At 41.8% G+C, this 144,179-nt stretch overlaps 1 protein-coding gene and 1 long non-coding RNA gene across 3 annotated transcripts; one reads left to right on the top strand and one right to left on the bottom strand.

Annotated features, from left to right (window-relative positions):
• Positions 1-43,087: 43,087 nt before the first annotated feature.
• Positions 43,088-46,978, bottom strand: LOC125115108 (uncharacterized). Its single transcript, XR_007131983.1, has 3 exons — positions 46,885-46,978; positions 44,368-44,411; positions 43,088-43,714 (listed from the first exon to the last, which is right to left on the bottom strand). It is a non-coding gene; the product is annotated as an uncharacterized LOC125115108 (long non-coding RNA).
• Positions 46,979-65,473: 18,495 nt separating this feature from the next.
• On the top strand, positions 65,474-121,064 carry KCNJ16 (potassium inwardly rectifying channel subfamily J member 16). Of its 2 annotated transcripts, none has more exons than XM_047758684.1 (2): positions 65,474-65,644; positions 118,546-121,064. In XM_047758684.1, exon 2 carries the CDS (start codon positions 118,631-118,633, stop codon positions 119,888-119,890), a length of 1,260 nt encoding a protein of 419 aa, XP_047614640.1. In that variant the 5' UTR covers positions 65,474-65,644; positions 118,546-118,630; the 3' UTR covers positions 119,891-121,064. The 2 variants fall into 2 exon arrangements, with proteins under 2 accessions (XP_047614640.1, XP_047614642.1); XM_047758686.1 differs by lacking the exon at positions 65,474-65,644 and adding an exon at positions 117,833-118,069.
• The last annotated feature ends 23,115 nt before the right edge of the window (positions 121,065-144,179 follow it).

The raw sequence follows: 144,179 nt of genomic DNA, 5'->3' as shown, positions 1-144,179 counted from the left end.
TTTTTTTTAGGGCCACACTTGTGGCATGTTGAAGTTCCCAGGCTACGGATCCAATCGGAGATGTAGCTGTTGGCCTACGCCACAGCCACAACACCAGACCTGAGCTGCAACCTACATACCACACAGCTCACGGCAATGCCAGATCCTTAACCCACTGAGCAAGGCCAGGAATCCAACCTACATCCTCATGGATGCTAGTCAGATTCGTTTCCGCTGAGCTACGACAGGAACTCCACTTTCTATATTCTTGATGTAGCGATAATCTTAAGGTAAATTAATAGTAAATGTTTTCTGCTGGGCTGTAGTTTGCCTTTTCATTTTCTTGTGGTATTGTCTGAAGAGATGTCTTAATTTTGATAACATCCAATTCATCAATTACTTTTTCTTTAATGGTTAGTGCATCCTGTCTTGTCTCCTCTGAGGTAGAAAAGATAGTCTCCTGTGTGTCCTTCTAGAGGTGTTTTAGATTTAACTTTCACATGATTTTGTATTTTATTTTGTCTTGAATTAATTCTTGCATACAGAGTGATGACTCCCCGCTCCTTTGTGCTCCATGCAGTGGGGAGTGCCCTCAGGAAAAGATGCTGTGTACACGAGGGTCTCGCCCATTGTGGTTCCCTTCCTCCAAGGATCCTATGTCCCCAGCTTCTCTTTTTCATCATTTTGCAGGGCCTTCAGAGCTGCTTTTACAATTTTGCTTGACTAATAATTGTTATCTGCAGGAATATTTGTCTATTCCACTACTGGATTCAGAACTCCTTGAATCTCCTTTCGTAACCACATGGGAGCCTCTGATCTTAAAATGTAAAGATTTATCTCTTGTAGCAATTCTGTAAAATGTTCAGTTTCGCTCTCTTTATTTCATATATTCTCTATTCTCTCTACTTTCTCCTTTTGTAATTTCTATTAGACATTTTTATTTTTTATTTTTTTTTGTCTTTATTGTTGTTGTTGTTGTTGTTGCTATTTCTTGGGCCGCTCCCGCGGCATATGGAGGTTCCCAGGCTAGGGGTAAAATCGGAGCTGTAGCCACCGGCCTACGCCAGAGCCACAGCAACGCAGGATCCGAGACGCGCCTGCAACCTACACCACAGCTCACAGCAACGCCGGATCGTTAACCCACTGAGCAAGGGCAGGGACCGAACCCTCAACCTCATGGTTCCTAGTCGGATTCGTTAACCACTGCGCCACGACGGGAACTCCCTATTAGACATTTTTATACTTTCTTATTCTATCCTTCTTCTCTCTCAGATGTCTTGATATTCTGAATTTCCCTTTGTCTGGATAATTTCCTGAGATCTGTCTTCCAGATCACTAGGCGTCACTTCAACAGCAGCTTAATTTTGTCCAATGATCTTTTTTCTTTGATTACATATTTTAATTCTGGTCTTTCCCTCTCCCTCTCTAAATCAGTCCATTTTTTCCCCTCATTTTCCCATTCTTCATTTTATACACTAAATTATTTGACATATACCTATGTTATATCTTTTTTACATTAGTCTGTTACTTCAGGTCTTGAATAGTCATCCTTCTATTTGCTGACTCTTCCTCAAGACTTGTTTTTTGTTTGTTTTGTTGGTTGGGGGTTTTGTTTTGTGTATTGGAGCAGTGCAACATTCATGATGTTAAGGTGTGGCAGCCCTCTTCAACAGATATCAGTCTCAGTGAATGTGTGTGCTTTTAGTTTGCTCTACAATTTGTTTCCAGGGTTTCAAGGACTCATGACCAGCTTTTATATTGATTTCTCACCTTCCTGGATTCAGGCACCATGTGAGCAGCATAACTTTGCTCCACACCAGTTTGTGGAGTTGGCCTGAGACACTTAACTTCCAGTAGGACACTTTATTTTCTCTTCCCAATAAGAGGAGCTCAGGCCAAGATAAACATTCTCATTGCCATATGCACAAGCTGGCAAATGGACTTATCTAGACCACTCTGTATAGAAGATTCAAGTCTATACCAGGTCCAGCTGGATGTAAGGATCTCAGTTCTAATTCTCAATCAGGAAGCAATCAAAGGCAAACTCAATGCAACCTCTCCTGTTCCTCTGTCTGAATTAAAATACCAGTCCCTAGTCTCCATGGTCTAGCTGTTCTGTTAGTTTATCGGGTTCCTCAGGCATCTGTTTATGAGTTTAATCTCTCTAGCTTGAGTTGTCTCTCTTTCTTTCATTTGGATTCAGCTAGCCAATTAATTGGATATTTCCATTGTAGTGAGGAGAGACCCCCTCACTGCATCAGAACTTAAAGTTGCCGTTAGATTTTATTATTCTTGAAGGCATGTAGACAGTGGTTTTATTTATATGTTTATCCTTTGTAGTACTTAGCTCAGTGCTATAAAACTCCATTAGTGCTTAATAAAAATAGGCAGAATGAATTTCAAATGAATGGAGGGAGGGAACTATGAATAGTAAAAGTTAAAAGAGAGAAGGCTATAATATTTTAAAAGATAAACTCTCTCTCCCTATCGCAAGTGGTTATAAGAGTTAGGTAGGGGAGAGGAGCTGGCAAAAGGTACCCCCTTCCTACTAATGTATCAACACTCGCAATGTAGTGCTTCATTTCCAAAAGAAAAAAGTCCCAGGCTGGTTGCTGTCCACAGAAATTCTGCCAACATCCTGGTGGTTGCTGGTTTGTAATTTTATGGGTTTCCAGAGGATCAAACACTGTATTATTATGTTTGGCTACTAACTCGGGTCAGCAGTTCAAAAGGAGAAAAGAAGGGGAATAAAGTAGGTAGGAGGGAAAAGAAGGATCGTATGTAGCTGGCGTATCTGAGACAGTGAACTGAATTTACTACCGTGCAGCAGTCTTCACTGCATCTCAGGGACTCTCATTTCCACAGAATACGGCTCTGAATCTGTTTTATCAGACTTGAAGATAGGGCAAGTATTTACCCATTTTAGTTTTGGCTAAGGGATCATTTAATAGGTTGTTTGCTCCATGTGTACCCTTTCTACAAAGATTTGAAATGGAAGTTTGTTTTATCAACAATGACAACAGCAAATAGACTATGAAACATACTCCGAATCCCAAATCCTTCTTCCTTCAAAATGTATTTATTTACCCAAATATAATTTAAAGGCAATAGTGATATTAAATATTACAAGTATATGGCCACACCTGTGGTGTCTGGAAGTTCCCGGGCCAGGGGTCAAATCAGAGCTGCAGCTGAGGCCTACACCACCGCCACAGCCACAGCAACACCAAATCTGAGTTGCATCTGTGACCCATGCCACAGCTTGCGGCAACACTGGATCCTTAACCCACTGAGTGAGGCCAGGGAGGGAGCCAGCATCCTCACAGAGACAATGTCGGGTCCTTAACCCACTGAGTCACAATGGGAATGGCACTATTTTAAGATTTTAAACAATGTGTGTATATTCTCAGAAAACGAACTTCTAATTATTAATGTAAGAAACTGTGGACCTTGACCATGATGCTATTGGAACATGCATCCCTGTTTCTTCCTTTAGTCTTAGAAAAGAATTAGCGTATGTGTAACACTTGTAACAGGTGCAGCATTTTCTTATGGAACCAAGAAGAAATCCTGTTTGACTTCTTTGCCCTAGTTTCTTCTTTTCCCTAGTTTATTTGTCTTGGGTCCAGAAGAGGCTAGGAAGGGGATGGATAAAACCATTTTTTTTTTGTCTTTTCTAGGGCTGCACTCATGGCATATGGAGGTTCCCAGGCCAGGGGTATCACTGAAGCTGTAGCCACTGGCCTACACCAGAGCCACGGCAATGCGGGATCTGAGCCAAGTCTGTGACCTACACCACAGCTCATGGCAACAATGGATCCTTAACCCACTGAGCGAAGCCGGGGATCAAACCCGCAACCTTATGGTTCCTAGTCTGATTTGTTAACCACTGAGCCACGATGGGAACTCCCCTAAAACCATTTTGTTTACTATTTTGTTTAACATCGTTTAACATAAAACAATCTGCTGCTTCTCTTTCTTGCTCCATTGTCATAAGGATTGTTTAGTGATAAATTATTATAAATAGCTGGCTCTCTCTTAAGTCCAAATGGAATAGGAGAGAATTGTATGCACTGCCATAGGAAAAGCACCACATAGTACAACTGCGTATTATTATTACATAAGATAAAAGTGTGTATGTATATATCGATAATTTTATTTATCAATCCATCCATTGAAGTCAGTATTCCGTTTTTCTATCATTGAACAAATATTTTTGGAATGGTTATTTTGTATTACTAGGCACTAGAAAGCCCACCTTGAAGAAGTAAAAGATCTTCACGTCCAAGGAAGGTACATTCTGGCTTAGAGGGACCATAAACAAGAGAGTAAATAACGCAAGGGTGATGCTTAAAATAGAGGAAAGACCTAGAGAGTGGCTAGCTTGTATTGGAGGGGCTGCATAGAACAGAGTGGTCAGAGATGACCTTTTTCAGAAGTCGCCATTTATGCCGACATCTGATAGGCCAAAAGGAGCCTCCTGGGTGAAGACTGAAAGAAGGCATTAAAACAGGCCGGGACCTCCCGTCAGTGGGCACTATGCCCCCGTCTAAATTCTTAAAAGTTATAAATCAAGCTCATAAGCTATGACTACAGTATTCTCTATAATCCCACCTTGACAAGTAAGTCTCCCTGACAACCCAGAAGGCTGCTTTAAATTCAGAATCTCTTCGACCTTTGGTCATTCTTCACAGACCCATGGCAGCCAACCCCATCCCTAAGCCTCTTTCTCCTTTTCTTCTCATCTCCCGCTGCAGTGTGAGCAGCCCCCCGTGCTCACGTGTGGACATCCCAGTCCATGCATCTGAGCTCTGTCTACACCCCCACTGCCAGCCACCACCTAACAACCTTTTGGGCCAAGAAGGTCCGTGTCAGTATTTCTGACCAATCAGACTTTACTTAAAGTCTTCTCTGCTACTGAAAGTTCTGCCGAGAATGCTCTCACGCTGGGACCGCCGTAGAGATATCTCAGAAAAACCTGAAAGGCCGGTATGCCTGGAACAGGGTCAGCAAGGCAGAGAGTGATTGCAGATGGAGTAGCAGGAAAAGCAGAAACCACAACACACAGGGCCCTTCAGGCCATGGTGGGCCATGGACTTTAACCCAAGGTAGTGGAAAGTCATGAAGTTTAGCATAATCTGCTATGCTTCATACCTATCTTATATTGGCATTTTCATCAGTTAAAAAATTATAGTCCAGGGGTTCCTGTTGTGGCTCAGTGGGTTAAGGACCTGATATTGTCTCTGTGAAGATGTGGGTTCAATCTCTGGCATCGTTCAGTGGGTGAAGGATCCAGTGTTGCTGAAAGCTGCAGCATAGGTTACAGATGCAACTCAGAGCCAGCATTGCTGTGGCTGTGGCATAGGCCTGCAGCTCTAATTCGACCCCCAGCCCAGAAACTTCCGGATGCTACAGGTGCGGCTGTAAAAAGAAAAAAACAATGACAGCCCAAAATGCCAGTCTAGCTTGTGGATTTCAAGGAATTGTTTCCAATCAAATGTCTGCTATCATTTGTTCCCACTCCACCCTAAAAGAAAGACTCCCTGCTCCAACAACATCTGCATGGAGAAAATGGAACCAGCTCCATTTAATGGGTAAGTAAACAAGCCCAGTGTTACATAGGGCAGCAGAATAGAAGCAGGTCAGGAGCCTGGAGACCAACGTGGATCCTGAGTATCCTGTGTGTTGGCTGCATGACTTGGGAGGAGGTCACATCTCTACCTGCAGTTGTATCTAATCAATCATCTAATCAATGGTGATACTAATAGTATTCACCTCACAGCATCATGGAGGGAATTTAAATGAGCTGAGGCATGTAGTGCATTTAATGGAATATCTGGCACAGAATTTATGGTCCACAAACATTTTTTTATTTTCATTACTGCTGCTCCTGCTACTACTCATACAACTATTTCTGCAATTACTGTTACTCAGAGCTAAGCAACTTAAATTTAGTTTTACTGATTCAAAGACTAGGGCCCTGGAAGCCTCATAAACTACAGTTATTTCAGAAAAATATAAAAGCACAGCACCACTGAAAAGGTAACAACAGCACCGTTATTTGCAGACAAACACCACCTTCCAGTCATACGGTTCGAGGGGTAAAGGCAGGGCAAGGGCATCTCCTAATTTTTTGTAGATGCCAAGCTATTTCCTTTCCAGTGCAGTCACGCTCACTGCAGCTGGAGGAAGCTCTTGAGTGCTGGCAGACATGGAGTGTGACGGTTTTGAAAATAGAAAACAATGAGCTGCAAAGCCTAATTACAATTTGGATTTTGGCTTTAGGGCTGGAGGTTCAAAACCTCTCTGTCTCTCTCTAACTCCCTTCCTCCCATTTTTCTTCTCTCTGTGTCTCTGTCTCTTTCACAGACACGCAGACACACACTAGACAGCGTGTGTGGTTTTCCCTGCATCGACCTCCCTCTCTTAGACTCACTTTGGTGCTGTACAACTCTCGTGAATAATCTGTGCATCATGAGTTGTTGAAATTCCAGCATGAGCTTAAATATCTAGCTGAGTTAGACATTGTGTTGCATTCATGAGAGGTTCAGTGGGTTAGAACATGGTAACAAGGCTGTTTTTCAGAAGAAAATGTTTTGTTCTCAGGCTTTGTACCAGGACTTTGTACAGCTTCTAGGAAAACTTCTGGCCCCTGTGTGTGGTAAGAACTTCGAGCTCAGGTAGACTGGGGTCAAATCCTGGCTTTCCACAAGGGATTTCTATAAGGCCAACCTCCCTTTCCTTTTCTGTAAAGAAGACTATCATAAATAACTACTTTCGTTGTTGTTCATACTTATTATCAGAATTATTCCTTGATTTGAGGGCTGAGAGAGTCTATGAATCACATAATAATCCACATTTACCACTCAGGAGGAAAATCTTTGACAGAAATCCTTTTTTGTCTTTTTGCCATTTCTTGGGCTGCTCCCACGGCATATGGAGGTTCCCAGGCTAGGGGTCAAATCGGAGCTGTAGCCGCCGGCCTATACCACAGCCACAGCAACGCGGGATCTGAGCCGCGTCTGCAACCTACACCACAGCTCACGGCCACGCCGGATCATTAACCCACTGAGCAAGGGCAGGGATCGAACCCGCAACTTCATGGTTCCTAGTCGGATTCATTAACCACTGCACCATGATGGGAACTGCCCTTTGACAGAAATTCTTAAAGGAGTGGAACAGATGGGAAGTTTGGGTAAGTAGATACAAACTATTACATTTAGAACAGATAAGCAATGAGGTCCTGCTATGCAGCACAGGGAACCAGATCCAGTAATCTCTTGGGATAGACCATGATCCATGATGGAAGATAATATGAGAAAAAGAATGTGTGTGTGTGTGTGTGTGTGTGTGTATGACTAGGTCACTTTGCTGTACAGTAGAAATAGGCACAACATCGTAAATCAACTATACCTTAATTTTTTAAAAAAATCGCCATTTACCCAACACCATCACCAGGAGGTAGAAAAAATTATTTAAGAGCAAGTTGTTAGTTTACACTGGAAAGAAAAACCTGAGGCAAGGGCTGTGGTGGGTGTGGGGGTGCTAATTTGAGGAAGTAATCTCAGATAGGAGGAATGGAGGGTTGCAGAAAGAGAAGCAAGATTGGTGGGGAAAGACAGTTAATAGCAGCCTTGTCCAGTTGGTTAGTAGCTCTGTTGCCTGTGCCTACAGGGCTCTTCTATGGTCTGGGTTTAGAATTGCCCATCTGAAAGAAGGAAGAAGAGATTTATTCACTAGCTCCCATCTGCCAGTGTTCAAGTGTTAATAACTCCACGCCCCAGTTGTTGTCCAAGGATTCCTTAGAGCTTCCAGCATGCACATTATGAGTGCCCTGGAAGGTTCTGGTCATCATTCCACAATGTGGGTGTTAGAGAGGCCCCAGGGCAGAATGTGCAAAGTGCAGCTGAAGCAAGAGGTTGTCAGATTCCAGTGCTGGCAGCTAGCAACTGCTGCATTAGCAATCGCCTTGGTAGCAGATGGACCAAGAGGATGTGAACGTGGAGCCCCCAAAGAATCTTCAAATATTTTCCCTAACAAGGGCTTGGTAATAATGACGGGGTCATAGTTATCCTTCGGTAGAATTCAAAAGAATATAAAAGTGTGTGAAAACTCAGAGAATTGTTAGTTCCCTTGTTGGGGTGGGGGGCGTGGATAGGAAACGGAGGCAAAGGCATTATTTTCTTTCTTCTATCTAATGCAGTTTTTTCAACCTTGGCACTATTCGCATTTGCGGCTAAATATGAATTCTTTGGGAGGTGGGGTGAGCTTCCCTGTGCACTGTAGGATGTTGAATAGTATCTCTAGCCTCTATCCCCTAGATTCCTGTAGCAGCCCTCCAACCACCATTCCACTCCTGCCCAAATTATGGCGATAGGAAATGTCCCCAGGTATGGTCAGGTATCTCCAGGGGATGGGCAGTTACTCCTAGCTGAGAATCACTCATCCACTAGAATTGAAATGACTTTCCTGGAGTTCCCATTGTGGCTCAGTGGGTTAATCCAGCTAGTGTCCATGAGGATGCAGGTTCAATCCTTGGCCTCACTCAGTGAGTTAAAGATCTGGTGTTGCCAAGAGCTGTGGTGTAGGTTGCAGATGCAGCTTGCATGCTGAGTTGCTATGGCGTGGGCTGGCAGCTACAGCTCCAGTTGGACCCCTAGCCTGAGAATGTCCGAATGCTGCAGGTATGGCCCTAAAAAGAAAAAAAGAAGAAATGTCTGTCCTATGTCCCCTTTCCCTCTCTGCCCCCTACCCAATCACTGACCCCCGTAACTGTGCTCCCAGCCTGGGGACCCAGTCAGTACACACCTATGACTTACATCTCCACCCCAGCCTGTACCTGTACCAACCAAGATTTCTCTCTGTAGTTCTGTTTATTAGAAATGCTATTAAAAGCAACTTGATAGGGCCAGTGCAGCTGGATGTAATTAAGAGCAGTTAAATAAAGAAATCTTCTGAGGAAAAAAAAAAGGTAAAGGGAGTACTTAAATAGTTTGCTACAATGAGGTCTGTTTAAAAATGTTCTCTATGTGTGCTTCTCAATGTTTAAACACTGCTAGTTTAAAAAGGAACAGTTTGAGGAGCACTCTGGAATGTTTCCTTTGGTAAGCAGAAAACAGACCAGCAAATTAACAAAGGTAAGCTTAGTCTGCCCAGGAGCCATTTTTTCCCTTTTTGTATTAAAAACAAAAACAAAAAACCAACTTTTAATTTCAGAATGATTTTAGGTTGACAGAAAAGTTACAAAGGTAATAAGATCGTTCCTACATACCACTCTTAGTAACCAGGCATCCTGCTGTTAATATCTTCCATTTGTGTGGGACGTTTGTCACAATGAATGAAATGATATTGACACCTCTGTTATTAACAAAAGCCTATACTTGATTCGGACATTTTTAATTTTCCCCTAATGTTCTTTTTTTTTTTTTTTTGCCCCAGGATTCCATCAGGAGCACATTACATTTAGTCATCATGTCTCCTCAGGCAACTCTTGATTGTGACAGTTTGTAAGCTCCTTTTAAATCCTGGGCTCCTGAATCAACAGGTGTTGGGTAGCCCATCAGGGCACAGCACTAATGCTGACTGGGTGAGGGTCAGGCGCCATGGCTCTGCCATCTGTGTATACATGGGGGACGCGAGGTCACTGGCGTTTTCTTAGACGCCAGTAACATTGATATAGGATGTGTCTTAAGATATTTTGACTTAGTGCTGGACTCCTTCTGGTAAATCTGTTTGAGATGTCTTTTCCCCCATCTCTACCTGTTAACACCCTAACCATCATTCGAGGTCATCTCCTCTTTTGAGCCTTTCTCAACAGTCACAGTCAACTTGTCTATTGACTGAGCCTCACAATCCTCAGCTTGGACCTTTTCTGGTTACCTGTACATTCTAGATGCATGCAAATAATACCAGCAATAAAAACCATTAATTGCATTTTCCCCACACACCCAATGCAGGTGTTTTTCCTGCATTACCCTAGGGAGTAGCTACCAGTTACCCCACTTTACAGAAGAAGACATAGAGGCACATTCATCATTGTCATATAAGTGGGACACCAGCACCTGGAAACTAAATCTGCCTGACTCCTAGTAAAGTCTGCTGCTAGTACCTGATTTCTCTAGTTTTCTAACATGTTTCCGAAACCACTTTCCTTGCAGAAGCCGTTCCTCCATCTCCTGTGAACCGCTTAGAAGTAGGGATCCATTTTATTCATGTCTGCTTTCACAAGGCGCTTAGTTCAGTGCCTTATGCATTGAAGTCATTCACTGAAGGCATTGAATTGGATTTCTTAAATTAAAAAAAAAAAAAAAAGTTATTCTGGCCTCTAAGCTTGAACCAACAGCTCTGAAGGTGAATTGGAAGAACGCTCATGGAAGGAAAAGCGCTGAAAATACCTTCCCATTAAAGTGGGAACTCTGGGAAGGAAATTCATCAGGTTCTTCGGCTGCACACAGCTCTGGTGCTGAGGTCTGGTCGCAGGAAACAGAGCCCTGTCCAGGGAACGTCCTTTGTCCACTCTGGAAAATGACTAGGGGCGGTGCAGTGCACTTTGCTCTGGGATCGGCCAGGGCTCCAGCTCACAGCCTGCCAGGGGCTCACTCTGTGACCTCCAGAAAGTTCTTCATCTCTCTGGGCTCCAGTTTCCTCACCTGTAAAATGCCAGGGCAGGACCTTAGGCAAACTCTGAGGATTCCTCCAGCTCTAACATCCTGTGATTTTAGGTGCAATTATGTGAGTCCTGGAAGCAGTGCTCATCCACACTGCCTTTTTGGAAAAAAGGGAAAGGAAAAAGGAAAAGAAAAACACTTCCATAAAAGTATTTATAGCACAACCAGTGACTATGAATCATGGCATAATTAATTCTCTTTTACAAAGTTGCCTTGTTCCCTAACTTGGTGCACTCATTCCCAAGCCCTTCTCAACAGCAGCCTCATTGACAGATGCGACATTTCCTTCGTCTCTTTGCACTGAAGAAGTTCAAAGCATCCAGACGCATCTCTGAGTTTCTGCCAGTTCCAAATTTCTGTAACTGCCTGATTCTAATCTTTTGTGACTGACTGACAGACCCAGTTCCCGGAGGATGTGAGATAAATGTGATCTATCTTGACTTCAACAAAGCTTTGGATTAACTTCCTCCCATCAGTTGTGTCCATCAAGTTTCAGCATTAAGTGCTTTACAGTTTAATTATGATTTGCCTAGAAAAATGAGCTGTAGGCTGCTTTGAAATTGCCGGGTGCCAATTCTGTGTTTCCAAGATAACAAACAGCCTCTTCTGCAAATATCTTTGACCCTCCGTTTCTCAAATCTGATTCTTTCTGGCCCAGCTTTCCAATAACTTATCTGCTTAATAACACCTTCCAGAAGAATGTTTTCTCATCAAATATTTCTCTCACAGACCTCATTCTAGGCTTCTTAAAATGGCATTTAGGGAGATACCGGCAAGTATTCATGCTTGATATCATCTTGATTATATTGTGCCAAATTTGGTTTTACTAGCCATCCAATATTGAGTCAAGAAGCCATCATTTTGGTTCCTTCCCCCATAAATTAGGGAATTGAGTGTTAATATGAAGCACTGATTTTACGTTGGCAATTTCTATACAACGGCCAAAATGAGAAAAATGGCCGGTCTGTGCGGCAGAAACATGTCAGCTTTCACTCTTCCATTTATTCCCATTTCATGTCACATTTGAATTTTGATAGGAGCTGTGTGAATAAAAGGCAATGCAGCCGCAGTTCAGATTTGCTCTTTGACCTTGAAGAAGGCAGTTTACCTCCCTGGTTTTAGTCTCCTCACATGTAGAAAGAAAGAACACTTAAAGAAAGAACTTGGGCTGGATGACTTCTAAGTTGCTGTTTTCGTTGTTGTTGTTTAATTACTGTTCACTGTAAAGATTGAGGGGACAATCTGCATTAATCCATTTTTATCTGTTCAGGCTGGTTTGTGTCCTTAAAGAATAGACATGCAGGGGTTATTTCAAAGTTTCTCTCTCTTTTTTTAATTTAAAATCTTTTTTTAGTGATGTGCTTGTGAGGTATCTCTTCTGGGTAATGCAATATCTAAAATGTGGGGCCACGAGGGTGGCGAATTTATCAGCTAGAGACAGCATCATCCTTTTATCACCTGAGGTATTAATAGAACATTATATGCTACACTGAAAGTCTAAACATTTTGGAATCACTCAGAAAATAATCAGCGGGCCATCGGTGTTCCTGAGAAAGATAGCAGTGAGCCAGACAAGAAGTGCAATTCTTGGCAGAAATAATGACTTTTCTAAAAGCATGGTTCTTAGCATCCACTTGACCCCAAATTGAACAGATTGTAACACTCAAGGATTTCCAGCTCTGTCCTCCTATTTCTTTGCCTTTAACCAATTGTGAGTCCTTTGCATGCCCTTTTCAGAGCTGTGTCTTTCAATCATGTTTTTAGTTTGTAAGTGGATAGCAGTATGATTACAGACAGTGATAGAGGCACTCTTTCCTGTTTTCATGATATTCTACTTCGTGAGAAAAAAAATACCTTTTTTACTTTACATCATGTAAGCTATATCTTATAGGTTTATTAATCATTTTTATTGAAGTGTAATTGTGTTATATTGCTGTGTGGAAAAGTGATTCAGCTGTATCTATATATTCTTTTTCATTATAATTTATTTATCATAAGATACTGAATGTAGTTCCCTGTGTTGATTTATCCATCCTGTATATAATAATTTGCCTCTGCTAGTCCCAAACTCCCTGTCCATCCCTCCCCCACTGCCCCTCCCCTTTGGAAACCACAAGTCTGTTTTCTGTCTGTGAATCTGCTTCTGTTCTGTAAATAAGTTGACTTTGTGTCATATTTCGGATTCCACATATAAGTGATATCCTATGGTATTTGTCTTTCTCTTTCTGACGTACTTCACTTAGTACAATCATCTCTAGGTTCATCGCGTTGCCACACATGGCATCATTTCACTCTTTTTTATAGCTAAGTAGCTTTCCGTTGTATATATAAAGTACCTCTTACACCTTTATAAAGAAGTTTTGAGACTCCATATAAGAGAGAGTCTTATATGCGATCTTCTGAGTTAACTGTGCTGTTAGTTGTTTGGTACCCTTGGCCTGGGGAGGAGGGTGTGGGGGACATCTCCTCATCTGTAGCCAATCTGATTTCATAGTGCATGCAGCTCAGTGTATACTGAGAATATTTTCTCCAGAATATTGGAGAAAAGGGTGAGGGGTGGCCAAATGTTGCACATAGAATTACAAAGGAGAAGTTGGATATGCAAACGACTCAACTATCCCACACAGCAGCACAGCCTCCAGGGTCCTCTGTCAGGACGGGTGAAGGAGAGGGCTGGCAGGTCTCCATATAGTTCAGGCAACTTTATTTTCTAAGCTTTGTATCCCATTCCTTCCCAGGCAGCTGAGCATCAATGGACAATCATGCTGGTTTCGTATAATGCAGCTTCTTCTCCCTTATAATATCCGTAACACAGTGAGATAAGAAATCTGTCAGGAAAGAGCTATGTGTTCAACATGGCAATTTCTGGTTTCTATTCACAATGAAAATGAACCTCAAGTAGGACTTGCAAAAAGATAAACATTAATTGCAAGACTGGGTTTGCCTCGTATGCTAGCTAATTCCAATTTTAGTCTTGTGCAGTTGCCTTGATCTAGAGGAGACATTATTATTTTTTTCTAGGGCATGTTGCTGGCCCCTCTTTTCTGTAACATATACTTTGGCTTCCTGGAGCTGGAGAAGATAAGAACAAAAACAGAGAAGAAATTAGGATGTATTTCCTTGTCACAAAACCAAAGTAAAACAAAAAAACTGCTAATTCCAAACTAAACGTGTCAAACAAAACAATCTTTTCCTTTGCAGGACAGACACATGTGATCGGAAGCAGAATGAGAATTGTTCTCACACTGTGTGCTAGCACTGATAGAAAAAATTGAGTTTGCTCCATTTATATCCTGCCATTCTTTCAGATAGTGTTTTTTACCAATAGGGCTGTTTATAATCGTATTAATGTCACATTGCTTTAAAAGGTTCTTTCTTTCAGTGGATTTTATTAGGTCAGGGCTTCGTGATATGGCATTTTCCATAGGAAAACAGTGGCAAATACTGCTGAAAACTGTCTACTATAAATGAGATCACATGACTTGCTTGCAAACACTCAGGGCGCAAAGAACTCCCCATTTTTTGTAATTGGCAGATGACTGCCCAGCTGAGTAATGGAATCATGGTTGCAGGAGAATGGTTCAGGTTTCTCTGACCCACCCCCTCCCTGTGAGTAAGGTTGTATGTACCTAAACTTTCTTAGAATGATTAAAAACGTCCCTATATTAAAGCTTCCAAAGAAGAAAAGCCACCGAGCAGTATATTGTAATAGAAAGACCTTGGCCTTAGATTAAACTTGTATTTAATTCTCTACTCCATTTGCAACTGACTTGTAGCTTTTTTGGAGTGGAATGAGGCATGGAGAGGTTTCTCAAATCTGGTGTGGGAAATGGGAAGTCTTCGATTCTTGGTGGTCCAAAAAAATGGGGGGGGGGTTCCTTTCATATTAGAGAAGAATACTGGCCTGATTCTTCGGCTTTTGGTTTCATAAATAAGCTTGCGAAGGATCAAAACAGCCTCGAGCCACAGACTCCCTTAACATCATGTTTTACTTTATTCTCACCGTTTTAAGATGGAGGGAGTTTGTGTTTAAGAGAAATATTCCTAGATAAAAGCGTTCTTTTCTCTCCTCCCTGTTCCCCTCGATCCTAGGTCACCCTTGCATGCTCTTTAGCAGGGGTATTTTCATAAGTTCAAGCTTTTTGCCTAGCCACTAAGACCCCACCAGACAGAAGCGCTCCGTTAATTCTTCACTGCTGGACCCATCTTTTCTCAAGCCTGATGACATCTGGGGCACATCTTGGCCGGTAGCCAACTAAAAAAGATGTGCCGCTGTGGGTGGATGGAGGTCTCTTAGCTCGCATTAGTTTGGAGTGGAATTCCGTTTTCTCCACATAATTCTTTTCTTGGATGTGGACAGCACTTTACCCTTCTCAATATGCTTCGATCTACGTGATTTAATCTTGTTCTTGTACAGACTTAAACAGTTGATGGTTTTATGCCCTTATTATAGATTTATCATTTAGTCCCCAACTATAAATGAGCTATGTTATGCAAGGTATTGAGGATACAGCTTTGAATAAGCCATATTCTCTGCCTTCCAGAAGATTATACATCAGTGAGGAATAAAGATAAATAAATACAAGCAGGGCTCCATAAAAAGGCATGAGAAATAATAATGTTTTGAAACTATAGTAGACACTCTTGATGTAAACCGCTTGGTTTTTCCTGCATCAGTGCGTGCTAGTCTGTTTTCCAGCTGCCGGCACCTTTTCCCTTTACACTAAGAGGGCTTCCTCTGGTCCCCTAGGCTATTCATCCCTTGAACAATGACTGGTGAGCATCAGTACACAGATACCCCAGCTCCCCTGTAACTCTAGGTGCATGCTCCGTCCTGGTGTCTGTACTTTCCCATCTGGGTCAAGCTTCAATTACCCATCGTGACAACTGTCTTGGTAACATTCTGTTAGCTTCTTTGCCCCCATCTCACTTTGACACGCTCTGTATTTCCTGGGATCATACATCAGATGCGTTACTTGAATTTGAATCTCTATCTCAAAGTCAGCTTCTGGAAGAAGCCAAATTAAGTGGAAATGATCAATAAAATATATTCTAATGATAAAGAGAAAGTCTATATTTATATTTATTTATTTAACTTTTTCTTTTTCTTTTTTGGCTCCCCGACAGCATATGTAATTCCCAGGCCGGAGATCAGATCTGAGCCACAGTTGCCACTTAGGCTGCAGCTGCAGCAACAGCAGATCCTCAACCCACTGTGCCCCGCTGGGGATTGAACCTGCATCTCAGCACTGCAGAGATGCTGCCGATCCCATTGTGCCACAGGCGAAATTCCTGTGTTTATATTTAGAATAACTTATTCATTTTTAATTTGTTTCTTCATTTAATGCAATTGGAGTGACTCCTACATACTAAGTGAAAGTTACTGAATATCTGGGATAAGGAAAATAGATATATTTCTGACTCCAGAGAGACCTAATCTGTGGCAATTTGCAAGTATAAAGAACCTTGGACACCTTCTATAAGGAAAATGAGGCGCAAAAGCAGAGCATTAGGAGTCATTTTGAGAAAAATAAACCCCTCATTTTATAAATGTGGACACTAAGGCGGAGAAAAGGGTACCTGGCTAGTCTGGAGCAGCGTAAGGACAGGAAAGCAGGTGCCTCTATACTAATCCAGTATTCTTCCTGCTGTATGGTACCACATGGTCTCTTTCTCATTGGGAAGATGGACCGGAGGTGAACTATTTAAATTTTCTGACCATCAGTTGTGTCCAGATATATATGTGATAAGGTGGTAACCACTGACTTTTTGTCTCAAAAGGAGTTGAACTAGAGGAATAAGCCAGAAATAATTTCTTCCACTTCTTCTTCACCCACCCTCATGGGCCACCTTCAGCAACTCTTAACATCATTCTCTAAAAATAACAAAAAAACAAAAGTAATTTAAAAAATCAAAACACTTCTAGTTATGTAGCTGCAGTGGATTGGAAAGAACAAGTGGTTCCAAATGCTGGTTTCCTGTCCTTGGTCTCAGAGCAATACTGGATTATAGTCCCGGCTTTCTCCTTCGAGCTAGACATGATGTGTGATTTCTCATGGACCACGGCTTGGCAGCTGCTTGGTCCCCCATCTTCAATAGCTCTTCACAAGGCAGGAGCCAAGACGTTGATCTGGATCCTAAATTGTCATCCGAATAGGTAGGAAATTACTTAAGTTGGTTCAAATCCAGGGCTCTTTAGAATTATTCTCTGCAAAAGGAGAGTCTGTTCCTACTGCTCCAGCTTCTCTCATGTTTGTTGCAAGAGCAATATCAGGTGGTTCCCAATGATTTATTTACTCATAAACCAAAGTAACGGAGGTAAGTGCTGATCCTTCCTAATCCAATTAAGGAGTTCTGGCAGTTGCCTTTTGTATAAGGTATGACTTTTGCTTTATTTTTATGGTACCTGCAGTTCATAGATAAGGACCACGTGCTCTCCTTTTTACGCTCTCTTAAATTAGAAACATTTAACAAATGCCTTAAACACCTCCGTCCCAGCAAATATTTATCTTCCTTGGCTTTAGATTTATCCCCTTCCCTAGGCCTCTGGCAATTATGAAATCCATTAACTATAATTACAAAGTTCCATTATAATTTGATATATGCAACAATTAATATTCACCATCTGTAATCTTCCAAATGAATATTTGTTTATTGCAATGCTTCAGCTGCATCATCTAAAAATGAAGGTAAATAATTTGACTAGGGCCTCAAAAGCCTTGAAATTTTTCTTTCGACTGAGAAGTGTGTGACTTAAAATATCTCAGGCTCTTTCTTTCATAGAACTTACATGAATGCTCTTATTGATGTTTTTTGTGTGACTAGAAAGGGAAAAGATTTGAATTAAAAAATTCTTGGGTATTTTTAGAGGAGTATTTAACAATCAAAAGATGGATTTAGAGATTTTTTTAAAAAGGGGAAGTTATTACATTGTCTGTATAGTCTTTAGTTAATAACTGAGGCACTCGAGTTAAAATAATCATCATTGTTGCCCGATAATGTGCATGTGCCAGTACCTCCATCTGGAACTTCCCAGGCTCCAGAATTGGGAGAAGCACTTGTTATTTAAGCCACCCAGTCTATGGTATTGAGGAGATTGCAGCCTGCATGGACTAAGGCAGATGATAAATGATGTGCTTGCCCCCCCACCATCCTAGGATAGGATCCCACCCCCATGTGAAAATGGTAGTTAGCTACTAGGGAATTAGCTTTTATACCCTTGTTTCTCACCAGGATACAAAGGGCAACCAATGCTCCCTGACATTTTTTCTTTTTCCCAAAGAAATGTGTATGGAAATATGCTTTTCAATATCACTACCTCTTGAAGTACTGTTGATTTTAATTCCATTGAGAAGAGCAAGACCTCCATGTAACTAAGGACAGAAATTGGCTCCCTGTGTAACCCAGAAATGCCTCTCGCACTTGTGTTATTGATGGACCACAGAAGGAAAGAATAGATGGACCACTAAATCCTCTCATTAAAATGAACTCATGACACATACATCTCCTGTTAAGTAACATCATCTACATGTGTGCCTAAAGTAAGATGTGGTCAGATATGAAAAATGGCTAGAGATCATAGGGGGCATGATTTATGGTTTATGCTAATGGAAGCCTAGTAGGATTAAAGAGTAAGAGGAATTTCTTTGCCTTCACCTATAACTGGAATGATGGCATGATAAGCCACTTACCAACACCGCCTGAAGTCACATTGTCTTCTCTTTCCCTATTTTTCTAGCCCTTCTATCTGGGAGAGTATTCACTGGCTTTTATCATCCACTTGACCTTTTTCTGGAATTAGATGCTGGATTCTCTGACAGTCCAAACCATGTATGTTTGGTACCCTTTGAAGTTGGAGCCCATGCCTTGATCATGTTTTTTTTTTTTTTCCAGTTGCATTTGACATAATGCTTTGTATACAGTAGACTCTCAAAATCATTTGTAACACTGTGATTAAAATTTAACAACATGCAGTGCCACACATATAAAATAGCTCAAGATGGATATTGGATGGTTGAACATTTTTCTGAATACTAAGAACTGTCAGGTAATTATATGTTTCTGAATGTAGGGTCCTCAGGATCTCATAAGCTAAATTCCACCAATAAATAGGAATGTGGGCATATTTGTGTATATCTATGCTCTGAATATAACACAGTAAAAGAGGAAGAAAATGGTTTTCTTCCTGAAGAACCTTACTAGTTCTGAGTTTATTTTCATGATGTTGTATCTTAATGTGTTTTGATTGTCAAGAATTAAAAGTTGTAGTCATTATGACTTGTCCTGGCATTTTGGTTCCCTGAGATGAGTTTGTTCTCCATCATGAAGAAGCCACAGTTTCAAAATAGATGCCTCTGCAGAGATCATAGTAGGTGAGCTCTTTCAAAGAGGAAATTGCTTTTGCCTGGAGAAATGTTCTCACCATTTTCCTTTTTTTTCCTTTTTTTTCTTTTTGGATTGTTCTTTCATACCTTATTTCACATAGGAACCTGTTTTCTTTAATTACCGTAATCAAGTGAGCAGCTTATAGGAAGTGACTCAAAGGAAAAAGGTGTGAGCTGATAACATAGAAGCTGGTGACCACACAGGAAGGCCTTCAACATGAAACACAATGTTTTGTGCCAGCGTTCCGTGGCCAATTGAAAGGCACCATATTTGCTTATATTGACATGACTTCATGAAATCACCTTCAAGAAAGGGTTTCAGTCCGTATCACATGTGAATATGCATTACACATTCAGTGGGGTCAAGGGCTTCAATATTATTTTTTGAATTGAAATTTTTTTATTTCTACTTTTTTTATTGAAGTGTAGTTGATTTACAATATTGTGATCATTTCTGCTATACCTCAAAGTGATTCAGTTATACATATACCCATATCCACTCTTTTTCAGATTCTTTTCCCATATAGGTTATCACAGAGTGTTGGGTAGAGCTCCCTGTGGTACACAGCGAGTCCCCATTGACCATGCATTCCGTATACAATGGTGTGCATATGCCAACCCCACATCCCCAACCCATCCCTCACTCACACCTGTCCCCTTTGGTAACCATAAGTTTATTTTTGAAGTCTATAAGTTTGAATAGACTTCAAACTTCTAAACTGGTTTGAATGGGTGATTGGGGAAGTTGTTTGGCGGTGGTACTACATGATCGGAGGTGAGATGTAGGTTTAGTGAGAGAGCAGCCATGTGAGTAAGTGAGAGTAGAATTTGCAATCCTAAAGAATATTCTTTCAAGGGAAGGCAAGGAGCTCAGACAGTGAGGGTGAGAAGTAGAAGATGAGGTGAGAAAGGTAGCAGGGACCTTTCTTCTCTTGACCTTGATATTTTCTCTGGGTTTTATTCCAAATGTTTATAGTATGTTTATAAACATAAGGTCTCTGAGACACCAGCTACCATGTCTTAAAACTCTCTCTTCTATCTCCGTTCCCTATCTTTTTCAAACGAACTGTCCTTGAGGTTTATTTTATACACATTTTCATACAGAAAGGAAAAGGACTCAACGTTTTTTAATTTAGTTTAATTTTTATTAGAGTATGGTTGATTTACAGCATTGTGTCAATCTGTGCTGTATCTCAGTGACCCAGTCATACATATATATATACACATTCTTTTGCTCATAGTATCTTCTATCATGTTCTGTCCCAAGAGATTGGATAGAGTTCCCTCTGCTGCACAGTAGCACATCTATCATTGCTTATCCATTTAGATGTAATAGTTTGCATCTACCAACCCCAAGCTGCCACTTCATCCCTCGCCAACCGCCTCCTCCTTGGCAACCACAGGTCTGTTCTCTATGTCTGGGAGTCTGTTTCTGTTTTGTAGATGAGTCCACTTGAGCCATATTTTATTTTATTCTGCCTTTTAGGGCCACACTCTCAGAATATGGAGGTTCCCCAGGCTAGGGGTCTAATCGTTGCTACAGCTGCTGGCATACACCACAGCCATGGCAACGCTGAATCCTTAACCCACTGAGCAAGGCCAAGGATCGAACCTATGACCTTATGCTTCTTAGTTGGATTCGTTTCCACTGTGCCACGACGGGAACTCCCATTTGTGCCATATTTTAGATTCCACATATAAGTGATATCATATAGTGTTTGTCTTTCTCTTTCTGACTTACTTCACTTAGTATAAAGATCTCTAGTCTCATCCATGTTGCTGCAAATGGCATTATTTTGAAAAGGACCCAACATCTATTGATAATGTGACAGCCTCTGCACAAAACCTATTTCCATTTGACCTTTTACAACTACTTTATGGGACTGGGTCAGGTTAATGAACTAGTCACACAGTAAGTGGGAAAGCTAGAAGTCTGTGTTTAGGTTTTTTGACCAAAAATTCTGTGCCCATCCTACCCTGCCATGAGGTGCTAGCTAGACCTCAAGGAGGAAGTAGACTTCCCACACTCTCATCTGAACACTGTGTGGGTGGACTTTACCTTTGACTCCAAGCTGTATGTAAGGTTGAACTCAAACTCAGGTAATAAAGCCAACGGGGTTATCTTCACGCTGCTTCCAGCCCTTGCCGTGGGATCTTTGTTGATCACCACAGGGGAAAATCGGAAGTCATTGGCTGGAACTGCACCTCCCAGGTTATGGTCAAGAAAGTTTGTTCTGTGGTCTCTTAGTTCCCTTCGTTCCAACTCACAGGTTGGTTAGGAGTGGAATTGGGATGGACTGGAAGTTTGGGGTTAATAGATGCAAACCATTACATTTAGAATAGAAAAGCAATGAGGTCGTACTGTACAGGGAACTCTATTCAATCTCTTGGGATAGAACATGATGGAAGATAATAGGAAAAAAGTTTGTGTTTGTGTGTGTATATATGTATATAATGTGTATATAATGTGTGTGTATATATATATATATATATATATATAATATATCTATGTATGAATGGGTCACTTTGTGGGTACCACATAAATTGATACAAAATTGTAAATCAACTATATTTTGTTGTTTGTTTGTTTTTTAGGCCCGCACCCACCCACACCACATGGAAGTTCCCAGGCTAGGGTCGAATCTGAGCTGTGGCCGCCAGCCTCCGCCACAGCCACAGCAACGTCAGATCTGAGCCGCATCTGTGACCTACACCACAGCTCATGGCAACGCCGGATCCTTAACCCACTGAGTGAGGCCAGGGATCGAACTTGCAACCTCATGGTTGGATTCTTTTCCTCCGAGCCATGATGGGAACTCCCGTAAATCAATTATACTTTACTAAAAATATTTTAAGGAGTTCCAGTTGTGACTCGGCAGTAATGAACCCGATTAGTATCCATGAGGATGCAGGTTCAATCACTGGCCTTGCTCAGTGGGTTAAGGATTGAGCATTGCCATGAGCTGCGATGTAGGTCGCAGATGTAGCTTGGATCTGGTGGTGCTGTGTCACCGTGGCACAGGCCAGCAGGTGTGGCTCCAATTTGATCCCTAGCCTGGAAACGTCCGTATGCTGCAGGTGTGGCCCTAAAAAACAAAAAATAATTTAAAAAAGACAAACTTCTACAGGGAAAATACCCCTCTTTGGTTAGCATAAATTAGTGTATCAGATTGAACTATGTAACTAGTCAGATACTTGTGAAGGAATCCGGTGTATCAGTATCTCCCAAGTGTGCTGTTTGCTGCTTTTTTGTCTCACAAGAGTTCTCAGGAGTACTGGGTTGAACTGCACATACCTGCTTTCAAAATTTGTGGACAACAACAACGAAAACGTACTACAACATTTAGTGTAAAAATTGCCAAGATTAAAAAAAAAAAATCTGTCTCCCATGCAGGGGGGCGGGGGAAGGAGGAGGGTGGGGAAACACACTACAGAATTTCAAGGCCTTTATGCCCTGTCTGAGTTCCTCCCTATTTCCTGTGTGTCCACCAGTCACTTTTCATTTATGTATTATCCGAGCAAAATAATACACTGATGTCAATAAAGGCATTGAAGTAAGGCATGCTGTGTCCTAGGGCGTGGAAATATTCAGTTTCACTCTCTTCCTCTCTTAGATGTTGATCTCAAAATATTCTGTTAACAGCTAAGGAATTTTAATTAAGAGGAACATCCGTAAGAAATATTTCTTCGGAGTTCCCATTGTGGCGCAGTGGTTAACGAATCCGACTAGGAACCATGAGGTTGCGGGTTCGGTCCCTGCCCTTGCTCAGTGGGTTAACGATCCGGCGTTGCCGTGGGCTGTGGTGTAGGTTGCAGACGCGGCTCGGATCCCGCGTTGCTGTGGCTCTGGCGTAGGCCGGTGGCTACAGCTCCGATTCGACCCCTAGCCTGGGAACCTCCATATGCCGCGGGAGCGGCCCAAGAAATAGCAACAATAACAACAACAAAAGACAAAAAAAAAAAAAGAGAAAGAAATATTTCTTCATTTGCACCTCTTAGAGTTGTAATTATTTGTTTTATATAAATGTTCCCCACAAATTAACTAATGAATGTTGATTTATTAAGCTAAAGCCCTTTCTACACACTCTCCTACATGTGAAGCCAAAGTTAAATCTCAAAAGTTTGTCATTTAGAATCAAATAAAGCAAGGTTCAAGCCTTCACTTCCTCACTTACTGGTGGTATTTCCTTGGCTAGTTAAGCCAGTCTCAGTTTTCTAGTTGTGGAATATAATGACTCTCGTAATTATACTGTGAGGTCTCTGATTATTATGTGAGTTAATGTATAGGAAAGTATATTGTACATTGGCAAGCCCCCACAGGCAAGGTGTTATTGGTCATATCCATCATTGCAGTGCTGTTCACGCATGGCACGTATGGTTACTCCACATGCCCTGTGATTATCTCGGTGGGTGATGAAAAGAGCAATTCTAAAATCCCAGGCGAGCTTCTATCACCCTCTTATTATATTTTTTAATCTTTCCTCTCTGATTATGGGCTCATTTTAAACATTAGCCTAATAACTAATTAGGGAGCCTTGCCAGGTGCGGAAGGAAATTCTTGATCTGAATTCAAGGCCAAGTCGACGTATTTAAAAGAATTATTTGCATTTGTAAATAATATTAATCACTACTTCTTCCCACTCAGAATGCAATAAAATATTGATCCTTTGGGAAGGGATAGCAGATATGTATTCAAGGCTAAGTAGATAATCAGAACCTGAGGAAGTCTAATTTAGCAGAATCTTGGGCATTTTGTAAGCACAGGATTATTTAAGTGCTTAGACTACATCATTATTAGTTATTATTTGACAGTGGGTCAGAGGAATCTGTGAACTTCTATGATTATCTTTTGCAGTGTATACCAACAAATACGTCATTGCTCTGTGGGCACAGATGGGTTTGGGAAGAGGGGATACGATTCTTGGAAGATGTGGAAAAATTGCAGTTTGTCGTTGCTTGTCCTTTGCGTGTTCTCCAGTTCTCGCTGCATGTAGAGTGCTAAGAAGCTCTTTGCACTACACCGTGCATGTAGAGCGTCCGAGGGCTGGAGGGAGATGTGCAAGGCTTTCGAAAACTGCCGTCCAATGGACAGTGATCTCATACCGTGAAGGGCCCTGCGTAACAGCATGAAGACTGATGACATTGAAGAGATTTTTCTAAGTCTGCTACTTAAATGTTCCAAATGTAGGCTATATGGAGTTCCCATCGTGGTGCAGCGGAAACGAATCCGACTAGGAACCGTGAGGTTGCAGGTTCGATCCCTGGGTTAAGGATCTGGCGTTGCCGTGAGCTGTGGTGTAGGTCGCAGGCGAGGCTTGGATCTGGTGTTGCTGTGGCTGTGGCGCAGGCCAGCAACTGTAGCTCCGATTACACCCCTAGCCTGGGAATCTCTATATGCCTTGGGCGTGGCCCCTAAAAAAAGGACAGAGAACTAAATAAATAAAAATTTAGGACATATATTTTTTCTGTCCCCCCCCCCCAGGGAATTTTTTTTTTTTTTTTGATATTAAAGATTGTCCTTCCAGGAGTACTGTTCTGGCTCAGAGGTAACAAACCTAACTAGTATCCATGAGGATGCCAGTTCGATCCCTGGTTTGCTCAGTGGGTTAAGGAACTGGCTGTGAGCTGTGGTGTCGGTCAGATCAGATCTGGCATTGCTTTGGCTGTGGTTTAGGCTGGCAGCTGCAGCTCTGATTTGACTCCTAGCCTGGGAACTTCCGCATGCCACAGATGTGGCCCTACAAAGCAAATAAATAAATAAATAAATAAATAAACAAAAAGAGAAAGAAAAGAAAAAAAAAGATTGTCTTTCCAATCAAGCAAGAACTAATCTAAATTGTTCAAGAATAATTTATCTTCATCTGTCTCTCATTTAGTCATATAGTCAGTCAACAAATATGTATTGATTGCTTTAGTCATATATCAGTCAACAAATATGTATCAGTTGCATTTCATATGTACCTGAAACACTATTCTATATTGGTGACACAGTTGTGAGCAAATCTGACATGTGTGTTTCTTCTTGCCTTATCTTCCATGTCATACTCATTGTGAGGAATGAGACACTTTGAAGTCCTGCACAAAAACAACACATGATCCCAAAAGATTAAAAAAATAATTTCTTTTTCCTGTAAAGGGAAGAGTTCCCATTTTCCTCTTTGTTCTAATTTGTGAAGAGGAAATAGGAGTTTGAGTGAATCTTTGCCTTTTTTTTTCAAGATATGGATATTAAAATAAAAAAAAAAGAAAGAAAGAAAAAACAGGGAACAAAGAATAAAAGCCACAACAAAGCAACGAAAAACTCGGAGTCTTCTGGCTCAACTCAACACAATCCCTATATGATAGGTAACAATGATTATTCTATATGTTCTCATCCAATTAATAGGAGAAACACAAGGAAGAAGAAAATGTGGCCATCTTCTGGCTTCCTTTTAACAAGTGCGACCATACATTTTTAAAAATGTGAAGAAGAGAATAATTATCTCCCTATTTGATTCATATGAGCAATCATTTTTTATTTCATAAAGAAAGACAAAATGAAAGGCATTCCCTGTAAAATTTGGGAGTGTTACTAAAATTATCAGATAATCTCTTCTGCTCTATTTTGCTACTGGTGAACATTTTACTTATTGTCCACATAATGGTATATGACCAAGTTCCAAAAGTAAATAAAAATAATATTGGGCTTATGCATGCCTTTTTATAGCCGTTTTCTAAGAAGATATTCTTTTTTTCCAAAACAAGTTTAGTAGTCGTGATTTCTATTTTTAATTTGTACTTAACACTCCATTTCAGTTCTCACCATTCATGTGCTCTGTGTTTACTTACCTCACTTAAGACAGGTCTGTTTCCTCTTCTGTTTTATGGAAACCTTCACCATCTGTTCCCAATGCCATAATAGCCTGCCATGAGGTTTAGGTTTACAGCAATCCTGACAAATTTGGTAGGGGGAGGCATGGCTAGGAAAGGAAAGAAAAAAAGGAATTCAACCAATTGAAGTTCAGGTTAATTAATGGAAAAACTTCAGGTTAGCAAAGCATTTTTATTGCACATTACAAAAAAGCAGCTTACATTTTCTGTATCTGCTATTAATATCGTTAAACCCTTTTTTATTTGCAGAGTGCTTGATCTATGAGAGTTTCACGTTGTCGTCACATGCGTAAGTGAGATCAGTTTAGAGAAAGAAGCATTAAGATCATTTTACATTAAAAATAAACCAACTCAATGGAAACATCTCAAGATTCTCAGTATCATTAGTTTTTGGGGAAAGGCTAAGTTAAGCGTAGATATTATTTCACACTCAGAGCGTGGTGACAGTTTTTAAAAAGTAGGCAATATGGAGAATAGAGAGAAACAAGAAGTCTCCTGCATCACGGGTGGAAATGTAAAATAGTGCAGCACTTCGTAGATGTAGGTTATAGTGACAGATGCACAGTTACGTATATTTACTGAAAATCCCTGAATTGCACACTTAACATGAGGTTGAGCACCGTAGTGGGTTTTTCGTGCAGGTGTTCAACGTCATTTCAGTGTGGAACGGGAGGTTAACCCTCATGTAGGAAGGAAAGAGTCTGGCTAGAAGTTAGTCCATTCTGTGTCTCTGTGCCACCTGCTCCCACCATGAAACCTTTATGGCCAATAAAAACAGGAAGTAGGCCATTCCTGGAGCTCAGGTTTTATATTTTCCTGCCCCAAAGGACACCATAAAAACTATGTTAACCTTAGATTTTATACCCTTCAGGTGTTCAGAAGAGGGTATGGTGTGATGTGAGCCCCTTGGAAAGGAGAGCAGTTGACCTCAGCATCCTGAAATCAGGTGTGGGCAGAAGGAAACAAGACACCTGGTAATTAGAGCAAATCTGAGGCCAGATGAATAATAAATATAGCAGAGAAACAGGGGAGGTGTCACCCAAGAGGGTGAATGGTAGATTTCAATATGTCTCCTGTCATTCTTTTCTTTATTTATTTGGTCTTTTTAGTGCTGCACCCGAGGCATATGGAGATTCCCAGGCAAGGGGTCGAATGGGAGCTATAGCCGCTGGCCTATGCCACAGCCACAGCAATGTGGGATCTGAGCTGAGTCTGCGACCTATACAGCTCACGGCAATGCTGGATCCTTAACCCACTGAGCGAGGCCAGGGATTGAACCTACAACCTCATGGATACTAGTCAGATACATTTCCGCTGAGCCACAATGGGATCTCCTGTCTGTTGTCATTCTTAATGGAAACGGCCTCTGTTAACATTCAAATGAAATCTCAAATAAAATCATTCTTCATTTTTACTCTATATTTATTGGAGCTGCAACTTTAGAACCACTTTCTCGGTGATGCACCTGTGTTAAAGCAGCAGCATCATTCATGTTCTTCCATGTTGCTTTGGTATTGAGTCTACAAGACCATTTGCTAGATGGAGGGGTGCATAGTGTATGAAATAGCACTGTTTTTCAGTGAGTTGTGGTTCAGTGGAAGGTGTAAGCCCAACATATACATAAATAACTGTGATAAAACAAGAGGGCGAATACTAGCAGCCAGAGGTGTGGTGAGGGGAAGTTCCTGAATGCTTTTCAATGTGCTGTTTCTAGACTGGTTGCATTAAATCTGTTTGGAAAAGAAATAAAAACACAGCTTCCTACTCTAGCCCCCTTGGTCCTCAGTGTGGTCTCAGAGGATCACCTGGGAACATGTTAGAAATGCAGTACGTACCACCACCCCATCCTAGACCCACTGCATCAGATTCTGTATTTTCAGTAAGCTGCCTGGGCTATTCGTGTGCACATCAAAGTTGAAGAAGCAGTAGTCTAGACTCTACAAGTAGATGTTCCTGGTGTGGGATCCTAACAAGGTGGATTTGGGGCAGGTTCCCCAGAGGGTTCTGTGTTCCAACCATCCAGAGAAGTCAGTGATCCCTGATCCCCAGAGAGTCGGAAAGGTGCTGAGGCCCCACCCGAAGGGTGGGCTGGAGCTGGGTCTGCAGGGTGGGTGAAGAGTGTATGGGAAAGAGCCGTTCTGCAGAAGCAAAGGTATTGAGGCAGCATCGCTTATGCCCAGGGAAATGAACTCAGATGGCCTGCCTGTCCTCTCTGTGGCTCTCTTTCTGATTTCCTAGAAATATTTAGACACCTACATGCACCTTTCTTCCTAACAGAAAAAGCATTCCTGTTGTGGATCATGGCAATCCTTCCAGTTGTCCCTTTGATTCCTGATTCCATTCCCTCTGCGTTCCTCCAAGACGTTGTTCCAGCAGTGACGCCCTTCCCTCCCTATCCTCAGCCCTCCCTTTTCGCAAGGGCTCCTCCCCCGCGGTTACAAACAGGAACGAGCACCTGCCTTTCCCAACAAAACCCTCCTGTGACCTCACGTCTCCTTCCAGCGACTGCCTGTTCCTCTCCTACCTCCATAGCTTTGAGAAAATGGAGACTAAGTTTTAGTTGTTTTTTTTATTTTTTGCCAAAAAGATATATAGTCATTCTACAAAATTAGTCAATAAAGTAGAAGGAGCGGAAAAGAGAAGGCATGATCCTAATATCAATAGCTGGAGATGATAACGATCAGCTGGTATGGCTTTCTAGCATGTGTCTATTCACAGCATACTGTAAAAGCATTAAAATGGCTCTTTATTGACCTCACTGTTTTATAGCCTGCATGTTCCATGATTCATATTGTATGAAGGTTGTTCAGTGACGCTGCATTTTAATTTATAGTGTTACACTTAGTGGCTAAATCGGAGCCTGTGGTGTAGCTGGATGATACCTTGAAGCAATGAGCCATGTGTTTCTATGTGCACCCTCTTGCACTTGCTTATCACAGCCTCCTTCTCCCAGCGTCTCCCCCAAAAGAATGCTGTGCGTACCAGGCCAGGTATTTTAACCGGGTTTTACATTGCAGAAATGAAGTATTTTAAAGACAGACTTTGACAACTCATGGTAGAAGCACTAGGGATAGTAGGAACATTTTTCCCTCCAGGAGTCTTCAGGGGTCTGGTTTTAAAAAGTTTCTGACACAGCTGGGGGCAGTGGCCATGGTCCGCATGACGGATGTCCCCATGGGTAAGGTGGAAAGAAGAGCTGGAAATGATCGGGCTTGTGTGCTGCCTCTTTCTAAATCCAAGGGTAGAAAAGAGAGAATCCTAGATTCTAGTCCCTGGGAATAGAAAGGAATTGGGCTCCCTGTCCTAAAATTCCCAGCACCATCATGACATGAAGAGTTGAGTGGAAATGGAAGTGAGGCAGAAAGGGCCTGGTGCAGCCCACTAAGCTTTCTGTGACCCCAGGCTGGTCTGGAGGAAGAGTCCAGTATGACCTGTGCTTTTATAAAGGATATGAGCCTTAGATGAGCCAGAAAGTGCTGGTGAACTGAAAGGGACTCAAGCCAAGGGCATGCCTCATGGGAAATCTTCGTGGTTGGCAGCATTCAGAACAGAGAGGCATGTGGGCACCGCAAGAGATGCAGAATGAAGGGGCAAGCACAGCGGGAGTCAGGCTGAACAGCGAGCTTGGGGATTATAGTATAGACGAGGCCCTCACACATCCTTCTCCACTCTACTCCATCCGACTGAAGTGCTCATACGTAGGAGCGACTGCACGAAGAGTGAGGAGGATTCCCTGAGTGGATTATGTTCTCCTTGGGAAAAAAAAAAAAAAAAAGAACTGAGAAAGTAAGGTGACTCCTTTGCACACCCGAGGAGTAGCTTAAACAAGTTCTACTTACTGACCGATAAAGGACTACCATGATTTATTTAACTGGTCTCCTATTGTCAGAAGTTTATTTTGGCTCCCATTAAGTTATTAGAAGAAATGCATAAGAAAGCATCCTCATTCATCCTCTCCACTGCTGGCCTTCCTTAGTTGGTCAACTTGGTTCAACTTTGTTTTGTTTTTTTGTTTTTTTGTTTTTGCTTTTTAGGACTGCACCTGTGGCATATGGAGTTTCCCAGGCTAGGGGTCAAATTGGAGCTACAGCTGTCAGCCTACAGCACAGCCACAATAACGGGATCCAAGCTACGTCTGCAACCTACACCACAGCTCACAGCATGCCAGGTCCCCGACCCACTGCGTGAGGCCAGGGATTGGACCCATGTCCCCATGGATACCGGTCGGTTTGTTACTGCTGAGCCACAATGGGAACGCCCAACTTTTTAAAAAATTCTTTTTATTCTAACAAAACTGTTCTTATGAAGGTTAGCCAGTGAACTCATTCTTGCCAAACACAATGATGTCACCATAATCTCTCTATATTTGACATCATTTCCCTATTTGACATGGATGCCCAGTCCCTTCCGAAATTCTCACCTCCCTTGAGTTGCTCGACATAATTCTTTCATTCCCACTCCTTCTCTGACTTTTCTCTCTTAGGTTGCTTCTCTAGCTCCAGTTCCCTCCAAAACCATTTAAATGCTAATGTTTTTTAGATGATCGTTCTCTTCCTCCGTTCCCATTTTTGTTTTTGTTTCCATGTTTTTCATGTTGAATCTTGGTCAACGTCACATATTTAACTAACTCCTAAATATGGTCCCTCCTAGGGAGTTCCCTGCATGGCTCAGTGGAAACGAATCTGACTGGCATCCATGAGGACGCAGGTTCAATCCCTGGCCTCGCTCAGTGGGTTAAGAATCCAGTGTTGTCATGAATTGTGGTGTAGGCTGCAGACACTGCTCGGATCCTGTGTGGCTGTGGCTGTGGCTGTGGCTGTGTCTGGCAACTACAGCTCCAATTTGACCCCTAGTCTGGGATCCTCCATATGCCACACATACAGCCTTAAAAAGACAAGAGACAAAAAAAAAAAAGTCACTCCTAAATCTTTATCTTCTATGTAAAATTTTCTATAGATTGCCTCATTAGTAGCATCTTCTTATGGATCTTAATTCAGCCATCCATCCCGTTATTTAATATGTATTGAATGCCAGGCATTGCTCTAGTGACATAGTAATAACAAAAAAGACAAAAAATATCTATGCTCGGAGACTTTAGTGTGATGGACAGTAAGCAAACAATGGGGGGAGGTGGCATTTTTAAGTTAACAACGCTAAAGTCAAGCATGCTTATAAGAAAGGAAATATATATATATATAACAAAACTATGTATATATATATGTGTGTGTGTGTATAAATATAAAACTGATCAGTTTGCTGTACAGCAGAAATTGGCACAGTGTTGTAAATCAACTAAACTTTAATAAAAAAATTCAACTAAAAAATGAAATAAAATAAAATTAGGCACACTATTTGCCTCTCTAGACCTATGAGTTTTCTTTCCTTCAGCTGCCACAGCCATGAATGGTATGAATAACCATCAGCTTTTCCATGTTAGAATTATCAGAATCAACCTCAATTCCTCTTCTACTTTGCTTTCAGAGGCAATATTGCCTAATGGTGAGGAGCCGGGGCTCCAGTTTTATCACTTATGTGACTTTGGTCAAGTTACTTCATCTCTCTAAACTTGTATCAAAACTTCCTACCTCCCACCACTGAGTGTGAGTGAAATAATATCTAGTCACTGCCCTGTCTTATATTTAGAACTTATATTTAGACTAAATGGTAGCCTTGTTTTTCTATGATTTTTATTATGTATCCAGTTGGCAGATGAGTCCTGCAGATTCTATTTTCTACACGTTCACTGTCTAAAATGGTGGCAGCCACTAATGCATGTGATCAATGAACCCTTGAAGTGTGGTTAGCCAAAATTGAGAGGCGCTGTCAATGTAAAATACACCCCAAAAGGTTAAAACCAGTACCTAAAAAGAATGTAAAATATCTCACTGATAATTTCACATTGATTGCATGTTAAAATCAACACATTTTTGGTCTCTTGGGTTAAATAAATTATTAAAATTAATTTCACATTTTTTTAGTTTTTATTTTTAAAAGTTTTATTGAAGTATGATTGATTGAAAATGTTCTGATAATCTCTGCTGTACAGCAAAGTGATTTAGTTATACGTACACACATATCCATATTTTTTCAGATTCTTTTCCCATATAGATTATCACAGAATATTGGGTAAAGTTCCCTGTGGTATACAGTAGGTCCCCGTTGGCCTGTCGTTCCATATCCCACAGTGTGCATATGCCAATCCCCAACCCCAAGTCCATCCCCCCCCACCCCCATTCCCTGACACCTGTCTCCTTTGGTAACCATGCTTGTTTTCAAAGTCCCTGGGTCTGTTTCTATTCTACAAATAAGTTCACTTGTATCTCTTTTTTTTTGAGATTCCACATATAAATGATATCATTTGATGTGTGTCTTTTACTATCTAACGCCACTTAATATAATAATCAGAATAATGCCATCTACAGCAACATGGATGGACCCAGAGATTGTCCATCCTTTTTTAATAGGGCTAGCTACCTTTTAATGCCTTCTTAATAGGGCTACTAGAGTATTCAGACTAGGTAATTCTGAAAATTGCCTATGTGGCTCTGGGTATATTTCTAAGGAGAAGTACTCTGCTCTATACATCTGTAATTCTTAGCATCTTTCTTCTCTGTCAGCTCGATAGTATCCTACTTGCCTGTGTCTATGGTTCTTCTCTGAACTTTCAAATCCATCCTCTGCGCAGTTGCCTGATTGGTGAATCCAAAATGTTAGAAAAAATGTTTTTCACTTCCTAGGGAATAAATTCAGTCAAGTTCTTATCTCAGCATACAGAACGCTTGGCAGTGATGTGTTCTACTTATCTAGCCTGTCCTTGTATTCTTTCCTCCAGTCCCCAGGGAACGCGGCTGCTCACAGCTATCCATGCTTCTTTGCTTTTGTACCTGGTTTCTCTCCACCCGAAATGAACTCTCTCATCCCGTCAACCCAAAGATTTCCTCCTGTACCCTTAAAAATCTACCCTGATACCTGTGTGAAGTATCCCCTCTGTATTCTGGCTTGAGATTCCCAGGAAGAGATGTCTGTTGCATCTCTAAACTAATATCTGAATGTTTTGCAAAATGTCTTCATTATTCAAATACTGGGGGTGTTTTTCAAATGTTAGGCCTTCCTACTCACCTGAGATCTGAGGAATATCTTCTGTTTCTATATCCAAGTCCACGTTCCTACTTGGAAAAAGTGACACCAGGATGTGTAGATAATCTCATACCACCTGGCAATGGCTTTGGTGCCTCCATTTGACTTACACTGGCTCTGGCTCTCCTTTTTCATATGAAACAACAGAATTATTATTTCATGGGATTGACCAGAATGCTCTCCTTTTAGCTCTATTTCTATAACCAAGCTCTCACTGGTGGTTCTCATTGCCCTTCATTATTCATTACTCTCTTCTTGGTCTTTGAGTTTCTTCAGAAAAATTGGGATTGTAACTTACTATAGTCTGCATTCACCATATAGGTCAGAGGATTTGTAACATATGAAGTATACAAAAATATTTGAAGGAAGGATCGATTGGAGGCTTATTTAAAAAAATAATAATAAACAAGCCATTAAAAAAGACAACATGAACTAAAACCTTCAATATTGTCTCTCTCGTATTTGAAAAAAGGACCATGCCTGTCTGAGATATACCAGTTGCCTAAGTAAACATAATGTAAAATCTGTTTCCAAATATGACAGGTTCATTTTGCGCTCAAAGTCGTGTTAGAATTCACAGACAATTTTGATTTTCCATTTGAGTTCAGCCAAATGGAATCAATTGCAATTGGAAATCATATACATACCTCTTGAAATAGACAATTCTTTAATCGAAGAATTAGAACTTGATCAGTTTACTTTTTGATATGATCCCATCTTTGCTAATTTAACTGTGATTAGTTATCCTTATATAATTCCGTCCTTGTGTAATTTCTACCGTGAAACTCAAATAAGAAATTCTGTCTATAAGGCACATGATACACTCTTTGAAAGTTTGCAAGCCTCTTTGTTTCTGAGGTATTGTCTCTATAGATTGTTCCCTATCTGACAGAAACCTGGCCTGGGAATCGCCCTTCCCCATTGGGACAACATTGAAACTACTATCAGGTGCTAATGATTTCTGAACCAGACAGAAACAATTGAGAGACGTGAACACCGATTTCTGTGCTATCATCTCTTTCCTGGTGATTTATTCTCTGGAAGACACTGTTTGTTTTCAAAGGCAGTGCAGTTAGGGAAGGTCTGCACTCATTTTGCAATTTCTTAAGAACCTAAAAACAGATATTGTAGTATACTGACCTAATTTTCCAGGCAAGGGTTACCCAATAGGTCAGTCGGCAAATTCCAGATTTTGATGTACTGTGAAAAAGGATGGTCATCGGATCAAAAAGTCAGCTGGGAGGAAAAGTTGCCCTTTAAGGAGAAGATAGATGACAGATGACATCATCATTGGCCATGGCTTTGCTTGCCTTTGGGGAAGAAAGTTTCATAAATTATCACAGATTAATGTTTGTGCAGCATGGGTTGTGTAGAGGCAAAAAGATATGATGCACTTTGCAGGAATTACTAGTTCTGGGAAAGAATTTACCCCCAAAAAAAGATACTTCAGTTTAAATGAGTCTAAAATCTTAGTATAAACGCATTCCATTTTAAAATTCACTATTGTAATATACTAGGTACTGTTTTTATAACATACCTTATTAGTAGTAGTATTATTAATAAGCAGATATCGTGTTAATATATCAGAATAAAAGTAATTTTTTAATTTTTCATTTATCATGACACATTTCACATTTATACTTGTCTTTAAAAATTCTTTATAAACAACTTGATCGGCTACAGCAAGGTCAGCAAACATCTATAAAGGGTCAGATTAAAAAATATTTGGTGCTTTGCAGGCCATAGAGTCTCTACGGCAATTTCTCAATTCTATCTTGTATCAGGAAAGCAATTAATACAACTTTATTGACAAAAGCAGGATGAAATAACAGGCAGTGGAGTGGTTTGGACTCAGCCCACAACCAATTTGTTGACCCTTAAGCTATAGTATAATACAGTATAGTATCTTATAGAGATACCTTAGTTTACTCAACTATTTTCTTATTGCTGGGCTTTTAGATTATTCCAAAAATTTCCTATTCTCATAAAAATTTTGGAACAAACAGCTCGGTGATTACAACTTTGTCTGCTTTTCCAAAATTGCCCTGAGAAGAGATTCCTAGAGGTAGGATTTCTAGTCCAGAGCTATTCATATTTGTAGGGCTTCCTATTCTTTTGCTACTTGTGAGGAGTATAAATTGATGGGTCATTTCTTGAAAGCAGTTTGGCAATACCTAACTGATGTCTCCCCAAAATCTTACTAGCTCTAAGTATGATCATTTGTAAAAGAAAATAAAGAAAGCTGCATGGATTTTATATTAAGAAAAAAAGTGTCCCAGTGTATTAATTTTGTGCATAGGCAACTAATTACATAAGTTTAACTTTTTTTCAAGTTCATTATCACACACACATAGACACACATGTATACACACATACGCAATACACATACACACATACATACACATTTACTCACACAGATATACTCATATACACACACACATACATACATATACACACACACAAAGTGAGGCAGTGTCATCAGCTGTTGCCAATCAAGTCATAGGTTATTCGGATGAATTCAAAATCATCCACTTGGAAGTAATCAAGCCAGAAAATTTTCTGCCAGTTCGCTATTGCTGCACTAGTGTCACCATCAGTGAAGGGAGATCGTTTCTCATTTGAGATTCGAGCGTCACAGAACAAAAATCCCTAGACAACTCAAGAAGCCATAAGAACATGTTTTCCAGAAGGCAAGCTAACCCTTCGGCCCATCCGTCTCACTAGTGGGGCAAAAGTTATCTCTCCAGTCCCAGCTGCTGCTCTTACAGGCGAAGAGTGAAGTAGATGATGTTAGAACCAGGAGCTGAAATGAGAAAGACGTGATGTGGGCAGATCTGATAAATCACTCTGCCTGGACTCCAGAGGCTTTATGTATGATTGCTTTGTGAGTCATCAGTGCAAAAGACAAATCACTGGTGGCTGCTCTTTGTTGTTGTTGCTTCCCCTGTTCTCCTCCTCCTCTTTCTTCTTCTCCTCTACCTCCTGCTCCTTAGTATTATTTCTCCCTCAGCTGGTATTTCCAGTGCAGTCCACCTGAATAGCCTATATAAATTAGTTACCTTCCTCTCTGCGTCTGGCACTTTCCTTTCCTGCCTCTTTCATAGGATTTTTCATCTTTAGAAAACTCGGATTTTGTGTGTATGTGTGTGTGTTACTTGTCTCTCCCCACTAAAATGTTACCCTTCACAGATCAGGATGTTACATCTGTTTTGAGGGTGTATCCACAGAGCCTTAAAGAGCACAGGACACATAGTAGGTGTCCAATAAATAGATGTTGGATGGATGACACAACATTGCAGGGACGAAAAGGGCTAATTACCTCTTCGTCTTTGAAGGTTTCTCTAAGTAGAAGAACCCACTGCTTGAATAGTATTTTGATGCATCTATTGCCTCCCAAAATATTTCATCTGGGCTTTCTATGTTGTGAGCCACACGGGAAGTCCTATTTTTTTTTTTTTTTGTCTTTTTGCCATTTCTTGGGCCGCTCCCGCGGCATATGGAGGTTCCCAGGCTAGGGGTCGAATCGGAGCTGTAGCCACTGGCCTACGCCAGAGCCACAGCAACGCAGATCAGAGACGCGTCTGCAACCTACACCACAGCTCACGGCAACGCCGGATCGTCAACCCACTGAGCAAGGGCAGGGACTGAACCCGCAACCTCATGGTTCCTAGTCGGATTCGTTAACCACCGCGCCACGACGGGAACTCCCATCTGGGCTTTCTATGTACCAGGCACTCTGTTGGGCTCTCTGAAAGATTTAGAGGAAGATTAAATCATAGGTCTTGTCGCCGAGATTCCTTTGTCTATAAGGAAAGGTAAACCTGTACAAATGTGATTGTATCACAGTATGGCGGGTGTTAGCATAAAAAATACCTTAGGAACAAATAGTCGGCATATGATTTGCAGCCACGATATAGGGGCAACCCTCCTGGAAGAAGTGATGATTAAACTAAGCACAGAGAGGTAAATAAGAGCTTTCTAGGACTGCAAAGTGGCAAAAGATCTTGTGAGATTCGGATGTGAGATGTGAAGTTGGAGGTGTGAGGGAACATAGTGTGATTTTTCCATGAAGCTAGGACTCTAGAAAGTTCATGCACCAATCTAATCTCTAAGTCATCCTGGGGCTCAGAGGCTGCTCAGAATAACCCACAGTCTCTCTCCAAGTCACAGTCATCCCCAGCCCGGGCTGGAAAAGAGGCGGTGAATCTCTAGAGGAAGCCAGCGATGGACTGATGAGATGCTCTGGGCTTTTCTCTAAGTTCCGTCTCATGTGAGTTTCTCCTCAGATATTTGGTGATCACGTGGTTTGACTGAAGGGGAGAGGGTTTATGAACACTATGTTGGCGTAATACTGGCGTCAGAATTTCACAGTTATCTGGATTCTAAGGGACTGACTGGGCTGCACATTAGACTGAGATTCTGATAAAAAGAGATTAGCAGAGAATGGTCAAAGCAGGAAACAGGCTTTGTTTAGCCTGAGTATGAGGTAACAAGAGGAAGTTAAAGGTGCTCCTCATGCAAGAAGTTCTGAGCCTACAAATAGGTAAGTCAAAACTTTAAACTTCAATAATTCGTAGTAATAGTAAGGCGGATTTTTTTTCCCCTACCTATTGGATTAACTTAGTGCTGTCAGCTTTGGTCTAGATGCTTCTGCCATAAATATATTGTTCATAATATTGTCTCTAAAATGTGTATGAATAAGGATTATTTATGGTAATTCCCTTTATAATAATGTATTTAAATGTCGAGCTGCATTGTAATTAAAAATCATTTTAGGTCTTTTTGCTTTACACAGGAGGACTGTGAGGCTCAGAGAGAGGAGGTGATTTATTCAAGTGACACAGTTGGCCAAGGTTTGGGATGGGAACAGATCTCCTGACTTCTCATTCAGGGATCCTCCTGGGGTATCTGAGTCAGGGTCCAATGTTGATCTGTTCTTGTGGAGAAGATAAGCATTTTCAAATCAGGGAGTTTGAATTCTAGGTCTAGTGCTTTTTATCTGTGTGAATTTAGATCAGTTAACTTTAAACTTCTGCGCCTCAGTTTTCTTATCTGTGAAATGGGGCTTAGAGGCCAGCGAGGCAGTGGAAATTGACAGAACGTTGTAAACCAACCATAATGGAAAAAATAAAATCATTTAAAAAATAAAAAACAGAAAGAGGGAGACACACACACACACACACAAAAAAGAGCTGATATTTATGAGGTCTCCATCCCAGGGCCTTCCTCAGACTGGGCGGTATATAAATGAGAGCAGATGCTATTAACACCTCGAGTCACTGGTTGGCTTTTGCTCTGAGAAGTAGCCTGGTATTTGCAGAACTGCATTGTGGATTTATGGCCAGAAGTGAGAACTCTCTAAGTGAGTTTCAGTTGAATTTTTGACTTGATGGTTTTGAAGTAAAATAAACATTCATGTTCTCGTGTCTTGAATGGCAAAGAAGACAGTAATTTTTTTTTTTCAAAACCTAGTGAAAAGTTTCCTCGCCCTGTTGCAGATCACCAAAGAATAATAACATTTATTGAACTTAATGATCAGCAAGAAATACAGCTTTGAAGCTATCCCAACTCAAAATTACAATGGGATATTACTTCACACTTGTTAGGATGACTATTATCAAAAAAAATGATAACGAGAGTTGCCAAGGATGTGGCAAGGTTGTAGAGAAGACAGGAACCCTTGCGCATCGTTCGTGGGAATGCAAATTGGTACAACCAATACGAAAGTCACTATATTGCTTCCTAAAGAAAATTTAAAATTATACCACCCTATTATCCAACAGTCCCACTTCTGGATATCTATCCAAAGGAATTGAAATCGGAATCTCAAAGAAATATCTGTACTCTCCTGGAGTTTTTATCTCCCAGACTTATCCTGAGCCTCTGTCAATTGTCAATCACAGTTCATATTTCCCTACCCCAGCTGGTTCCCACAGAGGTTTCCGCTTAAAATGAGAGGTCCTTCCTTCTAGAAATTTGGAGGTATATATATGAAGAAAGAGAGAGAGTTTATGCCTAGTGCTATTTTAAAACTCTTGGCCTTTGGAACACATTCCCTGATTCTAATTATTTTCATAATAATTCTCCCTTATGGGAGAAGTTAAATAATTATGCTGTTTGAGCTAGATTCCTATATTCATCCATGCAGAGCAGATATTTGAAATAGTTAATTCATAAAGACAATGACTAAAGACCTAGAAGAAAACTGTATTTGGAAAATAAGAGAGGGAGAATTTCTAGATCATTTCTTAAGTCAACAGAAAACAGAGCCTGAACATTCTACCTAGGAACCCCAAACCAAATTCAAATCATTCTTAATTTACAACCTAAATTTGTTTGAGTGAAAGTTCGAATTTTATCTCATCTTGAGACCCTTCAGTAAGTTTCTGATTATAAATCCGCCCACGAACATGGGGTGTCACAGTGTTACATTTTAATCCCCTCTACTGCCAGCGAGTTTTGCAAGAAGGATTGAAAAGGAAGTGATGGACACATTTAAGGAATCAGAGGATTATACACCAACCCGAGTAAGTGAGGTCACTGGAGCTCCTTATTGGTTTGTTTTGGTAAATTTCCCATTAGTAGTCTCCAGGTGATGGAGCCTGTGATTCCTCCAAGGACTCAAAGACGATAGTATATTTTTTTTGTCCTGCTGTATTTTCATCCTCACATTGCAGAAGACCCAGTGAGGTTGTGCTGATAATGAGCAGAGCCCATGTAGTTCACCTCCCTTAAACCTCTGAAAGCGTTTCTTACTGTGCAAAAGACTTTTGGAGCTGGAAACCCAGAGAATCCTGGCTCTCTCTCAGTCAATGAGACTCATTTACCTGCGGCAAATACTAGACACTTTTTCCTTAATGCATCACAGCAGGAGGAAGGCAGTGCCTCTGTGTGGTGCTGCCTTCACCTTGCTGAAAGCATATTTCTTCAGCTATTAGGACATTTACTGATATTCTAAGTTTTTATTGCCAGGATTGCCAGGCCACACATGTGCAGAAGTTGAATAAACCTTTTTATATTACTCCCACAGCTTTTTGGCAGTACCATAGCCTTGACCTATAATTCAGCAATTAAATTTTCTTTTGCAATAGAAGAAAATTTTTAATGTGGCTCCATAATATCCTCCAGTCCAATGCTTTCAAAAACTAAACACTCAATTATTACTTCAACACTCAACTGCTATATACTCAGAGGTGTAAAGACAACTTCATTTTGGGTGTTTGTTTCTCAGATGTGTCCCTGGAATCCTCTTCCTTCTTCAGAGGCAAGTCTCTTGTCTCTGTCTATGACCTTCTTGGGGGGTGGGAGTGGGGGTTTGAAACTGGATCTGTGGACATTTTCCTCTTACCCGGAGCCCTCTGACCTCTGCTGCATTTCTTCTTTCCTGGGAATGCTTACAAAAATGAGAATGATTGACTTTGAAAACTAGCCTATCCAATTTAATTATTTTAATCCTACCACAAATCATGGCTGCAATGGGAAGTGTTATTGAAGATTATAGAAGCCTAGATTCTAAAGAAAATTTAATCGTTTTAAAAAAATAATTTTTGCAAGGCATCTAGTCACCATGACAACATTTTTTTTTTTTTGGTCTTTTTGCCTTTTCTAGGGCTGCTCCTGTGGCATATGGAAGTTCCCAGGCTAGGGGTTTAATTGGAGCTGTAGCCGCTGGCCTATGCCAGAGCCACAGCAACTCGGGATCCAAGCCACATCTGCAACCTACACCACAGCTCACAGCAACACCAGATCCTTAACCCACTGAGCAAGGCCAGGGATCGAACCCGCAACCCCATGGTTCCCAGCTGGATTCATTAACCCCTGTGCCATGACGGGAACTCCAACAACCATTGACTTTGGTATCATTCTGTTTTTCTGTCCTGTGTCCCGAGATCAACTTCACACATCTTCAAAGCACCTTGATGTTGAATAGGATAGATAAAGAATAAAGGTCATTTTTAACCAGCTGGAAAATGTGGATCCCCTCATAGCGATGCAACCATGCCAAAGCTGGAAGCTGCACTTCTATGTGAAGGGAGCCACTGAGGAACTGAGGGCAGCCTGCAGAAGGCAGTCAAGGGCAGGCACATTTGCTTTTAGCAAACAGGAAGCCTGCAGCCTTCCCATCATCCTGTAATAGAAAGAGTCAACAAGATACGACCGAGGAAGTAATTCAGATCTCATGGTGCCTACCGACTTTCTGATTAAGGGTAGTTGCAAAATCACATGCCACGTGCTTCTGAAGGACAAGACATTCCTTAACATGAAGGACAGCCAAAGGCGACTTGGTTATTCAATTCTGTATTTACTTAAAATACCAATATGGAAGGCCTCCCATCTCTCAGTTACCATGAAGGGTTGGAGAGGTTGAAGAAACTGGGTGGCGGATGCCAAAATGATGAAAACAGGGCCTTGAGCAGGTCACAGTATGATGGGAAACAGAGCTGTGCCATATAATCATTTGTAGTTACCAGTGCAAAATAGAGCCCTAAACCATTTGCTAGGGAAGGATGCGTGTTGCCTGAGAAGAGGGGAAGGTTTGTTGAGGATGTAAGGACCTCTAGTAAGTCAAGGGTACAGTATATGTAGCAGTTCTAGACGTTAAGCTTTCTTGGTTAGACAAATAAATGAATCCACTTTCATGCTACAAATATGTTCTATCCCCTATGAATGGCCCTTCAGTTGTGTCAGGAGTAGGATGGAGCAGCTGAGACTTGGACATTAAGAACAGGGAACAGTAGCTGGTGTGCAGCTTTAATCTGCACCGGTCTCCTGAGTCTGGTCTCTGCTGGTCCAAGCTAACTGGGTGGTAAGGGCAAGGAAGAAGCACCAAAAGCTTGGTTTTTTTTGAACTAGGCACAGCTTAACAAACTTTCATTTGCATCTGTAACTCCCTTGGCTTGTTATTAGTGTTTCTTGTGAGGTTACAGCATGGACATTCCTACCTCACTGGCCACTGTGCGTGTGTGTGTGTGTGTGTGTGCGAGCGCACTACAGTTCTATCTAGACCTCGCCCAAGAGTTTACGTTTAGAAGGGAGCACAGGGTAGCGGGGAGATTCTGAAAGACAGGATGGAAAAAAATAATTTGAAAAGGGAGAAAGAGGGCAGTTTTTCTAGCCTGGTGCAGATTCTCTTTCCATGGTCCTCCATGGCAGTTCTCTCTCCCTACTTCTTTGTGTATGTGTGTGTGTGTGTGTGTGTGTGTGTGTGTGTGTGTCTTTTTTTGGCCTTTTTTCCTAGGGCCACTTCCTGAAGCATATGGAGGTTAGGGGTCAAATCGGAGCTGTAGCCACCGGCCTACACCAGAGCCACAGCAACGGGGGATCCTAGCCGCGTCTGCAACCTACACCACAGCTCATGGCAACGCCGGATCCTTAACCCACTGAGCAAGGGCAGAAATCGAACCCGCAACCTCATGGTTCCTAGTCAGGTTCATTAACCACTGCGCCACGATGGGAACTCCTCTCCCCACTTCTTATTGCTCCTGACGATCTGTGGCACTCATCTTTGGGAATGCCATGGGACAAAGGACTTTTAGGAAGGAGAAAACAAAATGGAAAAGCATCTGGAGTGATACCAGATTACGCCTACTGAATGGTAGCTTGGGACAAAATTCTATCTTTGGTTTCCTGGCTCTCCGCTTGGAAGGTCTCAAGTCATAGATTAATATAAACAGGATTTGCAGGGAAAAAAATAACTTCTGGGTGGCTCTTGTGTCCTTTAATGAGTTAACATCAGTCTTTGTATTTTGAAAATAGCCTTGATGTATAAATTTCAAAATATTATGACTAATAGCTAGTGATAGAAATGCTATCACCGTGCTGAATTTAAAATGACTTTGACTTGTACATGTTAAATGTGTTCCTTACTTTGAAGGTGATAGTTGCTTTTTTTTTTAACTGTTAGAATAATGGAAATTACTAAGTCTTTAAGGTTTTCATAAGCGACTGTTATTTTGTTTAATGATTAAGATGCCCCATGACCATGCCAATCAGGTTTCCTATAGCCATCTGCCTGAGTGCCTTCATATGCTTTTCAGTGAAGACAGTTCATTAAGCAGAGAATCACATTTTATTTATTCAGAATTGAAGCCATAAATCAGAAACATATTCAGCTGGACCACATATCCTGATTTTTTGTCCACAAAATTTGTCATTTTACCCATGATTTCCATACATAAAGTGGCATAGCTTGGACATAGATTGTTAAAGGAAACATTTCTAGTGAGACTTAAAATGTGGAATGGAAGCGAGCCTCTGGGGGAAATTACCAAAAAGGACTTTGAACTTTAAAATGGGCTAAAAGAATGAACGAGGCGGGGTAATTCCTCTGGTCCATTTTGAAGTGAGGGTGACCATCCATACTCTTTCCAGCTTTATGATTCTTTGTCTTTCCTGAGACCTTGTGAAGCTCTTGCATTTCAACTTGCTCGTTATCAAGGGCCGTGAAAATCCCATTAGGATAATCCCATGGAACCTCTTTCCACTCGCCCTTTGTGGTTTGGGTGTTCAGGGCATGCAGGAACTTCCAGATCAGTATCAGCTTTGAGAGCTCAGAGTAATTTCAGGAAATAAGCCGAGTGCCCCATCTGACCACCTGTCAGTGTGCCTGCTTCCAAAGAGCTTGCTGTTTTCTCCCGACGACCTTGAAAGTCTCTTCCGGGACCAGAAAGCCCTCTTCTAAATCAGAGGAAAAGAAATACTTTCAGTGAAATGGTTAAGAATTCAAGGAAGAAAAGCGACGAACACCACATACAGGCCCACTCACAGTGAAGATGAGACCTGGACAAAAGTTTGGAAGGTACAGCTTCCTACTTCCTTTCAAGGTAATTGCAGTATCCAGGACAGTGAACATTCCGTCAAAAGCTGGGCTCTGCCAATGTGCATTTTTCTCCCCAGAGAATAACCACGAGAAATCAGTTTTAATTCAAGAGGAAATTACTTGTTTAGATTAAAGAGACTGACAAGTTCATGTCTAGTCTGGCCCAAGTACCACAGGCAAAAGCATAGGTACTAGACAAAGGTCGAGAGGAGAGACCCAGGGCTCCTTAGTAGCTGTGTGACATTGAAGTCAAGTTCAAGGCTCCTATTTTTATTGGTAAAATGTAAGTGATAATTTTGTGTGGACTCATGAGGTTATAAGGATTAAATAAGATAACATACTTTAGCCAGACCTTCAGCAAATGCTACAGAGGAGAGAGCTGCTATTAATAGCTCGAGATAGTTGTTTCCTAATGGATTTTTCCCCCTGCAGTGAATCTCTTTCAACTGGATGGTAGTAATGGATTTTTATCTATTTGGGGGGAAAATAAGGTCATACAGAACAAACCTACCTTTTACTCCTTTGTTATGATATAAGCTTTGCCTCAGGAAATACCTGGAACAAGAGCAATTTAAATATATTGTGAGGGGTTCCTCATTTTTAAATGGTTGGCTAACTAAAGGCCACAAGAACCATGACAGGGTGTGTTATTGTTTTCCTTGGTTTACTAGGCTTCATGGTGAATTCTCACTGTTAGAATTACAATATTAGCATAGAATTAATGTGCTGTTAGGATTAGCTCTGAAGAGATCTCTGCTCCCTAGAAAGTGGGTATCCTGCCTTACCCATAAGAGAGATAAAGATGACGCTTGTTGCATTCTAAAGTGACTTTATTTCATTCATCGTAGATGCCCACTGAGCCAGGCTGGCAGTAAAAAGGTACAAATTCCTTCTTACAAACAGAGCAGGTGCTGCTTTTTAGAAGCTGGATGGCTGACAATTGATATTCTATTTTTTTAACCCATTTTAACAAACACATTGATGACACTTTTGTGGTTTGAGGGATTTCAATCTGTTGTTGGCATTGTTACCTTGCTGCATGTGGCGCTTGTTCACACAATTCTCAGGTTTCACTGAGCTTAGGATTTTCCATCTGGTTGTCTTGGAACAACTTTGCTTTGTCCATTGACCAACCCAACAAATAGTAAAGGGTCAGAAACAAAAATGTCGAGGGTCCAGGTGCCAGAATGGATGTGTTTCTGTGACAGAATTCTGCTTCATTGTCAGTGAGAGCCCCCGTTTTCCCACTGTTCGGAATACTGCCATCACCGTCTCCTTCCAGCTTGGGACAAACTAAGGGAGCAGGTTCCATGTGCAGACTATATACAATACTTAAAACTGTTTGTGGGAGTTCCCATTGTGGCTCAGCGGGGATACTAGGTAAGAAGCCGACTAATATCCATGAGGATGGGGGTTCAATCCCTGGCCTTGCTTAGTGTGTTAAGGATCCAGCATTGCCCCAAGCTGTGGCGTAGGTCACAGATGCAGCCCGGCTCCCGTGTTGCTGTGACGATGGTGTAGACCTGCAGCTGCAGCTCTGATTTGATCCCCAGCCTGAGAATTTCCGTATGCCACAGGTGTGGCCCTAAAAAGAAAAAAAAAGTTTGTACTCAAACCCAAATCATTTCTAATTTGCTTTGCTGAGGCCGTATTATTTGTTGTCAAGAAAAATTCCGTATCTGAATTATAATGCACAGATTTGTAGCTCCATTTTCAGAGACAGGACCGATTATCGTGTCACAAGCCAGCAAAACTACCAACTTTCAGAATCACACATTAAACAGTCACCTTTAAGGTGAAATGATTTGACTTATTTTATTTAAATACATTACATACTATATGATAACTGGGTTGTATGTTAAAAGGAAAGCAGGAGAGAAGGAGGTGACTAAAGTTCTAGCTTAATCTCATGGAATAATAAACTGCAAAGAGATTATAGGAACATGGCAAAGACTTATCCAAGAATCATGGAATTTCTAGGCTGGAAGGAATCTTAGGTTGGACTTTGGCCCTCCTAATTTTAGAGATGAAATATGGAAACAAAGGGAAATCAAATGGCATCTCAGGGTTACAGATTAGTAAGTGGCAAAGTTGGAAACACAAACTCAGTCTCTCAATTTTAAGAATTCAGTGTTTTTCAAAGTATGTAATCAGATTGTGTCTTCTCTTCCACATTTTGCATTTCAATTGCATTTAATTTAATACACACCTATTTCCACACCAATTTGGTTCCTACCATCTTTTATGGATACCCTCTAAAACACAGAGGTATGCTAATTCATTGATGAAACTTAATGAAATAATCCAGAATTTACCTTTTATTTTATATCAGAAATGACTTCCCTATTAGTTATATTTTTATATTTTACGAAAAATAACTGCACATATATAGTTATGTGTTAAATGTAGTGACATATAGTATTATATGTAGTTGTATATATTGCATATATAGTTTTATATATACAATGTTTAAATTTTTTTCTAGGGCAACTGACTGGATTCTGGGAAAACTCAGTTCATGTATCAATCAGAATGAATCATTACAACTTATCCTAAGCATGTACCCCAGGGGTGAAATGCCTGGTTCCTTCCATGCACTTTCTTCTTCACAGAGACATGTCAGGGAAATGGTTATTAGTAGAAGTTGCTTTGTCCATTTCTGACTAATTTGAGGGAAATGGTAGCAGTTTTCTTACTATTATATCACGATGCCTGGAGTTCGGGCTTGTCACAGCACAAGCTACGTCTGCCTGTTTAGATGACTCAACAGTTTGACTTTGTCAAATCAATTCATTCACACATTGTTTTACTGATATATCTAAAGTGCTAGCTGTGCATCAGGCCCCCAACCTGTGCTCCTAGCCAAGCTGAGATTTTCCTTTGATGGGTCCAAATCAAAGTACAGAAAACCAGTGATGCAACTAGGCTTGCATTAAGGAGTGACCATGGCCCTGAGACTAACCTACTGGGGAGGGAGGCATTCACCCAAGATATGGTAACCAAAAAAGAGTAGAAAATCACACTCTACCTGGACAAGGGGTGAAGTACCAGCAGATCAACCAGGAGGGGGAACGACAGTAGATTGCAGGTAGCGGCAACAAGCAAATCCTTGGATCGCCTGATCCAAGGCAGGGCTCAAAAGCATCAGTAGCTAAAAAAAGCTGTGGGAGTGGGGAGGTTGTCAGTTAACATGCACGTGCAAGCAACATGCACGTCTAATCAAACAAACAAAATGTCTCCTGCGGGAGAAATGATGAGGCCTCCTGGGTATTTGTAGTGTCAACAATCGATGCCGTGTCTTTTACTTTTTTCTTTATACTCACTTAACGTTTATGAGAGTTTCAGTTGACTGTTCCCTCCTCTGGACTCCTCATTTTTTGCCTCCTCTCCCCCAAGGACCGCACGTCACCTGTCACAGCTTAGAACTGATCAGACAGGAGTATTTTCCACTGATTACTGTTCTCTGCTCTCCTCCAGTTACCGAGACCTGAGCTGGGCCAAATGAATGAACTTGAGACTGTGCTGCCAAGTTGAATACACTGCACAATTCAGTTTCCACCTCTTGAATCCCTATGGTTCATTCATCTGTAGCTCGCTCTCTTTTTTCTTAAATAAATCACCCAAGGCACTATTATAGGCAGGCCCTGATGCTGTGTTCCAATAGCTCAGTTTTGTTGGGAATTACAATCATATGAGAGAAATCTCCCATGAAGAATGACAGCAATAACTCAGTAAGGGCGAGCATTGGAAGTTTGTGTTCTTACTTTTTAAAGAATCAGATTTTTTTTTTTTTTAAATCATGATTCTCTTCTTTGCTTAAAACTTCTGAAATCTTGGTAGAGTAGGGACAGTTATACAACATTCAGACTTCAGGCTCTGTTAATCTCTCAACTCTAGGGAAGAAAAAAAAGGGTGACTCACCAGTCATCAGTGGTTTCTGGAAGAATTGTACAGTGTTACTCTGAGAAAACAAAATATATTGGTTCCATAAAGGAAACAGAAACATTTGTCTTCAAAGAAATGTAGGTAAAAGGGTTTAATACCTTCAATGAAATCATGTTCCCTCTATGAAACATCTGCTGATTTCCTTTTAACTCTAGAAAGCAAATATTGTTCTCACATGACTCCTTGATGGTGATTCAGGCAGAGTTCCCCAGGAAGGCCCTGGGATTGATTGATTGCTAAAGATTTACTAGTTTATGGTCAAGAAAATTAAGAAACATATTGCCCTAAATGTGAAGAAGTTAAAAAAAATTTTGTTATTTTTAATGGCAAAGAAACTCTGTTTAGCAAGTTTATTAACGTTGAGAATCGATTTTCCCTGTTTTGTTCTGGGTTTCTAACTGTGATCCTAGGCCGGGCTTTTTCCCCTGTTCCTCATCTATCATCCTGTCCAGATCAATATATGGCCTCTGTCCTTGGATGGCACAGCTTTCTGTTTGTAGGCTTTGGGATAAAATATCAAGAGACTGAGACATTTAGTAACCTTTCTAAAAAAAAAAAAACAAAAAAAACTTGGCTTTCTTTTCTTTCTAGAAGCCTGGATTCATTTAACTCTATAGAGTTGGTAGACTCTTCCCCCTTGTTTTTGTTTGTTTGGTTGGTTGGTTGGTTTTTGTGTTTTTAGGGCTGCACCCGTGGCATATGGAGGTTCCCAGCCTAGGGGTCGAAACTGAGCTGTAGCTGCTGACCTACGCCAAAGCCACAGCAACATGGGGTCCAAGCTGCGTCTGTGATCTACACCACAGCTCACGGCAATGCCAGATCCTTAACCTACTGAGTGAGGCCAGGGATCAAACCTGTGTCCTCATGGATACTAGTCAGATTCCTTTACACTGAGCCACGACAGGAACTCCTCCCCCTTGTTATAATCTTGGCTCTCTAGTTTGACCTAAAGGAGGCTTTCTTAAGTGACTATAAAACAAATGCATATTATTAACACAAAACATTCTCAAGGGCAGAGGAAGTTTTGAAGCTGACCTTTGGTACTGATTGTCTTAGCCAATTCTTCAGGAATCAATTTAATCATAGAAGGGATATGTATAAGAAGATTTGCATTGTGCATATGTGGATGCATGTTTTGTAGGTTGTTTTCTGGGATTAGCATTAATTAAAAACATGATGAAAAAGAGGCCCAACCTGATGTGGGTGTTCCTGTTATTTTATATTTACATTGCATCTTTGTAAAATCCTTTCCAAAGAGTAAGTAAGATTCCTAGACAGAGGATATTCTGAATTTTGCCCACTATTGAAAAACCAGATGAGATGTATTGAAAAGCATTTGCTTTGCATCATTTATGTAAGTAAACCAGTATCAGAGAATTGGCAACACACACACTGAATAACCCAAAATCCAAATAAGTGAAGCAAGAAAAGAACATTTCAAGGGTAAGAAATTGCTGGATACATTTTCAGAATATAACAGTAGCAATGCTATATATATGCTATGCTATAAAAGGCTTTGATTAAAATCTGGAACAAACAGAAGAATTAAAAAAAAAAACAGAGTTGGGGTAAAGAAGATGAGCAGAAAAAGATAACACGATCAGTCAGTAAGGTGCTCCATCATATCAGAAGCTCTTGAACAGTCTTTGACTCTATCATACTTATGGTCCTCTTGGGGACAAGGAAAACACATAGAGGTAAGGTGATTTCATATGCCCACACAACCCTGAACAGCTGTTTGGAAACCTTCACAGAGTTAAGAAAAATTTGAGCTCTTCATTTGACTGTTAGGTATTAAATAAGCATAACCTGAAAAGATACAGTCAGTTCTGCCATAACACTTGTTTTGAACATGCAGATTAGTTCCAGTGCATTTGATATATTAAGGAACAATTGGACATAATGTGTTTGCTTGAGCATAGCATGTCATTTGAACAAGCTTCCTGTTGGCCTACCTGTGATTCTGTTTTCAAGAAATACTAGGTGAGTGAAAAAACTGCACCCAAGCCAGCGGAGCTACAGAGGAATACAACACACACACACACACACTCTCTCTCTCTCTCTCTCTCTCTCTCCCTCTCTCTCTCTCTCTCTCTCTCTCTCTCTCTCTCTCTCTCTCTCTCTCTCTCTCTCTCTATCCCTGGCCATCTCGGTTCACCAAATGTGTTATGAGCTCATCTACCTACATTTAGTGGTACTACTTCCATCAGATTTCAGGGAACCCTCCTTCCACCACTTCTCAATAACTCGCAAACTGCAAACCTTTCTTCCAATGCCCACTTCCCCAAGTAAACCTCAGGCCTTTCCCAAGGCAAAATGCTGTGTTCACTGTAGCATTTATGCATTCTTTAATATTGACCATGCACAGTGACACTCCACTGTTTTATCAGGGTCTTGTCTTTTTATTTTTTAATTTCTAGGGCTGCACCTGCAGCATATGGAAGTTCCTAGTTTAGGGGTCAAATCGGAGCTGCAGCTGCAGACCTACACCACAGCCACAGACCTACACCACAGCCGCAGCAACACCGGATCGGAACTGCATCTGCAACCTATGCTGCAGCTTGGGACGAAACTTAACCCACTGAGTGAGACCAGGGATTAAACCCGCATCCTCATGGACGCTATGTCGGGTTCTTCACCCACCAAGCCACAACGGGAACTCCTTATTTTTATCTTTTAATAATACGTCACTGATGAAATTTTTGAGTATTGTGCCCCTTACCCTGTTTTCTCCATAAGTCCTTGGTTTTTGTTTGTTTTTTGCTTTTCATTTTTATGTTTTTGCAGACTATGGTGATTTTTAAGAACACTGAATGCTGTTTTGTAGTGGAACTGTTAGACCGCAGAGGGGAACTCATGGGTGACAAGCATGTGGGACACTAAACACTCAAATGTGCCAGGACTCTGCTTGGGAGATGCTGTGTCCTCCAACAGGATCTGTTCACCACCCTCACTGTATGAGCAAAAAAAACTAAATGTGTTACTTTGTCTTCATTTTTGAGTTTGTCCTTTGCCCATTTCATTCCTAATGCCCCCATGGCTTCATTTACCCAGAATGAACCTAACCAGCTGGCAGTGCCTCATACTCAGAGATGGGTTTTCCAAAGACCAAATGGACCATTTTCTTGCCTTTTCAAAGAGTGCCACACAGGAAGGAAAACAAGAAATTCAACTTTTAAGCTGGGCTATTCATGGGCTTTGCGAAATCCTGGCCAAGAATCAGAGCTTTTCATTACGATGCATCTCACTGATTTCCAAATAGAATGAACTGGCCTTTTCATTAAGGCCGTAGGAAAGCAAAGTTGGGTTACCCTGGTCATTCAGTGTTGTTATCTGATGAGTGAAAAAAATGGATTACTTTTCAATATGCATTTGGGGAGCCCAGTACTTTCTTTCACTGGTTCTATTTTGTGAAAATTGGTTCAGTGGAAAGGAGAAGTCCAATCTTGCGTATTCTTCACGCCTTTCCGCTCTGTGGGCAGCGGAGAAGGATAGGTGGGCTCGGAAGCCGCATGTGGAGCGCTCACATTGCTGTTTCCCACTGTCAGGAGAGCCCCAGCATCCCACCCACTCGAGAACACTCTACTCCCGTAACCAACAGGAGTGTTACTTCACTACGTTTCTTAGCTTTCAGCTAAAGCCGACACACACACAGGCACACACTAGCACCCACTGTGACCCTTCTTTCTTCTACCAACCCCCGCTCCCTGGAGATATCAGTTTGCAGAAGAAGGGAGAGCCCCCATTCTAAATTCATTATTAGGAAACAGAATGATCTCTGACACTGAACCTATTAAAATACTTGGTGGATAAACAATATAAGTACAGCTTGGCTTTAATATGAACTAAATTTACTGTTTAAAAAGTTGGACTTCCCGTTGTGGCTCAGCAGTTATGAACGTGGCTAGTATTCACGAGGATGTGGGTTCAATCCCTGGCCTTGCTCAGTGGGTTAAGGATCTCGCATTGCCGTGAGCTGTGGTGTAGGTCACAGACGTGGCTCAGATTCGGCATTGCTGTGCCGGAGGCTGGCAACTATAGCTCAGATTCAACCCCTAGCCAGGGAATTTCCATATGCTGAGGGTGCAGTCCTAGAAAGACCAAAAAAAAAAAAAAAAACCCTAACTCTCCGTGATTTATAAATTACTGAAATGAATACGCTATACTGACTTACTCTTAAATGGCATCTTTGAAGGTATTATTTTTACTCTATTTTGTGAGTGTTCCAGACCACCACATTCTTTTCGGTTTCCAGACCCAGTTCCAACATCGCAGGGACAATGTCCCCACAAAAAGGGGCAATTTTCCAGACACCTATTGAGTGTCCTGTCATCCAACTCAGTTCTGAAACCATGTGCCCAGATGTAGCATCAGATTCTACGGGCGAAGGGTTCACTCCTACAAGACTGCCCCCTCTCCCTCTTTGGGATAGCAGGTGCAAGCCCAGGTTGTTAGCTGAGCTTCTGACCACTGACTGGCTACCAGTTAGAAGTTCCTACAGCCCCCTCCAACTCAGAGTGTCAGTTGCAAGTTCAGGTGATCACCTGGACTTCTGACCGACTGTCATCGATCGGAGATTCCATGACCTTCTCCTTGGGTTTGATAAATTTGCTAGAGTGGCTCACAGAACTCAGAGGAACATTACTTATTAGATCACTCATTTACTATAAAAGCATATGACTCAGCAACAGCTGGATTGAAGAGATGCATAGGGTGAGGTATGGGGAAAGGTGGGGCTTCCAGGCCCTCTCCAGGCCCACCACTGCCCCAGAACCTACACATGGTAACCAGCTGGGAAGCTCTCCCAACCCCACCCTTGTGGGGGTTTAGGGAAGCTTCGTTACATAGTCATTGCTGATTAAATCATTGACCGGTGGTAATACCATATGATATCACTTATATCTGGAATCTAATATAAGGCACAAATGAACCTTTCCACAGAAAAGAAAATCATGAATTTGCAGAATAGACTTGTGGTTGCCAAGGGGGAAGGAGAGGGAGTGGGGTGGTTGGGGAGCTTGGGGTTAATTGATACAAACTATTGCCTTTGGAATGGATTAGCAATGAGATCCTGCTGTGTAGCACTGGGAACTATGTCTAGTCACTTATGATGGAGCATGAGAATGTGAGAAAAAAGAAAGGATACATGTATGTGTAACTGGGTCACCATGCTGTACAGTAGAAAAAAAATTGTATTGGGGAAATAACTATTAAAAACATTAATAATCGGAGTTCCCGTCATGGCTCAGTGGTTAACGAATCCGACTAGGAACCATGAGTTTGCAGGTTTGATCCCTGGCCTTGCTCAGTGGGTTAAGGATCCGGCGTTGCCATGAGCTGTGGTGTAGGTTGCAGAAGTGGCTTGGATCCCACGTTGCTGTGGCTCCGGTGTAGGCCAGTGGCTACAGCTCTGATTAGACCCCTAGCCTGGGAACCTCCATATGCTGCAGGAGTGACCCTAGAAATGTCAAAAAGACCAAAATAATAATAGTAATAAAATAATAAAATGAATTAATTAAAAGCCCCCCCCCCAAAAAAATTATTGACTGGTGGTAAATGATTCAACCTCTAGCCCCTCTCAGCTCCCCAGAGGCTAAAGGGGATGGGACAGGTAGTTCTGACCTTCAAGTCTCAAGGTTGGTTTCCCTGACAACCAGCCCTCACTAGAGGGCTGAGCAATTGTTACCTCATTAACACAACAAAAGACATGTTTATTTCTCTTATCACAGGAAATTCCAGGGGTATTAGGAGCTCTGCCAGGAAGAGGTCTTATTATAAATCACAATATCGCACTTAGAAGTAGTTTTTTGCATATCTAATTCATTATACTATTTTTTAAAAAGAGAAGAGGGTAGTGGGCAAAGGATTGCCATGGATAGTATGTAACCCATTAGATAGAACTATTCAAACATCTTTATTGGAAGTGAAAATCTATCATCCAGGTATCTTGTTTACATAATATTAATCATTCAGGTATTTGGTAATGTGTGTGTATGTGAGAGAGAGACAGAGAGGGAGAGAGAATATACTGGTCCTTAGCAATCTTTGAAATGCATAGATCAGGTTAAGAGAAATCATTAATGCCAAATAAACTTTTTAGAATAATTTTATGCAGAGGTTCATCTATACAATTCTGATAAATTTTGGCTCCTTCATTCTTTGCCCTTATGTATAAATCAAATCAAATAGTTGAAATATGAAATATGCTGCTTTCTAAGCTGGATTCTGATTTACAAAGTATTGAAGCAACTAAACATTGTAAATATGGTCAATTTATCTCAGAAAAAAAAAGTGTCAAGAATTAGTTTGCCTTTAAACAGCACAATACAAATCCACAACTAAATGCAGTATTTCCAAGCCTGTGAAATCTCTTGGTAACCCTATCCATTTCAGTTGTAAGTAGGTGTATATTTTATACAGTGCAGGATAAGAACCTGTGGATGAACCTGACAGCTCTAATGGCCTGAACCTAGCCAGCACCCAGATTGGGACTGGAACCCATGTGCCGTGCAGGACTCAAACCCAGCCAAAATCCAGATTGGGATTTAAAGACACAGTTTTAAATTAAAATCAGTTACCTGGTGTCTGCACTCACTGAGGTTCAGGTTCTTTTTGCCTCTGTGCAGAAGGCATTCAGCGAGAGATAAAAAGATAGGCAAGAAATAGATTTATTAAGATAGGACGCTTGTGACAGATGCAAGCAAGCAGGCAAGGAGGCTCTGCCCCAGGGTTAGGGGGGCTATAGTTTTATCGTCCAAGGGGAGTGAGGGTCGGAAAAGACCTCCTCTTCCATTCTGGGCATAGTAGCTCCTCTTCAGTATCCAGAAGGGAGTGTATGCAAATCAGCAGAAGGGCGGTCCTCAAGCTCCAGCCCTTGATCTGAATCTGAATGCAGGCCTCATCCTATCCTCCACCCAAAGACCTGAAGCAATTCTCGCACCTCCACTTACCAAGCAAGGCCGACTTGTTCTGATGGCTTTCTTGAGCAGTTTATTAACGTACAGTGATCTCCGGAAGTGCCCTGTTTCCCTCTCTATCTGTGGTCCCTCGCTGGGACTTCTGCAACTACCTGTGCCTACTCCATCCCTATCACAGATATGATGGCAGTAATAAGAGTATACAAAAATGTATGGAAATCTTCCATTTTGAAAACTAATAACTGCTGGGAACATTTATATGTGAGCAATAGCAACTAACTTTTAAGTCTTAGAAGGCTATATATAGCCTTTATACCTTACGCTTTATAAAGATGACAATAATTTTTTATTGTCTGACTGTCTGCATGATCCCACCCAAATATTTACCCTAAAACTTCAAATGGCTACTTGGATTTTTTTTTAAGACTGAATTGATCAGTCCACTTTTTTCACGCATTCAATCAGTAAACATGTTTATTGAACACATATTTTTCTCGGGTGGCTATGGGGTGAAAACATTGCACCCTAATCACTTGATGTTGTTCCCCAGAACTTACCCCTTTGGAGAAAGAAATCAGCAAAGAGACTGAGGGTATGAGGCAAATAAGCGTTTATTCAGAGAGAAGAGAGAGAAGATAGAAGTGGGGAAAAGCACGGTCAGGCTCCTGTGGGTGATGGGGAGAGGGAGAGACAGAGAGAGGAAGAGAGAGACACCGTGATTTAAATCACCTGAACCGAGCCAGTCCTTTCCGGCTTCCTCTAGCCAATCATCTCGCTCTGTCTGGCCTTGAGCCCACATTTGGCCTGACTCAGGGCCCTCTCCTGTGTGCACACTCGCATCTTTTAGCCTGGATGGATTCTAACACCCAGGTTTCTGGGAAGTTGACAAGATATACTGTGGTCTGGTGCCTCTCCTTTCTCTGACCCCAGAGGGATCTTTCTGTGGTTTTGGAGGTCTCCTGGGCCTCAAGAATGAGTAATAAATAGTCTCTGTCTTGTATCCACGCAAGACACAGCTCCTCCTTGCTCCTGCCATGCGCTTTATCTTGAAGTTATCTGTCCACAGGGAACAGGTTACAGTTGCTCAGCCTGGGACCCATCTATTTCTTGCTTCAATAGCATGGGCCAGGTCCTGTGTTAGGTGTTGAGTATGTGATGCAGAACAAAGAAGACATGATCCCTAGTCTTACTGATGTGGCTTCATTTCATGATCCTATGAGCAGATAGAACAATAAAGTTACATACTGTCTACTTAAGGAAAACCCACAACAGGAGACTGTGAGTTTAAGTTTTATTCGGGGACATACTGAGGACTGTAGCCTGGGAGACGGTCACCCAGTTAGTACTGAGAAAACTGCTCCACAGAGGTAGGGGAGAAGCCAGTCGATAAATGAATTTCTTGGCTGGGAAATACAGGCAGCTGAGCATATCTCTTGGCAAAATGCTATTGCTAATCACTAAGAACAGATCTCTTAAACGATGATTTTAATGCTTTTCTATGTATGAGAAGGTGTGAGAATCTGGGGTCATGGAGATGCTTTCTAAGATGTGCACCTAACTGTCCAGGGATCTGTTTATCCAAAGCACAGAGGGCCTTATCCTGCTTTCCTTCCTGAATTCCTCTCAAGGTGCATGGTTGGTGGGCCGCTGGAGTGAGTTATGACTTCACCCTTTTAGACCCGAGTGGTAGGAGTGATCTTCTGTCCTCCTTTGTCTGCAATACCTAAAAGAGAGAAGAGAGGCCATCCAACTCTTTATTTTGCATACTAGAAAATGAAGAGCCCAAGAAATAAAAGTGTTTTGACAAAGGTCACACTTCTGGTCAGTTGTCAGTTCAGAAGTAAAATCAGGTTTCCTGACATTTTCTCTAATGATGTTGTTCTGAAAATGACTGCTTGTACGTAGTTGACGCGTAGAAGAATATTCTTTTTATTAACAAGTGAAGAATCTTCAGGAAGATTCTTCTGTGTACTAGATAATGAACACTCAGAATTATTTTTGACTTTTTTCCTACTGCTTAGTTTTTCAGCTGCCACATAGTATAAAGGTATTTTATTCCATTTACATGTGCCTGATTCTTCTACTCACTGACTTCAACACTCATTACTATCTTATCCTTTCTAAATTATACCTCCTTTTTTCACCCTTCTGCCTTGACTGTGTTTTTGCCATTCAACTTGTACTGAAATGGGCTGGATTCACATTTCTGACCCCAGCCTTCAGTGGCTCCCCATTTCCTTTGAAATCAAGTACGGTGTCCTCATCTGATGATGAAGTTCGTCCAGGCTCTGATGTGAATCACTTTTTTCAGTCTTGCTTCATTATAGGTGCCCTCAAACCTCACCAGTATTGTTTCCCCGAGGGTTTCCCTCGCCAGCCTTTGTGCATGCGTTTCTTTAGGTTTAGAGTACACTCGTAACCTCCTCCATGTCTTGGAAGTTCATTGGTTCATTGTGACATCACCGCTTGCATGCAGCTCTTGCTCATCTCCACCAATGCATGGACCTGTCCTTACTACGCTTCCATAAATAATGCTTTGTTCTTCTTTGAAGTATTCACGTTACCTAAAATCCAGCAATTTTTTAAAAACTTGTACACTTATTGAATTGTCCTATTAGACTAATGACTTCCTGAGAGCAGGCATGGAACCATATCTTATTCAAGTTCATACTGCTGTGTTTAGTATATTCCTTGGAGTGTACAGGTGCTCAGTCAGTGTGTGTTAAATCAAATTCCAAATTTATATTATATATATATTTATTTATGATATATATTTATAGAATTATATTTATAAATTTATAGTATATATTTATGTAACTACATATATTTCTAATATTAATTTTTATATTTCTAAAATTTAAAAGATAAAGATCCTTCCTCCTTTCCTTCCATCATATCCTTTTTCCTCATCCTCCCTCTCTCCATCCTTCCCTGCCCTTCCATTTCTTCTAGAAAAATGCCAAAATCTTAACTCTGTGTCTGCTTTACTATATATAGATGTAAGAGTCAGTGAAAAGGTTCAAGTGGTTGGTGTAACTTAATGACGTTCATTTTTGCTATGTGAGTGATACGAAAGTCCTAGGGACTGGAGTTTATTTAAACAAATAAATATATCAAATAGGAAGAGAGAACTTTATGACAGGAATGAGACGTGTAATGTGAAACAGGAATGAAGTGTAGTCAGGGTCTGGAAGGACCTGGAAGAGAATGGGGGCGGTCTTCCCATTAGATCCACTGCAAGGTCCAGAACTCAGGCAGGGATGCCAGGGGCTGTGAGTACTTGAGGCAGGGTTGGCAGGGTTCTACAAAGTGGGAATTATTCTCAGTTGAGCAAACACATTCAACACCTACCAAATAAGCATACAGAAAAGTATACCAAGAAATACATTTACTTGATATATTTGATTTACATTGAGTTTTAAATCTGTCCAAAAAGAGACATAATCTAAACTTCAGATTCTGAGATTTTCACTCTGACTTAGTCAAATCTCCCTCTCTCACTAGCTTCTGATCTTATTAGGAATAGAGATGCAAACGCTGCTTGATAGGTGCTGTAATTCGCAATGATTTTGCTTTCCCTTGAGGGTTGATGACATTAGGTCTGGGGTTCCTTGTTGATACCTAATCAATATATTGGTTAGACTAAGGAAAGATTTTCCTCAGCTCATACTTAGGTGAAAACAAGTGGTTAAGATCTCCAGTTCTGGAGTTCCCGTCGTGGCGCAGTGGTTAACGAATCCGACTAGGAACCATGAGGTTGCGGGTTCGGTCCCTGCCCTTGCTCAGTGGGTTAACGATCCGGCGGTGCCATGAGCTGTGGTGTAGGTTGCAGACGCGGCTCGGATCCCGCGTTGCTGTGGCTCTGGCGTAGGCCGGTGGCTACAGCTCCGATTCAACCCCTAGCCTGGGAACCTCCATATGCTGCGGGAGCGGCCCAAAGAAATAGCAAAAAGACAAAAATAAATAAATAAATAAAAATTAAAAAAAAAAAAAAGCTATGCCTACAATCACTCTAAAAAAAAAAAAAAAAAGATCTCCAGTTCTGCAGCCAGATTGCCGGGTTCAGATCCTGGGGACTTCATGTGTTAGACGTGGGGCCTTGAGCAGACAACTTAAGATGTTTGTGCCTGCCTCAGTTTCCCCATTGGTTAAATGAGAAAAATAAATGACAGAACACCTGAAAAGTGTCTTAACAGATATCTGCTACTTATATCCACTGAGTAATTGTTTCTTGTGACTTTTATTTATATTCTAATGATTACGCCACAGTAAAAATATACAGTTGGAAGATTTCAGACAAAAGTTGACTTCAGTTTAGAGCAATGCTTTTAGTTACTTATATCAAATCTAACATGTTGCCATAGACATCTTAAATTATTTCAGTTGAAATGACACTATTTGACACAGCTAGATTTAATTCTCCTTTTGTACAAATCCACCAGCTTTAGTTCTCATCGTGACTCAGTGGTACCGAACCTGACTAGTATCCATGAGAACATGGGTTCAATCCCTGGCCTCACTCAGTGGGTTAAGGATCCAGCGTTGTCACAAGCTGCAGTGTCCAGTCACAGACGCAGCTCTGATCTGGCGTTGCTGTGGCTATGGTGTAGGCAGGCAGCTACAGGTGCGATTCGAAACCTAGCCTGGGAACCTCCATGTGGCCCTAAAAAGATGAAAGAGAGAAAGAGGGAGGGAGGGAAGGAGGAAGGAAGGGAGAAAGAAGATGCAGTATGTTATGAAAATGCTAACATAGATAGCTTCTTCAGGAAATACATTAAAATTGATTATCACCCCCCTCCGCCCACGCCGACTTCGTATCATACACACTCTGAACACAGAGCCCTTTAGTATATAAACAGAAAAGAAAGGAGGAAATGGAGGAAAGGAGGGAGGAGGAGCAAGGAAGGAATCAAGGAAGGCGGTCTGGCAAGAAAGACATTGTAAGAGTCAGAGTTGTAGTTCTCCTTACAATATGAGGCATTTGGCTTGTGGTTTGAGGGACTAGCTCTGTGAAGTTTATCTTTACAGCAGGAAAAATCCCTTTTGCATAAGCCCAGGCACCACACGGCAGTTATATTCCCTTTGGAGACTCCCGTGGTCTCAAGTTCTCCAGCCTCCGAGGACAAACATCCGATCAGTCAGGCTTCCCCTCGGCCCGCACAGGAGAACCGAAGACCACGTGACTCTTGTAGACAAAACAAGAAGATAGACAGACTCGCTGGAAATGTCTAGTTTTTGAAAAGTACCTGATGTGGAAAAAGATTAAAAGAGACATAGGAATGGAAAATTCCTTTGCTGGCTTCCTGTTCGCTTTCCGGCTAAGGTGGGATTAGTTACCAGCTGTCAAAAGAAATATTGCTTTTATTTCTTATTTGCAGGGGGATGGGGGGAGGAAGGAAAGCATTAGAGGAAAAAACTGTCTTGGAGAAGGAGGCGGAGAGGACCTTTTTTTGCAATCCATTCCTGTAGCTTGAGAGAGGACAGGAAGGGATGGCGGTGGGGGTGGGGGAGGATTTGCTGCCATATAAAAATTGAAGAATCAAGGACACGACCTCCCTGAAATACTTCCTAATGGAATAACCAATGTGGTCATGAAGTGAGTTAGGGGTTGGGGGCTCGAAGAAGTCAGGTAATTCTCTTACCTCTTCCCTAGGAGAAACAAAGAAAGAGTTCATAGAAGAAAGTCTTTAGACTATGGGCATCCTTTGAAATCCAATCAGCCGTGTTTGATGCCATTCCCATTCCCATAAGGCATGCTTCCTTGAGGAGGGTGATGACTTTTCAATATGTAAGCACTTGTTGTGGAGAAATAGGACGTACCTAGTGTTCAGGCACATCTTCCAGCGTGGCATCACGGAGGTGGCACGCTGGACAGTTTACAAAGTCTTATCAGGTTACAGCTGCAGTTAATGCCCACAATTTAGAGTAAATCCTAAATCAGTAAATGCAGGTGTGATTGAAGAGTACACGGAAGCCAGCACATGCTGCAAACGTTGTGCTCCTTCTGCTTCTCCTAGAGATGTCGGGAATTTCATGGCGAGGGCTTCATTCTTTGTCTTCAAGACAAGAGCTCCTTGACAGAGGTTAAAAAGTGAAATTCAAAAGAGTATATATAATAAATCTCAGTTTTTTCCCTTAAAACAATAGGGGGAAAGACTGGAAATAACTTTGCCAAAGGAAATTGAGGCTTGTGATTAATTTGTGTGGCCTCCTTTGTATTCTTATGTATATCATCTATGATAAACATACATAACTTGAATGTCGAGAGAGATTTTTAAAGGTATTCTCCCATTTTTTCCCCTCTGGGAAGGATAATGCAGCTCTTGACCCGTGAGCACCATTCATTCAGTGTATCAAGCTCTTTTGTATGGTATAGTCAATTTCATCATTTTTGTTTAAGTCTCTGGCTGAAATCCTGTGCATCAGCTTATAAAAATGCTGAACTGAATTGCTCCTCGAGGAAGCAAATTCCAGTTAACTTCTTTTCTTTGCCTTTGCCTCTTTTCCTATATAATCTGAAGGGCTTGGCACATGGTAAAACACAGAGTTCTTCGGGTGGAAATGAGATACAATGAAGGCAAATTTTGAAAGCAGGGATGATAGAGAAAGAACCCAGGCACAAGCTAGTAATGACGACTTTGGGTGGAGTATATGGGTAGCAAGGGGGTCTTGGACCTTAGGAGAGATGGAGATGCACAGGAATGATAGGGAAGCCCATTAAGACAGCAAACCGAAGTAAGGGGTCGAGGAGAGTAAAATCAATCAGTCAGTCAGTCAGTCATTCAGTAAGTGTCTGGTCTCCAAATATGGTATTCTAGCTTACTTAACAAAAGCTTCCATTCCTTGGTACCTCTTGTGTTACAGTTTTGTGCTAGACACTTCGTTGAATTCAGTGATGGATAAGGTTCTGTCCATCCTTACCCACGAGCATTTAAAACTTGGTGAAGGAAATGACACATGCAACAAAACCCCATGACATATAGATTGAAAGGGACAGAGCCTTTCAAAAGCTTTTTCTTTTTAAAAGTAATTTTTAAAATAAATTCTGAATTGATATTTATGATAGGCAAGGAAGGAACTAGTAAAAGGAACCTTGAAGGAAGGATAGAATGTTTTAGAGCAGTTTTAGGTTTTCAGTAGCATTGAGGGAAGGTATGAAGATTTCCCAAATACCCACTGCTCCCACGTATGCGTAATCTACCCATTACCAGCATCACCCACCAGAAAGGTACTTAAAAAAAAAAAAAAAAACCTAAGGATGAACCTACATTTACTAAGAATGAGTCACATAATCACCATAGGTTACTTTAGGGCTCACTCTTGCTGTTGCATATACCATGGATTTGGAGGAATGTATAATAGTATATATCTGTCATTGCAATATCATACAGAGTATTCCCACTTCTCTAGAAATGCTCTGTGCTCTGCTTATTCATATCTCCTTCCCTCTGCCCCCCACCACCCCTTGAGCTTTTTATTACCTCCCTAATTTTAGCTTTTTCGGAATGTCTTATAGTTGGAATCACACGTTATGTAGGCTTTTCAGATTGCCTTCTTTCACTTAGTAATATGCATTTCAGGTTTCTCCATGTATTTTCAAGACTTGATGGTTCATTTCCTTTTGGCACTGCATGGCATACCATTGTCTGGAGGTACCACTTTCTATTTACCTACCAAGGATGTCTTGGTTCATTCTAAGTTTTGGCAGTTATAGATAAAACTGCTGTAAATATCTGTGTGCAAGTATTTGTGTGGACAGAGGTTTTTAATTCTTTTGCAGAAAGAATGATTGATAGATAGTATGCAAACAGATAGGATTTTAAAGTATAGAAATTCAGCTGAGTTGGAATTAAGTAGGTGCTAATCATTAATCAGAAAAGAACATTGCCTTTGGAGAATAGTGAATTGCATGGTTTAGCTAGTTCAGGGATTTGCAAACATTTTTCTCTAGAGGGCCGGATACCAAATATTTTAGGTTTTGAGGACCAGATGGTCTCTGGGGAGCTTCTTAGGGTCACTGAACTCTGCTGTTACAGGGTGAAAGCAGCCATGGACAGTATGTAAATGAAGGAGTAGGGCTGCGTTCCCATAAAACCGTTTGTGGATCTTGAACTTTGAATTTCATGTGATTTCACATCACAAAGTATTCTTCCTCTTTTCATTTTCCCCCCACCATTTAAAAAGGTAAAAACTATTCTTAGCTCCTGGGTCTTAGAAAACCTGGAGTAAGGCCAAACAAAAATCATTTGTCTCTGACAGGCTAAACTTGGAATACCTCAGCTCTCTATACTAGACTATCATAATACACAGAATGTGTCTAGTCTATCTTCTTTTTAGACCATTATTAAAATCTAAAATATGGCACAAATGAACCTATCCACAAAACGGAAAGAGACTCACAGACGTAGAGAACAGACTTGTGGTTGCCAAAGGGGCGGCGGGAGAGAGAGAGGGATGGACTGGGGGTTTGGGGTCAGTAGATGCAAACTATTACACTTGGAATGGGTAAGCAATGAGGTCCTACTGCGTAGCACAGGGAACTATATCTAGTCTCTTGGGATGGACCACGATGGAGGATAATATGAGAACAAGAATGTGTGTATATATATGACTGGGTCACTTCGCTGTACAGGAGAAATTGGCACAACATTGTAAGTCAACTATATTTAATAAAATAAAGAAATAAAATCATCAGGCAGCAATAAAGTATAAATTCTTGAAGAAGAGAATTATTTATCAAAGTTTCTGTGTTCAAATAATAAACTCCTTCATCATCTTATAATCTGACAAATCTTAAAACAAAACATGGCCTTTCCATTTGCCTCAGTTTCCCTTTGGATTTCAGGGAGGGTAACAGTTCCCCCAAACTGGACATCAGTCGATTTAATATTCAGTCAAGGTGGATTTAGGAAGCATAGAATGCAGCAGAAAAGCCACTCCAGATAATCATTTTCATTTGGCTTTAGAAAGTGTTTTTCTACTTACATGTGAGTATGGGTGTGTCTGCTGTTCCGGGAATTTACTTCAAACAAAGGAATGAAGGCAGGCTGTGATGCCCTGACTCAGTGAGCGGTGGGAAGCCATCCAGTTTCTCATCTTGCCTCCTGTCCTGCTCTTCTCTGTCATTTTCTTACGCTGCACTTGGATGCCTCATCTTCTCAGATCAATCCAAACTCTTACACAAACAAAGCCACCTTTCCTGAGACAGTTCTTGTAGTGTAGTGACAGTTTGTTCTTTTTCAGGTCCTTTCAGATGGACCGCTAATAAAAGAAGCACAGCTTTCAAACAAGCTGGGTACAGAGCAAAGTAACTGTTCATACTCACTAAGCAATCGAGTCTGGTTTATTATGAGCAAACCACAATGAAAGTGGCCTCGATTTGGATAGAAATGTAAACATTTCTCCAGTCTTCAGATTTCTTCGCAGAAACCTTAACCTCTGGGTCCACTGCTTCGTGGACATTTGTGGGTGATGAAAAGATAGGTCAGGTCCCTTGGAGGGTTCAAACTCTTTTTCCTGTTACTGTGTAACAGGTTGCAAATCATATGATCCTATCACACTGTCAAAACCTGAATGCTGGCTAACAGGTTTGGAACACTAAGTATCAACCTGAGGAGGAGTTACCTTTGTTGCTACTGCTATCCCCACTTTACAGGGGAAGAAACTGCCACGGGGAGAGAGTGAGCAGCTCCCAGTGTCACCACGCTAGGAAATGGCAGAACCAGCTTTGAAATCCGATCTTGCTTCCTCACGTGTTCATGCTATTAAACATGGAAACAAAAACCAAACAAGCTCCAAACAGGAACTGTGGTCAGAACTTAGACCTAGCTCCTTAAATTTGGAGGGTTGACCAAACTAGATAGGACCTCCTCGATGCCCTGGCTGCTAAGCCTCTTTGGCGTAAAGAAAAATGCTAATTCCCTGCTAGCACAGTACTGCTTTGGAGATCTCCTGGACACAGCTCCCCCAGGTTCTGAAGAGCCCAGATTGTTATTTCCTTAGTCTCTTGGGGCTATCTTTCACATCTTGGGACATTTCTCTTGACTCCACCATCTCTTCACTTACTCAGTTTTTCTGACTTCGGGTCAGCCAGCTTGGCCACATGACCACCTCAACGTTGCATTTAATCCCTGAGGACTGATGGCCAGGGCAGAGGAGCTATCAGATTGTACATTCTGGATCTGGACAGCCGCCTGTGTTTTCTTTGTCATCTCCGTCCTAAACTCTGATTCTTAAGGTTTGGGGGAGGGGGAAACTTTAGCCCCCCACCTCAGCCTTCTGCTCATCAAGGCTTACTCAACTGTGGCTGCCAGTTCTTCAGAGCTGTGTTGCACGGGGTAAATAATCATTAAAGGCATATTGAATAAAGGAATGAATGGTTGCTTGGCTATTTCTGGTTGTCTTGTCTCTGTTTTTATTGGCATCCAATCTCAACTCTTACCTGCTAAGATGTAGACAAAAGAACCCAGGTGAAAAGAGCTTCTTTGCATGGCTCTAAGTCTGAAAATTGGCAGGAGTGTTTTCATAGGTTAGCTCCCCACAACCCTGTTTGTAAATATTTGAGTCATTTACTGTCATTGTTGATCTTATTTCTGGCCCAGGAAATCTTCCTCCTTTGCCTCCCAGACCAAGTGAAAAGTCAGGTATGCTTGAATGCCCTTCCCACTGTACCTGCTCCAGAGGTTCGGGGGCGGGGCCCTAAACCCAGCCTCAGCTGACCGGCTATCGCCTGCTTTATAAGATGCCAAGGGCTACCTATGTAGATTCCCAGGGTGGAACTGTAGGAACAAACCAGTGTCAATGGTTAACCCAGGTTCTTGTTATCTGGAGCTTTTCTTTCCTGTATTATTAACTAAAGAACATTTTTACCATTGCTCAGCTGTGAGTACCCAGCTCCCACATCCTCTCTGGGGAGAGTGAATACAGGTAAGCATGGCTCTTTTTTTCTGTTATTATCAAAGTCATTCAGCCTATGTTTCATTCATGCTGGCCTCTTTGATTAAATGCAATGCTGTGTATCCAGCAATGAAAATATCAGCGCTGAACGAAATGCAGTTAGGTTCATTTCATTTCCTATACAAATGCTTTAAGTAGGTGTCTGTGTCATATTCCTTGAGTTCTTTTGAAGCTTTGGTCAAAAGTAGTCTCAAATTGGTCTCTGCAGAGTTTACTAGAGATCCTGTATGCCACTGTATATGTAGATATTTAAAAGTGACTTCCTCATAACCCATATTCAATACCTGATGGAGTGTCCCATAGTTTCTATCAAAAGCAAGTTACTACATCTGCATACATGTGTACATTTATGAATATATGTATATATTTATGAATATATGGCTTCAAACGTTGAAAAGTGGGTTTACACATCCTCTGAAAAAACTTCAAGAAAAATACATTAATTTTTTTTAAGAATTATATGTAGTGACATGAGAAGAAATGAAATATCCTTTTTCTAGACTTTTTTTTTGTGTCTTTTTTTGTTGTTGTTGTTATTGTTGTTGTTGTTGTTGCTATTTCTTGGGCCGCTCCCGCGGCATATGGAGGTTCCCAGGCTAGGGGTCCAATCGGAGCTGTAGCCACCGGCCTACGCCAGAGCCACAGCAACGCGGGATCTGAGCCGCGTCTGCAACCTACACCACAGCTCACGGCAACGCCGGATCGTTAACCCACTGAGCAAGGGCAGGGACCGAACCCGCAACCTCATGGTTCCTAGTCGGATTCGTTAACCACTGCGCCACGACGGGAACTCCTGGACTTATTTTTTAACATATATCAGAAGTAGAGAATTTTCTCCTATTGTGTTCACCTTAATTTCTCAAGAAAAAATTTGTTTTGTCCATTAAAACCACAGAACTGTTGTCTTTGAGTGTTTATTCAGTAAACTATAGACTTATCTACCCTTGCTCTCTGGACGCCATGAATTCTTTAACATATAAAATTTGAATTGTCTCCCTTGTGGTTGGATGTAGGTGATAAATAAGAACTTTCTTATAAAATCCATGGATTTGGGTCATTTGCATGATACTTTTATGTAGTCATATGAACTAAAAGGCCTTTGGGGAAATAGGACTGGAGTATTTCTTTTGAACATTATCCTTACAGCTACAAGGGACAGATCCTTCGGAGGAAATATATATATATATTAATGTACTTTTGCCACTTTACTTTGGAAAATATAGACCAACCACTCCCTAAGTCAGATTTTAACCAATAAAGTGACTTGCAGCGCCTAAACCACAGCTGTTTTGTAGAATACCATTTAGAGTTCCTGAAATTAAGCCAAAAATAAGTTTACAAGTGAACAGGGTCTAGAGTTCAATCTAAATCAGCAAAGGGAGAGAGAGAGAGTGAAACAGAGACAGAGAAAAGCAGTGAAAGAGCCAGAGTAACTGATCGATGTAATTCCTGCGTAAGTTTATTTTTAGAACATGAGAATTATGATAAATCCAAGACAGTACCATGCAAAACAAGACCATGACAACATTTGAGACTGGAAGAAAAGACTGAAGTGGGAGAGGCATTCAATATGCTATTTTAATGCATTTTCCTAAATAAGTATATTTTTATTTGCAAAAGAACGAGAGTTTTCAAGGACCTTGAAAAAATGTTTTTCTTTGTTTTTTTTGTTTTTTTTTTTTCATTATATATGTGAGTGGTGAGTCCATGTCAAGACTTGGATATAAATTAGTGGAAAGTTAGAAATTAGCAAAAAGGATAGTTTATGGGAAACCAATAGATATACGAAAAGTATTTAGAGTAAATATTTATAATCAAAACAACCCAAGGGTTTAGTCTAATCTCTTTTTTGAATTTGTAAAATCCATCACTTAACAAATGGTTTAGCTTTTGTCCCCTACAGATTTAACCTTGAGCATTTTATGTTACTTCCTTGTTCTAGGGAAAGTGACCTCAAATCTATCTTCAGGAATAGAGGATGGAAAAGGTCATTGTTTCGGACGTCACATAGTCTATACATGCGTGACGGTAGAGCGGGGAAAAAGGCATTCAAGTGCTTACTTTGTTCTGGATGATTAAATACTAAATTTGCTAGAGCTTCACTTGGACTTTGAAAGGAGCTATTATATTCACTTTATAGATGAAGATCAGGTTTTCCACTTTCTGGCTGTGTCATATTGAGGAAGTCATGTAGCTTCTTCACGTCTAAGATTCACACTTAGTCTTGTCTGAATTACAAAATGAATGCATTTCTCATCCTACCTTTTCCACACAACATCCTACCTTTTCTAATATGATAATGATGGGCGTTGTTAGGCTTGATTCAAATGGCCAATAGGAAATGCCCCCAAAAGATTGCACTCAAGTGATCACTGTGCACGGATGCGGCTGAGAATACCCTCACCAATATCCTCACTCTTGAACCCACTGCTGATGTTTTGTCCATGAATATAGGTTTCAGCATTGTAGCCCTATCACTCTGCATAGCTGACACCTTAACCCTCAAGAATCTACTCTGATTCTTTTTATGAAATGATGTCTGACACAGCTCTTCTTTTCTAGGCATATACAACTACATCACATTGATAAAAGCAGTTCCTCCAGAATACAGGAAATTTCACTATTTGTTTTTTCTGCTAATACCATTTTTTTAATATTGGAAAGGAAATAAATTAATTTTCTTAAGAAGGCAATGACCTACATTTTGCATATTAAAAAATAAACTCTAGGATTCTGATTTTTTTCCCTCTTTTTTTTTTTGGCCACCATAGTCTTAATTCCTTGACCCCCACTGACATGGAGAGAATGGGTCATCTAGTCATTTCCCTGATTTGATTGTTACTGCACTTAGCAAAAAACATTTGTCTCTAATTTATTCATTGATTGAGCCACTCAACAAATATTTTAAAAGTCCTAAAGACTGATGGTTACATGGGAGACTGTTTATTCCAATGAAACCCTTTTCTTTAGGAACTTAAGACTAGTGAAGGAGGAAAAACATAATTAGTCATGGAGTGATATAATATTTCATGTATTTAATAAATACATATTGATTGACTGCTCTGTGCCAGGCAATGGTTAGACATTAAAGATACATTGATGAAAATAAAAAGACAAAAATCCCTGACTTCATGAATCTCATGTTTTAATAGATGCTGGGGAGACAATCAATAAGGAAAATAAATTGGACATCAATGGTGATAAGTCCTATGGAAGGAAACATACCAGGTGGGGAATGGAGGAGTAAGAGTGTTGTATTGGTTGTTTTAGAACAACAATTTGTTATTTCACTGTTTGTGGTGTTCAGGAATCCAGGCTTCTCTGAATCAGGGTCAGGGTCTCTCATGCTGCAGAGTCCAATGGGACTGCAGTCCTCTCAAGCCTCACCCAGGGGAGGATTCTCTCCCAAGCTCAGTCACATGGTCCTTGGCAGGATTTTGTTGCTCTGGGGCAGTTGGATTGGGGGGGCGGGGGCTCAGTCTCTCCTAGTTGTTGGCTAAAGTTCTTCTTGGGTTCCTTGCCACTTGGGCCTCTCCATAACATAGCGCCCAACATGGCAGCTGGTTTCCATTAGCTCAAGCAAGCAAGGAAGGAGGACAGAATATGGCCAAATTCTATTGATTAGAAATGAGTCACTTATGCCAGCTGATACCAGGGGAGGGGTTTACACCAAAGGATGAACACCAGGAGGCGGGGATCATTGGGGGCCATCTCCAAAGCTGCCAGTCAAGATTTACAGGATTATAATAGGATTTAAATAGGATTGTCAGGGAGTTCTCTGATGGCCTAGCGGGTTGAGGCTCCTGCGTTCTCAGCGCTGTGGCTCTGGTTGCTGCTGTGCGGCGTAGGTTCAATCCCTGGCCCAGGAATTCCCACATACTGCCTGTGTGGCAAAAAAAAAAGAAAAAAAATACAAAAAAAAACCCCAAGAGAGAACCTGAAATAAACGTTGCAACTCTCATTTAAAATAAATAAGTAAATAAATAAATAGGATTGTCAAAGGGAGCTTCACTACATAAATGGTCAAAGACTTGGTTGGAGGTGATGAGGAAGTGAGCAAGGTAGATACCTTGAAGCAGAGCAGTCCAGGTAAACGGAATAGCCTATGCAAAGCTCTGATGTGCTGGGCATGTTGGAGAAACAAGGAGAACAGTGTGGCTAAAGCACAGTTATAAAGGGAAGAGTAATGACAGATGAAGTCAGGTATATGCCAGGGTGTTTTTCTTTCCAATATGGAGAGGATTCTGCAAGCTAGATGTGTCTGAGATGGTATAAAGGACCAGGGGAGGTATATATTTGAAGAAATTGACAGGGAGGAAGAATAATATGGATGGCAGGCAGGTAGTGATGAACCACAAGATACAGAGGTGGGATTGAGGGGGACATTGTGCTTCCAGCTTGACCAATGAAAAAATTAAAAGCTATCTTAACACAGAGGCTGATGTCCTGCTCACCAAATGTGACTTGTAAGGAACACACCAATCTCATCAACACAGAAACTCACCCCAGCTCTTGCCAACAGACAGGGGATAACAAAGCAAATGTAGATATCTTGGGCAGTAAACAGTATTAGAAGGCTTTCTCCAAATGCCGCTCTCCCAGTTAGGGCGCACTCTTCTAATTTTAGCAAGTAGTGGCCAACAAGTCACCCATAAGTCTTAGAATCTTCAAATGATCCCTTTGTTAGAAACCATGGAAGTAAGACCTCTAAACAACCAGTGCTTCTGAGATGCATATTGTCCTCATCTGTTGGGGCTGCTGTGCTAAAAATACTATAGACTGAGTGATTTAAAGACAGACATTTATTTCTCACAGTTCCCAAGAATGGAAATCCAAGATCAAAGTGCCAGAAAAGTGGGTATCTGGTGAGACCCACTTTCTGGTTCATAGAGGGCTATCTTTGCACTGTGTCCTCATATGGCAGAAGCAACAAAGCTCTCTGAGGTCTCTATTATAAGGGTACTAATTCCATGCATGAGGGCCCCACCCTCACGACCTAATCACCTTTCAAAGGTACCACGTCCTAAATCTATCACACTGGGGGGTTAGGATTTCAACACATGAACTTTGGGAGGACACAAACATTCAGTGCATAGCATCAATTCGTGTTGAAATAAACTCGGTTAGGTTGTTTTTCATTAAATCTTCTAGGCCCAAGAGCTCAACTTTAGGGGGAAAAAATGGCCTGTCTGTACTCTGCAATGCCTTGCACTGAAGTGTTCTTCTGTAGAAACAGCTGCATCCTGCTTTCTTAGCTGGCCAGCCTCAGGAGACTTGGAAGATAATGCTTTTTATCATCATTTTTAGGCCATGTATACCCTGGACTTTGTAGTTATTTAAACATGAGGGGTTGATGACTTTATTTTTTCTTCAGTGAAAAAATAAAAACAGGGTCCATTTTTTCCCTCCTGTCACTCCAGGGCTTACTACTCTGAAATCAAGGATTCAGATGCAAAATGTATATAGAATTTTCAAGAGGGTTTTACTTTTAAAACTTTATCTGGTTACATTGGCTCCACATTTACTCTGTTTCAAAAATAGACCTGAAACTGTCCACAGATGCAAAGGAAAACTGAAAAACGTCAATCATCTGAGTAAGAAACAGCCCCCAAATAGATTTACTCAACAATTCCACATAAAGGTTTTTACCTTAACAATGTACAGAAATATCACCTCAAGTCCTGATTTTATTTTGCTTATTTGAATATAAAGACTTCAAATTGTTACATGGCTTTAGATTATATTCCTTAAGATTTATTTTTTTAACTCAAAACCAAACATTCAATTATTTTTTTAAAGAAAAGAAAGTGAGTTCCAGCACACATGACCAAAAACGTATTTCATCATGGGGAATTTTCATTTCATTATATTACATTTTAAATTAGGAGTTCCCGTCGTGGCGCAGTGGTTAACGAATCCGACTAGGAACCAAGAGGTTGCGGGTTCGGTCCCTGCCCTTGCTCAGTGGGTTAACGATCCGGCGTTGCCGTGAGCTGTGGTGTAGGTTGCAGACGCGGCTCGGATCCCGCGTTGCTGTGGCTCTGGTGTAGGCCGGTGGCTACAGCTCCGATTGGACCCCTAGCCTGGGAACCTCCATATGCCGCGGGAGCGGCCCAAGAAATAGCAACAACAACAACAACAAAAAAGACAAAAAGACAAAAATAAATAAATAAATAAATAAATAAATAAATTAGAACCATGTTCCCATGCAATCAATAATCATGCATTGGGTCTGGATACCAAGATGACAAAGACCTGGTCTCTGCCCTCAGTCTGGCAGAAAAAGGCAGATCTGTAAATAATTAAAAGCGATCCAATGGCCTAGTACCATTGATAACATAAAATATGATTAGCACATCAACCAATTGAACTTTTTTTCAGGAAAGCAATAGGGTGACAGCCAAATTTGTGGCATGTTGCCATTGTCCTGGGTATGCTTTTAGCATTAAGAACTTTTAGGCACTAAAGTATCATTTTTACTATGAATTCTTTTACAAGATTATTTTTGTTGCCAGAATCTCACTCATTGTTCTCTTACTTTTCCTGTTTTCTTTCGCTTATAGTTGGGTAACTAGTCAGAGTTATCCAGAGAAATAGAACCAAATAGGATAGATAGATAGATAGATAGATAGATAGATAGATAGATAGATAGAAAGAAAGAAAGAAAGAAATAGATAGATAGAAAGAAAGAATGAATGAAGGAGGAGGGGAAGGAAGAAAAAGAGACTTAATATAAGGAATGTGTCTTATGATTATGAGAGCTGGCAAGGCTGAAATCTGTAGGGTGGACTGGCAACCTTAAGTCCAAAATTTGTGAGGCAGGACTGCAAGCAGAAAACTCAGAGTATGTTGCAGCTTTGGACCAGAATTACTGCTTCTTGTTTCTTCTTTTGGAAACCTCAGTCTTTGCTCCTAATGCCTTCTACTGATTGGATGAGGCCCACCCCCCATCCACACTGTCATCTGCTTTACTCACAGTCTACAGATTGCAAATGTTCATCACATCTAGTTAATACCTTCACAGTAACATCAGAATGATTTTTGAGCAAACAACTGGGCGTCATAGCCTGGCCAAACTGATACAAAAGAAATCATTCATCCCAGGAACTCGTGGTACCTTCATTATGATTGTATTTAACCATACAATTATTACACGTTCTAAGTTTGAAGCTTCAGTTTCTATAAAACATTTTAGCTATATTTTACTTATTACATATATTTTAAATTCTGTAAGAAGAATATGTCTAAAAAATACCATAATTTTGCACGGAAGCATCCAGTCATTTAATACAGCACTTGCAGTGCTATAATTTTTTAATAGGCAGTCTGGACAAAGAGAAAATGATTTCTTTTCATTGAGACAAAGAACAAATTATTTTAAAACACATCACGGTCAAGCCTGCAGATGGCCTCAACTGTTGTTCTATGAACTGCACTTTCCATACCATCTATTTTGGCTCTTAGATGTTCTCTCCTAGGTTTTTGTGTGGTTTACTTTTCATATGTCTGAGTCCTACATCCAGATGACTGTGCCCACAATAGTAGCTGCGTGCTGGGAGCTATGAGAAGTCACAAGATAAACATGATGTATCTTTTCAAAGCATTAATTAATTCAGCAATTTGTATGGAGCATGGGCGGATTAAATAATTTAACTGAAAAGCAGGTTAAATATTTATCTTTGTAATGCAGCATATAGTTTATTCATAAGACTGGAATATTTTGAGCTTAGGCCTGGTCCTTTGTGTTATAGTCTCAGATCACCTAGGATTTGGGTAAAGCTAAGAAGAATATATTCATTTCTCTTCTGTTTTTTCATGGAAAATTTTGAGAAGCATTATTCAAAGATGATTTTTGTTGAGGTCAAATACTTGAGTTAGGTTAGAACTCGATTAGGGAATGGACCCTGCCCGCCTCTATCCCCCACCCAAATACCGGCTTACCCCCAAACTCAGCCAGTCTTCTCACAACTATGCACTTATCTCATGTGAAACTGTTCCAAACCATAGTAAGTCAGAACATTCTGTCTCTGCTTTGGGAAAATAATCCGAAGTAACCTCACAAAACAAGGCACCTGGCATAATGGCTGGACCACAAAAATTGCTCAGCGGGTCTCTGACTCAAGGCTCTCCTGTGCATTGGGTGGGTCTGCTGGATAAGAACTGAGTAATGTTAACCACCTTGCACTTACCTGAAAGACACACTCAGCCAATTTGATGAACTCGGAGGTTATTAACTGACCTTTTAGCGTTCTCATCATGTACTGTTGAGTTCTATTTATAGACAGCACAGTCAAATCCTTCCCCAGACTTGCAACTAAAATTTGAGAAGGTGCCAGGCTATTAGAGGCTATGAGCCATGTGCCAGGATTGTCACATCCAGAAACCTGCTCCTTTTGTTTAGGCCAGAATTGAGTCAACTTGTGGGTGGTTAGAGAACACTCAAGGAGAAAGTGGTGTGGCTAATTTGAGAGAATTATCTAAGACTTAGGAGTTACACATATTTAAATTTAGGCTTTGTGGGAATAGAAGGCGGTTTCATTTCCTTATGACTAAATTTTTATTTAATGGTACTAGATAACAATATTGAGTCGAAGATAAGATTACACCACTTACAGGAGGAGTTTTAAAGCTAAAGAAACATTCAGAGAAACAAAGCTGAAGGAAGCACAATCATAAACGAGCAGACCCAAACAAAACCAAACTGAAGCAAAAATACTCTGTACTTTATACTCACAACGGGAATCAAGATGGTATTTCCACGCCTTAAATTGCTGTAGGCAGAATATTTCTTATGTGCTTGTCCTAAACACTTGTGCCAACATATTCCTGTTCCTTGCTGGCATAAAGAAGGGCCACTGTTTCTCCAGTTGTGCATGGAATTTTGTGTGAGAAAAAAGTGACTATTAATTATGCACAGAGTAATACCATGATAAACCACATTGTGGACCTGATTATTTTAGGCGTCAAAATAATAGCATTCAGTGACCACATTGCCACTCCGTAGACACAGTGTTGTCGTCTTTTACATTTTGGTTTCACACATTGAACAAACAGCACCTCTGTTCTTTTTTTTTTTTTTTTTTTTGTCTTTTGTCTGTTGTTGTTGTTGTTGCTATTTCTTGGGCCGCTCCCGCGGCATATGGAGGTTCTCAGGCTAGGGGTCGAATCGGAGCTGTAGCCACCGGCCTACACCAGAGCCACAGCAACGCGGGATCCGAGCCGCGTCTGCAACCTACACCACAGCTCACGGCAACGCTGGATCGTTAACCCACTGAGCAAGGGCAGGGACCGAACCCGCAACCTCATGGTTCCTAGTCGGATTCGTTAACCACTGCGCCACGACGGGAACTCCAGCACCTCTGTTCTTAAGAGTAGGTATACAATACTCCTTCCATTGTGCCCTAGGGTATATACAGATAAATCGGTCAGCTCCTTGTGGGCGGGAAAGACAAAGCCTCTAGCAAAGGAGGACACAGGCAGAAAAACCAACTTTGTTGCACAATTGAGAGAAGCTTGACATTGGAAGTAACACGTGCATAAGCTTGAAGTAGAAAGTTATGTCCGCCTGATCTACAAAGAGGCTGACATCTTTGGGAAAATATGACAGGTTCATTGTGCCTGGAGTATAGGGTTCTTGGTGTGAGGATGGAGGCAGGGTGGGGATACATGGGATAAAGTGACTATGACCTAGGTAGTAGCTGACATGGGAGGGGTGTTTATAGGGTTTACCAAATCACTTGCAACTCTAGTTCTAGGACTGAACGAGTTCCCCATTACCTGTGACTGATTCTGGGAAAGGAGGAGGATCTAATAGAAAACGTAGAGAACAGAGAAGAGATAGAAGTGGCTAATTCATGATGTTTTTCTGCCTTACAGAGGACTCTGATTCCCATGCCAGTGGTCTTTTCCAAGAAATAGAACTCTTTCTAAGACAAATTACTTAATGATTGCCTATCAGGGCTCTGTTTTCTTCTGAAGTTGTCCATTCTCCCAATATCCTAAACTGTATGAATAACACCCTGCTGTCACTCTGTTCCTGGTCAGCGTATTTTTTCACGCCTGAATGGAGTGGCTGGGGTGGTATTAGAATCCACCTGTAAGGATTCAGTTCTTCTGTATACCAGTGGGTAATTAGAGACACTGGGAGAGGCATCAGGCTGTGGAAAAAACATGAGGCTCCAAGTCAGAAGTCTTCAGTCTTAATATCATTACGCATTTATTTTTATTTGACCATAAGTGGGTCTTCTTTGTCAATTTCCTCCTCTTCAAAATAAAAAGTATTCCCATTATCCATGTATTCATTCCTTCACACTTAATGTATGTGTGTGTGTGTGTGTATATAGTATAAATATATGTATGTATATACACATATACATATATTCATTCTTCTAGTGGTTCTGCTTTCCTAATCAAACTCTGAAAACCAAGCCTCTTAGGTATCATAAGATTTAGATTTATCCTGAGAGTTTACCTTATATACTGGGTCACGCATCTGGTGCTGGAGCCTGAAGCCACAAGGCCAGGTGGATGTGAAATTAAGGGGGGAAAGTGAGCACCAGCAAAGATCGGCTGGAAGTCACCAGGATGAAATGGAACCCATGTCCATCTCTCACAGCCTTTGCGCCTCCAGCAAGATCATGAGGTGACCAGCATGGGAAGCTGCTGCCCTCCCTCGTGTAACCCAGGAACCATAGACGCTGAAGGAGGAGACCCAGCAGGAACCACAGGTTCACCTGATGCTCTGTGCCAAAAACATGATTAGTGACAACCTGTGAAATTCGCCGCAGTGCCTCGTGCCCTGTGCAGACCTTCTGGTGTAAAGAGCATGTGGCTCCCGGTGTACTTCTGCCTTACAAATGTCACGTGCAGTGTTTCCCATGGCCCAGGCCACCTGGAACTATGAAGGACGTGTAATTCTGGAACATGGAGTCCCACTTTACCTAAATCGATCCCATCCAAATCTACCACCTCGGACCCCTGTCATTCAGAATATAAAGAAATAAATGATTGAACATTGTTCCTATCTCCAGACAGCTAACTCTACGGTGGGAGAGAGTCTCTAATCACCCTGATATGCGGTATAATTGAACTATTTGTATAATAGAGCACAGGCACCAAGTAAGAATAATACACATGAGCAAGCCTTGGAAGTGTTAACCTTTTAATGGTTTTTCAGAGTCGCATCTTGGCAGTTTGACATTATATTATCTCTATTTTAAAAACATGAACTGGAAAATAAATTTGTACCAAAGATTTTAATGAATGTGTCTTCCGTGAGATCCTTCTGGCTTTATCTTATTTCACGTGGGAAGCTGGTGGTGCTGAATGGATAGCGACCAAATCTCTACATGAACCCAGATCTTTTCGTTCATGTAATTATTCCTGCTTATTGAAGAGACCAACCTTTTTTTTTTCACAGAGATGATGTTGGTCTTGCTTAAGTAGAACTCACCCCTCTTTTAAACTGAGGAGAAATAAAACATACATTAGGAAATTCCTTGACCAGCCACAGACTTCCTTGATCATCAATCATAGAGAGAAAAGCACCGGAGACAGGAAATAGCCTCAAAATGTGATGCCAAAACTCTCCTCTGAAAACGACACGTTTATCATCACCATCATAGCTACATGTTCTCTACTATTTCTTTACTAACGTATGTTTGACTAACTCTTTCTTCCACCTCTGTTTCTCTTCCTTTGATGCTGTCTAGTGGAGTAGATTTGGTACATTTCAAAGAGTTCCTGTTTTCTCTGTATCACAAAGGTAGTCACAATGGATGGATGGGCTCCTTCATTCTTTGACAAGTTCATATCCACATACCAAAAGCTCTGTTACCAAAGTCAGAAAAAGAAGGTATTTCTGCCAAATGTTCCATGAACGATATGAGGCTATATGGAGAAACTTACGAGATGTTTAACCTACCAGTAACAGAGGAACATGTGACATTTCGCAGCAGAAATAATATTTTCAATTTACTCATTGATTTTTATTTAACAAATACAGGGTGCTAACTGTATACTGTGCATTATTTAAGTGTTTTACAAGTATTAATCCTTCTACCCCCCACAAGGATCTTCATTTTCACAGATAAGAAAAAAGGGGCACAGGGAGTTCCCGTTGTGGCTTAGCAGTAATGAACCTGATTGGTAGTATCCATGAGGATATGGATTTGATCCCTGGCCTCGCTCAGTGGGTCCGGGACCCAACATTGCCATGAGCTGTGGTGTAGGTCACAGACACGGCTCGGATGCCAAGTGGTTGTGGCTGTGGCTGTGGCGAAGGCTGGCAGCTGCATGTCTGATTTGCCTGAGAACTTGCATTTGCCGTAGGTGTGGTCCTATAAAGCAAATTTTTTTTTTTTTAATTTTAAAAAGAGGAGTTCCCGTCGTGGCGCAGTGGTTAATGAATCCGACTAGGAGCCATGAGGTTGCGGGTTTGATCCCTGGCCTTGCTCAGTGGGTTAAGGATCCGGCGTTGCCGTGAGCCATGGTGTAGGTTACAGACATGGCTCAGATCTGGCATTGCTGTGGCTCTGGTGTAGGCAGGTGGCTACGGCTCCGATTGGACCCCTAGCCTGGGAATCTCCATATGCCACAGAAGCGGCCCTAGAAAAGGCAAAAAAAGACAAAAAAATAAATAAATAAAAGACAAAAAAAAAAGAAAGAAAACATGGGCACAGAGACACCATGAAACATTCCCAAGGTCACACAGCTAGTAAAATGGCATAGCTGATTTTGGAGTGGGCAGCCTTTCTATATGTGTTTTAAGCACATTGTTTGCCTTCTTAACTGCTAATCTGTGCCCTCTAAAGAACCTCAGTTCCCCATAAATTCATGTCCATGTGATTATTAGGAAAGTTAAATTATAGATACATCTAACATTTAAGAAACCTTTGTACACAACTCACGGTGGAAGCCTGAGAGATGTTCAGGTACTGAAATGATAAAATAGAATCAAACCCTACCCCTTGAATCCTGCTCTCTGCTCTCTGATTATTAGTTTCTTTGAAGTATTCTATTTTGCATGCCAAGCATTAAATTGTTCTTTCTCCATCAAAGGCATTTAAAGAATAAAAAACGAGCAAATCAGAAATACAAAAGGAGATACCTGTATTCTAACAGGCTGCACCAGCACAGGATTTGTCATTTTCCTCCAAAGTTAATAAACACACAGAGTTTTACCACCGTAAATCAATAAGGATTTCACTTCATTGAGCAAGCAGGATGTTCAGTCTAAAGAAAGTGATGATTCATTGCTGGGGGAAAATACCATCATTCTTCATGGTCCTAATGACATATGGAGGTCTCTTGGCTTTCATACCAAATACTGAACTAATGCCAAACAAGCCAGGTGTTTGAGGGGAAAATACACATAAAAGTAGAGCCTTGAAAGATGTCTTAGCTTAAGAGCATAAAGTCTCTCTCTAATTAATCCAATAAAAAAATAAGCCCTTTCTTTTTGCCAGTATTTACTTCATCAGTTAGAAGTTACTGCTGTTGAGATGCTAATACCTTCGATGAGAGTCTTCGTGGAGAAAATAGGAGCAGTCTTCGTTTTCACTCAGGCATTAAAATTAACTAAGTGGAGTTCCCGTCGTGGCGCAGTGGTTAATGAATCTGACTAGGAACCATGAGGTTGCGGGTTCCATCCCTGCCCTTGCTCAGTGGGTTATTGATCCAGCGTTGCCATGAGCTGTGGTGTAGGTTGCAGATGTGGCTTGGATCCAGTGTTGCTGTGGCTCTGGCGTAGGCTGGCAGCTACAGCTCTGATTCGACCCCTAGCCTGGGAACCTCCATATGCCACGGGAGTGGCCCAATAAATAGCAAAAAGACAAAAAATAAATAAATTAATTAATTAATTAAGTGATCAGAAGTGTCCCCTATGTTAACCATTCATGCCATAGCAAATCTTGTGTTTCATTGGTTTAGCCATTTATTACAAATGAAGTCAAACTCAGACAGACAAAGCCAGTGATTAGCATAATAAAATTGTATTGTTAATCGTAAAATATTTTTAGCATTCTCTAAAAGAAAGCAGACTGTACTTCCAGAGTAAGCAGTTAACATTATGTTTTTACTATTCAAAAATAATTACACCCCAAAAAAATAATAATAATAATTCCATGTGCTGCACGTGCAACCCTAAATAATAATAATCATCATTATTATTATTTTGCTTTTTAGGGCTGTGTGTGTAGTATATGGAAGTTCCCAGGCTAGGAGTCAAATTGGAACTGCAGCTGCTAGCCTGCACCACAGGCACGCAACTCAAGATCCAAGCCATGTCTGCGACCTACACTACAGCTCACTGGCAACACCAGATCCTTAACCCACTAAGCAGGGCCAGGACTCAAACCTGCATCCTCATGGTTATTAGTTGGGTTCATTACCACTGAGCCACAACAGGAACTCCCAATTAATTATTTATTAATCGTTTCCCAGGATTCGTCATAAGACTATCTCTTGAAGAAAAAGGATGTTTATTTTTAAGGTTAAAAAAAAAAAACTATTGGATAAAATTTGGCAGTTGCCCTCCCATTGAGACTGTTAGTGTCTTTAGTTTAAAGATCAATGAACTCCTGAAGGTCTAATAAATTTCTTTGCTGTGTTTGGCGTTTCCTTTTGTGTAGTCTCAGCTTTTAAACTAAAGACCAGATCATTCATTCATGTATTTTTGTCTTTCTTGTTTTGTTCATTTTTACTTTTTTTTTTAAATTTGACTCCTCATGAAAATAATAACAGTGTTTGTGGTAGCACTTAAAAGCTTAGAAAACTCCTTTATAGCAGTGATCACATTTTATCTTCAAAATAACTCTGAGATCAGTGAGAATAACAGGGGTGGGATTCTCACTCTAGAGATGGAAATACTAAGGACCTGGTCAGTTGAGTCATTCACGGCAGACAAGGCCTTCGACTCTGGATCCGTTTCTCTTTCACATGCTGTGTGCCTCTTCCAGATCCTTCTTGTCCTCTTCCTTCTCTGCAGGAGAGCCATCCTAAGTAACAGGTGACTTCTCCACTTACGATGGCTTGCATTGTAGAATTGGACTGACCTGGGTTTTAATCTAGGCTCTGCCCTTAGGCACTATGGAATTTAGGCTAGAGGGTCTCTGTGGGCCAGCCCTAGTAGCATCAGAATCATCTGAGAACTCATTAAAAAAAAAAAAAAAAATGCGAATTCTCAGGCTCCAGGCCTACTGAATCAGCCCCTCCAGGGACAAAGTCCAGCATATCTAACAAATGCTCCAGGGGATCCTGATGCACATTAAAGTTTGGGAACCGGTGGAATCTATAGGCTGAAGCACTTCACCCGTAGAACTTGTGTCTCTCTTTCAGTTGGGTCCGTGATAGCTGTGATACAGATACAGAGCTCTTACGAGTTTGGGGGCAGTAACTATGAACAGCTAACACTCGGCAGACAGGCACTTTGGAAATGTCTGACGTTTCCAGGGGATTGAATGTTATTACAAGGATTAATGTTAACTCATTCAATGAATTCGGTCCTCTGACGTCAGAAGTGAAGTGATCACCTTTCTTGGGTGCAGCACTAGTTTTAAACCGTGAAAAGAGAACTCTTCAACTTAAGGGTAAAACTAGACGGCCCTCTTTGACTGTATTCAGAGTAGTTAGTGGTTGCCACTGAAAAGAAATCAAACGAAGCCAAATACCTGTCTTTTTTTTTTTTTTTTTTCCCCTACCAGGAACTTTAGTAAAAAGCCAAGGCGGGGACATGACCTCTGTCTTTGTCCCCAGCATTTTATTTGTTGTTTGCTTATATGGGATTCTGGCAGTTGTATCATAATAGCTTTGCCCAATGACCAGTTTTAGTTTCATGTATTAAATTACTGAAATTTTAGATATCTCTTCATGTGGCTCAGTCATTTAAAAGTCTTCAGTTTTAAAAAAATCTATAAATTCAATTTAAAAACTCAGTGAAGAAATTTTTCAGTCTTATGTCCACCAAAACATCTGAAAGTCGGTCTTCTGGAGCAATGTGGAGTGCAGAGATATGAACAAGCAAATGAAGTCAGTTTCTCCTTCTGATTCCTGTTTGACCTCTTCTTGGACTTAGAAGAGTAGAGCACTCTTGCAGAGGACCTGCCATGTCCCAGGCACCATGCTGTAAGCTTGAGGTCACTCTATCCTTATTTACTTGGCTCTTTTCGGGGGTGGGATAGGGTGGGTGGTCTTCTGTAGCAAGAATTGGAGCCTTTAAACCACCTTATTTGGCCACCTAAATTCTTGTTTTTATTTTTTACTAAAAATTAAAAAATTAATCAAATGAAGAACCTTGCACAATTTGTACATGAATTTTAACCACCAGGAACAGAACAAGTACCTTAACTATGCTTGCCTGCTTTCTACTCTCATTTGCCCAGATTCCTAAAGTCTGAAGAGAAACAACCACCTGAGGCCATGTTTTTTGTGTTTACTTGTTCCAGTAGTTCCCAAAGGTGAAATTCTTGACTTGGAGGAGACGGAGCCTTCTGATACTAAAGTGTAAAACTGCAGGGTTTCCATAACTGTGGTAGAGTCTATAATCAGAGAGCACACTAATAGACTTACTTCACTAGGAAGAAGGGAAAATATTTAGCTATAAACTAGACTTAACCACCACATGTAACATTTTTTCGGAAGGTTACCATATCTCTGTTTACCAAATCTCTCTGTAGATTAAAACAAATTAAAAGTTAGTTAATCCAATATTTACTCCAATATTTACAGAGAACACACGGCTCCAACTAATTTAGAATCTCCAGTTACACCACACTGAAGACAAAGGCAGAATTTGATATTCTAACACTCCATAATCCTTTCGGGAACTGCTGCCATTTGGCCTAGTCCTGAAGTTCTGGGGCTGTAAGCAAAGAGACTAAGAGGGGAACCGGTGGTGTCCACTTCCGTCCAGCCTCAGCTCTTTCTTCGCACTGCAAGAGAGCTGTTCAATCATTTGCTCAAGCATTTTTTTTTTTTTTAAGCTCCACCCCGGATTTAATCACTTACTTATTTTCCTGCCAAAGTATTTAGGCTGGTAAACAGGGCAGCTCAATCTAGGCAGAACCTGCTGTTTCTGCTTCTGTCCGAAGGGTCAGGGGTAGAAAGGCTGTGATTTTATAATTGAATGGGGCAATTGTTCTTGGTTTTTTATTTTTCGCTTGAAAGAGAATGCTACAGGCTTGAAAGCTCTAAGATAAGGGTGAAAGGCTACCCCCCAACAGTGTGCCTTCTCACCGGCCTTTAGCTGGGAGAAAACAGATCGTCTTTGTTGCACTTTGGCTGGACAGTGCTGACACAGTATACAGGTAATTGAGGTCAGTGGAAATCCTGGGCGTTTATTTCCCCAGGTACTTTTTTTTTTTCCTCTGCCGAATTATGGACCTAGTTCAGGCACATAGTACTACTTACGGAGGTGAATTCACTGGGTGCTTTTAACATACTCACAGGCTAGAGGCCCTTAAGGTCCCAGAGCTGTCATTTTGAAAGATCACATTCTGTATTCTCTATTCAGTCATCTATGGTTTATCTACCTGAGTGACCAGCAGGGTATCAAGCACTGTAGATTTTTGCTAAATTTGTCAAGCAGAGAATCTGAAAGATGGAAGTGTCATCTGTTTTGTTTGCTGGATGGCCAGAAATGTAACCAAAACTTTTGTTCAGAAATATGTTTCAGGAAGATGTATGGCTATGGAAAAAAAGATTCAGAGTCCTTAGATAGGTAAAAGCTTTGCCATTTGGGGACCAACTTCATGTTTTAGCCTTCTTTGCCACCACTTCTCTTTCCCACTTTGCAAAAGTGCTGTGTTCTTTCCTGCATCTCAAGAATATAAGTCTTCTCCCACTTAACTCACTCATCTAAGCAAGTGAGAGCCAAATTCACCTTTTAACTGGACGCTTTTCCAGCTGAAAGAAACCAACCAGGGGTGCACCCTCCTTTGAATTCATTCATGGTTCCTATTTCCTCTTCTACTCAGTGACCATCATCCATGACCATTTCCCACTCATTTGTCTGTTAGTCGAAATAAAACCAAAGTAAAAATAGAATTTAAGTGGGTTCTATCTTGTCTTCTGAATAGCTTACTAGCCTTTTACAGACTGGCATCATGTCTTATCAATTATAAATTTGCAAATAGCCTGTTGGTTACCAACTTCTTGGACTCTTTCATCAATAGAATTTGTTAAGAGGGCAGACAAGGAATTCAGGCAAGACTTTATTGGGACTGGTTTTGCAACAGGAGGGAACAAAAACAAATAACGGGTGCCTTTGCTCCTGCGCCCAAAGAGGGGCGAGTTGATCCCTTAAATGGGGTGAGTGGGGGTGCAGACTAGTGGGTAGGGCAGGAGGAATGGCTTAGGTTGTCTGCCATCCCCCTTGGTGGTGCTGTGTGCAGGATGCGTGCATGAGCAGGCTCCTGCTTGTGCTCCGGGCACCTCGGAAGTGGCATTTGAGTTTTGGCCTTTTTGTATCTTATTGTTCATGATTCACATCTGTGCAGTTATTTTTAGTCCCTTTGTCGTCCCTTTGTATTCTCCTGCTAGAGGAGATGTCTGTCCATGTACAGGCACTTTGGTAAAGGTGCAGGTCCCAGGTCCCAGTCTGCCTCGTACTAACCACCTTGAACCTAAGAAAAAGGGGAGGCGTATGGGACAGCGCTTGTTTCTTTGAAGCAAAGAATCCAAAGTTAGGCTGACAAATGATAACAGGATTTACTCCTTGATAGGATGAGTTGTGAACAAGTTAAAAACAGGCAGCATTTATCCCAGGTTCTCTTTCTCCTCTGACCCTCACTCTGTCTTCCAGTTCTCTCTCTCTCTCACTCTCTCTCTCTCTCTCCCCCCTCCCCCCCCCCCCCCGCTACTGGTGCTCAGATTTCCTCTCCTCTGCTGTTGCATGTCTAGTTCTTTGCTTTTGTCCCAGGTAGGTCTTCAGTTTTCTCATGTAGGGCTTTATGAGACACTTCCAGGTTGCTTGGCTGGATTTTCGCCTGTGCCCTGGAGTCATCCTGGTCCCTTAGCCCCTGAAGAGTACTTCTCCCTTATTTTACCCTCCCAAGTAATATCTACATTGAATCTGAAATGCTTGGGGGCACCGACTACACAGTGGATAACATTAGCAGGTGCAGCCTGATTGGGGGGGAGGGGGAGTTTAACTTAGGCCACGTAGGAGGGGGGGTTACTTATCCTGTCTAAGCCAAGCCTCATTATAGGCCATGAAATCAGGTGTTATACAGTATCAGAAGGTCTAAAGTGTGGCCTGCATCACAAATGAAAGAATTCTAATGTATGCATGTGAAAGCACATTGCACAGTGAGCTCTTACTTTGTTTTTTAATTTAGTTTTTATTGTTTTAGGAGTCTCCTTTTCCATGTGGGATCAAAATAGCTTAAACAACGTCTTCCCTTTAGCCTATATATTCTGGTTTATGGAATACACTAGATAAGGAGATTTATTGCCAGGAAATAGACGACCAGTAGTCTGTAAAGTTGAATAGCAACCTTTAAAGATTTCCTTCACCTCTTGATAATATTTTATGTTACAACCTAAGGATAATTCTAATATCTAGAATGGCACTTCTGGAAAGCCATTATGTCAGGGAGCTCAGGTTATAGTTGAAAATAAGTGAATATACTAGGCTATTAATTTGCAAAGGTTGAGAGGTAGCGGAAGATTCCTCAGAGAGGAAGAAATAGATGGGAGCAACTTCTAAAAGGTGTAAAATAACCTTTCCAGTGCAAGTATGAATGTGTATTCGTTTCCTGAGGCCATGGTGACTGTGGCTTAAAACAACAGAATATCAGTTCTCTCCCAGTTCCAGAGGCTGAAAGTCTGGAATCAAGGCTGCTTTCCTCCAAAAGCTCGGAGGGGTTCCTCCCACCTCTGCTTTTGTTACCAGCCTTCTCGGATGGGTGGACCCCATCTGGGTCCTTCCTTTGCCTGTTACAACTCCCTTCAACCGAAGGTTTGGCAAAGCAGAGCAGAAGATTTCTTCACTGATGAAGGACTGGAAAGGGCAGAGCTCATGCCCTAAAGCCACTTTCTCCCTGAAGGGAAAAAAGCAGGGGACATTTAAGGGGTCAGGGGCAGGTGCATCATCAGAAATGGGGGAAAAGGGTGGAGATTTCCACAAACAGCCATGCAGGCACAGTGCCTCAGATTCCCTTGCCCATGGCACGGATTGTGCCTGGCAAGGTACAGGTTCCCTGTTTGTAAAGATCTGAGTGCCATGTTGAAGCAAAGGCAACTTGGGGACACTTCTAGGTTTTTTCTGCACAGGCTCTGCCTTTGCAGTTAGGCTGGAACTGGTTCAGGGCAGTAGACTGTCATGTTTCCTTTGAGGTTCAACTGGAAAACACCCGTGCCAAACCTCAGGTGTTTTGGAACAAGAATAGGAATAGGTTTAAGCAGAGATCTTTCAATTGTGTATGGGTAACACCTCCATATTCACAGGACTTCTCCATTTCTATCCCATCTTCTCTTAAGGCCATCAGTCATCCTGGATTAGGGCCCACCCTAATGGAATTTTAACATATCTGCAAAGACTCTATTTCCAAATAAGGTCACGTTCATAGGTACCAGAGGTTAGGACTTCGCAAATATCTTTGTGGGAGGACACAATTCAACCCGTAAGAGATGGCTATGGCAAAGAAATGAGAGACGTCATACTTTCTTCAGAAAAGGATAGAAAAACACAGTGAAATGAAGAATGGCTTTACTTTCTTTTTCTTGACTCTATCATTGTGCTTGTAGTTTATGTTGGCCATTCTGGAATGATAAGATAATGCTAGAGGGAAACATTTATTTTCCTCCTTACCGTTTTGAGTCTTTCGTCCCTTTGGAGAGGTATGGCCTGACTGTCCTTTTGTAATTTGCCATGACTATTGGAATTTGATTAGTGGTCAGTAAGCAGGTAACCTTAATGCTGATAATAAACAAAATGGAAGAACATTATTTCACAAAAAGGAAAGGAAAGGCCAAATAAAAAAAGGGAAAATAAGAGGAGCAAGTAACCATGAATTGGGGAAGGGTGAAAGACATGCAGTATTCTCAGAAGTAGTTACCCTATAAAGATGGAGAAAATAGGGATTTGAGTATTGACGCAATACCTCATGACTCAGATTTTCTTCCATAACTTCTCTTGTGCCAGACAGCCATGTGTTCTGAAGCTTCCTCTATATTTTCCAGACTTCCTAGCCTAAAGAGAAATAACAATAGTAACATTTGCATTTACTTAAGACTTTGGAAAAAATCAAAGTGAAAATAAAAGTAACCTTCCAGGAGCGTCTGCGGGGAACAACTGACTCAACTGTCTTGGCTAAGGCTGTCTTTTGGTCCTTATTTTCATGGCAGCAATAGCAAAATATTCAAGCAATATTTCAAGGTGAGGTTGGAAAGCTGAGTATCAAATGAATCTTTCTATGGAAGAAAACAGCTGGGTGCTGAAGAGGTTATCGATCAGGCAGTATGGCATATGTGAATTTGAGAAAGTTGCAGAAGTTGAAAGACCTTGAGCTGCTGACAGTTACTGAAAGTGTGTGTTGTGTACACAGACACCACCTAGATTAAAAGAATGGGCTGGCAAAATACTCCGATTGCCACACTCAGCCATGCTGTACTTGACCAGCCCTGCAGGGATGAATGAGAGAAATATGGCCAGCAGAAAAGGCACGGACAATGCTAAAATAGTTTGCCTTACTTTTTGTGACTAAAACATGTTTGAATTGGTTAATTTGACTAGGAAGAATTTATTACCTATTACCACCCCCTCCCAACTTAAAAGGCTGTTGCAAGAGTCATATCTGGAAGGAAATGCAAAGTGGGCAAAATGTCACGTGTTCAAGAACCCGATGCCTCCAACTCGTTCTAGTCTGTGAGTCCTGAGAGATGGCAGGAACTGTCGTTTCCAAGGTCCTATACTGCAAAGCCATGCACTTTCCCCACAGAAGATTGTTATCATTTAAGATTTGTTACGGTAGTTTTCATTAAAATCAGATTCAATTATAATTAAATCAACCCAGCTTTAATATATTGGCTAATAGATAATTAGATTTCTAAGAAAGCTAAGCTGCCTTGAAAAAAAAAAAAGAGTGATTAAATGCATTTTTTTACTCCTATAATAGGGGAGTCTGAGTAATTTCTTTCAGGGGGTTTATTCACAAATGATTCAGTTTAAAGTATTGTGTGGAGGTTATAGCTTCGAGAAGCGTGTTTGTGTCAAGTAGCTGTCCCACTTTTCATTAACTACCGTATTGTACTGTTTATCTTGAGAGGTTGAATATACAAACAATGGCCAAGGTCATATATGACAATACAACTCTGACCCACAATCTCTTTAGCAAATAGCCATGGAAAACAATTTTTTATAGCAATGGGCACCAAATGGTCAGGAGTTGGTCTTTGACTTCTCAGGTCCCTATTTTTTCCTGCTTCTAACTCAGAACCCACCAGAGAAAGCAAAATATGCTTCCCAGTCACCGAAGATGCCCCACTTCTAGTTAACTTGATTCCAGTTTCTCATGCCAGTGGCCTTGGGTCTGACCATACCCAAAGCCCTCCTTTTAAAAAACAAGCAAACAAAAGCTATAATGGTTTACCGTTCATCTGCCTCCCTTTGAGTCTCTGCCAAACACACATGATAGTGGCTAACCCTCTTGCTGTAGCAAACTCTGAATGATAGTCCCTACTTGTTCTCATTTGGATGGCCTTTCTTTCTGCAATAATTATTATAATTTCTATCTAGAAACCTTTAAATGGCAAGATGAGGCATGGTCAAGTTTAGAAAATCATTTAGGGCCACTGGACATTCAGTGTAGTGCCAATAATTTTGAAAGCCAGACAGACGGTTAGAACTGGTTGAAATGTGGGTCAAGATTTCTTCGACCTGGTTCAGATCTGTGATGATCTGGCATTTGTAATATCCAGCCCTCTCTCTAGGTCAGTGCAGCAAGGGTCTTGACCGCTTGTATCTCCTGCACACAGTCTGGTTGGGGGGGTTGTTTTCTTTGTGAAAGGACCTGATCTGTGATGAGTTCAAATTGGCTCTATTTCTGTGACAAGGTCTAATTTATTTTATTAATTGAGAAGTATGGGCTCTTTGATTTTAGAATCAGAGCCAAAGATTTTCAATTCTAATCCTATCAATAACTTTTATTCACAACAAGACTTTGGGAGAATCTATCCCTATATTTGTCTTATTTAAAAATTAGGAGTTCCCATCATGGCTCAGTGATTAACGCATCCGACTAGGAACCATGAGGTTGAGGGTTCTATCCCCGGCCTCGATCAGTGGATTAAGGATCCGGTGTTGCCGTGAGCTGTGGTATAGGTCGCAGATGCGGCTCGGATCCCGTGTTGCTGTGGCAACGGGATCCTTCAATGTAGGCCGGTGGCTACAGCTCCGATTCGACCCCTAGCCTGGGAACCTCCATATGCCATGGGAGCGGCCCCAGAAAAGGCAAAAAGACAAAAAAAAAATTGGTAGTGACATTAATACCTATCTTATGGGTTGCTTAAGAACTAAAACAGGGAGTTCCCATCATGGCTCAGCAGTAACAAACCCGACTAGTATCCATGAGAACGAAGGTTCGATCCCTAGCCCTGCTCAATGGGTTAAAGATCCAGCATTGCCATGGGCTGTGGTCGCCAATGTGACTTGGGTCTGGTGTTGCTGTTGCTGTGGCTGTTGTGTAGGCCAGCAGCTATAGCTACAACTCCAATTCTCCAATTTGACCCCTGGCCTAAGAATTTCCATATGCTCCAAGTGTGGCCCTAAAAAGGCAAAAAAAAAATAAGAATTAAAACAGATAATTTATGTAAAACTGTTACCAAAGTCCTAATATGTAGTAATGTATGTATCCAATAAATAATGGTTATGATTATCACATCGAAATAGCGGTTCCTAGTTCCAGATGAATAGTCCTTTATTTTTGGGGGGGTACACCTGTGGCATATGGAAATTCCCAGGTTAGGGGTGGAATCGGAGCTGCACCTGCCGGCCACAGCCACAGCAACCCAGAATCTGAGCTGCATCTGTGACATATACCGCAGCTTGTGCCACTACTAGATCCTTAACCCACTGAGCAAGGCCAGAGATTGAATCCGCGTCCTCCTGGATACTAGTCGGGTTCTTAACCTGCTGAGCCACAACAGAAATTCCTCAATAGTCCTTTTTTGTCTGATGCGAAAACACAGAACATTTGCAGGAGCAAAGATTTGCTGGTTACTTGCTGTTTTTTCAGATTGTATTAGGTATCCAGTAAGTGCCGCTGTAGGATGGCACATGTATTACATCCTATGGAGAATCAAGCTGATTGTCTTCATGATGCAGCTGCCACACACCTTCGGCTCTACTGAACACCAAGCCTCTCGGAACCAGGGGGCTTTGGGGTTAGGCAGGGGAGAGAATATGTTTTGACCTCCGCGTTATCAATGGCCTCTACGGGTTGAGCAGGTTATAGCTAGTAACTTGCTTAAGGTTTTTGGATGTAAACTCTACTTTTTAGAGTGATGGCAAATCTACACTGGAAATGTGTAGCTCCTTGGAGTTCCCGTAGTGGCTCAGCAGTTTAAAAACCCGACTAGTATGCACGAGGCTGTGGGTTCAATCCCTGGCCTCACTCAGTGGGAAGGATCTGGCGTTGCTGCGAGCTGTGGTATAGGTTGCAGATGAAGCTCAGATCCCACGTCTCAGTGGCTGTGGTGTAGGCTGGCAGCTGCAGCTCCGATTCCACCCCTAGCCTGGAACTTCCATATGCTGCAGGTATAGCTCTAAAGAGAAAAATAAGAAGAGAAACTGTGCAACTGCAGAGGTGCAGTAAGGCTCATCACCAGCCAGCTGAAGAAGGGAGTCTGTTCTTTGTTTTCTTTTACATCCTGTTACAGTCAAAGGAAGCGTCTGACCCGGCAAAATGCTCATCCTGCAGACGCGACGTGTGCATGTTCGGTTTCTGAATCCAACAAAGGAAAAATTCCTGGGCATTTTATGTGTGCCTTTCTTAATATGATCCCAGGGTTCAGAATTAGCCATTTAATCCCAAACGAGACATGACCTCACTGGGGTTTGTTCCCTGACTCGATTTCAGAGTTCCACGCAAGGACACCGTCAGTTGCACTGCTTATACACGCCTGTCCCCTTGCTGATGTCAGGGGCTTGTTTGAGGGCAGGGGCGGGGGTGGGGGCGCTCCAGCAAATGTTTTCGGAACAAGTATTTGTGGGAAGTTCACTGTTTTTTGTCAGAAAGGCCATTTAGTGGTCAATCTGGAAACCAAGAGTGGAATGAGTTACCTCGTTAAAATCCTTAAATCAAAAAGAGTTTGTTTTCCTTGGTGAGTCTCAGTAAAAACTGGAGGGACAGGTCACCATAGGGAAGCGGGAAGAGCTCACGAGAGCACCTAGAACACGGTTTCCAGACACATGCATTCAGTTCAGTTCCTGAGGAAATGAGCCTAAGGTCAGGCCTCAGGGCAGCCCCACGTAACGTGGTTTCCAGCGTCCTTACAGTGACTACTTCACATGCTTTCCATTCTCTTTAAATCTCTGATCCGTCTCCTTTACCCACCATACCCTTATTTAACCAGGAAATAAAACCACCAACTTCTTGCTATCCAACCTATAGAGCTGATCGCAGCTATTCTTGGGTGGCTGTGGGGGGAGGATGCTGAACCCTAACTACATGACGTAGGTCCCAGAACTTGTCCCTTTGGAGAAAGAATTCAGCAAAGAGACTGAGGGTAGTGAGGCAAATAAGTGTTTATTAAGAGAGAAGGTAAGTGTGGAGGAAGCAGGGGCAGGCTCTGGGGGGTGGGGGTGGGGGCGCGGGGAGAGGGAGAGAGACGGACAGACAGATAGCGAGAAAGAGCAAGAGAAGAGAGAGACCCGTGCTTTGGAGGTGACTTAAATCCCTTGCGTGGGGGATGTCCTTCTGGCTCCTTCTGGCCAATCATCTTGCTCTGTCTGGCCCTGAGCCCTCATTGGCCTCACTCAGGCCGCTCGCCTGTGTGCACGCATCTTGAGCCAGGATGGGTTCTACCGCCAGGGTTTCTGGGAAGTTGACAGGATGTGCTATGGTCTGATGCCCTCCTTCCGCTGGCCACTGAAGAGTCTTTCTGCAAGTGTGTGGTTCCACAGGTCACCTTGATCTCAAGAGTGAGAAATAGGGGGTCTCTATCTTGTATCCAGGCAGGGCGCAGCTCCTCCTTGCTCCTGCCTTAAGCTTTATCTTGACGTTACCTGTCCACAGGGAACAGATTACGTTGCTCAGCCTGGGACCCATCCATCTCCTTCTTCACAGCCATCCCATTCTTTCCTTGGAATCAGCCTTGACCCTTCCCCATGGTTTCCTTCACTGGGCATCTCTTTTCTCTTTTCCCCTGCCTCCCTGATGGATGTATGATCTTGAGGATTCAGGTTCCCAAGTATCTCCTGAATCTCTTCCCTTTGCTTTATTCCCCTTAGTTATAATACAAGATCTTCCCCACGGCCCTCCCTGTCCATTGTCTGGCCAATCCATTCTCACCATCACTGCCAGGGTGCACTCTCTTAAGTACCAATGAGATTGCCTTACTCCCCTGATCAAAGCCCTTTAGTCCTGTCTTAGAAAAGTGAAATGCTTTAACCTGATTTGCCAGATGCTTCTCAGCACCGTGGCTCTCTCTCATGCTTCTCCTCATCCTAGATCCCACCATCAAGCCAAATAAACATTTTAATTTTTCCTGCTAACTCCTAGTTGGTGCTAACATAGTTTGCCTCAATCCCTTGCACTTACTATGATTAGGGTGAGGGTGTAAATTACCCCCTTGGGGAAGAATGCCTCCCAAGGAACTATGGCAGAATGGATGCACTCACTAAAGATCAGTCGTGAACTTGAAAGAAAGTAGGAGCCTGGCCAAGAGAGAAAAAGGCTGCACATGAAAATAAATGTGTTCAGCAATAGAGTGTTAAGTTGATATTTATAGTTTCTTTAATGCATAATAAGAACTTCATAACTGCTTACTGAATTATATGGAAATATTTAAAAATTTAAATCTTGGCGTTCCCGTCGTAGCGCAGTGGTTAACGAATCCGACTAGGAACCATGAGGTTGCGGGTTCGGTCCCTGCCCTTGCTCAGTGGGTTAATGATCCGGCGTTGCCATGAGCTGTGGTGTAGGTTGCAGACGTGGCTCGGATCCCGCGTTGCTGTGGCTCTGGCGTAGGCCGGTGGCTACAGCTCCGATTGGACCCCTAGCCTGGGAATCTCCATATGCCACAGGAGCGGCCCAAGAAATAGCAACAACAACAACAACAAAAAGACAAAAAGACAAAAAAACAAACTTTAAATCTTTTTTTTGTGTTATTCCTCTTAACAAGCCGTCGGTTTTAAATCCAATTGTTTTTCATTCCATTAAAAAAATGGCAGCTTTATTTAGAACTTAGTGGTATATTATAATTGTTTAGTGATTTATATATATATACATATATATATATAATTTAATATATATCAGCTTTGCCTAATTTTATTTTCAGCATAGACACTAAAGATCAATTTTTCCCTGACCCAACTATTAGAAGCTAGACACTTCAGTGACTTTGCCGTTCTCTACCTCCCTCCCCCCATTCACAATAGTTGTGAAGTTGAATTTTGATGGAATTGGATCTTTGAAGTGGAATTTTGAGTGGAATCTGGGCGGGTCACCCCAATAATTGTAAACTAAGATACGTCACTTTTTAAAAGAGAATCAGAGAAAAGAAATCAGGACCTTGAGCAAATCCTAAAATGAGGATGACCTAAAACATGGGTGATGACCTAGTGCTGCACTGGGACGGGCTGGCATCAGGCCGGGAAATCTACCTGTGCACCCCTGTTACTAACTCTGAATTGTGATATATCACGTCAGTAAATTGAAATCCAGCAGTGTTGGCGTTTATACCGCAGAAACTGGCAACGTCTCCAATCAGTCCTTTTTTCACCCCTCCAGAGAGCCCATTATTAAAATTCACTAGCACACAATTGCTTGTGAATAAGCCAAGCATATCAGCAGTCCTGGTTGACACCTGCTGTCTTGGTGACTCATCATCTTGGCTTTTGTCCCAACCCTTTCACTCTCCCAAGTGACAAGTTAAATAGCCACTGTGCAAATCAGGAACACAGGAGGTTTTGGAGAGTTTTCACTGGAAGAAGTGAAGACTGACTTGAAAGTAAGAAGTAACTATGAGAGTCTTACCTTTTTCTTTCTTTTGTTTTTTTTAGGGCCACACCCACAGCATATGGGGGCTCCCAGGCTAGGGGTCGAATGGGAGCCGAAACTGCCAGCCTGCACTGCAGTGCAGCAATGCCAGATCCAAGATGCATCTATACCCACACATCACAGCTCATGGTAACACCGGACCCATAACCCGCTGAGCGAGGCCGGGGATCGAACCTACGTCCTCATGGGTACTAGTCAGATTCATCTCTGCTGAGCCATGGGAACTCCAGATTCTTATCTTTTTTTTTTTTTTTTTTTTTGGTCTCAAGAACTGGCTGTTGGAAGTAGGACACTATTTGCAGAAGGACAGGAAAGTCTTATGAAAGCTATGGGAGACAACCAGCTGGAGAAATAATTTATTCAAACTCAGAAAAAGGAAATGAACCTAACATAAACTTTTATTATGTCTCATTGTTCAACTTTAAAATTGGATAATTATCACTAATTTGAGAGGAAGTCCATGCTAACCAATTTACGACTGCTTGATTTCTGAGTCCAAATGTTGAAATTTACTGGGATAATTTACTTTACTTTGGCACAGTTGGGCCCAAGAGAGGAAGGTAAGTCAATAAGTTTCAAGTCACGTAGGCACACAGGCCACTGGAGAGCCCACCCTGTGTAGCGGGATGGGGACGCCTAGTTTAACAGTGCAAACCTCAGACACTTCTTTCTCTGGAGCCTGTGGTCCCCGGGCAGAGTGAAACCAGGACGCCCCCAAATATGGCTCCTGTGAAGTGTGTTTGGGTCTCTCCAAAAGCTTCCTTTCAGCAGGGGCTGAGGTTACATCACACAAGTTAGAATTCTCCCTTAGGTGTGGAAAATTACGTTGAAATACAGTTTTGCCCATTAACAATTGTGGACCTTGTGCCACATGGAAGTCTAACTTTTCCTCTATTTCAAATTACTCTGCTGAATTAGTCTGATTATCTTATGGATTGTCCCAAAAATAGTTGTGTAGTTTTTCTCTAAGATCAGTGCCTTTCACTGACACACTTTGAGGCTTCCCGAACACTTCTCTGCCCATTCCTTCAGCCATATCACTTCCTTCAGTGCTTTCTATTTTTTGTCTGACTTTTCACCACCCCGGAATCTTGACTTTCACCCACCAGCCCTTATGCACGTCTCTTCATCACACTGTTACTTAACAACATTAAGATGGCAAATATTTCCTGACACTCCTAGAAGTGCTTTACAAATATTCATTTATTTAATTCTGCTGAGAGCTAAACAGAACAGGTATTTTTATTCTCTTTCTTTTACAGATGCAGGGATTAACACACCATCTACCTAAATAAAGTAGCAGGAGTCAGGATTCAAAACGGCAGTATTCCCATCTCAGCTCTTAATCACCTTTTTTTTCTTTCTTTCCTTTTTTTTTTCTTTTTTTTAGGACCGCACCTGTAGCATATGGAAGTTCCCGGGCTAGGGCTCTAATCGGAGCTTCAGCTGCTGGCCTACACCACAGCCACAGCAACACAGGATCCAAGCAGCATCTGCAATCTACACCACAGCTCACAGCAACACTGGGTCCCCGACCCACTGAGCGAGGCCAGGGATCGAACCCGCGTCCTCATGGATACCAGTTGACTTCATTACCGCTGAGCCACAACAGGAACTCTCCAGACACAGGTGTGGATCCAATAATAACATTCCATCCTTTCCCCATGATTTTGTAATGAGACCAAACAGGACACCTCTGCAAGTCTCCCAAAAATAAATACTTACTTTAATAGAAATGACACACAAGAGTAATTATAGAACATTTACTTAATTAAAAAATTAGTAACTTGGAAACATCTTCTGTGACGAATTGTATATCCCTCATATTAAAACAAAACAAAGAAACTCTCTCTCTGAAAAATAAGCCCCTCTCGACCTCCATATTCCTTCTCATCCATCACCACGTTTTTCTGTACCATTTGTTGGCAGAACTCCCTACAAATGGGATGCATATCACCTCTGCTTCTTCTCACCCTGTTCCTTATTATTGCTGATTTAATCGGGCATTTGTCTCCAAAACTCCGTGTGATATCTTTCATCAAAGCCACCAGTGACATGGCGCGGCCACATCCAGAGGTCAGTTCTTAGACCTCATTTTGACCCATCATTAGTCTCTGACACAGGGGATCCCTTCCCTTTCTCTCGACCTGGTTTTCTTCACTTCATACCACACCTCCCGGTTTTCTGTCTACTTCAAGCAATTCTCCTTTTCAAGCTCTCTTGTCAAATCTCCCTTATGGTCCCACCTTCAGATTGGGCTTCCCCAGAGCTTAGTCGTTGGAACCTTCCTCTCTGCTGACTGACCTCACTTCTCGTGTGTTCTCCTCTGTATTCAGGGTTTTAAGTACTTGGTAGGTACTGATAACGCCCCATCTTGTGCCTCCATTCTGGACCTCTCCCCTCACGTCCAGAATAGTAGATATTGTCACCTGACGTCTTCATCGGGCTGTCAGCATGTCCAGTTACCACCGTGAAGCCTCAGCCATTGAGTGCCCCACTTCAGAATGGCTTCTCTCCTAGTTTCATTATTGGTGCCAGCATTCACTCAGTTTCTTGTTAAATGCCCACATTTTCAGGACCAGTTCATTCCAAATTATGACTTCCCAATAGGCGAAAAATGGACGTTGAGTAAGAAACTTACTCCCATATCCCAAACCTAGAACAAACAAACAAACCAGAAACTAAAACCAGCTTCTCAGGAAAAAAAGTCTAAACTCTGTCCTCGAAGCCACCGCTAGGGTTGTCCGTGGTCTCCTGGGGGCACACGGGTCCTTGGAGCCCAGATGAAAGGACGTCGGGCAAGAGGCCGTCTGCCTTGGGTGCAAGATTACGCACAGCCGGACAGGGCATGTGCTTGCACAGAACATCTTTACAGTGACGTTCTGGAGCATCTACCAGAGGAAGAACACGCGTGGGAGAAGTTGGACGAACCCTCAAGGTGTTGGTGAGAAAAGTCCCAGCTTTCGAGACATTGAGAAGCCGAAGAGCAACTTTTGGCCATTTTTGTGGCATGCAGAGATCCTTGTTGAAGAAATGCGAAAGACAGAGAGATGGATGGGCAGGCAGGAAGGACATTTCTTCTTGATTCGTGTTTTCTGGAAGCCACCCTTGGCAGGGCCATCTACTACGTGTAGGCATGGGAACGAGTTAAAAAAAGTGTTGATTCACTAGAGTGAAGCAGAGAAAGCAGTGGCCTTTGTGTGTGGTGAATGTGTCCGGAAAGGCAAAGAGGCATGGGATGCTCCCGTGGGCTTTCTCATCTCCATGGCGGTAGGTGCTGAGAGCCTCCGAGAGAGCCCAGAGGAGCAGAAAGCAGAGTCCCCAGAGGTCTGGCTGCAGTGCTCTTATCAGATGAAAAGGACTCGGGGGTCTGAGCTGAACTTCACTGTCTGTAACTAAGGTAAGACCCTTTCGTGGGTTAGAGTGACTCACGCCTGAACTGTATGTGTTTGCTCTCCTGCTCTCTTGAGTTCCTATCTTTTTGTGTGTCTGTCTGCTGATAGGCACCTTTATGATGCCGTCTTTGGCTCCTCAGCCATGCTTGATTGTTGTACGGTCTGTAGCTGGGAATAGCCTTTTTTTCCCTCGTGCAGTCTCTGGGGAGAGCTGAACGAAACAGATTAAGAATGCAAGTGCCGTTTATAGATCAGTTAAGGGAAATAACGTTCAGAGAGAGACTTAAGAGCATGATGACTTAGCCAGCTGAACGCTACTTATTGACGTGGGATATTGTGGAAAAGGATGAGTCTTTAATTTCCTGTGGAAATAATCATTCATCAAACCATCTTTGTGTGTTTCTTCGTCATTCTTCCACTGTTCCAAGTGTCAACAAAGTGGCATTGAGGATCTGAAACTGTGTGATAAAATATAGTCATTGATTTGTAATTAATCACATCTTTGCAACTAAAAAGAAAGACAGAAATACTGTCAAGACTTATTAGGGGAAAAAAAACCTGCTAAAAGGCAGCTTCGATAAATAGTAAGTTCCTCAAGCCCAAAAGGTATAAAATTGGGCTTTTTCTAACTTTGTTTCTCTCCTACTCATTGCTGTCTGTCTTTTGATTTGAATCTGGACTGTTGCCGTGGAGTAAATAACGTCTGTAACACTCCGTGGCTTCAGATTTCCATTTCTCTGGCGAAAGGAGCAGAGGCTAAGATAATGCAATGTGTCTACCTGGAAATTCCAGGACACCGTGGATGCATGGCCATGGGTTTAACCATAAATGTGTCTTATTTATAAAACTCTTTAAGCTTTTTTTTTTTTTTTAAAGCCCTACCCCTTCCCTCTTTAATTTCCCAAGAGCCTGGTAATCATTCTGAGGATTCAGAGGGAGTTGGGGGCAATATTCCTAGAGGTTCTGAAAGTCCATAATCCTGAAAGTAGTGTTCAAATGAGCTGCTTTTGACCAGCGTGACCTTCCCAAGTCACTGAACCTCTCTCTGCCTCCTTTTCAAAAGCCTTTAATAATCTCTCTCTCTCTCTTAGATATCATTTAATCTCATTCGATAGGATACCAGGCACCTGGTGGGCACAAACTAAATGGAGACGATTATTATCCACTCCCTTCCAGAGAGGAGGGAAACGCTGATTCAGACAGTGATAGTGGATTCATAGCTAAGCTTAAAAGTCATCTCTCAAGGCTCGAGTCCAAGGAACATACATCTCGTTCTTAGGTTTGAGAAAATACGAACCAGTTGAAATTTTGCCACCAGGAAGGTAGAATACCCACAATGTCAGAGGTGGTTCTGGCGATGAGGGCCAAACTTGACCTGCTTCTGACAGAGTTCTCTCGGCTTGCAGGCATCCACATTCCAAGCTGCGGCCTCGCCTCTCTGATGAGCCCCATCTCATCAGCAACGCAGCCGGGGTCAGGGAAGATATTTGGGGATGGGCTGGCATGAAGGGCGCTGAGGGTCAAGAAGAGAGTCCGGGCCAGGGACATTCTTTCATGCGTATGTAGTTGAATGAAGACAAGTCAATCATTTCCCATTTTGATCTTCTTAAAAATCAAAGCATCTGCCTCTGTCATTGTCACCGTGACTGCTTCAGATCAGCTAAGGCAAAGTTCCTGTCTCATCCAGGTGAAGACGGCTGACATTCGTGGGCTACCTGCTATGGCACAGTGCCGTCTGATTGAACGCTCATAATTACCCTGTGGGGGGATGGGGATCAAAGTGGTAACATACCCCGTCTGAATCCACATGCTAAGTGGTAGAGATGCCTCCAGAAATTAAACCTAAATGGTTCCGGTAAAGGTACTATTTTGTTTGCACTGACATAGATAATATATGTGGCTTAGCAGGTTGTGGAAAGAACCTTATAAAGCCTTTCTGGGACCCAGACCATCAACCCTTGAGTCTGGTTCATCTGTAAGAGATGGGATGCCTGACCTCACAGTGGGAGTCAAGGCCACCGGAGCAGAGCGTGACTGATCTAGAAGTGCTTTCTGCCCTTGGAAACTTCCCTGTCAGCCATTTTCCTGGGTTTTCTCTATTTTTTATTTCAAGAAACTCCACAATCCAGGCTGTTAGGGGTGTTTTGTTTTGTTTTGTTTGAATTTAGGACATGCACAAAAATACAAAATGAAGATAAAAACAGAACAACTGAAATAGAGTGTTGATGCAGCGAAAACAGGCACACATAGTACCAAAACATGAGTCGGTATGAGCTTTCCCATTGGCATGAAACTAAGGCTCATAATTATTAAAATTAGAAATTAGACCCCAGTGTTTTTACTTTAATGAGAAGATGAGGTCTTTCTGACACTTCAATTTTAATCCTCTGGGACAGTCTTTCACCAGTGTTCATTTCAGAAAAGGGGAGTGAATGCTTATTTACTAGTTAAGGAAAAAAATCACATAACATAAAACGGTTAGGTCTTTGTTTTAAAGAGGCCTTCTGAATTACCTATCCAACTCGTTAACACATTCTAGAAATTCTTCTCTAGTCTTCAAGCTGGTCATGCAAATTCTGAGTCGATCGTCCCAATCTTTACTAGAATACCAGAGATTCTGATAATAAAAAGTCCTCTTGATAGGTCTATCAAATCTACTTCCCCATTAATTCTGTGGATCAATCCTAGCCCCCCCTCTGCAGCATCGTCCAGCAGGGTCCCTTTCTTTACTGCATGAATGTAGACGTCCCATCTTGAATTCAAGAGTGTGAGCTACCTGGCCCAGGGGGACGTTTTAATTATCTCAGTGCCTCTAGTTCAGGGTCAGGGACGGGAGCTGGTACTCAGTAAGGCTTGGAACATGTGGGTGTTTCTTTCTTGAGTGTTTCCTTCTCCTTCGTTTCCTTTCCCATGTCTCCTGGCCCAGCCCTTCACTATTATAGGGACCTCTTAAAAGCAGAATATCCAGAAGTGAACATGATATTCAGATATGGTATCTCTCCAATTAGATAAACTTTTATTACTTTCACTGGAAGTTCTGTGGGGATGAAAAGAAATATTTTAGTTGAATCTTGGCCTTGATTTTCTGGGAAAGATTTTTTTTTCTTTTTTTTTCCAGCTCATTTGCCACCCCTCCCCTTCTCATTGCTCCTCTTGGCTGGCCTTCTGAACTTGACATTGATCAGCTTTTTCTGTAACGCTCTGCCTAGATTTCCCTACTGGGAATCTTTCTAATCCCTAGGGCTTCGGCAATTTGACCCCCTCCCCCACACCCTCTGCTACTGGTTTTGAGATGCGTCAACCTGTAGAGCACTTACGTGGCTCCAGAACACACCTAAGGGGACTCAGCCAGTATCTCCCACCGTGAGTGCTGCTCTGAACCTGTGCCCCAGCCCAGTGACTGGGTCTCCTCTTTTTTGTTGCTGAAATCAGGTCTAGAGAACCACCTTCACCCCAATTCTGCTTCCAACAGCTTCTCTCTTATTAAGGCTTAAAATGATAGCTCTACAGTGAGATGAATTTCTTGGACTCCTTTTTTCCAACCAGCATTTACTATCGGGGCGACCCCGGATGAATCTATCAAAGTTAAGTTTTAATTCTTCATCCTTAAACTAGAGAGGGTACGGATACCTGGTTCTCAGGGTGTGGGGGGAAATTAAACACGTTCCTAAAGCGCCTGGCACTTGAGGAGGGCTTCTTTTCAGGCTGATTGCGTAAAACCCTTATCCTCCCTCAGTCTGGAGCCCGGATCCCGCATCCCAGCTCTTCACAAAGGGCTCAGTTACACAAAGGGCCACACGTCTTCAACATGCTTGCCTGACCTCCTGCTGCCCCACTCGCTTCCCCTGAACTCCCCAGCTCTGTGCTTCCCCTTCCTTCTTCGCCTCGGCCTCTCACTGTGTGACAAAAGCCCTGTCATTCTTTCTCCCTATGCTGTCCTCTAGCAATGCAGCTGAATTCCTGTCCTCCCCTGATCACAGATGGACCTGTCTCCAGGCACAACACATGCCCCGCTCCAGTGGGCAATCCTAAAGCCTTGGCCTTTGACCTTAAGGAGTCTGGCCGTTCTATTGCCTGTTTGTCCACACGCCTCAGCTTTGATAGCTAGAAAGGCATTACTCTCTTCTCCCTTAGCCCCTGCTCCCAACCACTGGCTTGCCCCTCTCAGCTCCCCAGGCCCACAGGCTGCAGAGCAGGACACTCTACAGCGAGCACAGCCAGCTGTTCCCCCAGCTTTAGCAACGATCTCCAAGGCTGAAGGGCTCCGTCTGGGGCGGTCCCCCAGGTCCCTCCAAAGCAGGAGGCACTCCCTTCCACCTAAAAACATTCTCATGTCTCTTTTATGAGATGGTCGGTCAGCAGGGGCCGCAAGAACAGACGGCATCCAGGCTCAGGAATAAAAAACTAAGTTCATTATTCTCAAAGGTCCTTGAGACAGAAGGTGCGGGGTGCAGCCCGGGACCACACGGGGCAGACACAAGGGTGGTCAGGAGGCAGAGACCTCAGCGAGAGAAGATCAGGTCATGGCTGGCCTCTGTCAGGGTTTGCATGAGAAGGCAAGACAGCATGGGATGAAAGGCTGCATACTGCTGGAGAGTTCTGGATGAGAAGGGCGGTTCCAGGTGCCTGATCCTGGGCCTGGGATGATTAAGGAAGAATGCCGTGTCCTTGGGCCCGCAGCCACAGAGAAGGGTGTGGCTGTGCATGAGTTGATTCTGTACCAAAATCGTGTTCCGGGTTGGCTCCTTTTCCGTCTCTAAGAATTGGCCAGCTCTGGGAGGGACAGTTTCTCTCCAGCTAGAATAGTTTTCGGGTTGTTTTTGTTTTCATTTTAGGATGTCAAGACGTAACTGACAAAATTTAAAATAGTATGAAAACAATATGAGAAAAAGTATATGTACACATATATACATATACATACGTACACACACACACACACACATATATGAATGTGGCTGGGTCACTTTGCTGTATGGCAGAAATTGGCGCAGCATTGTAAATCAACTACACTTTAATTTTAAAAAAGTGTTTGCGATGCGTCGGAGTTCCTTCATCTGTGGTTTGACCTGACAAACAGACCCTTCTTTGTCAACAGTAAAATGATTTTTCTTTATGAGCTGCCACTGACATAAAGCTTTTTTAGTTTGGGGTCCCTCTCCCCCACCCCCACTCTTTCTGTATCTAATAATCACCATCATTATATGAGATGGGCATATTTCTGGTCACGTGGTATGCAGAAATTCCCAGGCCAGGGACCAAACCCATGCCACAGCAGTGACCTAAGCCACAGCAGTGACAATGCCAGATCCTTAACCACTAGGCCACCAGGGAACTCCCTCTGATCACGTTTTAAGTGTCCTCAGGAGAGCAAGGCAGTGTTCTGTGTAACTTGGTGTAAAGGCCTTTGCTTAGTGCCAGTGACTCATAAACAACCTAGAGCATGTGTGGAAGGGGGCTTGGAATGTTGATTCTCTAGTTCACAGGCCCGGAACCAGACACACACACACACACACCCCTTCTTTTCAGCTCTGAGTCTTTATGATGTGGATTAACCCGCCCTCCGTAAGAGGCAAGCTTCTGGCTGCAGAAGGAATTAATGCCACAGTCAGTCTGTGTTCTTTGGATCCGAGCAGGAGGAAGCTTTACCCTTGCCGCTTTCCTCAGGATGTTCTGTGACATCATCCACACTGGAGTGTTTTTCCCTTTGTGTTCCAACACTTTGGCTTGATTCCAGAGGGCATCCAAGGGCAACAGAGCTTCCCTCCAACCCACCCACGGGCCGTGGAATCTCACGACAGGGAACCTTCGTCTCCTCCCGGTGAAGAGGCGTCACCCAGTTAGCGCTCATTGACAGCCTTACCCCATCCCACCCCCACCCCAGGTCCGGGCTTCCTCTGGCTTCTTTCCTTGCTGACCCTCTTTAGACTGTCAGTGGTTTCCTCAGGTGGTTTTGCTGCCTGACAGTCCCTGGTGCTTGTGTGGACTTGTGTGCCCATCGAGGGCTGATCTTATCAGTACAGTGGGTGGACATCTCAGGAAAGCTGGAAAACAGCCACAGATACTGAAATACTTTCCCATGACCCGTGTGTTTGGAGTTCCAGGAACTGCATACAAGCTCCTTAATTCTAGAAAACCTGTTTTAAAACTGAGATACAAAAGCCAAGTGCATGGCATTCACCTTTCTGCACCCTCTAGAATCTAGCTATCTCGTTGCAACCCTAGTTCTTTCGTTGTCTACTTCTATGATCCATAGTAAACAACTTCATTTCTCTAAGCCTTGGTCTGTTCCTTTGCAACACAAAAAGAGATGTGATAAACATTCCAGGCATGTTGTTAGAATTAGGGGAGAGTGGCAGAACTGAGCCCCTGAGAGAAGAGATCCAGCCAGATAAAGGGGCAAATGTCACTAGCAGTGGAAGCTGGGAGCACACAGAGCAACCTCGATGAGCATCACGAGTTGCCTATGGGCTGGACCTTCTGGGCTGCATCACTCTGAACTCCTTGGTGGTACCTTTCAACTTCCTGGCCATCACTTTTTAGATGGCTGAGATTTTGATTAGCACTATTCTAGTGAACTGATGGTAAAATCTTGGGGAAAGGAGCTGGGGGAGTATGGCCACAGATGAATAGGGTCACAAATCCCAACATGTCATTTCCATACAAGAGTGTCCTTTGAGTCAGATGACGGGGATGAAGGACTGTGCAGGGGAGAAGTGGAGACCAGCTTTACTTGATGGCACAGGGAGAGCTATTGTGTTTCCATGCCGAGGCAACCTTGGGACCAAGGAGCAAATGGATGCTCTTGGTTGGTGATGCTGGGGAGGAATTTTCACCAGATTTTAATGTCATTTAGCCAAATACGAAAGACTAACAGGACAAATATTCCCTCGTCCTAATATGTCTCCTCTCTTGAATGACTGTGGATATGGAAGCTGGCGTGGGTGGAGTCACAAGATGTTGAACATTTGTCTTGGAGGACTGACTTGTAATGTTTTTTCAGTGAGGGAAAAAACATTTATCTTTCTATAGGAAAGTTGCATGAGATTGGGGACTTCAACTTGTCAATGATACTTGCATTTCTCAGTGGAAAAGCCAATACTCTCACCCTGAACTCTGTGAATGATAAAAGCTGTTTTAATTCATAGCATATTCTTTCCGTTAAGATTTAAACTTCTACAGTACTGCCAGGATTCATCAACTGAGTGAATTTTTCATAAATGTTATCTGCCTCACATGGGTGCAAAGTGGCATTGTGATTAAGTTGAAGCCAAACGTTATTTTATTACCGGAGAAGACATTCTTCTCCGTCCCCTCCTCCAATCAGCCTCAAATCAAGGAGGCCCATGCTGGCCACAGTTACAATTGCTATGAATGATTTTTAATAAAATCAGTAGCAGGAAAATTGTTGAATTTTCAAACTTTATTGGAGATCCTTCTCCATATCGCTATGCTGTGTGCATTCTTGGCTAAGAATGAATTTTGATTTGGATGTGGGAAATCGATTTGTTCAAGCCAAGAACCACTCAAATTTCCTTAGGCAGATTATCTGCTGGGTGAATTAGCCCAAGGAATTAAAAATAAAAATTCCTAAACTGCCTTTTTGCTCAACTACCCAGACTATTCCCCTTGATTACATCCTGCCTGTTTGATAGCTTGAATTCAGGGAACAGAAAATCATGTTAATAGCCAGCGATGTACAGAAGTGGGGCATTCTTTTCAGAGCCTGTGATTTATCCCAAGCCAAATGCAAATGGATTTCTCACCGCTTTCCTTCTCTGGCTTATCTATGCCACCATCTTCCTTCGTCAGGCTAGAAAAATCAAGAATTAGCCACAAAAGCAAAATGCTGGGGAAGCACATTTGTGCCTTAAATGCTGGGAAAGGTCTGAAACCTAACCACCTTTCTTTTGGATGCACAACATTATCCCACTTTGACATTACTCTGCCAGAGGAGGCTCCATTCCCAGCTGCCTGTCTTCACAGAGGGTGTGAGGTCTGCTTGGCAAGATTGAGCAGTTCAAGGGCAGTGGCTAGCCCCATAATCCTCAGGAATAGGCCCTATGATGACTCACATATGTTAAATGTTTGACTGAGCTGAAGAATCCATAGAGGCTGTTTCCAGCTCATGGTGGGCAGGCATTGGGATATTAAGGAATATTGAGCTACCTGGTAGCATCTCTTCCAGTGCAGGTCTAAACATCTTATCATGAGATTTAGGGGAAAGTGCCCCCATCTTTCTCAAACGCAACTCCTGCTGTTCATCCCAGTGAACAGTCCAGCCTAAGAAATGCTGGAAACTTAAGGGAAGTATTGCTAGCTCGGGTCCCCTCTGTGGGCATAGGTGTTCTTACATAATGAAGTCAAACCTTCCAACTTAGGTAGGGTGATTTGTTATTCTAGAGCCCTATGGTGGAAACTGAAGGACAACCAGTGGAGAACGTATAGAAAATGAAGTGCGTGGAAATTCAAGACTCTCTCAAACGCACTACCTTCTGTTAGCTATGTAAGTCTTCTCTTATCTGCTGTTTAAATGGCAATGCTTTTTTTGCCAAGTGCCCTTGAAAAGGCTCAGACTAATAGAAAGCTAATCTCATGTGATGGGCAGCACACTGCTTAAGGTATGGTCTCAATAGGCTGTCTTATCTGGATCTTCCTAGGGAGATCATTTGTCTTGTATCTTAAGGCCTTCTCAATGTATCTGTATGCACAGGGGAAAACAGGAATTGAGATAATAGCCAATAACAGCTGCTGTATTTTCCTCCCCAATAAAGATGCCCTGGGTTTTCATTTTGACAGATGAAAACAGAAACTCAGTCATTTAAAGCTCAAAGAAATAGTTAGACGCTGTCCAAGTGTGGGAGCAAATCACATCTGTGAGTTCGATGATACCCAGAAGGTTGAATACACGAGTAGACTCTCTTTAATTGCTGAAATGGACAGTTTGCAGGCACTTCTCACAAAATGGGAAAACAGCAGCACAGAGATAGGACTTGGTTTTCTGTTGGAATACCATAAATACCAAACTCGGAGAAGGTCAAACATGACGGCACAAAACACGTTCCATAAAATTCATTTGTTTTGGAATGAACAGTTAAGTTCAACCGAAGCAGCTCCCCAACCTAACGACAGGGGAGCTCTTCAAGGTCAGTCGTAGGTAACCTGGCATGTAGAAAGCAAAGTGGGGGACTAGTACAAAATAATTTCTCTTCTACTTGGTGATACCCGTGGTTCTTCCACGCAGCGCTGTCCTGGCTCCCTGAAGGTTATATCAGGGCAACTAGATGCTAGAAGGGATCGTTGGAATACGTCTGGGAATCGCCAGTTTAATAATTCTTGGTGGGAAGGAAAATGGCAGCATACCCTGGATCTCTTTCCCTCGCCTCTTCTCGCTCCTCACTTGGCTGTGTACCTGAATGAACTGTAGTCATATAGCTCCAGGCGTGGCAGTTAGATTATTTATTAAACACCAAGTACTGTGAAAGGAACTTTGGGAACGTAGCTCATTTACTTCTCCTAGCAATCCTGTGACCTGCATTTTTTCAGAAGGGCAAACCAGAGGCTCAAAGACTTAACTCATGCAGAAGTGCTCTGTTCGTCTTATTAGTGGTCCAGCAGGCATCTAAACTCATTCGCGTTCGTCAAACTCCAAGTAGATCTGCATCTTGAGGATATCTGAGACTCCTCGGGGGAGCTGGGGAGTGGGCACTGGGATCAGAATGATTCTGGGGGAACCCAAAGACCTTCAAGTACCGCATGCTCCCTGAGGAGCCCCGAAGCTGAGGTTGGTAGACTCCCTTTTAGAACACTCACTCCCGGCACACCGCACGTCGCGGCCTCTCCATGAGGTTCTGGAGTTCACGAATATGAATTATTAAGAACTGACCAGGGACGGCTATTTAGGCAAATCCACCTCATAAATATCTAAATGCCTTCCTCAAATCCATCCATTCCAAAAGATCATTTCTCTGGCTTTTTTAAAAAAAAAAAAGTGTATATATATATATCTTTGGCCACTCCTGGGGCAAGTGAAAATTCTCGAGCCAGGGACCTAACCCGAGGCACAGCAGCAACCCCAGCCGCCTCAGGCACAACGCTTAACCCACAAGAGAGCAACAGAAGTCTCTTAACATAGACCTTAAAGTGGTGAAGTTGAAAAGTAGCATAACTTTTAACATTTTTTCCCCAAAGTTATTGAAAATATTCGGATTAAAGAAAGATTCTTAAACAGACTTTGGTTTACCATGCCAAGAAGTGAAGGTATTAGCAGTTTCGTGTGTTTTGGACCGAGACAGGGGAGAAGGGGAAACTGCATTAGATACCTGTTTCATCTGAACTCCGCTTCCTGTATCCCTGCTTGGTTACCCTGATTGGTTTCATGATTTCTCCAATTGGTCTCCAGCGGCCAAATATGACCCAACTCCCTCTTCCCCCGCTTGCTTGTTTTAAATGAGATCTGGTTTTACTTAGATGAATTAAATGTCACTATATTTGTTTCTGTGAATTGTTCCAGCAAAAATTACAGCATCAATGTCTGACTTTAAATGGCTCTAAGACTGTCTGCCTCTCTGGGCTATTTATAGTTGTCTTTTAAACACACTAATAAATGCTTTTAGATATATTGCTTTGCTTTCCCTTTATGGAGCCTCAGAATTGGGTAACTTCAAAGTACCAGATGAAAATATCTGTTTTTATTTTCTTTTGTGCAAAATTAATGCATATTCATTGTAAAATTGTAGAAAATGTAAATAAATGAATCGAAGAAAAAAGAGGACAAAAATATAATCAGAGAGGGCCACAATTCACATTTTGTTTGTATCATTCTGTCTTTTCTCTGTGTTTAAATGTATTTAAACTTAAAAAAAACACATTGCACAAGCTGTTTTATAGTCCTCTTTTATTTTTTCCGCCGAACAATATGTTTTATATTTTTTTCTCTCATTTTTCTACTCCATCACTTTTAATAGCTACATTAAAAGTAATGAGTAATGATATGATTGTACCATTACCTATGAAACAATCCCACATTTATTAGATGGCTAAGCCATAGCCAAAACATGCTACTACAAATAGCCCTACAAATTAGCCATGTTGCTATGCCCATTCATGATAGCTTCTTCGGGATAAATTGCCACCAGTGGAAATGCTGGATCAGAGGCTGTACCAAATTCGCAGACTCTTGTCACATGTAGCCAGCTCACCTCCAGAAATAGTTCAAATTAAATATATATATATATATATATAATGTAACATAGTAGTACATCTTTGAAATGACAGTATAATAACATGCATTGCTGTTAGAAGAACCACATTTCTAATAATTCAGTCATCATTTTAACAAATTTTATTAACTAGTGCCAGGCACTTTTTTTTCCCCCAACTCCAGACTTCCAGAGAGTTGTATAGCATGGTTACCATAGTTACTATACTAAAATCTTCAGTTCTAGGGACGCTCCTAAGCAAAAGTAGATAGTAAGACTTTTTTTAAACTGCGTATGAACTGGCACCTAGGTTGGGGGGAAAGGCAAGATAAGTGGAGGAAATTGAGAGTTGGTTTTTGGAGAGCCATCAGTATTGATGGTTTTATAGTTCTAGGAATGCTCTTTTTCTTACTAGGCCTGGAATCTCCTTGAGGATATTGTATTGTTCAGGTGGTATTCAGTTATTTATTAATTCATTCCTTCAAAGTAGAATTAGTGAAAGCCACATGCCATAAATTGCCCTAGCTGCTTAGGATAGAGTGGTAAATAGGAATAAGGGGAGCGTTTGATAAGAAATTTACAAGCTATTCCATGGGGCAATCCAGCCAATAAATCAATCAGTTAATGGTAAGAGTTTTAAACTAACTAAATCATGTTAATGAGACACAAAACAATAGTATGGGACAGAAAATAATAGTACGGGGATGAGTTTGATCCTCATCAGATGAGGCTTCTGAAAAGGTGACCCTTAAGGATGATACGTCAGTGATGATAAGAAGCCACACAGACTGAGAAGGAAGTGCAAAGGCCCTGGGGCAGGAACATCCTTGTGTGCTAGAGTGGTGCTTAGCAGACTTTTTCTATGAAGAGCCAGATGGTAAATATTTTTGGCTTTGTGGGTCACACGGTCTCTGTAGCAACTGCTGAAGTCTGCAGTGGTAATGTGACAGTAAGTAGCCACAGACAATGAATAAGCAATGGTCTGAATGTGTTTCAATAAAAGTTTATTTACAGAACAACCAATGTGCCAGATTTGCCCCACGGGCTATAGTTTTCTGTCCCCTGTATTAGTGAAAAAGGAAGATTCAATGATGATAGACAAGGAACAATGAGAAGGAAAATACTAGGAGAGAATTTTCAGAGATGGGCAGAAGTCAGATGTACACAATATATATACAATGCTGATTATGGAAACTATTCTAATTGCAGTCAGAAGACACTGGATGGTTTTAAGCAGAGGAGTGACAAGTTTTGATTTCATTTTGAAAAAGAGTAGGGGAGTTCCCATCGTGGCTCAGCAGAAACGAATCTGACACAGGTTTGATCCCTGGCCTCGCTCAGTGGGATAAGAATCCAGTGTTGCCGTGAGCTGTGGTGTAGGTGGAAAATGCGGCTTGAATCTGGAGTTGCTGTGGCTGTGGCTGTGGCCAGCAGCTACAGCTTCAATTCTACCCCTAGCCAGGGAACTTCCACATACTGCCGGTATGGCCCTAAAAAGACCAAAAAAAAAAAAAAAAATCAAAGTACAGTAAGGGCAGAAAGAGAAGCTCTCTTAGGAAGTCGTTGTCCTAGTCCGTTGAAGACCTGGTCCTTTGACTCTGAGGAGAAGAGACTAATTTTAAGATGTGCTTTGAAGATGAACGGGACTCGCTGCTCGTTCACATAATGGGAGTAAAGGAGAGTGAGAGACCACCACGCTTGCATATAACTGCATGTAAATTTAATATGTAAATTAAAATGACTGTTAACTGGATTTTTTTCTGTTTCAATAAACAGAAGGCATCCCTGGTAAACCCAAGTAGAGGAAAATATTATTGAAAAGATATCAGGTCGCTTATAGAATCAAAAGACGTGTGAAGAGAGAGACCCTGATTTGTGCACAATCAAGAGGCAAAATGAAAATCTAATCCCAGGGACCGTCTCCCTAGAGCTGCAGTGTACGTCTTTCTCCAGGAGAAATAGATGCGTAATAGGACATCACTGGCCTCTTGACTCCTTGAAGTTGCCTGGAATAATAGGATTCAGTGGGCTTGTGTCACTTCCTTAAGAATCAAATTCTTATTTGTGAAGTCCTGATTGGTCACTCCAAGGTCAGGTGACCCTGTTCCAGGTACAGAGTGAAGAAAGGCAGTAGTGAGAAGTGGCAGAATACCCTACTGGTATCATCCTGTTCCCAGGCACCGTCATTTCTTACCTGGTTATTGAAATACTTTCCTAGTTTACCTCCCCATGTCTGCTTTTAAATTTCTCCAATCAATTTTCCAGGACAGCCAGAGTGACTTTTGTTGGGTTTTTTTTTGTTTGTTTTTGTTTTGTTTTTTAATGAACTACCTTATCACGCTGTGCCCTTGGTTAAGATATTTCAGCTGCTTTCACTGATCTTGGAAGAAAGACCTGAATCTTTAATTCTACCTAATAGGTCATGAATGCTCGGTCTCTCTCTTTTCAGTTTCAAATCTCCCCCATGCCCATCCCTGCCTTGAATTCAGTTCTTTGGAAGGCATGCCCTATTCATCTTTGAGCCACAGATCCTTTTCAAGTGCTATTCCTCTGCCTGGAAAACTCTTTCCCCTTTCTTCTCAGTTTACCTGTACTCATCCATCTCTTCGAAACTCCATAAGGACCCAGTATTAAAAGCTATTGCAAGAAATAGGAGAAGTATTTATTCACGTTAAGGTTTGAAGGAAGATTATAAAGACAGCTTCCAAGGTGCTAGCTATTGAGGTCTTTTATATTATGTCAATCATTCCTTACAAAAACATTTCGAGATAGGTCAACCATTGTCCTTGTGTTTTAAATAAACAGTGTAGCTTAGAGATATTTGTAAGACGCCAATATCATACAGCTAAGAGGTAGTAAAGCCATAACCAGAATCCAAGTCTTTGGTCGGCATACTCCTGCCCTTTAACTGTGCTACTAGAGGATCTTATTGTGGAGAATGGACTGTAGCCCATGGTAACAGGAGAAGGGCCATTTATTTACATTTCAGAATAAGCATGCTGGATGAAAGTGGCAAGAGAGGAGTTAGACAGCTGTTACAGAAACCAGATAAAACCACGTTTTTAGCTCATCAGGAAAGCTTGAATTCAGTGATAAAATGCAGATGAGTTCTTGTAATGACAGATTCTTGTGAGAACCAGGCCTTAAAATTAGCTTAGAACAAAGGATGCAACCGTCAGACGACACCTGTAAACCTGAGAGCCTTAACAACAAGTGACTGTGCCTCAGGCAAACAAAACCAGGAACAAGGCCTGAGCTGAGAGCATTTTTACCTAAGGCTGGAGAAGAATTCAAGAGCATGCTCTCAGCTTGAGTGTCGGGTCCTGGACCAAATGGTCTCTGACCGCCTCCCATCTTGCTCCAGCCGTTGAACATCTTCGTACTTGATTTTGCTTTCTCTTTGGTATTTACTATATGCTATCATCTCATTTTATCGTCCTCATGTTTATTGATGCCTCAAATGCAAATTCCACAAAGCTGGGACTCCCCATCACTAATTCCTGATGGTGGGTAGGTCCAGCACATAGCAGAAGCTCAATTAAAATAATAATAATAATAATAAACAAGAACGAAAACAGTCAGTAATGAATTTTCCACCAGAGGATTTTCGACACCACTGGGGAAGTACGTTCCTTACACAACACGGGGAAATGGCACTGTGGTCTTCTCAAGAGACATTAGGGTTTCCTGATGTTCAGCCGCTGCTGGACCCCAGATCCAACTCACGGGAAACCCTGAGCGACAGGGGCTCGTATCCACCCATGACAGGGACAGGCAGGCTGGTTTTGAAGATCACAACCAGAGAAACCCTCAGAGTCCCCTTCGAAGAGCACCCACATTCCATTCAAGACAAAGAATAAATGTGGTAGCACCTTCTGTGAAGTTTTTTAACCTGTTAACTTCGCCAAGCTTGTCAGTCCTGTTTCCTTTAGGTTGGTTCCTCAGAGTAAATAGTGATAAAATTCTTAAACTGAGCTGGAAGTAGTATTGTGTATATAGGAAGGAGAGAGAGAGACTGTTGAGAACAAAGACTTGGGGTTTTTCATTTGGTAACAGTTGTGAAAGAGAAAAGAAAATGACCTGGTCCCTGGGGTTTTGAGGAAGTGGTAGAAGGACAGAGAAGTGGCTCAGGTAGCTTAACAGTAGGAAACAGTGGTGACATCTATATGTGTTAGGAACCATCTATTGTCTGCTCTGCTGTCATGCAAGTGGAAAGAAAGCTCTCTAAGAAGGTGAGAGCACATGCTCTGAAATTTTACCCTAAACTGAGTCCTCGTGGGAGTCAGATCCAGGCCATAATTCTTGCATCACTAACTACACTGAGCCCAGCACAAGGACCCATGGCTGCCCATTCCTCATCTCATTCAAACCTCACGATAACTTAGTAACACAGGCGTCCCCACGTCATGGGCACTGAGGTTCAGAGAAACATGACTTACCTAAGCCACTCAGGGTGTGGAGGACACATCTGGAACTGGAGTCTGCCTCCCAATTCATGGTTTCTCCACACTACCAAAAAACATTTTATTTCAGGCTATTTCTTAATAATGAGGTTATTTGATTTTTACACCAGAACAGTTGGCTGTTGTAGTTCATATTATTTTGGTATGATCTTGACATCCAGAAAATGGAGAAACATAATCCTAGACTTCAGATCTCTTCTACTTCTTTATAAAACCCAGCATGATTTGCAATGAGACAGGCTTTGTAATTAGATGGTAGATATTATGCAGGGAAAAACTGGGCTGGAAAGAGGCCCTCCAGATGAAGTTACTAGGAATGCTGTCATGTTCTGCTTCTTCCCAGTATCTCCTTCTCAGCCTCTCTTTCAGTTTGCTGGTATGATAACCCCTTTCCTATTATGAAGTCCCTCTATTCCATAAACTGACATAAAACTTTCTAAATTGGTCCAGAAGGAGAAACAGTAAGGTCATATCAGGAAAGAGGTAAAAGCCATGGTCCCTGAGAAGCTGGACTGGAGCTGGAGGGTAGGGCTGGGAGAATGAAAAGAAAAGAGAGGGCACCAGGAGTTCCCGTCGTGGTGCAGTTAATGCATCCGACTAGGAACCATGAGGTTGCGGGTTCGGTCCCTGCCCTTGCTCACTGGGTTAGGGATCTGGCGTTGCTGTGAGCTGTGGTGTAGGTCGCAGATGCGGCTCAGATCCCACGTTGCTGTGGCTGTGGTGTAGGCTGGCAGTTACAGCTCCGATTGGACCCCTAGCCTGGGAACCTCCATATGCCGCAGGAGCAGCCCTAGAAAAGGCAAAAAGACAAAAAAAAAGAAAAAGAAAAGAGAGGGCACCAAAGCTATAGTTCAAGCTCTGAGGGTGACAGCAGCTGAGAAGGAAACGTGGGAACACCCTGAGTTTGTCAACACAGGGGACGCTGTTTGACATTCGGGAGACAGGGGTTGTTTCGAGGAGTACAAGCAGTGTCTGCCAGGTACCAGGTGAAGCAGGTGTTCCATGGCTACATGGTGACGTCCACCTACGTGTGTCTGAATGTCTTACCAGGATTCCAGGCAAGATAAGGCTTAGGCTTAATTCCAAAGCAAGAAGTTGTGGGACAGGTTTTGAGTAAAATAACTTGTTTGGGTTCCCCCCTAATTTATTAACACCCGTCTTTCCTTCCTCCTGGGCAACCAGAGCCCACCCCACATCCCCTCGGAGCACACCTTCTCTGCTGGACCTTCCTGTAGCCCCCTCCCCCTCTGCAAACCACAGACCTCCACCTGAGCCTACCTTCAAAGACAATGACCCGCCCGCAGAATTGAGGCCATTCTTTCTACTCTCTGCCCTGTCAGCGCTCACATTTCCATACAGTTTATCTCATCTGATAGTTGCCAGGAAAGTAACTTGATTACAGATGACTTCCTGTAAGTCACTTACATGGTAACAAAGGTACCTGTTAATCTCCAATGTCACGGGCATTAATAAGTGGATTTTACGGAAGATGTTTTAGACCTTTTTGGTGGAATATCTCAAATTATACAAAGATGATTACTATTACTATGAATATATTTCTATTAAGCAGATGCTAGAGATGGGATCAAATTTTATTATCAAAGTGACACAGGGCTGTAACGTCTTAGCCATTGTGTTGGACCCTCAACATGCTAATGAAAAGCTTAAGGTTGAAGAACTATCTGCAGAGTAGTCTGCTTGGTGCATTTGAGAGGATATGGCACAATGCCAGAGGAACTGCTTCCAAATTGGTGAGTCTGACGAAGGCACTTGAGTGCATTGAGGAAAGGAGGGAGGTATGCAGGCTGCTGATCTGTTTTGTTGAAAATGTTTCCCATCGTTGATCTAGGCCATATGAAATACACTCAATCTGTCAAGATTTCTCTTTGAATTCATGCAGAGATCTAAAAATAAAAAAAATTTTTAAAAGCTGTCTTTGCAAATTGTCATGAACTGGGTCTTCTCAGGAAGCTCCTCCATCCTCTTTGTGTGTTGCTTTTTGCTCTTGCCCCATGTGGAAAAGAACTTCATGTCATGATGAAATTGCATGTAACAACAAGGGTCCTTTCCTACCTCTATCATTCATTGCCAGGCAGGATAGTTTGAAACTGGTGTAGAAGGAGACCTTAGGTTTAGCATTTATTTTTGAACTTTGTATATCCCACAATTTTGTGATTTCAGGGATCGCATGTCCATTTTTATTATCAAAAAGAATTTTTCTACCAATGAAATATGCCACCATCAGTTTCAGGAGAGCAAGGAACCCAACATGCAAGAAGAACTATAGGAGCTGCAAAGGATTACATTTAGAATGAGTAAGCAATGGGGTCTTACTATGCCACACAGGGAACTATGTCCAGTCTCTTGGGATAGAACATGATGGAAGATTCATGAGAAAAAGAATGTATACACACACACACACACACACACACACACACACACACACACCTGAGTCACTATGCTGTACAGCAGAAATTGAGATAACACAGTAAACTATAATTTTAAAAAATTAAAAAAATACTTTTTCCTGTTGGAGTCGATATATGGTGACAAGATAATTATGAAAGCATGAAGGCAATTTTAAAGCCAGGTTTTAATCCTGAGAAAAACAAATGTTAAGTGTAGAAGGATGAATCAGCAAGCCTTAAGCTTCTGTTATTTAATGGCAAACGATTGGAAAAGTGCTCAAGTTAATACAACGTATGAAACGAGAGATTAATAAACATCTATTTTGTCTAGCCATTTTGACAAAAGGACCTCTGTAAACATCCTAGCTCATTATGGAGGCTGGGAAATGGTTAATAGTAAATAAAATCAGTTTGGTTACAGTTTGTCATTTAGCTTAAAAACAATCTGTCTTTTAGAAAATGTATCATTTACATGGTTGGAGAATCAAAGAATAGCATTTAAACAGAATCTGAAAGCTTTTCTTGGAGAAGTTGAAAGGAGTGATCATGATAATGAAGCACAGCCGAGGACATGATGGGTTTGGGGTAGAATTCTCACAGCTGTTAACTTGTATCCCTGAAAATGTTCCATTAATCAGAAATAATTTTTTCACATACTCACATTTGCTCACTGGTGGCTTTTATTAATTGAAACTTCATTCACCAGTTAGCATCCTCTTGAAGGTGTTTTTAAAATGGCTTATTTATACCAGTTGCTGGCACTACTGGAATTCAGAATGATGCCAACCAAATGCCATTTCAAATAAAAACCTTTCTTTTTTCTTCTGGCACCAGGATAGAACAGAGTCTCACAGTAGCTCTTGATTTAAGAGCTGTGCTTTCTTACTCTCAGACTTCCATGATGTGTGCAGGTCCCTTTAAGGAACTGGGTTAGAAGGAAGCTTTTAACCAGAAAATAACCCTATCTTCAAATCTGCTTCTTCTACCTTTGCAATCATAGGGGCCTTTGATGATAACTGTCCTGTCCCCAGGGTCAGGGGAGAGAGTGGAACCTGAGACCGATGAACAGCTGCTTGTTTATAAAGTGTCCTTCACTGACACATCAGACAGGAACCCACAAAGAATCACATATGTTGTGGGAAAAAATTGTGGGACTAATTTACTCTCACCATTGCAGGAAGCATTTGGTCAGCCTCGGGTCACACCCTGCAAGGATGCAATTGTCTCCCCGAAACACAGTTGAGGTGCTGAAAAGAGAGGATGTAACCACTCAGAGCCGATTAGGAGGATGGGTGGGTGAGGCGGCCGGGGGCCCGGGGGGCCGGACAGAGAGAACCTTGGACATGCCTTCCAGGACATTTTGGCTGTGGCCATCCTCACAGTGGTCCTCCAGACAAAGTCTTTATTGTAAAATAGGCCTGATCCCTGGAGAAGAAGAATGATTCCTATTGAGTGGAGAGAAATTAACCCATTCCTTCCTTTTGTAGTGGGGAAGGTGCTGGATGGTTAATTTTCTTGGCTGATTTCAAGGGGCATCTCCAGGTCGGGAACAGTATTTACTCCTACCAAACTTTCTATGCAGCCCAGTGGCAGGATCCCCCATCTAAAGTCCCTCCTCAGAGTTCCCTGGTGGCTTAGTGGATTAAGGATCTGGCATTGTCCCTACAGTGGCTCAGGTCACTGCTCTGGCATAGGTTTGATCCTTGGATCCCAGGAACTTCTGCTGCAGGTGTAGCCAAAAAAAATTTTTAAATAGGGAGTTTCCGCTGTGGCACGGTGGGTTAATAATTTGGCCTGTCTCTGTGGAGGCAAGGATTCGATCCCCAGCCTGGTGCAATGGGTTAAGATCCAGTGTTGCCGCAGCTGTGGCATAAATCTCAGCTCTGGCTTGGATCCTGTCCCTGGCCCAGGATCTTCTATATGTCATGGGGGTGGCCAAAACAGCATACATAAATTAATAATTAAATACATAAAAGTCCCTCCTCTCCCTAAGCTCCCCTCCTCCCACCTAGCACAGGTAGACAATGTGGAAAACATATTCTTACTAAACTATTCAAATTGGGATGCCATGACTTTTTTTTTTTTTTTTTGCTTGAAAGTAACCAAAGATCATTTAGTATTGAATTTTTAAAATTCAGCTTCAGACTTGGGCAGGAAAACCACTGACCTATATCATGGATGCTAAAAACAATAATAACTGTATCTTCTGCCTTGATCTTTTAAAGGCTGGATGAATTTGGTGGGAGGAAAATGACTTCGCCTAGGGATGGCTGTGAAACCATCAGGAATACAAGGGTCCAACTGGAGCATGCTCCCTTTAAGAGGGAAACAAGATTAGCAACTTTGGCAAAATTTCGGCTTCTATTCAGAGGGAAAGAGAAGAGCTTCCAGTGTCCAAAAAAAAAAAAAAAGGAAAGAAAGAAAAGAAAAAAAAAAAGGATAGATGTTTTGAGACAAAAGCAGAAGGAATTTTATACTTTATTGAAAGCTTACCTGGGGAGTGGTTTTAACTCCTCTGGGGTTAAGAAAGATTATTTTTCCTCTCAAAACCAAAGGTGGAGCTAGGGTAAAGGAGTTGAATCTGAACTAGCATCCTTGTCTGTTCTGTTTTGACCTGGGAAGTTCACAAGAAGAGAAACCTCCGTGGAAGAGAGAGGAGGCTACAGGTCCAGAAGGTGAGGGACCACTGCCTGTATTACAGCACCTTGCATGTAAGTTCCATGGCACCATGAAGGTAGAAACTCTTAACTGCCTCCTTTTTCTAAGGAAAGCCATCTGACTTAGAAAGCTCCTAAGATTACTGGACAAATCCTGGATTCTGTTTTGCCTTTTAACATTGCAGATTATTTTGTTATCTATATGTCCTGAGGCCAGAAGAGTGCAAAATGAATTTTTTTTTTTTTTAAATATCAGATCAGAAAAGATGGTGAGGCTCCATGTGGGATAATCAGAGTGTTTACTGAAGCCTTATGCATATATAAAAATGTTATTTTCTCTAATTACATATTTTGTTCTTATAATGACTGAGTTGAATGCTAAGCTGGAATGAGTAATCAATACTTAATGCCTCTGTCATTCAAATGAAGTCTTAGCTATTTCAGATGGCATAAAATTGCCTCCAGTTTGGCCAGGTGCTCTGAAGATGGCAATGGAAAGCTAAAGTGTGTTTAATTTTTCTCCTTTTCAGGTTTTCACTGAAAACCCAAACTAATTAATAGCAGCACACCTAGAACAACTGAAGTCACGTGGATGCCCGAAGGCCGTAGAAAAGAATGAGCTACTACGGCAGCAGCTATCCAATCGTAAGCGTGGACCCCAAATACCCCGGCTACCCCCCGGAGCACGTTATAGCGGAGAAGCGAAGAGCACGAAGGAGGCTGCTTCACAAGGACGGCAGCTGCAACGTGTACTTCAAGCACATTTTTGGAGAGTGGGGGAGCTACGTGGTGGACATTTTCACCACTCTGGTGGACACCAAGTGGCGCCACATGTTTGTGATCTTTTCTTTGTCCTACATTCTCTCCTGGTTGATATTCGGCTCCATCTTCTGGCTGATCGCCTTTCAGCACGGAGATCTGTTAAACGAGCCCGACGTCACGCCTTGTGTGGACAACGTCCATTCCTTCACCGGGGCGTTTTTATTCTCCCTGGAGACGCAGACCACCATCGGTTACGGTTACCGCTGTGTCACGGAAGAATGTTCTGTGGCTGTGCTCATGGTGATCCTTCAGTCCATCTTGAGCTGCATCATCAACACCTTCATCATCGGCGCTGCCTTGGCCAAAATGGCAACGGCCCGGAAGAGAGCCCAGACCATTCGGTTTAGCTATTTCGCCCTCGTTGGCATGAGAGACGGGAAGCTTTGCCTCATGTGGCGCATCGGGGATTTCCGACCCAACCACGTGGTAGAGGGCACCGTGAGAGCCCAGCTGCTCCGCTACACGGAGGACAGCGAAGGGCGGATGACAATGGCATTTAAGGACCTAAGGTTAGTCAATGACCAGATCATCCTTGTCACACCCGTCACGATCGTTCATGAAATCGACCCCGAGAGCCCCCTGTACGCCCTTGACCGCAAAGCCGTGGCCAAAGATAACTTTGAGATTTTGGTGACCTTTATCTATACCGGTGATTCTACCGGAACGTGCCACCAATCCAGAAGTTCCTACGTGCCTCGAGAAATTCTCTGGGGCCATCGGTTTAATGACGTCCTAGAAGTGAAGCGGAAGTATTACAAGGTGAACTGCTTACAGTTCGAGGGCAGCGTGGAAGTCTACGCGCCCTTCTGCAGCGCCAAACAGCTGGACTGGAAAGACCAGCAGCTCCACAACCTGGAAAAAGCCCCGCCGGTCCGGGGAGCCGGCCCGTCGGACACCAAGGTCAGAAGAAGGTCGTTTAGTGCCGTTGCTGTTGTCAGCAGCTGTGAAAACCCTGAGGAGACCACCGGCTCTGCCACGGATGAATGTAAGGAAGCACCCTATCAGAAAGCTCTCCTGACTTTAAACAGAATCTCCGTAGAATCCCAGATGTAGTCCTAAGTGATAAGAACAAGGGCTAGTACTCACTCCTCTTTACTCGCTAGCCAGTCACCTTAAGGCAAGTAGTTATTAAGGGAGCTTTTAAAGAAGGGTAGAGCTATCTTTGATGGTGATGGAAGATTAAAAGAGCAGGTTAAACTGGGTAAAAGATATCTAAAAATAACATAGCATCTGATTGCTTAATTTTTGGGGGGGGGGTTAGAAAATTTGGATTAGGGATGCTATTAAGAAGCCTAATTAGTTAATTCAAATTTCATCTCCCTTGTATTATTCTGTAGACTCATCAATTGGGGGCATAATATTCAATAATGGGGGACAAAGGTAGGATACTGGAATAAATAATAATAGAAAGTAGAACAGGAAAACAGCACGAATGATACATTTTTCAGCGTATCCAAATCCATAATATAATGAGTGGTTACCTATAAGAACATCGTATCGTGTAACCAGGATACGCAAGGTATGCATTCAGTGGATTGTACTATTGAAATAGTTAACCATGAAATCAGCTGGCCCCTTCAAGTCACAATGTTTGTCCCCCATTGTGTCGCGGTATCAGCTGGCGGGGGTAGTGGCTGTAGGAAATAAACAGTGCCCCTGATTCAGACAGTTCCTCCATTGCCACTCGCCCAGGGAAGGATCAAGAAGTGCTAGAGCCATTTTTCTCTCTCATCCACGAGGCAGAAGAGTAGTCGGCATTTGTTGTTCAGAGAGCTGTTTCTCTCCTAAAGGCCCTGGTTGATGCTAATGAATGGCTTTACGTGGAAGAGCAGAAACAAGGCAGACATGAGCTTTGTGAAGTCTGTGACGGGGTTTCTTACACACGCCTCCCTCCACCTTTTCTGGGGACAAGAATGAGGAACAGAATGGTAGAGCCGGGGTGAGGGAAGGGGTAGGTCGACGTTCTCAGACTCTTTGGGGTAAACAAGTTCCTGGTCCAGAGAGACCGGGGCTTTGGCCGAAGACATGGAACTTTTTATTTTGTCACTTGCTGGAGCTGGTTAGAGGCGGAGGGGGTGGGGAGACCGTGAAGGGAAAGGTATTTATTTTGTCTGTGTTTCCTGTCTTGGTCACTGTAGAAACATAAATAACTTGAATTGTGGATTTTAAGAAACTCTTCCATTGAATTTGGAACAATCATTTAAATTAAAGCTTTTGTGAAATATAATGAAGGTGATTTTAATGCACCTTATAAAGCCAGTAAGCTGAGTGCTTTAGAACTGCTTAAATTGTAGGACTCGAGACACAGGTATACTCATTTCCACATTAAAAGATGTTAACCGTGATTATTTTAAACACAAATCCAGTCACCTGTGAATGAAGAGTCCTTTTAAGCTTTGTAAATCGGAGCGTTATTAGCTACATTCTTAATTATCTATGGGTTTTGGGGGTTTTTTTCCTACATTGTTGCTGAGCTGACAATATATATATGCCCTAGTTTTTTGCTTATACTATTTAAATATATATATACGTAATTTTTGCATTTTTTATGGAAAATCTCTCTCTCCATTTAAATTAACACAAATAAATTGAACCGAGTCACGTGGTCCAAGATTACCAGTAACAGTAAAATATATAGGTACACAGAATTTTTGTTTGTTTTTTGGGTTTTTTGTCGTTTGTTTCTTTGTCCTTTTTGTCTTTTTTCAGGGCCGTACCTGCGGTATATGGAGGTTCCCAGGCTAGGGGTCAAATCGGAGCTATAGCTGCGATTGTAGCTATAGCTACACCACAGCCACAGCAACAACAGATGTGAGCTGGGTCTGCAACCTACACCACAGCTCACAGCAACACTGGATCCTTAACCCATTGAGCGAGGCCAGGGATTGAACCCTCAACCTCATGGTTCCTAGTGGCATTCGTTTCCATGGCACCACGATGGAACTCCCAGAATGTTTTTCTTTTGTTTTCTTCTTTGTGCTCCCTTTCCCTTCTTCCCTCCCTTCCTCCTCCTCCTTCTCCCTTTTGCCTATGAGCAATAAACATGTTTTATAAATTCACATGTGGAAATCTTTTATTCCTGTTGTTTTATGGATAAGCGATCTCTTCAGGTCACAAGTTGCAAAATTGTCTTGAGGCTTAACATCAGAGAACTAAACAATCCCTGTGTCTTTCTGCCTTGCCTCAGGAAGGCAGAATCCGAGTTTTAAATTGCACACACCCTGTAGATTTGGGTTTTGCAGCAGCAATTTCTCAGCCAGAGTACCATCGCCTACCAGCACTACAACCAACAGACTTGCCCCTTTCCCCCTCTTCAGCTTGTTTTACACACATCTAGTTTCATTCACTCTGCTTCCTGGACTCTGCCTATTCACAGCGGTGCTTTGTTAGTATCAGAACGGAGGCATCAAAGTCCAGTAAATACATTGTCAGGTTATGTGCCTCCCCTGTCCAGTGCTCTTCCCCAGAATAGAATGTGCAATCAGCAGTCCTGTAGGATGTTTAATTTTCTGTTTAGACTGATAACTCATTTAGACACCCTGATGGAGTACTTAATAAAGATCTTAAAATCGTGCAAAAGTGTGTGCCTGTGCTAGTGTAAAGTCTGCGGATGTGGTCAGAATTGGGTATGGGTGCCAAATATGAGACTGCCATTTCATTGAATTCGGACATAGGCAGAATCGGAAACCATTTTTATGAGTTTCGAACAGCTTGCAGAACAGCTCTCTCGGAATTGACAGTTAAGTGCTCCTGAAAGAATTGCAAAACGCCACTGTGCAAAGTGGCCTTTCTAGCTGGAAATGCTCTGTCAATGAGGAGAATATTTTTTCTTCTGGCACTCATCTTCCCCTAGAGATGACATTATTCAGTAGACTTAATTAGACAGAAAATAGACTGTGGCATCAAGGCAGTGCTCCACTGGGTGGGAAAGCTCCAGCCCGTGAGGAGGAAACATGGGGAGAGAGAAGGAAACACTATTCTCACGCGCCACCAGCTCGTCACACACTCTTAGGGGCTCTGCCCAGAGACGCTTAAATCCCCGGCCCCTGCCGCCGCCAAAAACATGGTGGGTGGGGTGGATACTTTTAATTTCCATGCCCTCAAATAGCTCATTCTGGACTTGCTCCTGACTGGCAGATTCCCAACTGGGATAATAAAGAAAAAAACAACAAAACCAAAAAGGAAAAAAAGAAAATCTATGATTGTGCTTCCCGGTCTCTTGCAACTGGGGGTGAGGTGGAGGGTGTGCCTCTGTGACATGGTTCTGGCTCATGAGATGCTTGCAGAACACTCTGGATGTGACCTTTAAAAAGCTTTTTATCTGGGGTGGACTTAGCTGGGCTGGGGCATGTGTTCACTTGAAAATGTTCTATTTAACTCTTTGGGTCATGTGCATCGGGTGTAGGAACTTTTTTTCTACCATAAGCGATACCAATAAATGTGTGTTATTACCCCCTGTGTTCATTCCTCCTCCTCACCCAGACCTCGAATGTGGTAGCAGAAGTTCCTGCAGCCATCTCTTGAAATTAAGAATCGAGAACACTCCTTACAAGGGAAATTGGACAAGTAGGAAATACCGCACATCTCCAGACTTGTGCAGGGGTGACAATCAATATGATTTCCAACTGACAGAGTGAACCATGTATCTGGAGGGAATTACCTAGGAAACAAAGACCGGGAAGGAAAAAAAGATGAGCAGGTTATGTCCAACTTGAACTTGGAAATGACATTTGATGGCGTTGGTCTCTGTGGAAACCACATGTTTTATGGGGGAGTTGAGGAAGTGCCACTATGATTATAAAACAAATACAAAAGAATGACTTTTGGCCTGGAAATCCCTCCGAGACGCTGAGGGCTGAGTGACCCTGATAAGAGGATTGACCAGGCCTACTGCCAGGTTTCTCTTTATCTTCTTCCTTCCCTCCTGCAGAATTACATGCCCTGTTTTAATGGGACTGTCACTAGCACTAGTGACCTGAAAGCCGCAGAGACTCAGGCCAGCAAGCACTGCACAGCTTGGGCAGAAAAGCAAAACTCCACTGATGCTGTGTCTCAGGACCTCCGGGGGAGACCAAACTGCCCGAGTTCACCCACGTGGGCTCTGAATATATAGCACTGAACCCAGGTTCCATATTAAATATTCACACCTAACTCCTTGGGAGGATACGTGCCAAGCAGGTTCTCTGGACCACTCTTGTTAATGATGGGGCACCAAATTCGACCCAGTTTAAAATATTCCATGAGTTCCATCTGTCACAGGCATCGATTCTTCTCTTCTGAATGTTCTGTGAGGCATGTGTATAAGCCCCTGAGTTCTTTTGGAAGCCAAGCTTAGCCTGTGGACTTCTAGAAACCTCCCTTCCACACCCTTGGTACTCTGTAAATCACCAAGCCCTACCCCAATTCTAAATTTAGTGTGGCTGCTTTCCCTGTCTCGCCTCCCTCTCTCTCTCACTTTCATTTTTAAAGGAGCAGTATGACCCATACTCTGGAGAAAAAACTTTGAGTACCGCACGCAGAATGCAAAGAGGAGGAACACAGATAAAGTAGGAGGGAGGCTCTTGGCAAATTCTCAGCAAAGGCTCTTTTGGATGGGAGACCTTTGAAAATGAAAGTGGGTAACTGAGACGCTGCTCTGATAATTCTGTGGCCAGAGGGCAAGCAAGCCCTCCTACAGGGACATTTTCCTGAAGAGGCAGAAGCCCAGTGTTGCCTGGACACCGTCATTCGTCTGCATGGCTTTGGAGCTTTTCTTCAGTAAGAAAAACCTTACGTCCCAGTCAATTCCCAAGTTCCTCTTTCACGGCTCTTAGTTTACTAAAGCAACTTAACATGATCCTGTTAGGGCTGTGTGGTTGGGTCATGAGATTTGGACGAGGGCAAGCAGCATCTTGCTACATCATGTCACCCTGTGCTCCTTTCCTTGGGGCATGTCCAGGCCTGTGGTTTGGGATCTTTTATACAGAGTTTGGAAGCTTAAGTCAACATGGCTGAATGTTTCAAAGTTTAGTAGACTCTGAGTTGCCGACCAACTATAAGGAATCTAACCATTCAACCACCTAGCAGGGGATATTTAAAAGTAAACTATTGCCTTTTGCTATTTGGTCTCATTGATTTATTCTGCTTTATAAATACTGCAAAGGAAAAGGATCCTGGATCTAGAGTCTGTCTGTCATCCCAAGAAAAAGCCACTAGACTGAGATTGAGGGTCTTCTAAATAATTAAGACCCCCTGAGCTGGGTGATCTCTGATGTCAGGCTCTCGATGGAAACTTTGGAGACCCTGCAGGCTGAAGAGAGAAAGGTTAATCATTTCAAGTTTTCAGCAAGCCCGGTGGATGAAAAGCCAAACAGAGAGATTAAGTTTTGCTGCATTCCATAGCCCAAGAATGCTTTTTCTCTAGTCTATCATTTACCACTGGGGCCTATAAAACATTCTTCATCACTATCTAAGTAACTTGAACTTGAGATAGAAAGAGCCCCAAGAGGTTCAGACCCTGTGAAAACTTCTTTACAGAAAGTGATCAGAAAACTTCACATTTTCACATAAAATGCTCCAGTCCCATGCACTGTGGCTAAAGGCTCTCTGTTTGCATTAGAAGTACGCGTTGGCGAGCAATTACTTCTTGCGTGCTGTGCTGCCTCTCGATGCTATTTGATACCCACTTGCCAAGGGAGGCCGTAGGGGTGGAGTTAAGGTAAGTGGTAGCCTCTGCCAGCCGCTACCAATTCCAGAATCAAAGGTTCTTCAGAACACCAAAGGGACATCAGCTCATCCAGTCAGAATCCATTTTATACCCAAGGGAAAGTTATCTGCCCACAGAGACAAAGCCATGGAGGGGCAGCAGAGGAAGAAATCACAGCTACGAAGGACCAGGGCTCTCCAGAATCAGCAGAGGCCATAATCAGTCCTGATGCTGCTGGAGGTTGACACAGTTTCCATTTGTAATCATTCAATGGGAAAAGTGATCACTGCAGGACCCTTTGCTGGGGAGTTTCTGCCGTGGCTCCATAGAAACGAATCTGACTCGTATCCATGAGGACGTAGGTGCGATCTCTAGCCTTGCTCAGTGGGTTAAAGATCTGGTGTTGCCAAGAATTGTGGTATAGGTCACAGACGTGGCTTGGATCTGGCACTGCTGTGGCTGTGGTGCAGGTTGGCAGCTACAGGTCCAAGTCGACCCCTAGCCTAGGAACCCCCATATGCCTGGGTGTGGCCCTAAAAAAACAGAAGAAAAAAAAAAAAGACCCTTTGCTAAATAGAAGCCCATTATTTTCTAGAAGTGCTTCTGAACAGAACTGTTAATTGGTCATTAATTTTTTTAGAAAGGCTAGAGTGTGGGCAAGGAAAACAATGTGGGAAACAGCTGGTAAGAAAAATGATGAATGAGCGTCATCTTTTCTAAAATGTAAACAAAATGAGGGCATTTTAAAAAGTCTCACCCAAAGGGAACCTTCCTACATGGTTGGTGAGAATACAAATTGGTATAAGTATGAAAAACAGTATGGGGGTTCCTCAGAAAACTAAACGTAGAATTACCATGTGATCCAGCAATTCCACTCCTGGGTGTCTCTTTGGAGAAAGCCATAATTCAAAGAATACATGCACCCCAGTGTTCATAGCAGCAGTATTTACAATACCAAGACATGGAAGCCACCTAAATGTCCATCAACAGAAGAATGGATAAAGAAGATATGGTACATATAGACAATGGAATACTACTCAGCCATAAAAAAGAATGAAATGATGGCATGTGTAGCAACACGGATGAACCTTAGAGATTATCATACTAAGTGAAGGAAGTCAGACAGAGAGAGACAGCTATATGGTATCACTTATATGTGGAATCTAAAAAAATGATACAAATTAACTTACAAAATAGAAACACTTTACAGACTTTGAAAAAAAACTTGCTATTACCAAAGGGGGAGGGTGGGTGGGGAGGGAAGGACTGGGAGCTTGGGATGGCATATACACACTATTTTATATAGAATGGATGGTCAATGGGGACCTGCTGTATAGCATAGGGAACTCTTCCTAACATTCTGTGATAACCTATATGGGAATGGATATTTCTATATGTACGGCCAAATCACTTTGCTATACAGTAGAAATTAACACCACATGGTAAATCAACTATGCTCCAAAAAAATTACAGAAAATTCTCAACCCCTTTTCAGGGCAATGCTAACAGACAAGGGATCATATCCCTGCTTACTGACCCAGCCACCAAGCCTTTCACGTTGGAAGCAGAAATGGTCCTCCAGCGGGGCCAGCCTTAGGGAAGAAGCAAACACCATGAGCAGTGTGATGAAGCAAACACTGAATGGATGTGGTTCATTTCTGAGGCAAGACCAAGGAAAGGAGCCCAAGCTGAGAGAGCCCCAAGCCCTGGGCTGCCAACACTTGGCTTGGCTCATTAATTGTGCAATGTGAAGCAACTTAGCTGGAGTTTCCGATTCTTGGTTTCTTTCTTTCTTTTTTTTTAATTTATTTTTTCCCCACTGTACAGCAAGGGGATCAAGTTATCCTTACATGTATACATTTTTCCCCCCACCCTTTGTCCTGTTGCAGTATGAGTATCTAGACATAGTTCTCAATGCTACTCAGCAGGATCTCCTTGTAAATCTATTCTAAGTTGTGTCTGATAAGCCCAAGATCCTGATCCCTCCCAATCCCTCCCTTTCCCATCAGGCAACCACAAGTCTATTTTCCAAGTCCATGATTTTCTTTTCTGTGGAGATGTTCATTTGTGCTGGATATTAGATTCCAGTTATAAGTGATATCATATGGTCTTTGTCTTTCTGACTCATTTCACTCAGTATGAGATTCTCTAGTTCCATCCATGTTGCTGCAAATGGCATTATGTCATTCTTTTTTATGGCTGAGTAGTATTCCGTTGTGTATATATACCACATCTTCGGAATCCAATCATCTGTCGATGGACATTTGGGTTGTTTCCATGTCCTGGCTATTGTGAATAGGGCTACAATGAACATGCGGGTGCATGTGTCTCTTTTAAGTAGAGTTTTGTCTGGATATATGCCTAAGAGTGGGATTGCGGGGTCATATGGAAGTTCTATGTATAGATTTCTAAGCTATCTCCAAACTGTTCTCCATAGTGGCTATACCAGTTTACATTCCCACCAACAGTGCAGGAGGGTTCCCTTTTCTCCACACCCCCTCCAGCACTTGTTATTTGTGGACTTATTAATGAGGGCCATTCTGACCGGTGTGAGGTGGTATCTCATGGTTGTTTTGATTTGCATTTCTCTTATAATCAGTGATGTTGAGCATTTTTTCATGTGTTTGCTGGCCATGATTCTTAGTTTCTTTATGTGCAGTTTTGCCTGCTGTGTTCAGTTGAGATTGAGTGCAGGCTTATGGACCAGATGGCCTAGGTTTGGAGTCTAAGTCTACTCTTTTCTTCCCGTGTCACTTTGGGCAATTTTCTTTCTCTCTCTGCCCTAGTTTTCTCAACTGCGAGGAAAATAATAGCACCCACCTCACAGCTGCTGTAAGGATTAAGCGAGATAATATTTGTAAAGTGTTTAGAACAGTAGTTGGCACAGAGTGAATGGTGATAAGTTCAAGCTTCTATTATGATCGCCAGCAGCAAACTCTTCCTTTCTCTTAGTCTTTTCAATTAATGTATACCCCTTAGCTTTCCACATTGACTTAAGCCAAAATAAATAAATAAAATGAGCCATCATTTGGTAGAAGGAATATAAATTATTGCCACCCAAATGGGAAGGGTTTGTATTCGATCTTATCAAAAGCACTTTGGATTAAGTAAATCACACTTCCTCTCTATTGAGTGGGGCTTTGGGATTCAGTAAAATGGTGCTTTGAGAATAAAAACACTGCTCAGATCCGTAGAGGGCTTACTAAACAGCGCCAAGCCAAGGGAAAACCAGACTACACAGACTCCATCACACAGGGTACGCCCCTGTGTAAAATACCTGCTGGGCATTAAATTTAAGCTATTTCAAAAAGCCTTTAACTACTTCATATCATAATACATTGAATCATATTCAAAGGTCACATTATTTTTCACTAAGAGGGGTCCCAGGAGGAACAATCTCATTATCCAAAAATGACCTATTGTAACCCAAATAAGCTGCTGCTAATATTGAGCTTGGAAAAACTTGGTCTGTGGTATGCTGGCAGGTCCCATGAATGTGCAACCCACCCAGGAAACTGGCAGCCTCACTTGTTGTGCCAGAAAGGAGGGGTTGAACTCATTCGGGATGGGGATAACAAGTCTATTTCTCTAACATGTGACCTACTGTAGTAGGGGGATCATGGACTTTACATCAGACGGAAGTGGATTCAAATTCCACGTGTGCCCCTTGCTGGCTGTGTGAACATGGGAAATGCTCTAATTGTCCCTGAGTCTCAGCTTCTTCTTGAGTGTATTATATGAGATATACCACATGAGTATACCATACGCAAATACTCTCACTATTATATATTATATATCATTATAGAATATACTGTTACATAGTATAAGAAATTTTATATTATAATTATATATTTTATAATCACATAATACATAGTATATATTAATTATGAGTATATTATATGAGAGAATAATACTGACCTTGTAGGCTGTGAAGAGTCTCTCAGGGTATTCATACGCACATGTATTCTGATATACTCTTTTTTTTGCTTTTTAGGGCTGCGCTTGCAGCATATGGAAGTTCCCAGGCTAGGGGTCGAATTGGAGGTACAGCTGCCAGCCTACACCACAGCCACAGCAATGCCAGATCCAAGCTGCGTCTGTGACCTACACCATAGCTCACGGCAACACCGGATTCTTAACCCAATGAGCAAGGCCAGGGATCAAACCCACGTCCTCATTTATGGATACTAGTGGGGTTTGTTACTACCGAGCCACCACGGGAACTCCCTGGTACACTTACTCTTTACAATTCACACATATGTGTGCCCATGTGTGTGTAAGTGAAGATAGGCACAAACACAGAATTCTCTGGCACATAGGAGTTGCTCAGTAAACTAACGTGTCCTGTGTTCCTCCGTATGTATCGGCGTCAGTAGTATGTTTCAAAGGAACTGGGAAGCAAAAGCGTCGTTGGCTGTAGAATAACAAGGCTCAGTTCATGATCACAAAATTGTTTTTTCTAAATATTCATGCTTTCATTGTGATGTGTAAGTTGATGTCTGAGGTAAGGTTTCTAAATGTATTATCTTCCTGCTCCCAAGAATAACTGGTTTTAGTCCCCGCACTGTCACCAATGAGCTCTGGGATTTGGGGAAGTTACTCAACATCTCTGGTCCACTGATTCCAAATACCTCTGGAATAAATGTTGCTTAAAAATTTTTCATGATTCTTGGAAACCCCCAAAACGTGATGATTTTCCTTCACTCTACTTCTAGTCCTGATAATTTTTTTTTGGTTTCTTGTTTTTTTAGAGCTTTTTTCCCATTAACATACATAATTCACTGTAATCTTTCCTATTATGATTATTGGACCCTCTAAATCTAACAGAAGAATTCTTCTTTCATGTTATTTTCGCCTTCTTTTAAAGTCTTTCCTTAATGTATAATTCATTGCAATGTACATTTAATATGTCTCAAGATAATAAATCAATAATTCATTTACAACAATACTATCTGTTGAACTGAGTTTTCGGGTTTCATATTACTATACTTTTCTAAAACTGGATCTATTTTAAACAGCAAACTTTCAGGGCTTTAAAAAGTCTTTTAAAAATCTGATTTTATAAAAAAGATGAAATACTGCTTTTTGTAATTATCATGCAGGAAGCAAGCAGTGGCATTAAAAAATGTAGCATCTAAAGTAGAGCGCTAAGATTCTGATGAGGCGGCCTAAAGTGATGACCAGAGAACAAAGGGAATCAAATACGGTACTAAATTTTTGAAATACTAGAATGCTCAATCTATGGAAGTTGGGGGCCAGTGCTCAGTAGAGGGTGCCTCTAGCCCTTCGTGTTATTATTAAAAGGTGCTTCTTGTGATAGGTTGACTTGTGCAGTGAATGACTTAGACAACTGTCCCTGGCCAGCTTGTCTTTCATTTCCACTGGGGAAAAGGTGGCTCTGCTCTTTAACATCCTCCCGATAAGTACATAACTGACTATGATTTCAGCACCCAGAGTCCCAGACCCCAGTCGTATCCTAGTCCCCTGAGCCATGAGGAGAGATAGTCTAATCTCAATCCCAAACAATCATAAAATAATGGAGAACACATTGGGATATTCTGGGTGTTCTTTCCAGTATCACGCCTGGCGTGGGACCCAGAGAAATAGCAATTTGCAAATAGCAAATCTTAATCTTTACTGTAAACCAGAGTTTCCAAAATGGCTTTTTTATTCTTGCATTACAAATAACTATCAGAGTAGTCATGAAAGACTACAATGTTAACTGAGAGCAGCATCAGCTCCACCAAACAGTATAAAGTTTTGTTTATCCTTCTCTAGAAATGTAGCATTATCTATGTTGTTACTCATTATTCTAAAGCTTTGGGCCTTAAATGAAGAATCTGCACACCTGCTTGTCCTTTCTGGGGGGTTTGGGAAATGGAGGAAAGCAAAATATTAATGACTTTGCAGGCAGGAAGAAGAAGATAAAAACATTAAAAAAAAGCACTTTCTCTTTTCCACCCAAGGCTCGGGTGAGGTGTTGGTCTTTTGGAATACCATAGTGATAATAATAACAATAGTATAATAATAGCAATTATGTAAAAGCCTCTGGTAATTGCAATTGTATTAGGAAGTTGACTATTTTTGGTCACCATTGTGCCACCTTGTGGTCACAAGAGAGCACATTTTTTTCCATAAAGTAAATCATTAAGTTTTTATTTTCCCCCCAAAGGCCATGGGATGATATTTGGAAGAATAACTTGTGAAGCATGTTGCCAAAGAAGCCTTTAAACAAAATATAATGGGCACCATCCAAGTAAAAAATGACATACACTTAAAAGCAAAAAAAATGGCAGTGGTTTCAGAATAGATTCCATGTACTAAAATTTCCCTCTGCTACCTAGACATGGATTATAGTCCATGTAGAAGATGAAATTTGAGTTCATTTAGGTTGCCAGTCTGAATCTGCAAACAGAGACATGAAAGTCTGTATCACTTTCATTGAGAATCTAATAAATAATTCAGCAACCTATTTATAGCAAGAGAAAGCAGCCAGAATTTAGGGATCAATTATCCATACTATATTAGAATAATCATGTCAATGCTATATAGAAACAGCTCAATAAAGTGATTTTAATCACATGAGGAAAGATTTGCTTTGTAAGTATGTATATTCTTCAAAAATTTTTAATTAAAGTAAGTTGATTTACAATGTTCTGCCAATTTCTGCTGTACAGCTAAGGGACCCAGTCATACATATATACATTCTTCTTCTCATATTCTTCCAGTATGTTCTGTCACAAGTGATTGGATATAGTTTCCTGTGATTCCATAATTTTTATGCTTTTCAAAGAGTTGTGATATTTGTTTAAAGGATTTCTCTGTTTTCTAAATTCCACGTATGTCAGCAACCAGATGCGAGGAACACAGAAAGATAGGATTGGCCACCTTCCAACAGAGTCCTGTCTGCTGGGGGCTAAATGATATATTTTGTAATAAATTCAGAAATTGAAAGGCCACCGTTTTATATTCCTAATGTTTGTTTCATAAAACATATAGCTTTTTAGCAAGGATAAAATTGTTACAAATAAATGAAGTTCCAGCAATCCTCTTATTATAAGTGTGTGTGTGTGTGTGTGTGTGTGTGTGTGTGTGTGTACACAGAATGAGCAAGTTTAATAAATTCTCACAAGTGTATTTCCAGGCTCATATCAGCTTTAGGTCTTTTCATTCCTCTTTTGGTCACTTCTCTGTTTCCTGGCCTCTGTTTGTCTTTATATCTATGAATTTCTCTATCTGTACTGCTTTCTCTTCTTCTCATTGTCCATATATTTCAGTCTCCCTGTATCTTCGTATCTCTCTTTGTTCCACGCGCTAACTTAACTTTGACTGAACTCTAGGCGGCCAATGGATTTAGATTTGAATCCTATCTCTGTGGATTACTAGTGTGCCCAGGGGCAAACAAACTACAGTCATCCTCCTCCAACTGTGAGCAGCTGGTCTCAGGATCCCTGCGGGTACCAAAACCCATGGATGCTCAAGTCCCTCACCTAAAAGAGCAGAGAGCAGCCCACCCTCAGTATGGGCAGGCTCCACATCCCCTTGCATATACCCCATGGATGGTTGAATCGGCAAATGGGTAACCTGCGGATGGAGAGGGCCTACGGTCCTCAAATGCTGTTTCCTTATCTGTGATAGCTTCTTACCCCATAAAGTTGTTGTGACAATTAAATGACAAGTTACATGTAAAATCACTGAAGACAATAGTAGCTCAGCGTATGTGACCAGTACATGTTGACTGTCTCTTTTTTAATAGTCTGAAAAAAGTATCTGTTCTTACTATTCAAATCCCTGTCGTTGGAAGATGTTGCACTGCTGCCTTATTTAGGGGTATACCATCACCATAAGTTAAATATGTATCTCATAGAATTTTAAACAGAAAAATCTCCCATGTACCTCTTCTAAGCACTCCATGAAATGCTAAGAATCAGAAAGCATCTTGCCTACCATCACATAATTAAGTACCAGAACCCATACACGAATCCACAGCTTCTACCTCTCTATATTTACCCAGTGCTGGTGGCAATGAACAGTGCTTCTCACTCTAAACCCACAGCTTTATTTTTATTTAACTTAATTTAATTTAATTTTATTTTATTTATTATTATTATTATTATTTTGTCTTTTTGCTTTTTAGGGCTGTGCCAGCGGCATATGGAGGTTCCCAGGCTAGGAACTGACGAATTGGAGCTGTAGCCACCGGCCTACACCACAGCCACAGCAACACGGGATCAGAGCTGTGTCTGCGACCGACACCACAGCTCACGGCGACACCAGATCCTTAACCCACCGAGCAAGGCCAGGGATCGAACCCGCAACCTCATGGTTCCTAGTAGGATTCATTTCTGCTATGCCAGGATACGGAACTCCTTTTTTTTTTTTTTTGGTCTATTTTTAACCTTCCTTCTTTCCCTCCTTCTTTCCTTTATCTATCATCTATCTATCTATTTATCTATCTATCAAGACCAGAATTAATACAGTCAGTGAGATAAGAGTTTTCAGTTGCGGGAGTTCCTATTGTGGCTCAGCAGCAACAAATCCAACTAGTATCCGTGAGGATGTAGGTTCGATCCCTGGCCTCATTCAGTGGGTTAAGGATCTGGCGTTGCTGTGATGTGGGCCGGCAGCTACAGCTCCAACTCGACCCCTAGCCTGAGAAATTCCATATGCGCGGGTTCGCCCATAAAAAGACCAAAAAAAAGTTTTCAGCTGCAATCCCTGGCTTTTCTAAAATTCATTAATTCATGCATTGACGTATGACTGCTCTGCCTTATATCTGCTCATTCATAGACATCGTGAAGGCAATAATGAAACTCACCAGAAAAATGATCTTGCCCTTTTAGAACTTAAAATCTGGTGGGAGAGACAGAAAGTACAGAAATAAATACATAATTTAATGATTTAGTGCCAGGCATAATGAAGTGCTATGTAAAAAAAAAAATGATGGTGTGTTATCTTTTTAGGAGCTGTGGATGCCAGTCTACATAGGGTCATCAGGGAAGGCCTCTCGGTTGAGGTAACACTTACTCAGAAACCTAGGATAGAGAAAGCGAATCATGCAGCTACCTGGGAAAGAGCATTCGAAACCAGTGCAAAGGCCCTATAACAGCAACAAGATTGAGAACCTCAGGGGGCAGCAAAATTAAGAGGTAATAAATTTTGTGTTTCAGATGCCTATTTGATCCTCCAGTGGGAACAAACAATAGGAAGTTGTGTGCATGAGTTTGGAGTTAGAGGAAGAGATCAGAGGTTAAAGATGTGAATGCAGAAGCCCTCCCTCTGCATACACCTGTCATTAAAGGTAGAGCTGGCATGCGCTCTATCAGGAATTGAATGGGAGTAGGGGAGCATGCTACTAGAGCTGGGGGTACTGCAACGTCGTGAGTTAGAGACAAATAAAAAATTCGTTACAGGAGTTCCCGTCGTGGTGCAGTGGTTAACGAATCCGACTAGGAACCATGAAGTTGCGGGTTCGATCCCTGGCCTTGCTCAGTGGGTTAAGGATCCGGCGTGGCCGTGAGCTGTGACTTAGGTCGCAGACAAGGCTCAGATCCCGCGTTGCTGTGGCTCTGCTGTAGGCCGGCGAATTAGATCCCTACCCTGGGAACCTCCATATGCTGCGGGTGCGGCCCTAGAAAAGGCAAAAAGACAGGGAAAAAAATTCATGACAGGAGGATGAGAAGGAAGAGTCCATGGGGTTTGAAAAGAGGCAGAGAAGAGTGGTTACTCAACGGCAAAGTAAAGAAAGTGATTTAAGATGTGATTGAGTATCAGATGCTATTGAGAAGCCGTTTGTGAGAAAACAGAATTGACCGTGGAATTGAGCATCCGCTGGGGGAAGTGCCTGACTCAAGAAGCTTCAGTGGAGAATGGAAAGGGAGCAAGGAGGGACAACATTAGAAAAGTTTTGATGCAAAAGGGAGAAAACGGGTGAAGGCATAAGAGCTAGAGGGAAAGACAGGGTCAAGGGAAGTTTTCCTTTTATTTCTTTCTTTGTATGTTTCTTTCTTTCGTTTGTGGGAGGTGGTTCAGCATGTTTATGAGCAGATGGGACTGATCCCATAGGGAGGAAAAAATAGATGATGTAGGAGAGAGGAGATAATTAAAGAAGTGGAGTCCTTGAATAGATGAGAAGGGACGGCATCTAGTCTCCAAGCAGAGGGAGGGGTGACATCTTAGCCGCAGATACAGGGTATCCAGGTCGGGATGGAGAAATGGGTTTCATGTGGGGGGAGAGAGGCCTGGGGATGGAGGACATTTTCTTCTCTCCCCCCACCCCAGTGGTGATGAGACTCAAGGGAGTCAGCTGAGAGTAAAGGTGTTCAGGATTTGAGTGGAAACAGAGAAGAAGGTTCAGCTCCTCCTCTCCCAGACCAGGAGTGGGAGCCGACTAGGGCAACAGAACGGCTCGCCCCGCAGTCCCAAAGTCCCCTTTGAGATTCGCTCCTTTATATTTAAGGTAACAGCAGCCAGCACAACTGCGTGTCTTTCTTCATCTAAAGCATTTATCATGAGGTTTAGCTCCTAAGAATTTATCAGTTTAAAAAAGTCCAGCTTTCCGAATGAACATGTTTTATTTTTGTGTGTGGTACATGCACTTAGAAAATTCAGGAAGAGAGACTACTTTTATCTGCTACAGAAACTAGTGGCGAGATCACTATTGTGGCTCCAGAAGAACATCTTACCACATAAATATCCCAAAGGGAGGATCCCTCTGACTCTGCAAATCCCAGCTCTCTCTCTCTCTCACTCTCTCTCTCTCTCTCTCTCTCTCTCTCTCTCTCTCTCTCTGGTCATATATTACAACCGACTCTGGAAGGGAAAAGTGTAAAGTGTGTTGGGACTCTCTCCTAGCCCATGGGTCTGCCCACGTTTAGTAACAAAGCACAGCGAAAGGAGCTAACGGCTGAGTGCACGAGCTGGACAACCATGAGTCTCTTTTAAACGGAAATTCTTCTACCACAGTGGCCACCTGGCTACAGTGGGTTGAGGCTGGAACTAAACAGCAATCAATGGAGAAATGAAAATTTCAATCAAACATTATTTTCATGATAGTTTAACATTTTTTTTTCATTTAGATTTGAGGGTTTTTCCTACCACAATTGCGTATGATGTCAACACTGGTCCTTTCAGTTAAAGCCAGCCCCGTTCACATCCTCTCTATTGCCATAGAGTTTCCTCCCCAACGGAACGTTTCCATGTCCGGTTTTGAGGGTGGGGGAGGGGAGAGGTCTTAATGGATTTGGTGCTGTCTTGGTTTGGGATACCATCTCTGTAATCTTTTAGAACAAAGTCTTTCAAAATTCACTTCTATGCTTTTAAAATTATATTATATTATTTATTTATCTTTTTAGGGCTGCACCCCCAGCATTTGGCAGTTCCCAGCCTAGGGGTGGAATCTGAGCTGTAGCTGCCAGCCTACACCACAAACCCATGGCAATACAGGATCCAAGCCTCATCTGCAACCTACACCACAGCTCATCGCCATGCTGGATCCGTAACCCACTGAGCAAGGCCGGGGATCAAACTGGCGTCCTCATGAATACTAGTCTGGTTCGTTACCACTGAGCCACAACAGGAACTCCCTAAAATTCTTTTTTAAGAGATCACACAGTCAAGGGATGTTAAAATCTAATTAGCCTGTTTGCAATCGATTTATCAGAACATAAAAACTAAATACGTTCACTTTTCATTGCAAGTGTCCTAAAGGGAGCGTGATGAATCATGTCTGATAATAGGTTTTTCTGTGAATAAATGAAGTAGTTTTAAAGCCGTGTTTGGGTATGTTCGGGCATGCATAACCGAATTGATTAATGGGACATGTGCAGTGTGTATCTTAAAAGTATTGAAAAATAAGGCATTCATGATGTAAAAATGCTATTTTTATGCATACTTTGTGGCTATTGTAAACTCGGTTGTAGTAGTTGAATGAGGGATGCGTTTACATGTAGTTTATAGTCAAACCCTGTTGATCAGGTCGCTAGAATAAATCACTGATTTTCGTTGATTATCATAACCTATAAACAAGAAAGAGGTTTACAAAAACTTGCTGGCGTGTTTATTTACAAAGGAAACAGTCTTGAAAGTATCAAATGCACTACTTCTTGTTTTCTGATTATTTGCAATGATAGCTACCAGTCTCTTTAGTCTTTCCAAAAACCTGTACGAAAGAAATCTGTATTCCTGTAAGAACATTGTGTGGAAAAGACAAAACATCATTGTTTTCAAACTTCTATACAGTTATTGGCCAGGAAGAAAGAAAGTGGTGGTCCCTAGCTTAGCGTTTCACGTATTGAAAACGACAATGTTAACGCTGATAGTAATAGTAGTTATAATAACAACCTCTTTAGATGAGCTTTTAGAGATCATCAGATTCAAGTAACTATGTGAAAACAAAGAGAACAAAATAACATAATGAAGTCATGTTGAATGTCAAAGAACTAAAACAACCCAGGATGTGGAGCACTAAGGTTGTGTCTCATACTGAATTGTGTTTATATCATAATAATTTAAATTATATGCCTCCCAGAGGACTTATATTCATGCAAAAATTTTAAAAAACTAATTATAACAATTTTATTTTGGAGTTCGCCTCATGGTGCAGCAGAAACGGATCCGACTAAGAACCATGAGGTTTGGCGTTTGATCCCTGGCCTCTCTCAGTGGGTTAAGGATCCAGTGTTGCCATGAGCTGAGGTGTAGGTGGCAGACACTGCTTGGATCTGGCGTCGTTGTGGCTGTGGCTGTAGCTCTGTTTAGACCCCTAGCCTGGGAACCTCTGTATGCTGCCTGGGAACCTCTATGTGCGGCCCTCAAAAGCAAAAAACAAAACAAACAAAAAATTTCATTTCTAGTAAACCAAATTTGTAAGAGAGCCAATTAAAAAAGTAAAATTTCTGCTGTTTTAGTTTGGCCAAAGTGATCACAGAAAAATAATTCTTGGCAGAACTTTAGGGAAGATCTTTTTTAACTCCCTCTTCCACATTTACATAATTAAAAACAGGGTTTAAAAAAGAAAATTGATTTGTCCATGATTTTCCAACCTTGAAGATTGCTAAAATCCTTTTTTTTCAAATAAAAAAAGTGACATTAAATATAAAGGATTTGAGGGTATCCTGTGTTGTTTGAGGTAACTAATATCACTACTTCCTGGCTTTATTTCTTTTTAATAATTGATGAATTTTTTTCTGGGATTCTCACAAAATGCAATCATTTATTATTTTTAAAATCCAATAATCTTCATATTCATTACCCACCCCCATGATGTTTCTCTTTGACTCCTAAATGCAATTCTGAAAATTTGACCCCCTTAGGCCACATAGTCTGAACAGTTAATTTTTCCCCAGGTAGGTACAATCACAAATGCTACTATCTAACTGTGTTAAAAATAAAATGTCAGGTGACAAACCTATCAGAAGCAAGCTCACTGAAAATCAGTGTTTTCAGGAAGACTTCCACATCTAGTTCTCGGGGTCTGCCTGTGGGCTTGACATTTCATATTGTTTAACAATCAAGGGCCAGGAGACTTAGGATGGAACGTGCCGCTTTTGTTCCTCTTAAAGAAAGTGCTCAAACGAGCAGACATCCCAAATCCTATATCCTTAATACTAACTTCTGCTATTAGAATAGAGCAAAAACTTAACTCTTACAGAATAAGATCAAGATAGACATCTAGGCATGTTTAATGGGGTTTTATGTATATATATATAAAATAGTATATACAGACTATTATACTATTTAATATGTAGTAGTATGTATATTAGTATATGTATGCTATATATACACTAATATATACTATTGTACAAATCTATATACTATTATAGATATACATATTTATATATAAACTCCAACTAATACACACACACACACACACACACACCCCATTATATATATACTAGTTGGAGTAATATATATAGTTGGAGTTTATATATAAATATGTATATATATATACATATATATGAAATAATGATTTTTGCTTATTATGGGTTATTTTGCATTATTTCTTACTTTTAAAAATTGTGCATTAAACTATCACTTATCTTGGTTACTGGTTTTTTGGTTTTGCTTTTTGGTGTCTCTTAAATTTCTTACTTGAAGTGTATAGTGCCTTACTTATTACTTCCTAACCATGACACTGAAATCAAATATAGAAAGAGGTGCAGATATAGATTTTGATATAAACAAAGATTTTTTTTTTCTCAAAGAAATGGAATTATAATCTTCACTCAAAATTAAAAGAAATTCTTAAATGTTTTTCAGGACATCTTTTTGTTGTTATTGCAAAATAATCTGACTTATTCAATTATTTGTTGTTTTTGATGTTTTTCAATGCTACACACCACTGAGTGCAGCACTTAATGATAGCTAATGAGATCAAATTAAAGATTGAATTGAGGCCATCCAAAGGTAACGAATTTCCTGGTAGTTTCACAGACTCTCAGATCTCTTTACAGAAGAGCAAGCTCGAAACCATCTAGCTTTAGATTTGCAAAAATCGAGAAAATAAACAATGCTGAAAAAATAGGTCAAAATGTACTCAGTCGCTGTGGAATCAGTTGTGACATTCACTGGTTTTAAGAATCGATATTAATAGTAACCTTAATTCTATTTCACGAACCCACTTGGAGGCCCCTTCATGTTCATATGTAAGTGAATTTGATCAAAATATATCAACAAAAATGAGTTTGAACAGAATATGTATTTTTTGAATGCATATTTTAGAATCATCATATAGTTAATCCTAAAATAAATCTATGAGTGTTTTATCTCTACCTTGACAAGGAGGCCCCACCAGTTAAATGAATCTTTCAGTTAAATGTTTTCAGCCTAACTAGAATCAGAGATACAGGAGCATTCACATCCTTTTGACTCAGCTTGGCCTTAGGCTCCATAGCATTGACCTGGGCCAGCAGTCAGCAGACCTTTTACTGTAGAGGGCCAAAAACTAAATATTTTAGGTTTCTTGGGCCCCATATGGTCTCTGTCTTATCCACTCAACTCTGCAGTGGAACATGAAAACAATCAGCAACACCATGAAAGCAAATGGCCCTCTTATTTATAAGTCCAAAAATTCGAATGTTATAAAATTCAAATATTGTAAAATATTTTCCGCTTTTGATTTTTTCCTATCAGTTAAGATATAAAAACAGGAATTCCTATTGTGGTTCAGAGGGCTAAGAACCCAACTAGTATCCATGAGAACGCAGGTTCAATGCCAGGCCTCGCTCTGTGGGTTAAGGATCCAGTATTGTCGCAAGCTGTGGTATAGGTCTCAGATGCAACTTGGATCTGGCCTTGCTGTGGCTGTGGTGTAGGCCGGCAGCTGCAGCTCTGATTCATCCCCTAGCCTGGGAACTTCCATATGCTGTGGGTGCAGCCCTAAAAAGACAAAAATACGTACATACATACATACATTAAAAACATACTTAGCTGATGTGTTGTATAGACAAGGAGCCAGATCTGGTCTGTGGGCTGTAGGTTGCAGATGCCTGTTCTATGACCATGGAAAGTCTGACAGCCTTGATTCAAAGTCTTAGAAAAAGCTGGGTTTCAGAAAAAGATTTCATTTCCTATGGCTCTTTTCATATAAGGATAGTCCCTTACAAAGTCTGTTTCTCTACTTTGGGTCATTTTCCTGATGTAGATACTTTCCCATCAAAAATGTTCAATTTTATATTATTTTTCATGAACAAAGGCAGGATATGCTTGGGAGAACTCATTTCAGAGTTGGCCATATCTGGTGCCAGGGAAGTTCCTCCATGCAAAGAAGCTTTTGAAGAATTGATTTGAAAAGAAAAACCCTCCAATGGCGTTATCTCCAAATATTTCTTTATTTTTTCCTGGGCTGCTAGCTTTTTCCATTTTAATTCAGTTCTTCATCAGTACATCAGTACTGAATACCATCTTTTTTTAGGGCTGAATACTATCTTTTTTTAGGGTTCTGTCTGAGGCTTATGGAAGTTCCCAGACTAGGGGTCCAATTGTAGCTGCAGCTGCCAGACTATTCCACAGCCGCCGCGACTCAGGATCCCAGCCCCATCTGCGACTTACACCACAACTCACAACAATGCCAACAATGCCAGATCCTTAACCCACTGAACAAGGCCAGGGATCAAACCTGCATTGTCATGGATACTAGTCAGGTTTGTTACCGCTGAGCTGTAGCGGGAACTCCGCGAATACTATTTTGAATTAATAGTGTTCAAAAGTCCTCAAGACTAGTCCTTCTAGATATCTGCAGATCTGGATATTTGAGCTCAGTGGCCAGGAAATGTTGGAGAGGTTTTCCTTGAGGAATTTGGGTGCAGAGAGCAAGGAAGGAGGAGGCAAAGGGGGACTAGAAGAGGGCAGCCTTGGCAGGGCCTTCCCAGAGCAGTGGCTGCCCCTCTAGCACTAGTGGGCTCGACAGGTGAACACAGACCACCCTGACGCATCTACAGTCAAGGGCAAAAGAGCACCTTCTTCCATTAGTGTGATTACAGATGACCTTGCTCACAGCTGATGGAAAATTCCTAGAGGAGAAAGGATAAGGAGAAAAGGAAAGGGGGCTGCTGGGTGGTTAAGCGATCTGAGTTGGCAGAAAAAGAAGCTGCAACCCAGTTCCTCCCATTTTCCAGGAGTCCAAGGAAATCCCCCCGCTGAAAGCTCAGTCTGCAACCCTCAGTCTGCTTGCTCATCCAGAGACACCACCTCTACACAGGCTCGGGACAGAAAAGACAGGCACCTTTCTCATCCACTCTTGGGAGCATTTGCTCACATCTGTAAGGAAAACAAATTGAGGTCCGCTATTTTTCTCCCAACTACTTTTCCCTTGTTAGATCATGCTCTTCAGATAGTTTGAAGAAAGAAGGCAGAGCGTGATGCCTGATGAAAGGTGTTATTCTCAGAGCCAGGTTTTTTTTTGAACTTAAGCCACTGCAGTGGCTTTTATCTGCCCATAATTCTTTCTGAAGCCAAGTCCTCTGGCTACTCAAGCCATCTTCCTTCCTAGCAAGTTAAGATTGGGGCGCTTATAATTCTAGAACTTGACAGCCAGAATCCAACCAGCACAAACCAATCGCATAAGGCTGCTCCCTTCAGCCCAATAGCTGAGATGATTTTCCCATGATGTCATGAACCTTTGAGAGCCTTTGGAAGGAAAAATCACCAGCAAGTACACCCCTCTGTCTGGAGATCCTTTCTGACCAGAAGGCTGTTGAGATCATCTGCAGGGGGTGAAAACACGTCCTTCGGGGAGAAGGTTTTAGACTAGTAGCGTTAGTTACGGAGGCTGCCCTTATTGTTCCTTGCAAGGAAGAGAATAAAAGTGTAATCACACTAGGTCATGTGTAAATTTATACTGTTGTTACTGGCACTTAACCCTTTTCCTTCCAGGAATTGTTAAGTTCCTTTGCAGTCATAGATCAGTCCGTGGTACATTCTCACCCAGGGTGAGTGTTTGACGGTAAGGTCCCTCAGTAGACCAACAGAATAGAAGTCATGTAACCGACTCTCTGGAAATTACGTAAGAGAAATAAATGCCTTGGTATTTGCACAGAAAGGAAATTATGAAATTCACTTCGAGCCTGAACTCCCAGATTCGCTCAAAATCAGTCCTGTGAGAAAAAATGTTCTTGATCTGCGGGGGTCCTCAGTGGAGTTAGGGGTGAGGTCTTTCCTAGGAGAGACACCAGTTCCTATGTGGCTTGAAATGGGCTGCAGGTCAGGCTGCCTCTGGCTGGAGACACAGAAGCGGGCTCTGGACATAAGAGAAGAAACAGGGCATCTTTCAATGCCTAGGGTTCTTTTTTTTCTTGACTTTTCTTTTTTCTTTTTCTTGTTTTTTAATGTCATGGCCTATAAGTCAATTCACAGAAGATGCTGTCTCTAACGGAGAGATACTTAAAAAAAATTTTTTTTTTTTTCTGAGTGGACTTGCAGGATATGGGCTGGTGTTTTAGATTACCAAGTGTGCGTGGTGCTTTTCTAGCATGTTGTTTGGAGAGGTTAATGCTTTTTCAAGGGTGTCTGTGGAGCTGCAATCGTGCAGATCCTGAACTGCATTTCCAGAGAGGAACCAAATACTAAATTATGATAGTCCTATAATTCTGGGCACTCTGCCTTGATTACTGGCTATGTTTGGGTCCCAAACCCTCCCTTTTTTTCCTAGGATTTGAAATAATGTACGGACCATGGAGGAAAAAAAAATGAACCAAAACAAGCAAAGCACGAGGAAAGAAGATAGAACATAGAGAAGGGTAAACTAATTTCTGTGCTTAATTCACTTACGGACGAGCACAGATTCATTTTGAGCCCGGGATTAAAGAGCCTTGCATAAATTTCCATTATACTGCCTGGATTTTGAAACTGTGGATAGGGGCACTGGTGACTAAGTCTTTTGTGCTAAATAATGCTTTGACTAGGTAGATGTCCAGATCACTTCTGCAAGAAAATGCAAATAACATTTTCATTGTCTTCTATTCTAAGGAAACTGCCTATGATATGTATTTATATACTTAGCTAGTGCTTTGCGGAAATAGGAAAGTGGTTGAGCCTCAGAGATTTATAGATTATTCTACTGTTGGAAAATACTGAGAGATTTGCCACTCTCTACTTTGAATTTTTCATATTTCAGTGCATAAGAAATACGGGTGCAATGGGTGAGTAGATGATTTTTTA

Source organism: Phacochoerus africanus, chromosome 14, assembly GCF_016906955.1.
Source record: "Phacochoerus africanus isolate WHEZ1 chromosome 14, ROS_Pafr_v1, whole genome shotgun sequence".
Taxonomy (NCBI): domain Eukaryota; kingdom Metazoa; phylum Chordata; class Mammalia; order Artiodactyla; family Suidae; genus Phacochoerus; species Phacochoerus africanus.
This window is presented reverse-complemented; position numbering and strand designations above follow the sequence as displayed.

Bases quoted from the DNA above. Each gene is read 5' to 3' on its own strand.
- KCNJ16 (XM_047758684.1), top strand. From the start codon at position 118,631: ATGAGCTACTACGGCAGCAGCTATCCAATCGTAAGCGTGGACCCCAAA.